The 144,179-nt window shown below is 44.5% G+C and overlaps 1 protein-coding gene and 3 long non-coding RNA genes across 15 annotated transcripts; 2 read left to right on the top strand and 2 right to left on the bottom strand.

Annotated features, from left to right (window-relative positions):
* Window positions 1-28,231: 28,231 nt before the first annotated feature.
* LOC134486441 (uncharacterized) lies at window positions 28,232-39,645 on the bottom strand. The gene is made up of 3 exons (XR_010065385.1): window positions 39,513-39,645; window positions 31,629-33,041; window positions 28,232-29,669 (listed from the first exon to the last, which is right to left on the bottom strand). It is a non-coding gene; the product is annotated as an uncharacterized LOC134486441 (long non-coding RNA).
* A 1,755-nt stretch (window positions 39,646-41,400) lies between these two features.
* LOC134486440 (uncharacterized) lies at window positions 41,401-82,448 on the bottom strand. Of its 10 annotated transcripts, XR_010065381.1 has the most exons (6): window positions 81,367-82,448; window positions 63,837-64,490; window positions 52,600-52,867; window positions 47,405-47,616; window positions 44,214-45,669; window positions 41,401-41,993 (listed from the first exon to the last, which is right to left on the bottom strand). It is a non-coding gene; the product is annotated as an uncharacterized LOC134486440 (long non-coding RNA). The 10 variants fall into 10 exon arrangements; XR_010065379.1 differs by having other exon boundaries at window positions 44,214-47,616; XR_010065380.1 differs by lacking the exons at window positions 41,401-41,993; window positions 44,214-45,669; window positions 47,405-47,616; window positions 52,600-52,867 and adding an exon at window positions 62,352-62,483 and having other exon boundaries at window positions 63,837-64,119; window positions 64,270-64,490.
* Window positions 54,192-138,681, top strand: Sirpb3 (signal-regulatory protein beta 3). 3 transcript variants are annotated; one of them, NM_001134515.1, is made up of 7 exons: window positions 54,192-54,424; window positions 114,782-115,093; window positions 116,765-117,079; window positions 131,638-131,946; window positions 134,624-134,950; window positions 136,415-136,524; window positions 137,165-137,462. In NM_001134515.1, exons 1-6 carry the CDS (start codon window positions 54,403-54,405, stop codon window positions 136,519-136,521), a joined length of 1,392 nt encoding a protein of 463 aa, NP_001127987.1. In that variant the 5' UTR covers window positions 54,192-54,402; the 3' UTR covers window positions 136,522-136,524; window positions 137,165-137,462. The 3 variants fall into 3 exon arrangements, with proteins under 3 accessions (NP_001127987.1, XP_006235034.1, XP_006235033.1); XM_006234972.5 differs by lacking the exon at window positions 54,192-54,424 and adding an exon at window positions 109,139-109,410 and having other exon boundaries at window positions 137,019-138,681; XM_006234971.5 differs by lacking the exon at window positions 54,192-54,424 and adding an exon at window positions 109,142-109,410 and having other exon boundaries at window positions 137,165-138,679.
* On the top strand, window positions 58,169-63,416 carry LOC134486442 (uncharacterized). Its single transcript, XR_010065386.1, has 2 exons — window positions 58,169-61,834; window positions 62,122-63,416. It is a non-coding gene; the product is annotated as an uncharacterized LOC134486442 (long non-coding RNA).
* Window positions 138,682-144,179: the final 5,498 nt, after the last annotated feature.

Genomic DNA, 144,179 nt, shown 5'->3' with positions numbered 1-144,179 from the left:
ACCCATTTCTTTCCTCTCTCCTGTCCATCCTCACTCAGGAGCCAAGAAATCCTTTTATATGAGGCTGTACAGTAAAGATCTAATTTCATCCCTTTCCTGGTGTGTGTGTGTGTGTGTGTGTGTGTGTGTGTGTGTGTGTGTGTGTGTGTGGCACACGCCAGAGAGAAGACTTGAATGAACAGGAGGAGGGGAAGAATTGGAGACTTCAAAGCTAAGACACAAGAGATTTGACTAATGGCCAGAACATGAATGCAATCTCAGGAGGTTTTGATGCCTGTAAGAGTGACAAATGCATTTTTGATGTGTGCCAAGCCCTAAGATCCACGTTCTCTCCTTGAGGCCCCAAACACCGTTCCGTGTCTCTAGATGCAAGAAACAAGGCCAGACAGACATTGACTCGACCAGGGCCATTCTGCCAGGCATGCTGGGGCCTGCAGAGACACGGTACAACTGATACAGCCTGGCTCACGCTTGCTGCTGATTCCCATAGCCCTGGGCTGGCATCAGCAGGCCAGCCTGCCTGGCTGCCTTTGTGTGGGACCTGTCAGGAGGCTCAAGCTGCCAAGGACCTATTTTTACAGGGCAAGAGGAGCCATTTAGAGTTAGAGGCCTCAGCTCTGAAGCCAGAACAATTAAAAATAAAAGTGCCACAGACCCTGGAGGCAGCTTGAACCACCATGGGCAGGCTGTCCTGGAGGGAAGCCGCTGAGCAGGCTGGAAGCAGAGTGAAGAGACTCACCAGCTCTGATGGTGTAGGCCACTCTGGGTCTCATAGTCGTCCCTTTCTGGGCGTGGCTGCTGCTATTCCCACTTTGTAGCTGTAGAAACAGAGACTCAGAGGGGTCAGAGCTTACCTAGGACACGTAGCTGTTCGGTCCCCAAGTTGTCAACTTTGAATTCAGTTCTTACTACAACAACAACAACAACAAAAGGTTTCTATTTGATCAGCACCTGCCATGCTTTGCAGTTTTGTCCTTTTTTAATAAACAGTTTCTTTATCTCCTGTGCATATTCACCTGCACGCGTGTCTGTGTGAAAGCGTCATATCCTCCCAGTCTGGAGTTCAGAGGCAGTCGTGAACTGACATGTGGGAACTGGGAACTGAACCCGGGACTTCTGGGAGAACAGCCAGTGTCCTTGATCGATGAACTGTCCCCCCAGTCCCTGCAGTTCTTGTGATGTGGTCACACCATACCTGGTAGGAGTGCTAATTGCTACACCGCTTTAACAGCAGAGAAAGGCAGAAGTTGAAACCACCCCTTCTGCTAGGCCTGTCTCAGAGTGGTCTCGCCAGAGCTCCTTGTTACCCAACTCCTCCCCCGGTATTCCCTATCCTCATCCCTATTCAGATTTACCTTTATAGCATGTACGGTGGTGTGTCTGCCTTGTGAGCCTTAGTGCATTTCATCGCCTCCCTACAGGCTGGCTCATCTCAGAGGCTCAGTGGTTGTCTCTGGGGACAGATGCAATGGCTCAAAGTTTAGCACACTGAGGTTAGCTATGGAGTAAGTTAACTTCCTCCATCTTGCTTCTGTGGATTAAGGCAGTGATAGGGCCCTACCCAAAACAGTTCTTGTAAGGGTTAACTGAGTTCTCAATTGGCTGTCGCAATTGTTTTCCCTAGAACTGCAGCCCCAGGACCCTCACCAATGAGCAGTAGGTTGTAAATTAGATGTATTAGATCTGTCCCAGCTCACAGGTGAGGAGTCACAAGGACTCACATTGCAAGGCAGGTATCTCTCTCCCAGCCTGTGTGGCAGCCACAGTGCTCGATAATCATCTCTCCTTTGGCCACAGCCCCCACATCTGTGATTTCCCAGTGTGGGGGAACTTCAGATCCCCTAGAAAGATTGTTAGACATAGATTCCAAAACCCCCACCCCAACTTCAGGAGGTGTCAGATAGTCTGAGTATCAGCATTCTTAGCAGGGGGTCCCAGGAAGCTGAGGCTTCAGGTCTGGGGACCATACTTTGAGCCAAGACACAAATGGTTCAGGAGTCCAGCCCCAGCTTCCCTGTAGATGGTCAGTTTGTTGTGGTCCAGTCTTCTTAGAGGAAAGGGGGAGGTAAGGGCAGCACCCATCTAAGAGAAGGCAGCAGTGCTCCCAGGCTGGGGGGGTGGGGTGGGGGTGGGGCTTTGACAGATCATTTACCACACTCCCAGGGAGCCATGGGGTAATTAGTGCTTTCCCAGGAAAATCAGAGACTGAACCACTCGGCCGGCAAGCAGACAGGCAGCTAAGCTAGCTCCTTAGCTCTCCCCCTAAGCTCATCAGGGGTGGGATGCATTGTCAGGCCCTAAACACTGTTCTCAGGCTCTGGGGATCTGGTTCTACCCAGAGCCAGCCCAGCTGTGCGGAGCTGAGCCTTCCCCACAGCAAGCTCAGGCAGAATGTTCATAACATCTATGAATATCAAAAGATCTGGGTTCCAGGGCCGAGTGCCTGGTAAAAACTGCTAATCAGAGCCACGCCCAGAAGACCACAGTGAGCCCCAACCCGGAATGAGTCCAGTGTACTGACTCTTTCCTGAGACTCTCTCCCCTGGGCCCCTAGAAACAGTCTTATCCCCACTCCACAGGTGGGAAAACTGAGGCAGAATGTAAGAAGCTTGCCCAAGGCACAAGACTTGAAAGCTCCGGAGGCAGGCTTTAAAGTGAACAGTGCGATCGCCCCTCCTCTGCAATACTGGATTTGGTCCAGAGCTTGGAAGTTCATAGTACCCTCTCTGGGTCTCCCTGCCCACTAAGGCCATAGTTTAATGGTATACACATCCTTCTGTGGTTCCAGCGCTGACGAAGCCTGTTGATTGGTTGGGGCACAGACTCCAGTGAAAGAAACAAATATCACACAGCTTTAATTCCATTGATGGCCCACATAGCCTAGGGGCGGAGAGACCTTATTGTTCCTGGGTCTACCCTCCCTAGCCGTGTGGCTCTGAGTGGCTGTAAACCACGTTGAAATCCAGGATTATTGGGTGTGGGCAGGGAGAGAGAGAAGAAACGAGACAGATCACTAAAATCAGTAGAGTGTGACAGGAGACCCTTACTTCAACCCCTTCTCCATTTTGGTTCTGATCAAAGCATAGCTCAGGCTCGGTACCACAGGGTCCCTTCACACATATCTTCTCCCTCCTCCCTACACATAAACCAGTCTTCTAGGTTCTAGCTTCATAATCACACTGCCCACGTCATACCCTGCTCTGACACTTGCCTTTCTCACATCCTCTCTGGCTCCTTTCTCCTTGGTGTTCACTGTGCTCTTCATAAACCATCCAGAAGCCTTCCTTGTCAGATTTTGAAATGAAATCAGAGACTCACATGGTATGCCATGCTCTGGCAGGATTTATCCCAAAGGCCCCTACCTCAGGACCTTTGCACTTGCTGATGGCTTTCACAGCCGCCATCTTTCCTCCATCAGCCACCTTGCTTGTTCCAAATCTTCCTGCTCTACTCAAATGCAGTCTCCTCAGCACAGCCTGCCTCAGCCACACTGTCTAAACTTGTGCTCTTGCTTTCTCCCACCTGCTCCTCCTTTTTTCCCTTGAGTGCACTCATATTTCCTGGTGACAGATAAACGTTCCATATTGTGGATTGGGGTGACTCTTCACTCATATTAGGGCTACATGTAGACTCCACCTTTATTCCCAAGTACCTGAGCTGAGCCTGTACACAGTAGGGCCTCAAGAAGTAACTGATAGCAGTGGATGGGGTTGAGCAGAAAGCAGGAGGCTCTTCTGTAAGAGCCCTGGCCGCTTCTCAGAAGGGCTGAGATCCTTGCATCCCGAGGAAGAGTTAGGCCTGGCTCGTCTCAAAGACGAGGTGTTTTTGTCGACTCCCGCTACCTTCCCAGACAGGGAGTCCAAGCCTCCCTTTGCTGTCATTCTGTTTTACAGCTGGAGTATCGGTTCCTGCTACAGGACATGCAGGGAAAGCCTGAGCAATACACACCACTTCCTCTCTGTCGGTTTCTGCTGAACTTCGACAGTGGCCTTTGAGGAACAACAGCCACCCTGGGCCTGTACAGTGCCCTTGCTTTGGAGTAGAAAGTCTCTACTCCAAGACTACGTCTATCAGCAAGAGACTTTGCCATCCTGGGTCAAGGCTGAGCTCATCTATGCCCACTCACCCACTGCACAACAGAGCCAACAGGCTGTCTGAGGAGACAGGCTGCCTGGACAGCCCACTGGGTTGGCAGCCAAACCAGACTATAATTTTTTTTGGGATCATTCCCACCTCCACCTCTAGTTTCCGCTAGGCTCTCCACCCCTAACCTCCTGCTCCATTTGTCCTTCACACCTGAGATCCCACCTTGGACCCCATCTGCTGCTCTGCTCCTCACAAAGAGAGCAGGGCCGGTCCTGAGCAGGGCGGGGTTGAGGGAGAGGCTGAGCTGCTGCTGCTAAGAGGTGCTCACTACCTGTTGAGGCCATCTTAGCGCTGAGAACTCCGAGGCCTGCCTGTGCTCCTGCTGCTTCTGAGTTCCCGGGGTCTGAATAAACTGTTCCTCACCTCCCTGCCATGGTGTCACCACCCTGGAGTCCCCCAAGGGCCCAGTGTCGGCTGCTGTACACGGTGGTGGAGAAATAACATCTTGTGAATGAAGAGCAGTGCCTCTCAGGTGAAAAGAGTAGCTCTTTTGCCGTCTGTCACCTGGAGGGCTTGTAGTCAGTGCAATGCAATTGTCCCGTGTGTGTGTGTGTGTGTGTGTGTGTGTGTGTGATTCTGAATGTGTAGCTATGTCTCCAAGCTTAGTTATATGTGTTCACCGATGAGAGTGGACACATGTCTATTCACAAATATGGATATTTGTGTGCTGTACCTGTCTTTGTGGTTTTGCATGTCACTATGGGTTATGTGCCTGCGTGTGGTTGTTTGCACGAGTGTCAGGACTATACACGTATGCATCCTGTGCTGTCTGTGCCATCGGAATGCAGCACACACGCCTTCCCGTGTCTGTGAATCTGTGTGTCTGGGACATTCTTTGATGTATCTTGTTATGTGAGCTTCTGCCTTCTTCCCCTACTAGGCTCTCCTGGGGGAGCTGATACTCCCGTAGCATTCCTTCACTTAGTTACCTGACTGGCTAAATCCAGAAGTGGGCCACACCCCTCCTCCCCTCCAGCTAGAGGTGTTAATCACTGGGTTATATGCAGATGGCAAATGTGTAGCTGCTAGGCTTAGGGGAGGGGCAGTGGAGGGGGTGTGCAGCTGAGCATACAGGGGCGGGGCGTGAGAGGAGAGGAGAGAGAGGGAGGGAGAGAGGGAGCAGGAGAGAGGAGAGAGCAGGCAGAAGAATGGAAAGGAGGGAGAAGAGGGAGGAAGGAAGGAAGGGAGGGAGGAAAGAAGGGAGGGAGGGAGGAAAGAAGGGAGGGAGGGAGGAAGGAAGAGAGGGAGGGAGGGAGGGACAGAGACAGAGACAGAGACAGAGACAGAGACAGAGACAGAGACAGAGACAGAGACAGAGACAGAGACTATGTGTTTAGAAGTAGGATAGGCCTGCAGCCTTTGGGTCCTGTGGGTTATGAGGTCTTTTCCTGAAGAGCAGCATTTACCAAGAGGATCAGAAAGCTATGATGCTGTTTTCATTCCCCTTAGCACCACAGGATTATAGAATGCTAAGATGTCTTAGGTTGGTGGAATTGTGGCATCTTGAGCCAGTGCAATTCTAGGTTTCCAGAACCACAATCAAGGGTGGAACTCTTCCCGGGATGGTGGTGTCTGCTAGACTTCAAAGAGACAGATGTCTGAGGCGCCTATTTAACCTTTCAGAGGAGTGATGCTGCTCTCCCTCAGTCCCTACCTGTTTGTGGGGCCTCCTGGCTGGTACACCCTGCTCCCTGCCCTAAACTCTCCAGCCCAGGGGTGTGTATGTAAGCCAACCGTTTTGGTTACCTGGTCTTTGATCTACTCTCCCATGGGCCTCCTGGTACCTGGCCTCCCCTCTCCCTTCCCCTCCCCCTCTCCTCACATGGCCCAGCTCAGTGTGGTCATGTCCACTCTGGACTCTCCCAGATGTCCCTGTCTCTGACTCCGCTCTCCCTTTTATCTGCAATAAACTGTCTCCTCTACTGTCCCCAGAAGCAGTCTTGTGCTTTTCCTTTTTATTTCTTTCTTTCACTCAATATCTTCTGCCGCAGTTTTCCTTTCCTGGATTCAGCCTTTCCTTGAGTACAGTCATGGCCAGGGAGTGACTTTGAAAGCTCACCTGGCTCAGGCCCTGGCTCACACAGGGCCATAGTCCAGCTGTTTGGGGCATTCGTGAGGCTGGCAAACTGAATAAGGCTTCCCCTGAATGGTCTGCATACTCATATTACCTCCACGGATTGTGCTTCTGGCCAACATGAAGGTGCCTGCCTGTGTTCCCAGAATGTGCATGCGGTGGCTTAGCTGCTGCAGGTGTAGAGACAATAAGGGGTAGATACCTGTCCTGTCCGTAAGCGAGGCTGGGTAACCCAACCTAGGGGCGGAGGGCCAGCTAAGCAGGCAGAGACATTCACTGGAATACCCAATGGGAGATTGGGACTGACTCTCTCTCTCTCTCTCTCTCTCTCTCTCTCTCTCTCTCTCTCTCTCTCTCCTCTCTCTCTCTCTCTCTCTCTCTCTCTCACACACACACACACACACACACACACACACTCACTCACAGTCTCTGCTAACTTAGACTAACTTCGAACTCATCATGTAGCCAAGAGTGATCTTGAACTTTTAATTCTCCTGCCTCCACCTCCCAGGAGCTGGGATTACAGGTGTGTATCACTGCACCAGATTTTGTGTTGCTGGAGATAGACCTCGGGGCCTTTTGCACGATAGGCGAATATTCTAACTGAGCCCCATCCCGAGATCTTCCTTCCTTATTGTGCCTTCGCATGGTAGTTTAAAAGACCAGGTTGTGTCCTTTCCCAGGGACTCTGGGAACCATCCTTGAGGCCTGTCACTGCTCTAGACTTCGAAATCCCCAGGACTCCCACAAGCTCTTTAGCTTGGTGGCCCATTGGGCTCTGGACTGTGCTATGTCCAGTCCTTCCTTTGTGTGAAACTTTGTTGCCGAAAACCTTTATTCATTAGTGGAGTAAAACCTTCCAGTTAATTCTAAGTGCCATCCGAGAACAAGTTTAACATATTTAATTCATAATTTCCCAGAGTTCTCAACATTTAGTACACAGGAGGCATCGAATAGATGTTTGTTGAGTGACGGATTGATTGTGTCCATTAAATTCAGCTCATTTCTCCTTTGCCGTCTCAGTCCCATAAGCCCTTGCAGGTGTTTTCCCAGGTCACACTGTCCCTAGGAGTTTTTGTGGGTGGAAATCTTTGCAGGCACAAAACACCATGGAGTTAACACTGTCAGATCAACCTTCCTACCTGTGGCATCCAGTTGGGGCTGCCCCATTTGCCTCTTGTCTGATAAGGTCACCCAGAGTCTGGCACCCAGGAAATGCAGGCGACTGCCAGCCGCTCAGCATGGTAACTTGCAGTCCCCCGTTGATCCCAACTGTGAGTGCCAGGCCAACCCATTGGCAGCATCTGCTTCACAGTCTAATTTGCAATTGCACGTTACCAGGTTCTTGCCACTTAATATTTAATAGCCAGACAGCTGGCCTTTGCTGGAAGCCATTTTAGAACCTGATTACCTTTTATCTGAACTTGGCTTTAAGTGAGCCCTGAACTGCTTTGAGATTAAGCATAAAGCTGGCATCCTAAGTCGGGGGCCAGCAGAGACCTAGATCATTAGGTGCTGATATGAGGTGGCTGCCTATGGGCTTGGTGCTCCTGGATGACCCTTACAAGCAAGAGCAAGGTGGGGCAGCTCCAGATGTCCCTGCCTCTCCTTTCTGTACCACAGGTCCATTTGGGCAGGAGGAGAAAGGAAGAGTGCTAATGGGACCTTCCCTGACTCATATCCTAACTGGATAAGGGGTAAAGGGGGATTCCGTCTGGGCCATTTCCCAACAGGAAAGGTGGTTCTATCCTGTGTGGCTTGGCACTCAGACCTAGTTTGTGTGGATCCATCAGTGCCATGGAGATGGGTCCAGGTTGCCATGCCACTTTGTCCTATCATACGGTTGTAGATTCTTCCACAGAAGGACCTGAGATGGTAGTAATGCCCCGTTCTCTGATGGCCAAGCTATCCTCCACCCCCAGCCCCTGGCCTGGGGATGCTGGGGTCATCTCTGAAGCCTAAACTCTGCAGAATTGTTGAGTGGAGATGGAGAAGGTCCAAGTGACCTGTGCAGCTAATTAGGACCGTTCAGGAAAGAGGAGTCTCATCTCTACTATTGTTCCCCAGGGGTCCACAGGGTCAGGAAACAGACTTCAGAGTTGGCTTCTCAGCGGATGTGGAGAGAGGTGCTCTTGGAATTTACCTCTGGGAACACAGCCTTCCCTGATCCCAGGGGGACTTGGCAGGGTCAGGAGGTTGGTCTCTGGTGCTTGCTTTGCTCCTGTTAATCTTGGGAGAGACCAAGTCCCCGCCCCACGTGCCACTTCTGCACATGCCAGGCTGCCTCACTGCCCAACCTTTTCCAGCAAAGTCCTCAGTGCCCGTAAACATCACCGTGCTCTGGAATGGGTGATACTTATCAAGCACTTTCTCTATGTAAGGGGCCTACTAAGTAAACAGTTGCCCACACACATCTCATTTAATCCTGACCACCCTAGCCTCTATCTCTCTCTGGTCTGGCATCATTCACAGGTGGGGGCGATGCCTTTATAATGCAGCCATGCACCAACACTCTTCTACCCTGAGCTACCTTCATCGACCAGACCCAAGCTTCTCAGTCCATCTGCCTCTCTCCTGGCCCCTTCAACCTACCCTTCACTGGCCAGGAGGCCTTTCAGTGAGAAATCTTATCATATCCTTTCTCTGTTTTGTCTCACCTAAAGTTAAGCCCAGATTCTACAGTCAACACTGCTTCGAAGGGCTCCCCTCCACTCCACCCTCAAGTTTATGGTATAATCTTGCATGCACATTGTGCTTCAGCCACACAGGCCTTTCTCCTCCTCAAATGAGCCCGTGGAGGCCAACTTAGGGCTTCCCTGTGACTACTGTGGGTCCCTTGAGGCTCTGTTCCAATGTCAGGATCCATCATTATTCAGTAAAGCACCCCCTCCTTGCACCCAGCTCCTTGCCTTGTTCCACATTTTTGACTCCTGTCACCTTCTGATACTTTTGCCATTTATTTATTTATTTATTTATTTATTTATTTATTTATTTATTTATTTCTATCTATCTATTTATTTATTTGCCAACCCCCATGCAAATGTCATTTAGAGTGAAACTCTCACTATTGGATCCTCAGGACCTAGAAAGCACCTGGCATGTCCCAGGGAGTGGCTGGAGTTTGTCCAAGGACTGGGAATGTGGCCTTAGGAATAGGCAATATGGCAGTATTATCCCAATTTGCAGAAAGATTGGCAGAGTCAAGTACAATTCGCTACATCCAAAAGAATGAAGTCAGCTTCAGCCCTTGTCTCCGTGGCTCAGTGCCCAAACTATGATTCATCACTCTGCTTCACCCCCACCAAAGCTGAGGTAACATCATGGAAGGGGGAGCAGAAGGAGTTTAAGAACCAGGGAGTGGCAGGGAGTTCAGTGAAATGCTGTCCTTTGGATATAGCATAGCCATCGCAATCATGAACTCACAGCAACTCCGGTTTCCACCGCAAGGCCTGCACACAACCGAAGAAGACAGGCGAGCAGGAGGGGACCAGTTAGAAAGAGAACGGGGGTAGGCAGGAGCAGACAGCATAATGAGGGCGGATATGGTATGACAAACTAGATACGGGCCTATAATTGGGAAAATATTAAAAATTAAAAATTTCTATTAATTAATTAAGTTTTAAAAGCTCTGTCAGGAGACATGCTGGCGCTGGCATACATGATCCAGGGGTTGTACATCTTGGGGCTGGGCCTGGGAGTCTAGGACGAGGCTCCATACTATGACACCCCTCTGCCCCATGCCAGCTCCTCTTACCATCTCCAGCTCCTATCAAGGGTGTAGGCTTCAGAAACTCTCAGAGAGTCTTGGACGCACAGTTAATGCTTAACTCATCATCTGGTCGTAACATCTTCTGTTGCCAGGCTTGCCACCTAGTCCTAGGCGCTCCTGGTCCTCCAGTAGGTTCCCAGTGAGGGTGGGACCCCTCTCCCGCCCGCTCTGTCCCCTCACCTTCCTCATACCCCCAACAGTTCTCCAGGATTACTGCTGGGCATCGATGGAGGGGTCACAGATGCTCGGCTGCACAGCGTTGGGTAAGGAGTGACCCTGCACCCTACACAGAGACGTAGAGATATCCCAGTGTCCACAGGATGCTCGCCAACTGAAGCCATTTAGCATAGTCAACCACCAAACAGGATTACGTCCAAGTTTGACTTCCCACTGTGCCAGGCAGAGGTGGAAGGCACCTGCCTCTAGGCAACCTTTAAGTGGGGATCCGTTTGGGCTGGGTCCATATTCGTACCCCCTTCCTAACTGGCATCCGACACTTTGTCCTTGTGTCACACTGAGCCTCAACTTCTCCAATAATTCCCTATTAGTGGGTGTATATGGAAACAGGACATGGGGAAGTTCAGCAAGGCTTGAGTGTATGTGGGGGTGAGGGTGACCTACTGGAAGTGATTGTCCTGGGATTCCACAGTGCCAAAATATACCTGAAGTAGTGTACCTTTAGGGCCCTGAACATGTACCTGGTCGGTGATGCTATCAATCTCCCAGGCAGTGGACACGTCTCCGTCTCCCCTGTGTTATTTTTAGAGGTTAGCGGGACTAATAGCCCCTCCTCCCACTTACCTCACAAAGATGCATAGAAGAGAAAAGACAGACTTAACAATGACGAGCGATGTGGCCCCTCGCAAGGCGCCAAAACTGATACTGGGACCTGTCAGTGGGTTACTTTGTTGTCCCATCTCAAGGTCTTGTTTAACTTCCTTCGGGACACCTCCCACTTCTATCAGGTTTGCTTCTGCAGACCAACCCCAGGCCCAGACCCAGCATATCTGCTCACTAGCTCCCCCTGCCTACGACTGTGTTTTCCAAGATTTCTCCAAACTTATCTGCTTCCTTCTGCGCATCCCCTGCCCACTCTGCTTTAGCAGTGCCCCCACCACCAGCCGTTGCTCAGTGGGGTCCTGCCAGCCTCTGCAACCTGGGTTTTTCTTCAGTCCCTGCTCCAGCACAGCTGGGCTGTGACCTGAGTGGTTTTCCTAGTGACAAGGCTGGGCTCTCCACAGTTCAGTGGTTCCTCTGTTGTCCTTGGGGTGCAGAGCAGCCCTTCAGCCTCTTTGACACCAAGATCTTCCCTGACTGTGCAACTACCACACGCATTTCCATGAAGATAACTGTATGGCTTTGTGTGGCTACTCCCTTTGCAGAGAGCACCGTTCTCACCACATCTGCACTGCTAACTCTTACCTATCTGTGAAGACCAACTCTCTGGGGCCTCATTTAAAGAAGGATTCCATCATGTCCCTTCTCTTTCTTCTTTCTTATTTCCCCCTTCCTTCTGGTAGATTGTTTATTTTATGTATGAGGTTTTTTGACTGCAAGTATGTATATGTTTCACATACGTGCTTGGTGCCCAGGGGGGTCAAAGAGAGGGCAGCGCTGGAATGAGTTACAAATGGTCGTGAGCTACAATGTGGATACTGTGAATCAAATCCTGCTTCTCTGCAAGAGCAACAAGTGCTCTAAACAGATGAGCCATTAGCAAAGCCCCATCAGGTTCCTGTCTGGTGACTAGTGACTCCTTGTACTTCCCTAAACCGTGCATAGCTCCTTCCTTGGAGTATATTCGCTTGCATGTCAAGAATGTTCCTTCTTTTCCCACTCGACTGTGGGCTTCAGGATGGAGAGAGGACAGTAAGAGGACAGGCTCTGGGGCCTCCATCTAGCCTCATAAGCTACTCCTGTCATCTTCCTGCTGGGAAACTTCATGCTCCGTCTGCTCAATGGAGAGCGTGTTGCCTCCTGCATGCAGTTGTAGTGAGGATGAAATGAGTGTGAAAACTTCAGAGAAGATGTAACACATAGTATGTGCTGATGAAGCTCATTTTTTTTTTCGGAGCTGGGGACCGAACCCAGGGCCTTGTGCTTGCTAGGCAAGCGCTCTACCACTGAGCTAAATCCCCAACCCCTGAAGCTCATTTTTAAGTTGTTATCCCCAGATCTCACATGGATACAGCCCTACACACACACACACACACACACACACACACACACTCCCCGAAAGGACCTGTTTACTCGACAAATGAAAAGCCAGGTATGCTATGTCACAGCTGTCTCTAAGTGAATCTCAAACTCAGAACCAGCTGGGGCCATGTTTTAAAAGGTAGATTAGCTAGGATGCTTAATGCTGACTGCCAACTGGACAGAATCTAGAGTCACCTAGGAGACATGCCTCTAGGAATGTCTATGGGGACGTTTACATATTGGATTAGTTGAGATGAAATAACCATCCCAGCTGTGGACAGCACCAATCCTGTGGGTTAGAGTTCCCAAGGAAAGAAGAGAAAAACACACCTAAGTACCAACTTTCACCTTCTCTGCTTTCTAACTCTAGATACAATGTGACCAGTCACCTCATGCTCCAGCCATGGAAAATTGTACACTTTACTTGTTAACCAAAGACCTACACACTCCACCCCCCATCCCCTACCCCTGCACATCTTTAAGTTGCTTTTGTCAGAGCAACAGAACAGTAACTAATACACTCACTAAATCCTATAGCATAGACCTGGGACCAGCCTGATACAGAAGCTCCACCCCTGAGTTAGGGCACTGCTATTGGTGAGAAATGAATCTTTGCCATAGCAATCTGAGCTTCGAGGAACCTATCCAGTGAACCCTACAGATGAAGGTTGGGGTATGGGCTGAGAGTAGAGAATTCTCAACCAGACAGAGGGCCCTTGGGGGCTCCTTTTCCTCTGATCTGTCTTCTTATGATTGCTTTCAGTGAGAACTTTATTTTGGGCTGATAGATTCTTAGCGCCTGTTCAGGGCCAGCACCCGAATACAAATGCTAAAAGCAGTGGCCTGCTCTGGCTCTCTGTCCTTGCCAAGCTCTGGGCTGTGAGTTCTCAGTGGGGCATGGAAATCCTAGGACTCCTGTGAGGCTGGGACCACCATGCCTGTCCAGCAGGAAGCAGACTGCCTGGGGTCCCTTTGAGAGTGAGTGTCCCCATGAGAGAGTGGCCTCTGGAAGGACTTCAGGGAACGTGGGAGCATTGGGACAATTGGAGGCTGTTTTGGGGGGGAATGGAACTGGCAGGGACCTGGCACTCAGCTTTGAGGCCCTGCTAGACTTTGCCAGGCCTAGGCCTGGTTTCCCATTGCCTGCCAGCTCCAGGGTGCTGGAGAAAGAGGACCATGGAATCCAGTGCCCTTTTAGAGACCTACTACATAGGAGGAAGGCTGCACGGCTGTCTTCTCAGAGAGCCTGTTTGTATAGTTGTGAATACACTCTGCCTAAACCTTGCTGTCTGACTGACTTGGGAGGAGGTATGATCAGAATCAACCCAGTCACCAGATGGATAGGGAGACAGGGCACCCCTTCTGAGCTGTCAAGGGTATGCATAGGTCTGGCATGAGCTTCTATGGGCTTGCTAACTCCTGGTGGCCTTAGTCAAGTGCCTTGGCTGGGAGGCTACAGTGAGTGAACCAGAGCTCTGTGCTGCAAGAGGCTGGGAGTAGGGACTGGTGGAAGTACAAGGGAGAAAAACACAGGCTGGGTGGCATCCAAGGTGGTGGCGTAGGACCAGTTTCTACCAGGATGCCAAGGAGGTCTCTAAGGGGAGCTGTGGTTATGAGGAGGAGAAGTTGCCAGGCCCAGGGAGCAGTATGTACAAACTGCTGCGCAGGGTCAGGTCCTGCCAGTCAGAGGAGTCCTTGAGGCCAGTGTGGTTGAGATGAGGGATGGAGGTAGAGTGTAGAGAGAAAGGGAGCAGGTTCCGCAGTAAAACCTCACAAGTGCCATCACACCAGAGACACAACCAGATGGGAAACAACTCAGATAAGTTAAACTGTCGAAGGCCATTCAATTGGTGACCCGGAGTGCCTGGCTGGACACCCATTCACCATGATGACAGGGTTAACCAATACTGGGTTGCTAACTGCTGTCGTGAAGTGAAGGATCGTGGGTAAGACCAGCCCACTGGGCGCTGCTTGTTTCCTGCTACCTGTAAGCATATTCAGCAAGCGGTCACTTGACTTTTCTAGCCCTCGGTTTGCTTACCTGTGCCCTAGAACTAATTCTGCCTGTCAGATGGCTGGCTGGGAGATGAGCCTGCCTGAGATACAATGAGTGGCTGCAAAACATCACCCCCACGACTCAGGTCTAACCCTACCATGTCTCTTTGCGGACATGGGTCCAGGGACCCCTCTATCCCAAGGTACTGAGTCTGCAGACTTGGGGGCTTTACCAAGGTGGTTCTGTACCAGAGGACCAACCTTAGAACTATAGGACCTCATAGAATTGGGAAGCCCTGGTGTCCTGTATCGCTCCTGGGGGTCTTGCTCTGCTGTTCCTTTGTGGCATTTATCATGACTTACTTGTAATTACTTGTTTAACATCTGCCTGCTTCTCTTGGCTGCGTGTTCTTATCTCAGCTGGCTTTGTGCGTTCCTGGGAACCCAGCACCGAGCCGTCGGCCTGGAGCATAAAGTTTGTTAGGAAAGCAAACAGCCTGGCTGGCGGAAGGAGCACATACATGGCTGCTCTTTGGATCAGCTTGACTCAGTGCCTTCCAAAGGATCTGTTTCTAACCCAGGCTTGCTGGCCACAGAGCCAGTGTGATCTTGGGCACAGGTTCTCTGTAAATTGAGGGGAGTAAATGAGATAAGGGGAAATAGTGGAACTAGGGCATCTCAGGAGTGCTAGGGGAACCTGAGCAGCAGGATTTGGGGGCAAGGCAACCGTATCAGGAAACGCAAGAAGGTAGCAAGATACACACGGGGTTCGGAGACTCCAGGCATTGGATGGATGGGAGGTGGCGATGCGTGGTGGGATTCTGTGTGTGCTACGGGCTGTGTGAGTTGAGTTCAAGTGTGTGACATACAGATCACTGTAGATAGGGAGGTGTGTGCTAGGCAGCTGAGGCACAGAGAGGGTAACTTTTTCACTTATACTTATTGGGGTGGGTAGTTTCAGTTCCCATCACTTTGAATATCTATGCCCTTTGGCCTCTGCCTTTCCAAGCCTCACAGGAAACTAAATGGGCCAGATGTTGGGTGATTTGTGGCAAGAAAAATATACAATTTTTGCCTCTCGGGGAAGGTTCTTACAAAACCAGAGATGATACCAGGAGGAGCAGGACAGGGCAGAGAGCTAAAGACCTCCAAGGTCTGGCTATTGGGCTTGGATTTAGGCCTCCTGAAGTGGGCAGTCTAGCGAAGCCTTCAGATGATCCTGACCATGGCGCTGCAGATGGAGTGATACTGAGAGCGAGAGCGAGAGCTCCCTGCAGAAACCGAGCTTTTTTTTTTTTTTTTTTTTTTTGGGCAGCCTAGCTCAGCACCTGTGTGCATGCTGCGTCTGAGTGTGTATGGTAGTGTGTGTGTTAAGGGTGGACCCACTGCCTCCGCGAGAGGGAATTCAATCATTGCAATCGTTGCCGGTCCTCCGTGGCACAGGGTCGCTCAGCAAGCTGGCACTGGAATATTTTGAGCTTGCGGTAATGAAAGAAAGCTCACAGCAATTTGGCCCATCTTCAGTCTTGAAAGCCGCAGCGCGACATTCAGTCATCGGAGGCTGGGATTATCCACCGCTAATGGGGGCTGCTGCTCTCAGGCCAGTGAGGGAAAGGAGGGCTCAGAGAGGTTAAGTGACTTGCCCAGCATCATAGGATGGGTAATGGGAGGGCAAAGTCCGAGGCGCAGTTTGGCCTCTTCCCCTCCCCCAAGGCAAGCCGGCTCCCCAGAATGGATCTTTGCTGAGTTTCCTGAGCGCTGGTTTCCATAGCAGCAGGCCATTCCTGCACAATAGATTCCTCCTCTTCTCTGGGCTTCCTGGCTGTGGAGGCTGCAGGGGCGGGTTTGCTCCATCATAGGGGACTGTTGGGTGCAGGCTTCCAGGAGTGAAAAGGGCCACTTAGGCGGCTTGGGAGCCTCCAGCCCTCACAGAAACCCCACCTCTGCCCCACACCGTGTTCGGGGTTTCCATTTCCACTCCGGAGTTGGGTGTTCTTCAGGTAATGAGTGGAGAGTGAGAAAAAGAATAGAAACTCAACCGAAACAGACCAGGAAGGACAGACAAAAGCAATTATACAAAAACCAAGACAGGACAAAAGATATGTTTGTTTGCAGATAATTCATTTCAATTTTGCAACCTTGGAAGGGAGGTTCTGCCCCCTCCTCTGACAGAGAAGGAAACTGAGGGTGATTGGTTCTTCACAGAGTACAATCCAAGAGCCAACCTCTCTCCCATAGGAAGGCCTGGTGAAAAATGCAGATTCCCTGGCCACACCCTCGCCCATAGAATCTGCCTCTTGAGTGATGGCACTTAGGGAGTGAGCTCTTCAGGAGAAATTTGAAGAGGGCAGGGCTTGGATATAGCACTGGGTAGAAATGGCCAGCCCAGGCTTGCTTGGGTTTATGTAGCAGGTAAACGCAGAGCTAGGGTTTAGGACCCAGATGGGAGCGTGAAAGGGAAGAAATTGGCAAAGAGAAGATTTTCAAAGCAAGACATATGTCCCAGAAGAGATGGCAACAAGAAAAAAAAAAAAGTAGGGAAGCCAGAGAAGCAGAGTTGGTGGGCAGAGGAGGGGTGTGTGGGGTGACAGAGTGAGCTTTCAGTGAAGGTGGTGCTCACTGCCCCTCTCTAATCCCCACGATGACTTCTCAAGGGTCTGAGCTTCTTTTTTCTGGATGAAGAAACTGAAGAGGCACCTGATTATCTTTGAACTCTGCAGGCTGCTCCAGAGGGCGTCAGCTTTAATCACTAGGCCGCTTTTCAGGGGAAAAGCTCAAGGGCTCAGGACAGCTCAAAGTTTGTCACCATCACCGTCTACCTGTCTGTACCTCCCCAGGTACCAGTGTGCCTCAGTTTTCTCGCCTGCAAAATGGTGCTCCAAGGGGCTCACCCAGGAGACCCAAGGAACATGCATAGAGCAGAATCTAGTGCTGGAGAGCCAGGAAGCATCTAGAAAGTGATACTGAAGGTTCTCAAATCCGGGAGGGGCTGTTAGCGCCTTTTTGCCCTGGACTGACTGGGACAAGGGGGAAGAGAGGCCACCAGTGGATTCTGCTAAGTCAAATATTCCATAGGACAGACCCAGTGGTCAACTCTTGTCTGCATCTGCTGCTGTAAGCCACAGGACTTCTCTAGGAATTCTTCACCCTAGGTAATCACAGTTCACTCCTAAGTGTCTTGGGCACAGATGCTGCCACAACTCACAGAGCATTCTCATGGCTGCTGGTCGTCTGCCAGGTGGCCTTCCCAGGTGGCATGGGTGCTGGGACCATTCATAGAGCTATGAATACTCGGCTCTCACTCCCAAGGACACATCTTATATGGGCTCATCTTCCCGTGTCACAACTACGAGAGGCAGATGGACAGCAAAACCTGGGTGGTAATGAGCGCCCGGACTCCACTCAGTTTCTGTTCTCAAATGTGAGTGGACTTGGGTTGGGGGTGGGGTAGCTGGTTGAAAAACAACCCATGTGACCTTAGATTTTTCTCTTGGTGGTAACAGTTTCTTGGTGTTAAGACTGCAACAGCACAGACTGACTAAAAGTGTTGATGCCCGTTAACCCCATAACTGTGTTGTGATATGTTTTACTTATCCAGATATTTGGGACTCCATTTACTCTGGGTCTGGGGATATCCTTGTTCACGTTTTACAGAGGTGAAGACTGGGCCCCAGAGACTCTAAGTAGAGCGAATTTCAACCCTGTACTTGGGTTCCCAGGCCTATTTCCTAACTACCTCTTGGTTCTAAGGGCTCTAAGGTTGTCTCCTGAAGAAGCAAGAATTACAGTGAAGACAGGCTGTGGACATGCTTGTAAATGTAAGGCACTGGCGTAGGTAGCTGGGTGGTACCACTCAGGGATGGAGGGCCAGAGTGGACATCTGGCCAATTTGCTTTATGAGCTGGGAGGGTCTGTGGGAATCTCATTTTGTCACCTGGTTCTGCTCTGATAGTAAAATCTAGCAAAGTCACATTCCTTCTTGCTCTCAGGATACTCCTGTGCCTCTAGGAAACGCTAGATCTTTCAGTGCCCCGGGAACTTCTATCCTGGCTAGACAGAGCCAGTCCTCTCATTTCTCCTGTGCCTAGTCTCATCCTTGGTCCTTCAGCTCCAGCAACGCTCTGTGGGTGTGCAGGGCACATCCGTGCCTCTTCTGCTTGTAAGGCACTTCTCTGAGATACCCATGTGGCTCCTCTCCTTATGTGTCTATTAGAAAGGCCTTTCTCGATGTTCATACTCTAAGTGCCCGCTGCTGCCACACTGGCCACACCCATTCTTTCATGGTATTTACTCACTGTTCACATACTATGCACTAGACTTGTATATTCGTTTCATGTTTGGCTGTTTCCCCACTCCAGGATAACATCAGTTCTAGCAGAGTCAGGATTTTCCCAGTATCCCTAGCACAATACCTCTCCCACACATAGTATGCACTTAGTGTGAGTAGCACTAAGGAATAAAGGGGGCTGCAGAGACTGAAGTTCACCACATTTGTCCCTCTGAAAATCACTTGCTCTAGTTTTGCAAATTGAGGCTCAGAAAAGGCAAGGGTGCAGGTTAAGGCAGGGCGTGTGGTGGGTGCCCGGTAAGTCACCAGAGAGCCCCCTTTGGGAATGTCCAGCCTTGTCTGAGGTCATTTTTTCTCCTGAGGCACCCAAGGACTGATCCCTACAGGGCCTAGTGGTCCAAGCCCAGGCCATACCTCTAGGTTAGTAGGGAAGAAAGATGCATTGTTGAGGCCACAGGAAAGAATTTCTATATGCTTTAATATATATGCTTTAATGAACTGAACTGTGCCCTCTCCCACTTCTTCCTCCCCATCCCTACCTCCCAGTCCTTTAGGGTGCAATTGTATTTGGAGACAGGGTCTTTAAAGAGGTAATTGAGTTATAATGAGGTAATATGGGAGACCCTTAATCCATACCATGGTGCCTTTATTTGGAGAGATCAGGACACAAACGTACACTGAGGGAAAACCTATGGGGCCTTGAGGAGAAGATGGCTTTCTGAAGTTGGGTGAAGAGAACCCCCACAGAGGCCAATTCTGCTAACAGTTTGATTTGAACTTCCGTCTTCCACAGCTGTGGAGAAGATGGATTTCTGTTGTTGCAGCCACCTGTAGTCCACTGTGACATGTTAATTGTGTGAATTAATAATGCAGATGCGTCGGCACACACAATTCTTGCATGAACTACAGGGTAATAGTATATTAGTATATAGTATATAGTATACAGTATACAGGGTAATAGTATAATTCCCTTATTTTAGAGACGAGAAGGCAGGCTCAAAGTGGGGAAGTGGCTTGCCTAGGATTGCAAAGTTCAGGTTTGCACACAGTGCAAAGCTAGAACAACAGGCTGGTGGGAAGATGTCTAGACATGATCTAGACACTGTGACATCTGTCCACATTGTTGGGAAAGTGTCATAAAAGTCTTAAGGACTAAATGATCTACATAGTTGGAACAATGATCTTCATTGAGCAGAGAGTGGTTTCCAACATTTGGGTCTTAGGAACCTTTTAAAAGTTAATGAGAACAAAACAAATGAGAAAAAAAAAAACCCAAAGAGTTTTCATTTACAGTCATTTATCTACCGAAGCTACCATATTAGAAATGAAAATAGAGGCATTCAAAACAGCATCCCGTTGGTTATCAGAACAACAGAGTCATCTTTCTCACGGCCCTCCGGTGTTGGGATTATTAATATCAACATCTCACTTTATAGGTGAAGGGTCAAGCTCAGTGACGCTAAGTAGTCATAGGTCTCAAAACTAACAGATGACTAAAGCCAGGGTAGGACTATAGACATCTGGCTCCAGAGCTCAAGCAGTGCTTTTTATGCCACTTGGGTACTATCTTAGTTACTTTTCCCATTGCTGTGGCAAAATACCCTGACTGAAGGAAGAGGTTTACTTTGGCTCGCAGTTTGGGGGTATACTCCATCATGTTGTGGAAATCAGGGCACCAGAGCTTGAAGCAGCTGGTCACATTGCCTCTGCAGTCAGGAAAAGGGAGAGGACGCTCACCTCGCTCTTTCCTTTCTCTGCAGTCTAGGAACCAAGGCTGGGAATGAGGCGCCCCTCTTTTAGTGTGGGTCTTCCCATCTCCATGTGTCTGGTGAAGATAATTCCTCACGGGCATGCCCAGAGGCTGACTTAATCTAGATGATCCCCACAGGTTTGTGAGATCTAGATCCCGTCGAGCTGACGATAAGCACCGCCCCTCACAGATGGAATACAGCCATCGTCTTCCTATTAGGAAGTGGCCATTGGAACATTTTTCTGGCAGGTTTGGTCTAAGTCTCTGTAGCCTGTCTGCAACAGGGACAGGATACAAAGAGTTAACCTTCCCCAAGATAAAACTTGAAACTGAGAGATTTCTTTCCCTAGAGGCACACCAGGCATCCCACACCCAGGCAAGGGCGAGAAGTCTGCTCTTACAGCACAAGCCTTGCACGAGTTATTTATTGAAGTGTTGTGGCACCCTTGCCACATCCCAGAGCCTCTGGATGGAGGCCCCTCTGCAGAGTCTGTGATTACCCGGAAAGACCAGAAAGAAATGAGTTCTTTGAGGAGTCCGAGGTAGGATAAAACATAGCTGAAATATGCCCTCCCTGAAAGCTTTGCCCAACCCACATTTATCATCCCTGTCTCGTTTTCCCTTTGTGAACATTCGCTGAGGACCTCTTGTGTGCCGTGTACCTTCTTAGTCAGAACAATGTTTAAGCCTCACAGCAAATTTGTGCAAATGGTCATTTGCAAATTCATTCTATCAACACTTACTAAGCACTGACAATATGCCTGGCAATTAAGTGGGTACCTGGAGCACGGTGCAGAGGAGAAGACAGATAAGGGCCTGTCTTTGGGGAGATTCACGAGCATATGGAGAAGACAGATGAGGAGAGAAGCAACCGTGGGCAGTGCAGGATAAAGAGAAGCACAGGGGGTGAGGTCTAAGCAAGCACAGGCTAGGAGCTCAATAAATATTTGCAGTCATTAAGCTGAGTCTCCTTCCTGATGAGAGCTTTAGGCTAGATGTCCAAAGTGTTACTGTATTGTATTTGCCAAAGAAGACTAATGGCTGTGATCAACTGCTCATGGTCATCAGGGATCTGGGAAAGGCCACCTAGTGCCTCTGACAGCTTTCAGGCTCTTGGGTTCTTTTCTAGATTCTTTACATCCCCCAAAGAGAGAAGAAAAGACAGCACAGGGGACATTTTAGGGCTGCTTGGAAGAACCTCAACTTATCTGGTTTCTGTGAGGACACAGGTTGCAGTGTGGAGTGAGACAGAGGGGTATTGGAACCCATGATTCCTCTAGAGCAGTGGTTTTCAACTTTCCAGAAAGTTTCCATCCTTTAGTACAGTTCCTCGTGTCATGGTGACCCGAATCTCAAAATTATTTTTGTTGCTACTTTGTAACTGTAATTTTGCTACTGTTATGAACCATAATGTAAATCTCGGTGTTTTCCAATAGTCTTAGGTGACCCCTGTGAAAGGGTCATTTGATGCCCAAAGGGGTTGTGACCCACAAGTTGAGAACAGCTCTAGATGTGTTTAGCAGAAGAGAGTAATGTTAAGTAAGTCTCTCTCTCTGTCTCTGTCTCTCTCTCTGTCTCTCTGTCTCTCTCTCTCTCTTTCTCTGTCTCTCTCTCTGTCTCTCTCTCTCTCTGTCTCTCTCTCTCTGTCTCTGTCTCTCTCTCTCAATTTTTTTTAAAGACAGGATTTCTGTGTGGCTCTGGCTGTCTTGGAAATCACTCTGTAGATCAGGCTGGCCTCAAACCCCAAGAACTGCCTGCCTCTGCCTCCTGCGTGCTGGGATTAAAGGTGTGCACCGCTACCATCTGGCTGTGATGCTGCTATCTTAAGGAGGGTGGGATGTGTTTAGGAAGCTGGCATGGGTTCTGGATGGTCACAAACCTCTAACCAGGGGATACTCATTGTAGTGTGGTTAAGACCATCCCTGCAGGGGCTGGGGATTTAGCTCAGTGGTAGAGCGCTTACCTAGGAAGCGCAAGGCCCTGGGTTCGGTCCCCAGCTCCGAAAAAAAGAACCAAAAAAAAAAAAAAAAAAAAGACCATCCCTGCAGCTGCTGATAAAACCCAAATTCTCGTTGAGAAAAAGCAGACTTGATGCGTTACTCTTGTCCTTCAACGGTGGTTCCAGGGATGACTACATAAAGGGACCCAACGGGCCACCACCTCTGCTTAGCTTTATCCTGCTTGCAAGCCTCCAGCACTTAGAAGAAAGGATGGCCACTAACAGGCGGCCCAAACTTACATGCTCCAAGCTTATCGAGTCCAGTGGGAGATAGGGCTTCCTTCTTACATAGTACGTATATGCCCAGCTGCTTTTAGTTCCAGAAAAAGCATGTTGTTTCTACATTGAATTCATGACCACCCTTGTTTATGTGTCTTGACAGAAGCTCCTATAGTGTAGGGGAGGTACCAATCTCCCCCACAGAGACTCAAACATGTGATACTATTGTTGTATAGTGGTGTCCTCTGAGATTAAAACCTTCCACTTTGGAGGGAACTTCTTAAGATATTCTAAAGGAAAGTGACATACTACAGGAAAGCTTGTTTGAGTGTAATATTGGAAGTCAACAACTCAAAGTAGTTTCAGGAAGTTCCTGAAAATGATCAGATTCACTAGTATATACATGGATGCTAAGGCTGTTGAGAATCAGGGAAAAAAAAACCCAAACAAACAAAAAAACAAAACCTCTCAGACAAGCCCAGCTGCCTGGAAGAAGCAGAGGCCAGCTAACTACCTAGGAAGACAAAGCCCAGCAGAGACGCCTAGAAAATGCTCAGACCAGCTGAGGTATCTGGAAAGGACACTCTCCAACCCGTTGAGCTGCTACAGGCAATGAAGTGTGCTCCAGGTTCCCAGCTTTGTGAGCTGTCACCCACACGGAAATGGGCTTTGGTGATGCAACTGTCTTTGAGTCATTTCTGTTCCTATAAGTAATCCCTCACCTAGATTTCTCTAAGTAACCTCAGTCAGGCTCCTTGGTTCACTAAGCTGAACTTCGGTGGTTTCCGTGCTTTGGGCGAGTAGACATGTGTCTCCCCAGGAAAAGTCTGTAACCCAACCACTATCAAGCCAAGGTACAGCACTTTATGAGCACGATCCAAGAGGAGCTGGCCTATCACAGCCCTAGAAGGTAAAGGGTGATAGAGAACACGACAAATATAGGTGGCTAACAAATGTATTAAAGGTCAGCTAAAGACTCCTAAAAGAAGACAGAGGTGAACCACATGGTTTTACGGTGTTAACAGAAAATCTTTTCCTTCTTTTCCAGCTTGTATTCAGAATAGTCAGAGAGACGTGAGCCCAGAGAAGAACAAAATGCCAGCTTGTTACAGACAGGGCTGCTTGGGGAACATGACTTAGGCAGGCAGGCAGGCACTCAGAGCTGATCCCTGTGGTGCCAAAAACAGACATCGACAAGCCTAGCCCTCCCCTGAAGCTTGTCAGGGCTGTCTTCAGGTGCTTGCCCCAGTTGCAGCCCTTCTTCCACTCTTACCAGTCAGTCCAGGATGTGACTCTGATGGAGACCTCCCCTTTTCCAACAGTGCACTGAAGTGGACCATCAAAGGCACAAGCAACTATCCCCCCAGGGTGGCGGTGATCTTTCCCGAAGAAGCTAGTGGAATTTGTGATGGAAACTCAGAGAAAGAAATATGCTAGTTTTCCTTCTTTTTTTCAAAAAACCAGTATAAAAATGCAAGCCACCTTCAATGCAGGCTCTCATCCTAACTAGCTTTATATGATGGTGTGCATCCCTTCAGCCTTATGAGTATTGAACAAAATTGAAGGCATACTTAATGAACACGTTTCTACCTGACTTTCTCCAAATTTCTGTACGAAGCATCTGAGGATGCCCACGAGGCTTCATGCAGCACAAAGAGAGGAGTCATGCCTTCTTGATCATTGTTGATTCCTGTGACTGAGCACCTATGCCATGTACTTAAAAATGTAATAGTCATAGGTAATGCGGGTTAGACAATTCTTAGGTATCAAAGCACATCATTTAATTGCTTCCTTACCATAAGTGCTGTAGTCACTTGAGTGAACTGCATCTTATAGAAGAGGAAACTGAGGCACAGAGAAATGACTTAGTGTCCCCCGCCCCCATATACCCTGGCGTTACATCTTCTCATAAGTACGTGAAGGGCATTCCCTCACTCTGCACATGTTTGTTTGCAATGCTGCAGTTTTCATAGACAGTGGGGTGATCTGCTTTTCCTTGGACCATGTTACCTATGTCGTGCTCTTACCAACCAGCTGCCAGGCATCTGCCTACATCAGAGAGGTCAAGCTTTCCCCAAGATGACTTCCTCCCCTGCAGAATTGTTGTGAAAGATCATCCTCCACTCAACTGCTACTATCTTTGGGAGGGCTGGTTCTGCTCACAAGGAATTATCATAGGTGGGTTTGTCGACTCTTGACATTCCTTCATAGAAGGAAGGGGAGGTGACAGGGGTTATGGGATGGTCACCCGAGTATCCAGTCCTCTCTCCCAACAGCTGTATACAATTCTGCCCTAATTGCACATGGCCTTGAGGTCTTGGGAAGGGCTAGAGTGTGTAGGTGGGGAAGGACTAGAGAAGGGGACCTCATTTACACAGCCAAGAGAGTCATCTCTGCTGGGTACAGAAGGTCCGGTGAAGTGCTTTAAGGTCTCCTATACTCATTCCTGTCTGTAACCCCTCACCCACTGCTCTTTAAGTAAGGTGAGCAAACTCACTGCTTCTTCAGAGTGAACTTTGGTGGACCTATGATCATGTTTGCTTTGGGCTCTAAGGAGGAGAGGTAGAACTTGTTTACAACTCTCCCAGGGAAAGACTTTCAGCAGCAAGAAGCCAATTGGCTCAATGCTTTTGATGACTCTCCAACCCTATTTGACCATTCTTTCCTGCCCCTGGGTCTGTGTACATATGCTCATATGTGAGTCTTTGTCCTTTTCTTTTTTCTTATACACGAAGTCTAGATTTTTACCCAAAGAAATTACAGTAGCCCCATTATCGGTGCTTTTACATTGGTTCCCTAAGTTCCAATTTTCACAGCATGACAGAAAGAGCCATGTAATCCCATACAGCCTAATATGTCACATTATCATAAGGACGTACCAAGCTTAAAGAATACAAGCCCTTTATACTGTGTAGTAAGCTGGCCTGCTTTTTGATTCAGAGGGGCAATGTGCATCTCTGTGAGGACTTCCTGGCCACTGGAAGCTGCTCTGCTCCCAAGATTCCCTGGGAACTAAGGTCCCCTAAGAGCAGCTTTTGATCAATGATGAGGACTTGGCATTTCATCACTCCAGCTCTGGGGCATGCCAGGAACTGGCTTTAGAACTCCCAGTGTAGTAACTGGGAGTTGGTTGGTAACTGGTTTGTTAACACTTCTCCTTCCCTTCCTGGCTAGAGTACTCTCCTCTGATGTCACCTGCGTTTGAACTTCGATCCTTGGCTTAGTCTTCTTCTCGTTTAATTCAATACACAGAAACGATTGCGGGACAAATTATCGCCCCACCCCCACCCCCAGCACAGGCAACCTCTCCTATGTACACTAATCTAGGAACAGCGAGGTCAGGGCAGGATGGCATCCTCCATGAGTCTGAGTTTGCTGATCACCACCCTGATACAAAGGGTATCAGGGGTTCCGTGACTTTGAGTGGCAAGGATCCTTGGGAATGACTAGATGGATGGATAGATGGATGGATAAATGGAGGTGAAACCAAAGCTGAGAATTCTCATCAACGCTGGGCACAGACTGCATGAAGTTGGTAGAGAGGAGAGAATGCAGGAACATGGAGATGCCAAGCCTGAGCCAAGAAAGTTGTTTTGCTATGGAATATATTATTTTTGCAGGTTGCTATAGTTACCGCTGTGAAATTAAAAATTAAAACCTTGTGAAAGAGAGAGGGTTGACTGAGATGAGGCAGTTCCTTGACAGGCTGAGTTATTTATCTTTTCCCCATGTAACATCTGGTTACGTGCTTGCAAATTTATTTTTAATTCAGAGCTCTAAAAAGATTGTACATTGATATGCCATGCAGAAATGAATCACTTGGGGGAGAAAGATTAGCCAGTAGTATCCAGTGGCAACTGGTGACCTCTAGTGTGTCCCCTGGCCTTCGCCTCTGCTTCTCAGGCAACCTCTAGGCATCAGGGTAGGACTGGCAAGCATCTGGAACTCCTGCCAATCAAGCAGCAGCCGTAACCATGGCTCCCAGATACAGAGCCTTGCTGGAGGCTGCTTTCAGTTCCAGTGACTCTGACCAGGACGATGAGCATAGCTCCGGAAAGAGGCTGTGAGATCCCCACTCTTCAGTCTGGTCCCCAACCTGTGAAGCAAACCCTCAGTGTCAGCCAGGATCTTTCTTGGGGAGAAGGGGGGTTCTGAATCAGATTCTCAGAGAGTCCATGCTTGCGGCTTAGTGGAGATGACACTGGTGTCTGCACCTAGGAGACACGGGGTCTGGGTCCAGCCCAGCCACTGCAGGCTGTGTGTGTGCTTATGCAATCACAACAGTTTTTGATCGCCATTCACCTACTCCTTCAGGGAGCAGTTGGAATCTGCAGTATTCCCTGAGCTCAGCCTCGAAGTCCCAGGAGTCATTCTTGCTTTCTCCCTCTCACCTAAGGGATAAGGTTGGGACCCAGGGTGGGCTGCCCCGAGAGTCTCCTCACCTTTGTCCTACCTCAGGCCTCCATCATGGGTGTTGCCTGTACACAGAAATCTCTTGCTTTATGTTCCCAAGTCTCCCTTCTCTGCCTCATCCGGGGCTTTGCCACAGCCATTCAGCAGACCTCTGCTTCCCACTTCTGCACCCACCCTGGCTAGGCTATCCAGCTCCTGATGGTGCAGTGCTGGGTTCTGTGCTCTCTCTTGCCTGAACCAGCCAGCTACCAGCTGTTCCTCCTCTTGATGGATTAAAGCTTTTCCCCAATGCATTGTTACAGTGATTGCATTTGTGGTTCTTGCTACTAATCCTTTATCGCGCCCCAATTTAAACTTTAGCGCACAGCTACGTGTGTGTATAGGGAAAAGTGTACATATATAAGGTTTGGACCTCTCAGGCATCCCCTGGGAACAGGGGATGACTACTGCAGTAGATAATCTTCCTGCCTTCCTGTCAGTTGTATCCTGTTATTGGTCTTGGTCATGGCTTTGTCCTCTATGTCCAGAGCAGGGTCTGTGGTCTACAAAGCACAAGAGTTAATACTGTTCTTTGAGTAAGTGAATGAATGCAGTGAGAGAAGAAAGGAAACACTTCTCAGTCTGTACTGAGCATTCATCATCAGACGGTGTTTTAGATTAGTAATCTTTCAGCTGTGTAAGATTACTTTTAATACTTTCCCCGTAGGTCCCTAGTGTCCGGTAGGGGCACAATACACTTCTGTCTTAGTTAGGGTTTCCACTGCTGTGAAGAGGCACCGAGACCAAGACAACTCTTATAAAAGACAGCATTTAATTGGGGCTGGCTTACAGGTTCAGAGGTTCAGAACATTATCATCAAGGCAGGAGCATGGCAGCATCCAAGCAGGCATGGCAAGGAGATGCTGACAGGTCAACATTTTCACCTAAAGGAAGCCAGGAGTAGATTGTCTGCCAGGCAGCTAGAAGGGTCTCAAAGCCCATCCCCACAGTGATACACTTCCTCTAACAAGGCCACGCCTAGTCCAACAAGGCCACACCTCCTAATAGTGCCACTCTCTGGGCCAAGCATATTCAAACCACTACAACATTTGTAGAACAAAACAGTCTCCATGTCATGTTCAAAGCATCTGATCAGATAGGGTGGTGTTTCGTCTAAGAGTAGAAAGGAGCCAAGTCATTCGGCTCTGCCTGTGGTGGCAAAGCAGACCTCTTCCCTGCGTGTTGACTTCTTTGAGTCACTGACTTCCATGTTGGACCCTGATGAAATAACTCCCCACCCCCATCCCTATTCCCACCCTAACCCCACCCTTATCCCACCCCCATCTCTCATCCATATTCACAACTCGCCCAGCATTTAGCTGAGTCTGAATGGTGTTGGGCTAGGTGAACTGGCAACCAGGCGAGGGATTTCCTATTAACAGCAGACACAGCCTGGACTTTGTGTCTGTGAAACATCGTAGCTGCTGTCATTCTCTACTGTGTCTGACAGGGATGAAGTGGGAGGATCCGGGAACATTTTGTGGGCAGACATATCCAAATTTCTTGACAGGTCTGGACTCATCATCCAGGTTCCCCAGATGAACATGCTCCCAAACTCATGCCTGAAACTCTGGGTTTGTATACTCATTGGAGGATGAATAACTAACTAGCTAGCCGTGCCAAGATCTGTAGAGGGTGCCTTGTGTAGCTGGCAACATGGTGTCCCAGCTTGACTCTGGTTTTTGGGAGGGACTGTTGTTTCTGGTAGCTAATTTGATAGTGCTGAAAGCAGCAGGTCTCCAGACTGAGGTGCCTGCCTGTATGGCTGATCCAGTGAATAGAGGCAGGATGGGGTGGGGGATAGTGCTTCCAGATAAACCAGGCACAAATGAAGTTGCCTTTTGGTCAAGGGGGGTGACCTCAAGGATCTGGTCTTAGCTCCTTTCTGTTCCTCATCTCTTCTGTGCAATAGCAACTTGCACTCCACCTTGAGGAGCAGTAAAGAGATCTGGATCAGTAATACAAACTCTGAAATGCCTTGGAAGGGAAGGGCACTGTCAAGGGAATCTCTTGTTCCCTTCCTCATTGTCTGTCTTGCTCTAGGCTATGAGCTCTGTCCAGAAGGACTCTACTATGCTGCGACTGCTATGGCTTTAGGAATTAACCTGTGATCAAGACTGGGATGACTGGCGTGGGGATGAAGAAAGGACAAAGACAGACATATGACACACCTGCCCAGAAACTCGGTGCATTTATTTATACAGCAGAGCAAGGAAGTGAATTTACTGTACAGAGCAGAATGAAAAGACAGATTTAGCTAATCTTGGTAGGGGGTCTCTATAGCAGACCAGTCGCAGGTTGTAAACATCCAGGGGGAGGAAGCTGCTGTTGACTTTTCCCACACACTGACAACATCTGCATACAGGCTTTACCATTTCCCTGAACCTAATTGGGAAAGGCTCTGTCATTCTCGTGGGTTTGAGGCATTGGGTCCTTGACATGGCCATGCTCCACGTCTATGACACACATCCATTCAGAACTTCACCTGCTCCCCACATTGCTGGCTCTGCTCACCTGTCAGCACTGGGATGAATTTGACATCAGCACAGGAAGGATGATAGGATGGGAACTGTGGGCTAAGCCGGATGCTTGCTCCAAGTCTCTGGGATGGATCCTCAGGATCCTGGATATGTCACAGCAGGTGGGTTTAGGGCAGGATCCTTCCTTCATTCTTCAAGAGTTTGTTCATGTGAATCATGCTAATGGCTAGCCACGTTGTGGCCTGAAGAGCACAGCATAGATGCCTCTTCTGAGCTTGGTCCAAGCGAAGTCCTGATGCTGGTACATTTGGAGAGGGAGAAGATCGCACATTTATGTAGGAGTGTGATTGTGTAGAGGGATTGGCTCTGGGCTTAAGAAGGTCTTGGGTCCTATTTAGGCCCTGCTCTTGGGAAATTTAGAACTGAATACAATGCAGCTCTAAGTAATATCATATTCACATCACCATATAAGTAACAATCCTTATTACTTATAAGTATTTTGATACTACAGGACTATAATCTGTTTGCTCTGTAAAGCAAGTCTAAGGTAGGCCACCTGAGGCCAGTGTAGCCACTGGCGTCACTGGGGACTGAGGCTCTGTTTGCCATTTGTTCTATGTCTAACAGGTAACTTGCTATCTTCATTCTTGGCACTTTGTAGTTATAAAATGGCTTTGGGGGGGTCTCAGGAAATGTACCCCTTTTCTGTGCAGGAAAGAGGGTGGAACGGTAAAAAGCTGAAAGAGCTTTGTAATGCACAGTAACACCTGAATACACATAAATCTAACTGGCTAGATCCGTGTCTGGACCACTCCTCGTCAGAGGGGAAAATGAATGCTTGGTTTCTCCGTAGCCACTACAACGGGAGCTTTTAGCTATGGGAAGGCAGCTGTGCACACATGGTAACTCCCTAGTGTGGAAATCCTCTTTGACTATGAACGCTGATAATTTACACTTCTGTAAAGAAAGCCCATCTACCTCTAATAACATATGATCGAGACATGAGTTGTGTAGGGCTTCAGGCCCTCTGTGCCAAGAGGCAGCTGTGGTGTCTCAGCCCCTGTATCCTCTCAGTGTCTCCACTTGCTCTACTGTTAAGTGGAGGATGTTGTTCGCCAAAGGAGGTGTTTACCAGGATGAAAATAAGGAAAAAACTGGGGAAAAAAAGGTCCTGGAAAGAAAGCTGAATCATGTCTGACCTGTTTTGAACATCAAAGAAAAATCGAAGCAGTCACTATTGTTCTCACTGTTGTGACTTCAACCACGGTGGTGCGGTTATAAAGATCACAATCATTATTCTGACTGTGGTCACCACTGTGAGTTTTTTCTTGTAGATAGAAGAAAGGCCTAGTGTCCTAAGGCAAGGTCCACCACTGCCTGACCTGTTGGTGGCTCTAGACAAGCCCAATTGCCAGCTAGGTATTCCCTTTGTAGGGGAAGAATCTGGCCTCAGATAGATCCCCAAACTCTGGTCTGAACCATATTGTAACCTGAGTTGGGAGTGAGAGGGCTATGGTAAAGTTAGAGGCTCTCTTCCAATAGCTAGTCTAGGCCTCTCCCTCACATAGCTAAGACACCTCCCTCCTCTGGTTCCTGGCTCCTTTTCCCAATATTCATTCACTCCTGACACTTTTTTTTTTCTGAGACTTTCCCGCCTGCTTTCCGTGGTGGGAGGTCTTGCCTTGGTGAAGGAGTCCCTCTGGGCTAATGGCCACAGAGTTGTACTAGGAGGAGCACAGGGAGGGAGAGAGACATTTTCTGGAAGGGTGACTAGGAGGCCCTTTTGTTCTCTTGCAAGGATTTGCCTCCTAACTTCTGGTGTTCAACAAGCTCTCATTCCTTTCTATGCCTCAGTTTCCCTATCTGTTCAACTGAAGATCTGAACAGACTGTGTTTGCACGTTTGCATACCTCAAGACAGTATCTGAAATGCCCTGTCCTCACACTGACCCTTGTTTCAGGAAGGGGGACAGAGTCCATAGGGCTCCAGTAGTTCCATCCCTACGTCACTAGGCAGGGCAGCTGGTCTTTGTCATTTCTCACACAGTATCGAGTGAGGTTTTCAACACAACATTTTAACTCCAACATTAAAATGAAGAGTCTGACAGCAGTAACCAGCAGGTATAGATTTACCATGTGCCAGGCATTTTGCTAAAATGTTTCACACATATTAATTCATGATGTAATCTTTCAGTAATGCAGCGAGCAAAGCACTATTAATAGCTTAAATTTGAGTAACGAGCAATTGAGTAACTTACCCAAGGCTGCTCAGCAGATCCGGGAATCTGAGACAGCCCACTTGGCTGTGAACTACCGATATTTGTTTGTTTGGGGAGGGTGGGGGGAGGGTGGTGAGCTCATCTTTTCTGATGTTAGAATCTTGTTTGCAGCACTCTCTCCAAATTCTTTGCTTGGCTTCGGCTTGTACACCTGCAGGGACGGAGAGCTCACTACCTCCCTGGGGACTCTAGCTCTAGCAGCATCAGTATGAAAACACTCCCTCAAGTTTGTGGAGTGCTTAATAAGTCTTCAAGACTCACAGTGGTTTCCTGGGAAACAGAGCAGCTTGCTCAGCCCCCAGGGACATGGTGTGGTCTGGATTACAAGTGAAAAAATTTAGAAGGAGCTAAAACCCTCACATTTTGTTGCCACAGGAGAAAGGGCACATTGTGGACCCAAAAGCAGAGGCTTATTGTGTGAGATGCTCCTGCCTTGAGCTTAGTTTGTTATGTGTTGCTGTGCAGAATCCTGTGGACCGGGTGATTCATAAGCAGGGAAGCCTGTGTGGAACCTTTGTGGTGGCAGCCATAATCTTGGCAGTCAGGAGCAGAGACAGGAGGATGGCGAGTTTAGGGCTACATTCTGAAAGCTAGTCTGAAGAAACTCACGGGTGTCAATGGCGCTTAGTGGTTAAACCTTAGCACAGTGTGTACGAGAGTATCAGCAGCAGCACTACCAAAGGATTCTAGAGCCATGGTTCTCAACCTGTGGGTGGAGACCCCTTTGGGTATCCTGTATGTCAGATATTTACATTATGACTCATTACAGTAGCAAAGTTAAAGCTATGAAGTAGCAACAAAAATAATTTTATGGTTGAGGGTCACCACAATGCAAGGAACTGTATTAAAGGGTTGCAGCATTGGGAAGGTTGAGAACCACTGTTCTAGGGGGCTATGAAGACCACAATCAGGGAATTGACCCTTTGATGAATGTCTTCTTGCTGCCACCACAGAAGGAAGAAGGACAAAAGAGAACATGTCCATGTGCACTCAGATGACAGACAGACAGACAGATGAGAGCACTAGATGGAACTCCTGTTTCAATGCTTGCCTTCTCAATAGTCCATTCAGGAGTAGTGCTCTCCTGTTGCAAACATTTGGCCCTGCCTCCTGATGCTGTGACAGGGGAATTGCAGATTATGCTTCTTGGGAGACGCTGCCTCCAAGTCACAGGGCTGAGAGCATCATCTTCACTTATAACATGACCTGTATGAGCCCAGCTTCTTCAAAGAGTTGGGATGAAGGCTGTGGACCATAATACACAGGAGGTGCTAGAATTTGGTACCATCAACTGTGAAAATCCATCTTTTCATGCCATTATTTCTGACTTGGTCAACGGCTTCACCATACAGCGAATGAGGCCAGGATTTTGACTCTTGAATCCCAACTGTCCTGTTTGGTGTATGGAAAAAGAGAGTCTCAGGGAAGAGGAGGAATTTGGGGATCCCAGTTAGTTGGTGGTCTAAGAAAATAGTTCTATGGAGCAAAGTAAAAATGTAATTAATCAGTCCATGGGCTATCTTAGGAGATAAGAGGTCCAAGATCGAATCTGGGACATAGGAGGATGTTGGCTCCCTGGCACCAAGCTTCCTCTAGGATTACTGTTGTGGGGCCCAGAGTGGTTATCCCAGTGTTCAGTCCCGTGCTGCACGAGGAGGGCCCATGCTTAGCTCTGAGACATGGAACATAGTAGAACACCTTTTGTTTCACCATTTGACGACATGGGTGCAGGAACATGACTATGCCTGAGTGGGTTCATGTAGGAAGCAGATTCAGGTAGCACAGGTGACCTGATCCCAACTGCCCTGTGTCGGTGACCTCTCTGAGGCCCTGTCCCTTCATACGGAAGATCGAGATGGGGCTCTCCAGAGACTAAAAGGTGAGAAGTGCAGCTAAGTAGCCGGAAAAGTTGCCAACCCTGAATCTGTCTTAACTATATTTACAAGCTAGGCAGTTTGACATCAGACCCTGACTCCCTCTTTTTCTCAAAAAGTGAGAACACTTTGGTCACTTGGAACTTTTTTTCTCAAGAAAGGAAGCTGGGCATGTCAGACCATTGGAGCTACACTCTGCTCTACTAATCTCTTGGCAGCCACCACTGGGAGGACTTAATATTGAGACAGGTCCTTTTCTCCAGACTCCCCTCTCCCCCACCTTCCTTCCTGGGTCTGGAGGCAGCTGTGCTGGCTCAGGAATGAAGGTTCTAGAAGAGGGACCTCCTGTTCCCTGGAGGTGTTTGCTCAGGGCCACCCCAGGATGAATATTTCCTTTTATAATGTTGCTAATCACTTTCCCCTGCAGGCAGGAGCCAGCCTCTCCACTGCTCCTGCAGCTGTGGTCCCCTCTGGGCTCTTCATCAATGTTACATGGTAATTAATAATACATTCTCCTGCTCCGACTCCTGCTCCCTCTGACAGGCTGGATCTTCCCTACCAGATGAGACCGAAATCAAAGGCCTGAAATTGCAACCGAAAACATATCCTCCACGAACTCACAGGAAGAAATCAGGACAGCTTAAACTCCGGGTGGCTCTAGCACTGGGTGACCTTCCCATTTTACCCTATGAGACCACTGAGAAACAGTTCTGCCTTAGGGATGGGAAGGTCGTACCCCTGTGCTTAGGGGAGTACATCGTCTACTGTGTCTCGGTGTGATTCGAGTAGATGGTGGCAGAACTCAAGACTTAGCCCTTCGACAGATGTCCCAGTGGTGCTGATGCTGGTAGGCCAGGCACCGCCCCCAGAGAACCACTGCTGTATTTACTGTGAACACAGAGTCAATTAATAGCTAGTTGGCCCGGGGAACATGGAGTGAGTAGGGCAAAGTGGTACCCACTCGTTTGGATAGATTCAACTCGGTGCATCATGTGATGGGTTAGAAAGCAGATTCTGAAATTAGGCTGCGTTCAAGTCCCCAGACTGTGACTACACACGGTAGAGCCGCCTGTTTTATGAAACTAATGGCATAACCATGTCTCAGTTGACCGGAGAAAACAGTCGAGAAAATGGATGTCAAAAATACATATTTGGCAGTGTTGGCCATACAAATAATGTGACTTAGCAGGTGGTTACTGCTGTGACTGGGTCATTGTCCACGGCTGTGTGACTGGGTTCTGTGTGCCCATGAGATGACATTCATTTACCAGTCATTCCACACAATTGTCTTGACTTCCAAGAGCATCCTAGATGTGGGAAACACAGGGGTGGATGCACCAGCCATAAATCTCTCCTCTCATGGGGGTGCGGGATGAGTGGGCTGGTTAGAGGGGGATTTTCCTTAGCAAAAGGCACATGTGTTTAGAAGACTGCAGAGAAGTGTGACATGTGACAAAGAGAACTAAACAGGCAAGAAATAGTGCTTCATTAGGTCAGCAGAAGTCCCCATGACAAGGTGCCCCCTGGGGAAAGAGCCTCCTAGGCCTTACTAAAAGCTAGGAGGTATCTGTGAGGAGGATGTTCTAGGAGAAGGCAAGGCCCAGGTCTGTGTGCCCAGCAGTTTCTTGTCTCTAAAGGCCCTCAGGTACTCCAGGCATTTGGGCCTTAGAAGCACTCAGTGGTTTACTTCACCCACCCCACCCCTTGGAATTGGCTCTAAACCCCACCAGACACATGTGTTCTTATACTCAGCCTGGCTACTAGATATGAGAAACTTTAGAGGTGGCCATCTGCGGTGGCTATTTTCTTGTCTGAGCTGGCTTGACTGATATGTCTGAAGTAGGATGATACTCTCATCTTTACCTCAGGGGCAGCACAAGTCTAAAGCACTCCTGGCTATAAATGCTTTTGCAAACTGAGCACTTTACAGATGTTCCGTGAATAGTCTCTTTAGGCTAGGCTCAGGTCGAGGCTGGGACCAGAATTCTTATTGTGCCAGGATGTGTGTTTTATTTGCATAGATTTACACAACATCTCATAATGTGTCCCTCCTCTGCTGTTAGCTTCTGTAAGTACAGGCCACCATTTAAAAATAGGGTGTCCAATGACTCAGGCTCTAAGGTCAACAATTGTTGAACGGGGCCTCATGAAACTGGAAAGTTTCTGTAAGGCAAAGGATACTGTCAATAGGACAAAATGGCAGCCTACAGACTGGAAAATGATCTTCAACAACCCTACATCTGACAGAGGGCTAATGTCCAAAATATCAGACAATTCTTGGTGAAATAACTTGTGGACCTTATGCCACGTGGACAGGGACTTTATAAGCATTGAGGAGTAGGGTGGGATCCAGGGGTAGATGCTTTCCATTGGCTCGGTTTGAGATGCTAGTGGTGCTCCAGTACCATGGGGAAGGATTTCAGGTATACTTGACCGACTGTCATGGTCCTCTTAGTGGGCTGCCATGGCAACATGTTCCAGAGCAGGTGGAGTTAGGCGGGGAGCTGGCACCACACCCACCTTACTCAATTCTGAGTTCATGGGGTTTGGGCTCACTCAACCTTACCGGTTCTTCTGTCTGGTATCACTGTCCGCTTGCCTCACAATAACCGAATTTTAAAAATGGGGTACATAGATCAACAGAGAGAGTCTCAACAGAGAAACATCAAATGGCCAAGAAGCACTTAAATGTTCAACGTCTTAGTTATCCGAGAAATGCAAATCAGAACAACTCTGAGACCGCACCTTATACCCGTCAGAATGACTAAGATCAAACATTCAAAGGACAGCAGCACATGCTGGTGAGGATGTGGAGCAAGGGGACAGTCCTCCACTGCTGGTGGGAGTGCAAACTCATACAACCACTTTAGAAATCAATCTGGCAGTTTCTCAGAAAATTGGAACTAGTTCTACATTAAGACCCAGCTATACCACTCCTGGGCATATACCCAAAAGATGCTGTACCATATCACAAGGACACATGCTCCACTATGTTCATAGCAACCTTATGTATAATAGCCAGAAGCTGGAAACAACCCGGATGTCCCTCAACTGAAGAATGGATACAGAAAAAGTGGTTCATTTACACAATGGAGTATTACTCAGCTATTAAAAAATGAGGACATCATGAATTTTGCAGGCAGTGGAATAGAAAATATTGTCCTGAGTGAAGTGATCCAGACCAAAAAGGACAAGCATGGTGTGTACGCACTTACAAGTGGATATTACCTATAAAGTACAGGATACACACACTAAACTCCACAGACCAAAAACAAGCTAAACGAGAAGGAAGGCTCAAGTAAGGACGCTTGACTCTCACTTAGAATGGGGAATAAAATAATCATAAGGTGGGAGAGAGGATGGGGAGGGGAATGGGGTCAGGGGTCAGAATCAGGTATGGGGAAAGGCATGAGAGAGGGCCAGAGGGCCAGGAGAATGAATGGAAATCTGCAGCTGATGAGAGTGGAGGTTGGGGAATGGGACGTATCTCTAGGACATGCCAGAGACCTGGGATGGGGTGGGGCAGGGAGGCTCACAGGGGCCTATGGAAGTGACATTGCCTGAGACCCATAACCGTGGTGATTTGAGCCCGGAGAGGCCACCTCCTATAGCCAGGCAGGAGCCCCAGTGGTGAGATAAGGTCACCAACCCACCCACCAAACTGCTGACCCAAAATTCGTTCTGCCTGCAAGAAATTCAGGGACAGAGATGAAGACTGAGGAAACAGCCAACCAAAGACTGCCCCAACTTGAGACCCATCCCATGGGCAAGGACCAACCCCTGACACTATTCATGACACTCTGCTATGCTTGCAGACAGGCAAGAGCCTAGCATAACTGCCCTCTGAGAGGCTGTACACAGAAGCTGACTGAAACGGATGCAGAGACCCTCAGCCAAATATTGTGTGGATCTCAGGGACTCTTATGGAAGTGTTTAAGGAAGTCCTGAGGGCCCCAAAGGGGATAGGAACTCCACAGGAAGATCAATAGAGTCAACTATGGGGCCCGCAGAGACTGAATCACCAACCAAAGAGCACACATAGGCTCGACCAAGGCCCCCTGCACACATGTAGCAGATGTACAGCTCAGTCTCTGTGTGGGTCCCCAACAACTGGAGCAGGGGCTGTCCCTAAATATTTCCTGTCTGTGGAATCCATTCTCCTAACTGGGCTGTCTTGTCTGGCCTCAGTGGGAGAGAATGCACCTACCCCTGCAGAGACTCGATGTGCCAGGGGTGGGGGGATACCCAGGGGGACCTTCACCCTCTCAGGGGAGATGGGAGGGAGTGGGGGTAGGGACTTTGTGAGGGGGGAAAGGGAAGAGGGTAGCTATTGGTATATAAAGTGAATAAATCAATTAATTATTGAAAAAATAAAAATAAGGTGTTGGTCTCTCTTTTCTCTATTACTCCTTTGGCTTTTTAAAAGAATTTCAAGAATTAATCAAACATTCTGGTGTTTGAAGCTGTTTTGCATTGGGGCTCTTTTGCAGGAGGGGCTGTCCTTCATGAAGCCCGGATCCCCTGCTTTCCTGGACGGAGACAATAGCAGTGATCTCAGACAGTGGAAGGGCCTGGAATCTTCAAAGAAAAAGTCAATTTTTTCTTTCTGCTCACAACAGTAGAGCAGACAGACACCGGGAAAGTGTAGGGCAGCAGAGAAAATTCACCACAAAGTCCTTAGATCAACTGAACCAAACAGTACCACAACGGTGCTTTTCTTTACTTATTTCCCTATAATATTTTCATGTAGTTGGCACTCTAACACAGCCGTACCCTCCCAAACACACACTAGTGTGTGTGTGTGTGTGTGTGTGTGTGTGTGTGTGTGTGTGTGTGTGTCTTTTCTCTATGCTATTACAAACTTGTCAACAACATTTTTTAAGACCGTGTTACATTCCTTAGCATAGGAAGTCCAGATGGCTCAGGGTTTCACTGAGGTATTTGCGGCTGTGATGTTTGTGCTCTTGGCTTTTTCTTGTTGAATTTTGGTTTCAGGACGGGAGAAGGAGGAAAGACGAAGGCTCTGAAAAGACCTTGTGGCAGTTGTTCCTGGATTTTGAAATGTGCTTTTGGGGTGTCCCTACCATAGGCCTCGTAAGTCAATGTCACAACACCCTCAGTGCCAGTGGGTTTGGGGCCCTCCACTCAGTAAGGATACTTATTCTTTTGTTGGGATGCTTGAATTATATGCTTTTTTGCAAACATCCTTGGTGCACAGCATGTAACTGGAATGCAAGGAAGTTTGAGCTGTCTCCAGTTCTATGCATCTTACTTTGTCAAATCAACAAAGAAGACTTTATGCCAGCCATAAATACTTTTGACTTAAACAAGTAAACATTCATAGTTTCTTTTCCTTTCTTCTTTCCTTCTTTCCTTCTCTTTTTCTCTCCCTCCTCCTCTTCCTCCTCCTTTCCTTTTGTCCTCCTCCTCCTTCTCCTCCTCCTCTTCTTCCTCATCCTCCTCTCCCTCATCCTTCTCCCCTACCTCCTTCCCCTCCCCCTTCCTGCCTCCTCCTTCTAATCTTCTAATGCCATTCCAAAAGCTAGCAATCCAGGGAATGTACAGCTATTTAATGATGCTGTCTGGGCCTTGGGTTCTGTCTCCTTTTTCTCCTATCCCTGAGACAGGGGCATTTGTTTTTATACTTGTTGTCTAGTGGCTCCGCTATGACCTCTGTGTATCTGGTTTTCATCCACGGTATGAAGAAAAAGGAAGATCAAGGGGCAAATGGCCTTGCCTCAAGTCGTTTTCTGTGTCAGGAAGACAAAGCTTTCCTTGAAACCTACTCAGAAGGTTTTTTTTTTTCTTTCCATAAGCCAGAAACAACGAGTTGTCAGTGAATAGAAATGATGTTATCATGATTCACACCTTTCACACCCAGAGCTCAGTTATGGCTGCCCTCCTAAGGGTGAATGAGCAAACAGGAGAATAAAAGAAAGAGGACGTCACCAAGTAGAGTGGGTAGAGTTAGTGAGAAGAAGGGGCTTACCTGGAGGAGTACATGGCCTCAGACTTGGTGGAAGATGGGATCATTTTGCTCCAGAAGGATGATTTTGTTGGCTGACACCCATTCCTCTGGACCCAAAGTAACCAATCACGGCTAGGAAATTCAACAAGAAAAAAAGTGTACAGTCTGAATATCTGACCCCTGGGATGGGTGCAGCCATGTTTCAAGATTGAATCCAGATCTAGACCAGTGGTTCTCAACCTTCCTAGTGCTGTGACCCTTTAATACAGTCCTGCATGGTGTGGTGACCCCTAACCCTATTTTCATATCACGTATCCAATATACAGGATATGTGACATTTGGCCCCTGTAAAAGGGTTGTTCAACCCCCAAGGGGATCAAGACCCACAGACTGAGAACCCTTGATCTAGACCCTGTGTATGGTTGATGGGACAGAACTGGAATCAAGACCTTGATTTTTTTTTCTTTCTTTCTTTTTTTTTCTCGGAGCTGGGGACCGAACCCAGGGCCTTGCGTTTGCTAGGCAAGCGCTCTGCCACTGAGCTAAATCCCCAACCCCAAGACCTTGATTTAAATATAGCTATGGCACACCTAAGTTTTAGATTTTTTTCTTCAGTTACAAATGTTAGCTAACATTCTCTCAGAGTTGAGCTTGAGGTTTACCATGTAACCAGAAGAATGATAACCAACAGAGAGATGTAAACAGGAACTCAGCAGAAAGGGTTGCATAAGGCTGATGTCGTTTTGAAGAACTACATTGGGCCAAATTTGACCAACACTTTTTGCCTCGACTTGCTCTGACATGCTGATATGGAATATAATATGCTGACGTGATGCTTCCAGCAAAAAGATACCACAGAATGCTCCTCTCATCATAGGATAGACTGTTGGCAGGTCTGACCCTCATCCTGTGAGCTTCAGCCCTGCACCCAGGTCAGACTTAGCATTCCCAAGGAGACAGGCGGGAGGAGACAGGACAGAGGGCAATGTTCTCATTCCTCAAATGCTTCCCCAGTGGCTTCTGAGCTTCCTCCTGTGGGAGGCCCTGGGCCAGCAGGGAAGGTTGGCAGTTTCAGAAGTAGACAAGAAAGAAATCAGCAGGAAGCTCCAGAGAGCCTGGGCAGTCTTGTCATGAAGTATTGAGAGGAAGTGGGGACGGCAGAGAACATGGAGCTGCTCCCGTCTTCAAGTAGGCTGTTCCCTGCAGCTCTGAGCAGAGGTGCTTTCTGGAGCTCACTTGCCTCATGTGGGGAATGCAGAGCCAGAGCCAAACTGACAGTTGTCTCCAGGCCACGGTCAGACTGGATTTATGAGCACTTCCTCAGCGCCAGGCTGTGATGGCCTGCTAGAAAAAGATGAATGACACTTGGCCCTGCCCTGCTGGTGCACCAGTGTGTGAACACACACACACACACACACACACACACACACACACACACACACACACACACACACAGAGCCAATGGTACGTGTAACTGACGGGCAGCAGGGATGGAAAAGAAACCTAGTAAGTTTTAACCTATCGATTTGACTCATTCAAATTATTTTAATTGCGATTAGCTTGGAATGCTCTAGTCCCGAGTCGGTATCAGGCTCCGTGGGAAAGTGAGACGATGACTGAGTGGTATCTATAAGGTCAGCAGGCCTGTGGCTGCCTATAGTGCCCACATCCTTGAAATACGACGTGGGTGGGATGAAACAGTCAAAAGCCCTTGGAAACAGAAGGAACCACGCCTGCATGTGTGTGTGTGTGTGTGTGTGTGTGTGTGTGTGTGTAAGAGAGAGAGAGAGAGAGAGAGAGAGAGAGAGAGAGAGAGAGAGAGAGAGAGAGAGACCTAGGGAATCCTCTGGCCCTGAAGTTGGCAGACTGGTGGGACCTGGCCAGGAAGTACTGTGAGCTACATGGGAAGAACAGGTGTGTAAATTTCTCTGGCGTGTGCTTTGAGTATAACTGCTTCTGTCTGGTGGGGGATGTGTGTGGAGGGGGAGGGGGAAAGGCCATGCAAAATAGGGACAGACCAGACAGGATCTAAAGGTCACTCATTATAAGGGTTCTAGGTCCTGGGCTGGGGCCTGGGAGTTGTGGTGGAGCTTAAGCAGTGAAGATGTAGATGTAAAAGTCTTCACATTGTTTAGGGAGTCTTCTCTCCTGCTTTTGGGAGGCTATGTGGGAGGGGAGTCCAGGCTGGCCACGGCTATGGAGGGGGACAAGGGAGGAACAGGTATGAGTAGGGGGTTCTGGAGAGCCTGGCCTCCGTCCTCTCCACAGGGGCACAAGGCTGATTGTTGCTGCAAGGACTAGTTTCTGATGAACTCTGATGAATATTCTGTGTCCTTTGCTGATTTTGAGTAAAAACCAACTCAAATCTTACCATTGTGGAGCTGGGATGGCCAAGGTGTAGGGGGCTCAAAGACTGCAGGACCCGGATCTGGGAGATCACAGGTGACAACGGTCCTCCAACAAGGTCACCAAGACGCATCTGGAAGGTTGTGGGGGTGCGCCCTGAAAGAGCCCCGGGGTTCACATGACCTTTTATACTAACACTGTTGGTAGTATTTTGTCAACTGATACAAGCTAGGGTCATCTGCGAAGAGGGAACCTCCATCACATTGGCTTGTAGGTAAGTTTTGGGGGGCGGATTTTATTGGTTGACGATTGATATAGAAGGGTCCAGCCTACTGTGGGTGGTGCCACCAGGACAGGGGGTCCTGGTTTGTATAAAAAACAAAACAAAACAACACTGGCTGAGCAAGCCATGAGAGTGAGCCAGTAAGCAGCATCTCTTCGTGGTCTTCAGTTACTTCAGAACTGACTTCGATGTAGAAATGGAAGTCAAATTAACCCTTTCCTCCCCGAGCTGCTTTTGGTCATGGTGTTTCACCACAGCCATAGGAACCAAGCTTGGACAACGTTAAAAACAAGGGCACCCTTGTTGTCAGTTAATCCTTCCAAGTGAACCCCAAATCTAAACCCTAGTGTTCCATCTACCACCCTCCAGGTACCCTACGTTCTGATGGCCCCCTGCCCTCCTACAGGCTGTTCTTGAAGAATCCTGTTAGTGAAGATTTCAGTTCACAGTGGGAAACTGACGGGTTCCTGTGGCATTCATGGGTAAAGCCAAGAGCCCCATGAGGTAACTGCTCTACCCGGGGGCCCAGTCTCTGCTTCTCTAACCCTGTTACCCGAATTCCCAGCCTTCCCCACCACCCTGTTCTGGGCTTTCCACTGACTGGCATGGTCCCTCCACTGTCTATGGAAGCAGGGAGGGAAATACTCCTCTGCCGCGGCAGCCGGTGGAGTTTCGTTACACCTTAGGGCTCTCCATTCAGGAAAAGCTAAAACCTGTGACTGTCACAAAAAGGAATCAGGACAGCCCAGTATGGAGCAGAGCTGTAGTTTATTTTAAAAGGATGTAAAAATACGTTGCGTTTATAACACAGTTACATCATTTCCCCTTCCCCTTCTCCCTCCAACCCCTTCCGTAAATCCAGCTTGCTCTCTTTCAAATTCATGGCCTCTCCCTAAAAGAGATTCTACTTTTTAATGTGGATTTAATTCTTGGGGATCATTAGACTGAATAAGATATCCCCAAGCATGGGTGTGGGCTTTTCAAGGGAAGGGCACACTTTACTGCCCTTAAAAAAATCTGCTTATTGTTTATTTTTATTTATTTATTTAAATTACATACACATGTACAATGTTCTGTGATTTTAGTCTTCCCTTATTGCTCCCTGTCACCCCCTGTTTTTTTTTCACTCTGAACCACTTCTCCCCAACTAGACTTTCAATGGAGGCGCCGTTGAAGAAAGTAAATAACATCTGTACAACTAGTTCCTCAGGAAGAAGTGGGGCTCTCCCCTAAGCTAAGAGGGGTACAAGTATTAAGGCTTATAAACATAGACGTGGGGGGAAGTTTGGCAATATGTCTTTTAGGGAAGCGACCATAGTATGTTCTTTTTTAGGCTCATGACTCACTGAGCCACAAGCTTTTAGCCGGATTTATAGTGCCCCGTTTGTGTTTCCTCCTATGGAATGGGCCTCCTGTCCAGGCTGGTTACCCCCCAATATAGTCATGTCACTATTCCACCAGTGGGAAATAGGTATTGTGCCAAGCATGCTCTAGAGTGGATGCGACCATTGATATTTTCCCCGCAGCAGCCTGCTTAGCAGTTATTAGCGCTACGTATGTGGCCAGCAGAGAGGGAATTTCCAACTTGATTTCAGTTTGGTTTCTCTACATCCTGTTACCAAAGTATGCGGTACCTTCACAGCAGGACCGTCACATCTAGTTTTGGTGGGAATACCAAAAGTGCTGGCAATGCCTATCACTCCTTTGGAAAGTTGACTGTCTTTATAATAGTCACATGTATGTACGTGTATGTGTGCACATATATATGTACAAATTTTGGTGAGCTGTAATGTTATTCTCTTCAAAGGATGGTGAGACTTAGCCTTTAATGGCTGGCACATCCCTCCAGTCCATGCCAAGGAATGAAATCACAGTGGTTCATGGGGTAGACAGGATTCCAGACACAACTGTAGACCACGGGGATACAGACTGTAAACACATAATGAGGGTATTGTTTTTGAGCTTCCCAAAATGTATGAAAGGGGAGTTGGACTCTATTCGAGGTTATAAATGCTAAGACTGGTAAGTCTGGTTTGTTGCTATTTTAACACTCTTACTAGAAAATATCTGTATAGAAGAAACATTCTCCCTACCTCTGTGACCTTCACAGCAACTGTAGTTAGCACTGGGATTCTTGGTTCTCAGCAGTGAGAGGTGTCACAAGGGACTCTGGAGTGAGAGGCTTCTCCTTCTGCCAATGTCCTCTCCACTTTCCCTGTGCACATTAGCCACTATAGATTGTTATTATTCAGACCTTGCTCAACCACCTTACTTAAAAATGTGGCTTAACCTCTCTTCCCCCACCCGCTTCTGCGATTGTTCTTCACTGGCTAAACCATCATGCATCAGAGCATTTTACTACCAGTCAAGCTCTCCCCTTAGCCTGAGAGCTCCTGAGGGCCAGATTGGGGGCATCTCAGAGCAAATAGGCAGCAGCCCAGTTTCCTAGAGACAGAGTTTCTATCCTGATCACTGTTGAAGTCTTGATGCTGAAAGAAGTTTGTCAGAGGTGGAAATGGCAACATGTTTGCTCAGCGATGTAGGCACTATACCACTTAGAACTGTGTACCTGGGGCTATGCATCAACCTTCTTAACACCTAGGAGGCTGGGGCTGCAGCAGGGGCTGTCTGTTTCTCTTCTGGGTTTAGAGGTTTCCTATGAAACCATCACCAAGGCATTGTTACCTTTTGTTCTCCTATGTCCAATCTGACTCTAATTACATCTACAGAATTCCTTCTCACTAGCATCATGACTCATTAACATGGGATTAGCCTGGCTGGCCAGCTGTTCCTCTTCTGAAACTTCCCATCTGTTTGTGCATGCCATCCATATTTTCTATTAGGTCCTTGAATCACTCTGTAATGATTTTTATTGCATATGTATGTATACCTTGTGCATACAGACATAATCTAATGTAAACCAGTAGTTTGAACTTCTGGTTTAATAATACATGGCTCTTTATTGAATGTCATGAGTCAAGCACTGAAACAATAATTTTAAGCTTTTCAACCAGGGATTTAGATGAGAAAATTGAGGCTCAGTAACTATAGGATACTTGTCTGGCCAGAAGTGTCCCATCCCTCTGGCAGACTGACTGCAAAGCCTTTGCTACAATTGGCTCTCCTGGGCTGCTGGGCTCTTTCCAGCCATTTGCTGTCCTACAGACCTGTACTCGGCTCACCAATTTATCCACACCAAAGGATCCAGGTGGCTCATCCCCCTGGCACCTCCCTGTGGCTCAAATTCAAGCACCTCCATTGCCTTCCAGCCCTTGCCACCTGGCTCCATCTGCCACTCCCTTCCTCTCCCTAGAGTCTCTCCAGCAGGGTTCCAAGCTGGTCCCGGCCTTTGCCAGGAGGATGCCACAACAGTCCCCATGGTGTTCTTGTTCTCCTTCTTGTTCTGCTTACACCACCTCTAATCTCATTTAACTCTCCCATTCATTGGGCCTACTCACTTAGCATATGATACGGTTGAGTTCTGGTCTTTCCACTTACCAGTTCTGTGACTTACATAAGCAACTTGCCTCTTTGTGTCTTTGCTCGTTCCTAAAGGGAGGGCAATGAAAGAATCCATCTCAGTAAGTGCACACAAAGACTAGGGGGAGAGTCAATATACAACAGCTCACTGGGTAAGTGGCAGCTGTCACAAAAAAGGCAGCTGTGACACAGCAGTGGCACAGACCCAACACTTCTCTGGGATACCCCCTTTCAGCTGAGATGTAAGAGGAATGCGGAAAGAATTCCTATGGCCGAAGCTAGAGATGGCTCAGACCCCAGGCTGTGCCTCCCTTTGCCTGCCTGCCTGTTTAGCTGCTTGGCTGATCAGCTCAGAGTCTAGCTGGCCAAGCTGTGGCATGAGTTCTCCTGCAACCCCTCCCCTTGTCTCCATGCCAGCCACAGTTGATTTTATCACCAGAGACAGGCCACAGACGATAGACACAGGGTTTGCCTGAATAAAAGCACTTACTCCTAAAGTAATGGAATAGTCAGGTCGACAGATACCCAGGCAGTCACACACATAGACAATACCATGTAACAACAGCTCACATGTTGCCCTCAGGATTTATTTCACTTATACTAATTGATATGATTCCAGAATTGGAATTTTGGGGGTCATACATAATCATCTGATTAAGTGCTTCACGTAACAACTTGATAAGGTAGACTTTTATTATTATTATTTTTGTTGTTATTATTATTATTATTATTTCCATTTTACTGATATGGTCCATGAGAATAAAGGGGGCTGAATTTGCCCAGGATCATCTCAGGTCAGTGGCAGGCCTACATTATAACACAGAGAATCACACTACCCGGATAGAACCCTGAAAACTGTGTGATCATGGTGTATATTTGCAGTGGCATACACTCGGTTTAGACGTCTGGATGCAGATGATGCCCCCCTGATGAACATAAAGACATAGATGTACAAGGTGGGATGAGGATACCCAAGCTTACAAGTAGGGCTGGCTAAGAAGTCACTGTTTGCTTTATGGGAGCCAGATCATAATAATTCTATATGCACTCAGAGGTAGATACACTCACGCGCACATATTCTAAGACAGCCCTTTGCCTCCACTCCCATGGGCACACAATTACGTGGCTTCCAAGGAGTCCGCTAGTGCTTAGCTGATGCCCTGCTTGCCTCTACTCTCTCCATCACAGCGGCAGCTCCAGGAAGGCAGCTCTCCTGTGATTCTGACCGTGTCTGACACCGACATGCTCAGCTCATGCTCTGTGGTTCCTGCCTAGGAAAAAAAGCCTTTGCAGTCAAGAGCCCCGGCCTAAGCAAATAGGCCCAGGAGCCCACTGTGAGGCAGGGACTTCCTGTTCTAAACCGCTGCTCTTCCAATGAGCGTGCCTTCCAGCTCTGGTGGTCCCTGGCTGTTAGGCCACCACGGTAAGCATGTTCCCACCCAGGGCCTTTGCCTGGATGGATCCACACGGCTCTTTTCCACACCTCTTTCAGATTTTCAGACATTTGCTTAAATGTAGTTCCCTAGCAAGACTCCCTTGCTCTCCTGCTGAAAGAACTCCCTAGCTTTGCTCTTGCTCTCCCCTCCCCCCACAGCTCTATTCCTATTGTCTCCCTAGCATTCTTGCCCCAGACTCCCTAACGTTTTCTTCTTTGCTGTTACTCCTTGCACCAGCGTGTTCGCCACGGAGGTGGAGTTGTTTGCTCATTCAGGTGTCTTCTGAGCCCAGAACAGGTCTAAGGTGTGGCAATCTTCACTGTGATGAGATGCCCTTGCTGGCCTGTGGGGAGGTTTGAGAGACTCACCATGGGTGCCCGAAGGGATGGAGAGGTCATTGTTATCTCAGAACTCTTTCCGAATATCACCAGATAGTGTGCAACTCTGTCTCTCTACTGGAAGAGTCTTCTGAAACACGGAGTGAATGGAGCGGACCATGAGAGTCCACAGCTAGCAGATGATGAAGCCCCATCTCTTTGCCTCAATACCGTGTGCCTGGGGTGTCTCTCCACACTGACATCTTTGAAGATACAACGCCACAGGAGTGTCATGAGTCTATTCTGGGCATGGCTGAGGTCATCCATCCATTCATCCAACCAATGCTTACAGAACACATACTGTGTGCCACTGTGCACAGCTGCAGTGTTTTCTAAAAAAATGATGTAATATAGCCATCACCTAATACCTACCATTTTAGCTGCTTTTAGCATGGCCCATTGGCAACAAGTGCATTTATACTGTTGTGTAACCATTGTTACAGACTATCTTCAGAACTCCCTCACCTTTTAAAAAATGAAACTCTGTATCCATTAAACACAGTCTCTCAACCCTGTCAGCCACCGTTCCTTCTGTTGCTATGGATTTGACTATTCTAGAAACCTCATGTAAGTGGAATCACACAGTATTTGTTCTTCTGTGGCTGGCTTATTCACTTAGTATAATGTACTCAAGGTCTACCCACGTTGTAGCACGGGCAGAGTTTCATTCTTTTTTGAGGCTGGCTACTATCTCCCTGTGTGCACAGTATAATTTATCTGTTCCCTCATGAACAGACATAGGTTGCTTCCACATTGTGACTCCTGTGGCTATGAACATGGACGGTTTTGTCTTGTTTTGTTTTGCTTTGTGTGTGTTTGTTTGTTTGTTTTGAGACAAGGTCTCATATATTCTGGCCTCAAACTTATTATCTAGCTGAAGATGACCTTGAATTTCTGATCCTCCTATCTCCTCCTTCCAAGTGCTAGGGTTATAGGTGGGTTCTGTCATACCATTTTAGATGGTTCAGGGGGTCAAGCCTGGCCTTCTTAGTGATAGACAAGTAAGCATCAGTCATCCAAGCCCCAGCGAAAGTGTTCTGGGTGTGCACCCGAAGTGAGAGGTTCTGGGTCACGTGCACGTTTCTGACTTAGTGTTTTATGCAGTGCAATCTGGAGCCTAGCCTTTCGCAGTGCTGCTGACCAGCCCTGTGGCTCCCTTCAAGGTGATAGATAGAGGCCCGTCTGCCTCTTTAATTATTCAGGACATTTCTGTTCTCATCCTTAACTCAGGTTCTCCCCAATTCTGGGAGTCAGGAGGGAGGAAGCCTGTAATCTCCCTAGATCAGCAAAGACATTTGATTCACAGAGAGTAGGGTGCAGGGTAAGGAGTGGGAGGAATGTCTCTCAACCAAGGTCAAGGCTGAGATGGGGTGGATCCTCCAGGACTGTCTTGAACCCTGGGCCTGCCTTGGGTATGACCTTGGGGACAATGACAGCACTGTGATTGTCCCTCATGTCCTTTTTCCCAGTAGGCAGGGCTGGGACCCATAGAAAGCAAGATCCTGGGCAGCTCTGCCCTCCCGTGCCAAGTTATCAATGAATATGCAGCCTACCCTGGGTAGAAACCCAGAGTGGGACCCCAGAACACCTTTACCCATGGCTACCTGGAGTGTGAGGGAGGCTGCACCCTCATACACTGCCTGCCTCTGGAAAGCCATTCAGTTCCCTAGCAACCATAGGCCTGGGCTGTGGCCACTCTGCACAAAGGCCAGGGGTCTCTAGCTGTGGATAGAGCCCTAGAGGAGTCCTTTTGGCTGTGCATCCTCTCAGGGCCTCGAGTCCAGGAATGCAGGAGAGACCCTGACAGGTCTGGAAGCTATTCCACCTCACCAGGGCAGGGTCTGTTCTGAAGCAGCCCATAATCTCAGTGGCCCACCTCTCCCAGAGACACATTCTTCACATTTTACTTTCACTTTCTTGCCGGTGTAATGGGGTGACAGCAGGAGATTCTGCACCCCGAGAGGGACTGGCGCATCCCCAAGGGAGCAGACCGGTCTAGAACTGCTAGCTCCTTCTAGCAGAGTCCTTGCTAGCTCACTTCTCTCCCGCTATCAGAGAAGGTATAAAGGTGTCTGAAGTGCACCAGCACTTTGCCAGTCCCTCTGTCCTCCATGAATTGCAACCATGATACCCATATGACAGAGGGTAAGACTGAGACTTGGGGAGGTGGGGCAAGGTGCCTGGGTCACACAGATGGTAAGTAGTATGTGTCTGTATGCTCTTTGTGTGTGTGTGTGTGTGTGTGTGTGTGTGTGTGTGTGTGTGTGTGTTGACAGGTACCTGTGAGCATCAAATGTTCTTTATGTGTCTTGGATGTCTGTGGTTCTGAGTACCTGGGCGTCACTCTGGATGTGTTGGTGCCCGTGGGTGTTTCCCCCGCAGCTGTTATGAGCCCATCTCTAGTGTGCATCTGTGTATCTTTGTAAACCCTTTCATTTTGGCTGTCATCTTGTTTCTGTGTGTCCTGGACCTTATGGGTTCACAGCCCAACTCTGAGAGTTCTCAAAGCCCCGATTAGTGACCCATTGTATTTTCTTGTATGTTCCAGACTCCCCCCAACCTCTCGTAGCTCCTTCATCTCCCAAACACGCAGTCACTGAGCTCTTTTGGCACAGAAGGAACCTGGGGCAGAGTATCTACAGGCAGGCTCTGTGTGGCCCTGGAACTTACAGATTCCCATCTTTGGCTCCAACACTGGGCTCCTGGTTTGGCTCCTGAGTTAAAATTGCCAACCCCATAAGATAATGAGATGAAGCGTTGGATAAAACACTTGCCACACAAGTATGAGGGCCAGAATTTAGATTCCCAGATCACCTTCAAACACCAGGCAGAACTGATGACCTGCCTGTAATCTTAGCTCTTGGGAGGCAAAAATACTTGATCCTGGGATCTGGGTAGCAAGCTGATTAGCTGGGCTAGCTGCTTGTGAGCTGTTGGTTCAGAGAGCGATCTGACCTCAGTAAATAAAGTGAGAAGGGATGGAGAAAGATACCAGACATCAAACTCTATCCGGCCTCCACATGCATCTGCACACAACTGTGCCCCACCCCCATGCACACATGTGTACACACAGGCAACAAAATCAACAACAAAATCAACAACCCCAGAATGAGCCACCAGCATGTCTGTGCTGGGTTTGTTTCCATGACAACAGAGAAGCTGGCAGGCCTCTGGCTCATAAACAGGTCATAAAGCAGGGAGATAGAGAGTGAGTGCTGCTGGGCTTAGTAATGGGTATTGCCAGGTGGTGCTGGGGTCCTAGAGCCCTGGTTGTCTCTCCAGGGGGAAACCATGCTCCTGCTGCCTCTACTGTGTATTGAGTACTCTTGGGAGAGTTCCTTTGTCTCTCCGAGCCTCAGTTTCCTTCTCTAAGAATGGGAACAGAAATAGTTCCTTAGTTCTGTCCTGGGTTTGATGCTGACAGAATTCAGGAATATCCATGATGAGGGTCCTCACAGGAGGACAAAAACCTGGTGTGAGTTCTCAGGGGCTCTGTCGTCCTCGTTGTCAAAGCGCTCAGGAGAGGCAGCGGTGCGTGTAAAGACCCAGGCTAGGTTGAGTGCTGGCTGCAAACCCATCTTCATCTGTAGGCTGTGTGACCTTGAAAGAGGGTTGAAGTCTCTGAGCCAAACTCAGCTCTGAATGGAGACCAAAATGTCATAGATTTGTTCACTTTTTTTTTTTGTTTGTTTGTGAGAAAGAAGTCCAGTTTGTAGTCTACTCGATACGGTGCCTGCTCTGATGTCTGGGTGAGGTTGTGTGTAGTCGCAATAGTTCTCTGCAACACTCTGTGCCAAGCCCTCATCTAAACAAAGTGCATTAGTTTCACTCTTACAACTAATTATTCCCCTTTTCGGATGAAGGCACAGTTAGGGCCAAAGCAGGCTCCCTAGGCTTGGCAGAGTGGCTGACAAGGTCCTGAATGACAAACAGTCTAGGCTCAGCACAGGCTGGACTCTGACTGGGCAAACAAGAAGGATGGCTAGTGGATAAACAAAAAAAAAAAAAAAAAAAAACTCAGCATTCCTCAGAAACCTTGTGGATCGGGTTTCTGTTTGTCAGGGAAGCCATCACTTCCCTTAGCCACCTTCTACAGCCAACTGCCTCAGGCAAGGGTGTCCAGCTTCCAGTGAACTCAGACAAGCCTCTAACCGGGTCCTGGCTCTAGGATGCTAGCGCCCTATCTGTTCGGGCTCATCCCTCTACCTTTCCCCTTAAAACTGACAAGGTTTCTCCCTGTTTCCTTTGGCTCTTCTGTCTGCCCCACTCCCTCGAGACAGCCTGAGCCGTGTGGGAGGCCACAGAAGTCTGCTACAAGCCAGAGAACACCTTTATTCTTTGTTTGATAGATGTCAGTTCTCCGGGACCAGCAGAGTGGCCAGCCATCAGTGTTGGTGCCCTGGTCATCTCATAGGAGGCAGATGATGGGGACCAATATAGCCCAGACCTAACTTCCTCGCATCAAAGGCTCATTCATGTGCTCAGTCATTCCCTGGCTTGAAGCTTATTTCTCTTACTGTGCCCACTGTCTCGGCCCACCCTGAGCTGCATGTCCCAGTTGTTGACACTCTTACCTGATGACAGTCGCAGCATCCTCCATCCAATCTACTCTCACACAGGGAGGAGAATTTCTCAAAGATGCAAATTAGATCAAGCCAACCCTTGAACACTCTTACAGCTTCTGGGTGTTCCAGAAGGAAGGATCACATGACCAAGAGCCACTCAGGCTCACACACACACACACACACACACACACACACACACACACATGATCACCACACATGTGCAGGAACATGCACAGGCAATTATTAATGCATACACATCCACATTTCTTTTCTGAAGTAAAGAGCACCACCATGGAGCTTAATGTGCAGGAACCAAGGTGTGTGAGCAGAACTGAGGCCTGGGATCGTAGGCAGCTCAGGATCTCTTATCCCTGAGGGCGGGATGGTGCATTCTTCACAGGAGGCATTGTTCACAGCAGCCTGATAATGGAGCAAAGATTCTGCCAGCTGGGCATGTACCATGGTCGGGAAACAAACATTACTTTTCTTGGTGAACTTTCCTAGCCAGAGAGTGAGTATTTAAGACTTGCTATCACTATTAAGTTCTACTGCAAGATTCTAGAATCTAGAAGGTGCCAGTCAGTCATATGGTTGGCTGTAACCTGATGAAAGTTGACTTACCAGAACAAGAAGCTAGGCTGCAGGCCAAGTCTGCCAGCCCAACAGAAAGCTGGAGGATGGGAGCTGAGTCACACTGCCCTTTTCTTATGACCTGCTTGATCCCGAGTCTGGACCTCCCCTGGCCCAATGAGGTGCACTTGATTCAGAAGCATCTTAACTTTGGCTGAATACCACGTGGTTTTCTCCCAGACCCTCTTTGTCTCCTTTCTTCAGCATCTATTCCAGATGTCTATGCAAATCACAGCAATGATCTGAGCTGTGGAGAGCCCTAGAAAGATATAGGAAGACAGAGGGCTGTCAACTTGGAGTCTGTATTCCCAGTCTAGTGATCCAGGGTCATCTCGCAATCACCATGCCTCGAGCCGAAACCCCTGTTCTGTTGGGAGTCCTCATCTATCGGCTGCCGACTGACTTCTCTTTCCTCTTACTGTGAATGAGGGTCCTGACAAGTGCTTTGTGGTCTCCTGTAGCCCTGTCTTCCTTTGTGACTAATCCTTCTATTAAACCCTAATCAAATTGCCCGACGCAGGGCTGGCTGCTCCTGCAGGGCCGGCTGCTCCTGCTGCTTTGAACCATAAGGTCCAGGTTAGAATTCTGATCAGGTCTCCCCCCTGGTGAAATCACAGCACCTCACAAAGCCCCTGGGTTTCTCTTTGTGGAGATTGTAGCAGAAACGACATCCAGAAGAGGACATCTTTCAACTGCAGTGCAAACCACTGGGTTCAGGAACTAAGTCATTTTCTGTTAATTATTATGGTTCCCTCCCTGGAGCCTCACACGGTCCACAGCATGGCTATGTCTTGAAAAATTTTTGTGGCAATTACAAAGGAATAAATGAACGGCACAAAAGCTGTAAACAATGACCAGGGGGCTTATCCACTACACACACACACACACACACACACACACACACATACACACACACACACGTACATGCATACACACACATGCATATGCATGCATGCACACATACACACACGCACACACATGTACACATACACACGTATACACACACACCCACATATACACACAAACACACACACACACACACACACACACACATGCATGCTCACACACACACAGCTTCACTTCAGCTGCACAAAGCAGCTTTTGTTTGAAAGCCCTCATTCCTGGCAAAGCAGGAGGGTGTGAATGTCTATATTTATTAAAACATATTTAGCTTCTATTTCTCTTTTCCACCCATCCACTGCATCCTTGAGAAGCAGCAAAGAAAGAAGGAAGTACTATTTAACCCAGGTTCAATTCCCAGCTCTGCTGCCCATGACTTTCTTGGTCCTCAGTTTTCTACTCAGTAAAACAGGGGTAGTGGTTTCTACCTTGTCAAGAGCCCAGGAGAGAAGCTTGAATAGCTACAATAGGTTCACCCACAGAGGCTGGGCACAGCTCCCCGAGCTGAAGCTGGACCATTTGGAAAGACATTGTAGCTGGGACATCAGTCCCCTGAAGGTCTCAGGACACCTCTGGCTGGTGGCCCGTGCTTTTCCTCCAGTTGAATAGTGACATCAGACCGGCCGTTCCCAGCCTGTGGTGTGGGCAGGCAACTCTCAAGTCCTCTGGTTGTCCCAGTTTCTGCAGAGGACAGGCAATTGTGCCTGGGCTGCAGCACCATCCCCAGGTTTCTGCAGCTGCCACGGGGCACTCAGGCCTGCTGGGATTAGTAACTGGCTCACAGCCTGAGAGCCAAGGCCCTAAATAGAGGGCCGCCTGTGCCTGCTGCAGAAGACCTTGGCAGCAGCTGCTCCACCTTGTCACAGGCAGGGAAACTGAGGCCCAGAAGGAGAGATGGATTTTCCACTGTTACCTGGTGAGAAAATAATGGCCAGACCCAAATCATCCTCCATCCAGTCTACTCTCATACAACCGTCAGGAGGAGACTTCCTTGAAAATGCAAATGAGATTACATCACCCCTGGAAGACTCTTATAGCTTCTGTGTCATCCAGAATGAATGGAAGATCATGTTGGGGTAATCTTCTTGGGCACTGTGCGAAGTTTGTCTCTGTATTATTCAGATGTTGGTTTCTGTACTGCCGGAGTAGAGCATTGGCAGACTTTGGTATTGTTATTTCTATGGATCCACCTGCCTTAGTAGTTTGGAAACAGACACCTCCCTCACCTTCTAATTGGTTGACTAAAGATCTAACGACCAATAGCTGAGGCAGGAGAGAATAGACAGGACTTCTGGACAGAGAGAGGGTCTTTGGGGGATTCGCCAGCGTGATACGCAGGTGGAAGGAGCAGGTGCCGGGACTGAACGAGAAGTAACAGGCCGTGCGGCAGGATGTGAACTAGAATTAGTCGGGTTAGAGCTAGCTGGGAGATAACCTGCTATCATGTCTCAGCTCTCATAAATAATAATAAGTCTCTGTGTCATTCAGGGGCTGTCGGGTCCAAGAAAGTCTGGCAATAATTGGTGTCCAACGTGAGGGTATGTATATACCCAAGCTTAAGGCCTGAGAAAAGTCTCTGGTGGAAAGTGTGGAGGAAGATGTTTCCCTAGCAACAGAGCCATGCAGGAGGCCATTGGAGAGGAGCCCCAGATAGCCACCACAAGTTCTCCCAAGCATAGCAAGACAGGTAGGCCCATTCCTGACCTACTGGGCTTGTGAGCAATGGTGGTGTAGAGGCGTCACCGCCCCTTCCAGACTGCACTGCTCAGGTGGGAGGCCCAGCTGCTGTTGGCTGCAGTGGACAGAGGTCAGAGGTGCTGGCCCAGTTGGTGCACCTTGGGAATGCTCAACAGCCTAAGGGGGGCTGCTGCTGCTCAGGCAGGCAGACAGTGGTTGCAGTCAGAGTTAGGTGGAAAACAAAGCCTGTACACTGGCCATACAGTGGGTGGAAAAGGTCCCAGTGAACAGAAGCCTCAGTTTCCCTGGTTGGCTGTGGTGGGCTCAGAGCAGTGGAACTGCCCCTTCCCTATGAGCAGAGCAACTGGGGCAGGACCAGTGGCCATCACCCCATGCTAAGCGGAGCTGCAAAAGGAGTACAAGTGACGGTAGGCAGCAGAAGCCAGGCCCAGGAGTGACTGAGAAACTGGAGTCCTTACCACACACGAGCCTCTGATAGGACAATGTATGCTTTGAATTGTGCTTAGGTGCTGAAGAAAATAACAAACAAACTGGGTATAGACAGTCGTAAACAGAAATATGTAATTTAAAAATAATAAGTGAAGTCCCCAAAGGAAAGAGAGAGTTAGATCAAAAAGAAAATATTATGTGTTTAAAAAATTAGGAATACAATGGGAGGGGCACTTGGACTCCATATAATTTTGTTTCAGTAATCGGCATAAAATAATAATATTTTCAGTAATGCTTGCAATTTTATATATCCTCTTTAAGAAAAATCAAAATCAAACAAGCTTAGATAAGGAGAGGAGAGGAGAGGACTGAGGAATTAAATGTTAGGTTATAAGTGATAGATGATCCTTTGAATCGGAATAAAGACGCTTTAGAGGAATCAAATCTAAGCCCTACAGCGCCCCTTTGTGACAGGATTGTAGAATGGCAACCCATAGAGACACTGTATGCTGAACAAGGATACAGATTCTGTTTGATGATGCCATCTTAGAGCAATGTCACAAATAGCCTGTGTTTCACTTTGTAGTGTTTGGAAAACTAAAGTACATACATACACTGATACGTCATACAGTTGTTGCCTATTTAAAATTCCAGTGGGCTTTGGCCTTAAGTTCTGGAAAGGCTGATTCTGAGATTGCACGTCTATTAGAGGTGGTGGGTATCTTGGAGATGCCTTTGCAGACTGGGGCTAGTGATGCCCCACAATGGAACACAACAACGTTTCAGACATTATGACATAAAACATGCTACAGATATATCTTATAACCCTACAGGTCAAGCAATCATAAAAAGATCTAACTACACTTTAAAGGAAGTGCTCATAAAACAAAAGGGGGATAGAAGATCTCCCAGAGACAGATTAAATAATGCTTTATTGACTTTAAATATTTTTAGTTGTCAACAAGACAGGTAGCACAGATGCTGAAAAACACTGGATTTTAAAAAGGACTGCTGATTTAAGTCAAGCGTACATATCTGATAACTTCAGAACAGAAGTCAGGAAATGTGTTGAGTTGGGGAAGAGGATTTGTCTTTATTTTCACAGGAAATGGAAAGCTCTGGGTTCCTTAAAAAATTATTAAGATTGTCTTGACCGTTTGGCTGCAGACACAGAGAAATAGACCAAGGAGAACAATGAAGCAGGTGGTGTGACTGCTGGTCCATCTACATGGGTCGACTCTGAGGCTGGCCGAGACATGAAGGTCTCTGCAGTAGCCAGTGCATCCTGTTAGCTGCAGGATTTTACACGCCATACTCTCACATGACATGGATAGAGTTTGTATTGCACTTTTCTTATACGGCCCAAATGGACTTATAAAGCTTGGTGTCTTTCACAGAATCGTCTCTAGCTGATTTGTGCACCCTGCACATTCCACACCCATATTAATGCAAAACTGAACATTACCTTTAAAAGTTTATGTGCTTTCAGAGCAAAATGAAGACACCAATGAAGACAAAATAAGTACCCCAGGTGATCTAGCCTCACAGACTATCTTAATTTCTAGTTCCTCAAAGCTCGCATCCAAGACAACCTGGAGGTGACCGGCTCAATCGGCCCAGCCTCACAGACTATTCCAGCCAAGACTTCAGTTAAGCCCTGTCCATGTCCATCCTTCAGAGACTGGACATCAAACAACGCAGCTAGCTCTCCCAGGATTTGTCCAATATCCCAATTTCCAAGGGTCCCCAAAGGATGCTGTCGCCTCTAGACAATAGGAAGCAATTTTAAGAATACAATGCCCCCATTCCCAAGAGGTGGGGTGGGTGGTTTTTGTTTGTTCAATGGGTTATAAATGTTTGTCACTGTTTAGGGGGTCAGTCACAAGTTGTTACTGGTCTCCATTAGTGAGGAAGCAAAGTAAAGGAGATCAGATTCAGGGATCTCTTTCTCTCCTCTCTCCTTTCTCTTCTACCTAGTGTTAGGAGAAAAGGGGGAGGGAAAATAGAAAGAAAAGGGGGGTCACAAGGATGATAGGATGAAAAGGTAGGTTGTTAAATCTACTTTTAGATTAAAAAGCAATTACGAGTCTCAAATATTTTACCTGACAGACTATTATATATTAATAGAAATGTAAGGTTATACTTTTGTTATAACATAATATAGGTATGTTTCCACCCTTGTTTAAGGCATTGTACTTAGGCAACTCACTTTACAATGTAATGTAAAGTTTTATCCTTATGAAAGATACTACTGCAAACTATTTAGGATAATTAAGAAATGCAAGTCAGTAATTAGTCACCTATAGTAACCAAATTCGTAGTCTTGTTAGGTATTAGTCTAGTTAATTACAGAAACAAGCTTTATTTAGCCTGCTGTCTATGTTTTTTAAATTAAACAGATAGTGAATAGCTAGAAACAAATAACATCTGTCTATTGAGATACACTTTAGATAAATAGGTGGTCTTTGTCTTAGATGGGGCTTTACTGCTCTGAAATGATACCGCGACCATGGCAAAACTTATGAAGGACAACATTTAATCGGGGCTGGCTTACAGATTCTGAGATTCAATCCAGTATCATCAAGGCAGGAGCATGGCAGCGTCCAGGCAGGCATGGTGCAGGAGGAGCTGAGAGTTCTACATCTTCATCTGAAGGCTGCTAACGGAAGACTGACCTCCAGGCAGCTAGGGCTAGGGTACTAAAGCCCACACCCACAGTGACACACCTACACCAACAAGGTGTAGTTCCATTCCTTGGCCCAAGCATATACAAACCCCCACAGTCTTCAAACACTTCAGAGATCTACAGAATACAGCATTTAAGTCTTTGTTATTTTTTTTAAATAAGGTTTATCTGACAGTGAGACACATCAGCTCCTGGCGACACAACCATTTTATTTCAAAGGAGATCACAGACACGAAAGAACTTCCGTAAGGAGCTTGCATCAAATGAGGCAATGTTGCCACTGGGCCAAAAACTGTCCTTGCCTTGACTGCTGACAGCCTGCTCTCCAAACTGTGGACGAGCAGGACACTGGGTAGCCGATTGACCAACTTCGCTGAGACAAGGAAGGTAGGCTAGTCCTACATAATTCCTGCTTCACAGATAAGTCTGTCAGACGCTCGGAACTTGTAGGCCGACGAAGATGGGTGACCCAGTGTTACAGAGCGATCTTTGCGGACTTCCAGGCAGCCAACAGTGCCTGTCACTTCTATAGTTTTGGAAGCTGCTTGCTCTATGCTTCCTGTTTACTTGGGTAAAATTTATCCTTCACAGACCCCTTCATCTCACAAAGAAGCTTAAGTTGTTTAGGATTTAAGATGTTTTAAGGTCTAAAAAGATATGTTTAGGTTGGTAAATGCAAGTTATAATGATAAAAAAATGCTTTCGGTATAGAGCTTTGAACTCACCAAGATAGGATAAATAGTGGAGTACTTTCTCCAAGGTTGCCAGATACAAATGGGCTGGACAGTGAGAATGTAATTCTTACCTGGTAGTTCTCATAATTGTTCTTTTTGTATGTAGTTCATTGGTGTTAGAGAAAACATCATTTATTGGACTAAAAAGGGGAGCTGGCACGGTGTAAAGGTTGTCTTTGGATTATTCACATTTGATTTTTGTACCAGGAAAGAGCTGAGAATTGGCTGGACTTTGGTATTGTTATTTCTATGGATCACAGCCTGCCTTAGTATTTTGGAGACACACACCTCCCTCACATTCTGATTGATTTAATACAGATCTGACAGTCAATTACTGAGGCAGGAAAGGAAAGGCAGGACTTCGTGACAGAGAGAAAGAATTGGGGGGAAAGAATTGAGAGATAGGGGATTCTCCAGCATTACTTGGAGGTGGACAGATGGACAAGAGCAGAGTAGAGGGGTAGACCTGGCCACATGGTGGGGCATAGGCCAGGATTAGGCGGGCTAGAGTAGTTGGGGGAGGGGAGGAAGGCCCAGCTAAGACCTAAGCTTTAAAATACTAATAAGCCTCTGTGTCATTATTTATATATCTGGTGGGTCTGAATTAGTCCTGCTATAAGATTACATGAACAAGAGCCATCCAGTCCCACATAGCCTTTTTTAAACACTGCTACATAGACACAGACACAGAAACACACACATAGACACAGACACACAGAGACACAGAAACACACAGAGACACAGACACACAGACAGAGACACAGAAACACACACACAGACACAGACACACACACAGACACAGAAACACACACAGACACAGACACACAGACACAGAAGCATGTGTTAACACATGCACATTCACACACATGCATATGATCACCACCCAACAGACATGTACATGCATGGAAACATGTTTCTATGCACACACATTCAGACACATTCATATGCACACAGCATATACATAAATATGCACATCCACACAAGCACATGAAAACAGGCACACACATGCACACATTCATGCATACACATGTATGCGGGTAGGCATGTGCATATGTATACACAAGGCACACACACAAACAGGAATAACATGCATATAAACACATACACAGGCACAAGGATGTGCCTTTACATGAACATATGTAGTTGTAGGCACATATGAATAAACATACACTCACATGCATACAAACAAGTAAACACACATGTACACACACACATGCATACACATAGTGTGACGGTGATCATGTTGGCTTCTTTGCTGTCTCCGTGAGGCCCTGAACCACTACAGCCTATTGTGTAGATACATATATGTGTGCACCTGCCTGTGAGTGTGCACCTGTGTGTATGCATGAATGTGCACATTTGCCCCTGTTTTCAATGTGCTTATTGGTGTGTATGTACATATTTTATGCAAGTGCATGCATATATGCATGTGCCCGAGCCTTGGTGCCGGCTGTTTTCTGTCTTGAATGCTTGTCCTGAATATCATCATGCCTAGTTCACCTCGTGGCTCCTACTGTCCCCTCTTTAATCTCTAATGGCTCCACTTACGCTCACTCTGTCCTGTTACTGACTCACCTCTTGGTTTTCATGAGAACTAATTCATCCTCAGGTGTGATAACAAGTTGCTTCTACTCAAAAACAACTTTTATTTTTTAGCTTTAAAGATGATCCCCGCCACCTCAAATAGCTAATGGTGGTTCTGTGCTACTAGTAAGTTTCAGGACTGTCCTGAGCCCCTGAAACTGCACTCCATACACAACCATGTTTGGTCTTGGTACAAGCTAAGAGCCCACTCCTGAGTGTGGCAGTCTCAGTGGCGTTTTGGATTGTGCTCTTGTGCTCGTCCTTGTCACCTCATTCCCCTCCCCTATCCACCATTTTCCCAAGATAAATCAGCCAGGTCAGTCAACACATTTTGATGAAAAAGAAACAAGTTAGTCTTTTGACTTGACAAAGTACGCCATTCTAGGGGCAGAGGGGCCGGGGCAGTCAGGAGCATGTGGAATTGGTGCTGCAGAGGCCAAGACAAGGCTCCTTTTGTGTTCTGGGACAAAGATAAAGTGTCCTGGCAAGATGGGGCCAGGGCCTTTCCAGCGCCAGCTCTGGCAGACCGGATTGGCTGGCAGTGGTACAGCTCACCCCTAGCGACTGGATGGCCTGGCTTCTCACTACCTCCTCCTCTCTTGGACGCAAACAATTGAGAGCTAGTGAGAGGAGTCATGAAAGTAAGCTGTTTGTCCTTCCTGGCCACCTGGCTTTCACAGGGATCGGCATCCTCAGATCCGGCAGGCCTAGGACTTGTGCGAGCTTTAATTTGCTGCTTCCGTGGCTTTGGGAGAGAGAAAGCTGGCCTGGGTTCTAGGTCAGGTGACTTTGGACTCTCGGAGCCTCTGGCTACCATTGGACAGACAGCACAGCTGCAGGGCAATTCCAGCTGTACAGACTGAGTGACATGTTGCGGAGTAACAGCAAAGCGCATGCTGGATGCAGAGCCGGCGCTTGGGTTTCCGGATGCCGCTTACATCTGGTATCGCATCTGATTCTCAAGGTCACCCCTGTGCAGGAGGCAGGGTGCTCATTCCCACCGAGTTAGAAACCGAAGCTCTGGGGAGGGATGGCACCAGCGGGGTGTTAGCACAGGTTAGGGTCCTGAGCAGGCGGGAAGAAACCTCCATCATGGAAATATTGGAGAGCACACTGGGCCACACCGCTAGCCCTGTGTACTGCTCCAGATGCACTGCTCTGACTGCTGCAGAGAATGCCCCTTTCCCACCCCCAGGTAATGGACTTTGCCTTTTATGACAACCTACCCTAGAGCAGGAAGAAATTCACTTGCTTCCTGGGAAAGGAAAACTTGTATGCTGTTTATAATTTTTTTTCTATGTGGGAGTTTTGAATTTTTTGTTTGGTTGAGGGTTTTTTTGGGGGGGAGGGTGTTTTTTGTTTGTTTGTATTTTAGTTTTAAGATGGGAGTTTCTCTGTGCGGCCCTGGCTGCCTTGGAACTTGCTCTGTAGACCAGGCCTTGAACTCAGAGATCTGCCTGCCTCTGTCCCCTTGAATGCTAGGATTAAAGGTACGTGCCACCACCACCACACCACTGCTGACACCCGGCTCTATGTGGAAGACTTTGCAGAGGATGTGTTTGCCTGGATGGCTTATCACTATACAGCTCTTCCCTGAGCACCTACTCTCTCATTGTCAGACACAGAGGAACAAGATAGAAGAGGTCCTGGCCTTCTGGAGCTGATGTTCAATCCAACACTCTGGGCCATAGCTGCACAGCAGAATCACCTATGCAAACAGTAACCTTTTTTTTTTTTTTTAATGGCTGTGTCCTATGCTGGGGCCATGGGACTTCAAACGGTGATTCTAGGCGCCAGCTTTGCTGAGAACTGGAGTGTGAGGTTGCGAAGGAATGAACACCCACCTAGAAAAGGAAATTGACCTTGAGAATGGGATCCATAAAAATGGGGTTGCCACAGCCCAGTAAACATCTCTGGGGTCACTGGTGAGGAGCCTATAGCTCCCGTTAAAGCTGTTAAGTACACCATGGGAAATGAGGGAACATGGCCGAGGCTGTGGGGGGAGGGGGGAAGAGCGCAAGCTGGGGGGTGAGTGAGCTGGAGTGGGCAACGCATTATAAGGCTGCATATTCCTGGGAAGTCACAGGTGGGCCAGAAGGCCCAGAGATGGCAATGGTTCCCCAGAACCTGCAGGAGTTCACACTGCCTTGAAGCCCAACCCGTTTTACCCTGAAACCCAGATGGTGAGGAAGACCTAAGTCACTGTATTTAAGGCTGACACCAGGTCTCCTCCTACCTACCCTGCCCCTAAAGCAGTCCCAGCTCACAGAAGCCTGGAGCATTGGGTAAGGAGCTGGGAGGAGTAAGCAGGGAAGTCAAGGACTTTAGAAAGGCTATCCTTGCTGTAAAGTTCGGCAGCTGGGTGTATCTGACTGGACCTTTGAGAGGCCTGCAACTGGAGAGGGCTCTAGCCTCACAGCCATGGGGTACAGGGCCACACACTTTTGTGAATAGTCTGTAAGGAAACCATGAGCTCTGACACGGCTAGGATTCTGCTCCACCCTATCCAATCAGATCCAGAGTCACTGATCCTAAAGGGGTACTTTAGAAAAGTGTTTCAGTGAGTGGCGGTAGGGTTGTGTTCAAATAATGCAGACCTCATTCATTTCCTTTATTACGAGCCTAGATGCTGTGTTCCAATGTATTACGATACTGTACTAAGATGCTGGGTCATGCTATATGCTAGGATAGGTTGCCTTGGAGTTTTAGATTGGAATGTTGCTAAGAATTGTGCTTTAAGATGTTGAATTAAAATATAAATTAAATTAAAATATAAATCTGTGTTAGCATGTTCTGTTTATAATAGGATTTTAGAGCTTTATGCTAAAATACATTATTACATTGCAACGTAGTAACACTGTGTTTTGTTAGTATGGTGTGTGTAAGCCTAAATCAAGAGGCAGCCCATGGAACTATGGGACTTTTTGACAGAAACAGAAGGATGCCTGGCCTGGATGTCAGGGACAAGACTTGGGTTCAAATGTGACAGTGGCTCTTCAAAACCTCTTCCTGTGGACTGGGAATCCCTACTTTCCTAGCAGGGGTTGCTAGGCAGTGTTGGCTCTAGGGCTTCTTTCCTTTAGCCACACATCAGGCTCCGAGCATAGGACCCTCACTATCCTGAGTATCCCCTGAGTATCCCCTGAGTATCCTGAGTAGGAGAGAAGGAGGCTCCTTAGCAAGGAGATTGAGCTTACCTGGGAGTAAGGAGCTTCCTTGCTGCCAGAAAAAGGATGAAGAGAAAGTGACCAGGGCCCAGGGCGAGAGAACTGCAGACCACGGTGGGGAGAGTCTGGGGATGGCAGCCAGCAGCTCACACCCGGTCTGGGCCGGAGCCAAGCTCTCCCGATGGTCTTTGTAGCCTCCACTGCTGGCCATGCTGCTGCTAGACAATAGGAGGAAGTGCCAAGTTCTAATCACCTAGACCACATCCCGGGCCCAGTCAGACCCTCTTAGTCAGTCTTCTGTTCTCCTTCATCCCTGTGGAGAACAGGCTTCTTCAGAACAGGCTTCGAACAAAAATATCTGGGCTTCCCCACACCAACTCTTCACTCCTCACTCACTGGAAACAAAAGCAAGCAACACTGAGGAAGTGTCCACACATCCACAGAGGCACTGCCAACCACCTACCTCAGCTTTGCACACATCCAGCCGCCCAACACCCACTGAGGGGTAAAACGCATGGCCCAGCTATTGTCCATTAGATCTTGTCTTGGTCAGCTCTGCCGTTATAACAGACTACCTGAGACAATTTGTAGACGTGGCTTATTTACACGAGGGTTCCAAAGGTAGGAGAAGGACGGGAGCGTGGGAGCAGACTGCTGGCTTCTCCTCAGGGCTTGATGATCCGTCTGTGGAGAAGAAAGGGAGGAGAAGGGTTATGCTGGTTAGTTTTTAATGTCATCTTGACCCAAGCTAGGGTCATCTGAGACAGGGAACCTCAACTGAGAAAATGCCTCTGTGAGATTAAGTAGTAATTGGGGGGGCAGCCCATTGTGGGTGGTGCCATCCCTGGGCTAATGGCCCCAGGTTTTATAAGAAAGCAGGACAAGGAGCAAGCCAGTAAGCAGCACTCCTCCATGGTCTCTGCATCAGCTCCCGCCTCCAGGATCCAGGATCCAGCTTCCCCTAAATGGACTGTGACTCAGGGTATATGCGCTGGATAAACCCTCTCCTTCCCATGTTGCTTTGACCGTGGTGTTAACCCTAAAACAGAGGGATTATGCAGAAGAGACAGGACAAAGGAGGCCACTTTCTTTTTAACAAACTTTTTTTAAAACAAACAAGCAGAAACTAACCCTTTCTTGTGGGAACAGCACTAACCCTCGCAGGAAAGTAGGACCTGCACGACCCAAACACCTCTTAGAGACCCCATCACATCTCAGTACATCACAATGGGGACAACCTGAACTTTGGTAAAAACAGACCATAGAGAGCAGTGTTCTTGCACAAGCCATTTCCTGACAGGCTCTGTGGGTTTCATTGCAAAGTTATAAGATAGCTTTGACCTCACTGAACTAGAGACATTTCCATAATGCTTAGCTCAATCCCTATCAACTGACAAGGACCCTGAGCCTGGAGAGGTTAAAGTTGTCTAAGACTGGGTGGTTCCCATGCAGTCTTCTAGGTGTTCTAGTCTTGGAGAATAAAACTCATATTTCATGGGCATCCTATGAAAAGAAAGGTCTATAGTAGCAGGAATAGGAGCAGTTTTTCTGGGGGAAGGTGAGGACAGACAGACTGGGTTTTGGTAAGTCAAATCTCTGGATACTTTTTCCTTAAATTTTATTTTTGAGACTATAATATAATTATAACATTTCTCTCTTCCCTTTCCTCCCTCCAAACCCGTCGTCGTCGTCATCATTGTCATCATCATCATCATCATCATCACTTACGTTTGCATGTGCAGGCATGTGTGGGCCGTGGCGTGAGTGTAGAGGTCAGAGAACAACTTCTCAGATTCAGTTCGTTCTCTCCTTCCACCATGGTTCCCCACACTTCCCCAAAGGGCCAAGGGTGTAAAATTCTCATCCAGCATGACAGGAATACAGACAGGGCTGAGATAGGCCTTGCTTCACAGAGGGTAGAGAAGCGGTGGGTGGAAAGGGAAGTGGATGGGGGCCATGACAGAGGACTCACCAGGGATAGGCAGTCTTATAAGGGTGGGGCATGGGTATGCAAAGAATAGACTCAGGCCTGTCTGAGTGCTAGCTTTGCCGTTAGCTTGCTGTGTGACCTTCAGCTGATACCCTACCCTGTCCGGGTTTAGTGTCCTCCTAGGAAACACCACTCCATTGGTGAAGCCTCTTGGAGTGTTTGGATCCCCAAGGGTGTACCTAAAAGCCTTGGGATGCTTGGCTGGGGACACTGGACACACCTGTCCAAGAGCCCTTGTTCTCGTCGTCATACTGCAGCATGACCAGCAAAGAAGGAATGCCCAGTCCCTTAGTGGACGTAGAGGGGAGCTAAGGATGGCGGGAAACACCCCCAGACCTTACCTATTCGCTTTTCTTGTGGTCACTTGCTGGGGACAGTGGGAACTGAGCAAAATAAGTCCCTGGGCTGTGGCTAGGAAGAGTGAGCCACGCCTAGCGCCTGCCCTTGGGACCCACAGTCTAGAGGCGCGTACTGCCTTTTGCTGCATGTAGACGTAAAAGTGTCTCATCTTCTCGGCAAATTGACATTTAAAAATAAATATATAATGTTCTCCTTAGTCTTTTAAAGTCACAATTGATTTAAAGGCCATTTTATATGGCAGCGTAATCGCCCCAGATATCTCCTGGTTACCCTTTACATGAGACACCTTTTCCATTGCTTCTCTGCCATTCTATGCATGATGTCTGATGGAAAGAAAATCTTTTGAAGACACCAGATAGTTGAATTTTATTGTAATTAAATCCACTCATCAGTTCATGTCTTTATGCAAGTATGGCGTGAGTGTGCGAGTTTGCGCCTGTGTGTGTGTGTGTGTGTGTGTGTGTGTGTGTGTGTGTGTGTGTGTGCGCGCGCGCGCACGCAGACGTGTGCTTGTCATAGTGTGTGTATGGTAATCAGAGGATAGCTTCAGATGTCAGGCAGTCCTTACTGAAGGAACTCTGGCTAGCATGGTTCTGGCAGGCCTTGCCCTCCCTCCCTCCCTCTTCCTTGTTAAAAACCATTTGATTGCATTCCTATAGCTAGCTACCAAGGTCTATCTATTCCTTTGCTTGGCCACTTCCTCATCCTGAGGCTGACAACCAAGATCCAGCTACCAAAGTATTAAAGTCCAGCAATCAAAAGCCCCATCTGGCTTACCTGATTTACACACCGATTAACATTAAACACCACATCCTAACAAGGGGTTTCCCATTTTACTTTATAAACTGCCGTTTTTCTATGGGCCACAACTGTCTCTATCCAGAGGCAGTTCTTTGTCCCACTCTGGGACAAACCCCCTTATCCCTCTCCTTTGCCCCTTTTCTCCCCTCCTCCCGTCCTCTTTCCCATCGTCTTTCTCTTCCTCTATCTCCTGTTTTTTTCCCTGATCCCCACCCTCTGTCCCTGTGGGGCAAATGACTCTCCTTTGTGCTGAGATTTGGACTTGGGGTCCTGAGCCAATCCTTTTCTTTTCAGAGTGTCTCTTGTGGTGTTTGGTAGCGTGTACACTAGGCCGATCAGCCCTTGAGCTTCCTCTTGTCTGCACTTCTGTTTTACCACCACACTGGGATTACAGAACATGCTGCTGTCTGGCTTTATGTGGGTCCTGGGGATTTTAACCCAGTCCTGGTGTTTGTGTGGCAAGTACTTTATTCACTGAGCCACTAGTGTTCAGTCTGTGCCTTTTGACTAAAAAGTTTAACCCATTTACATTTAAATGAGCTACTGATAATTAGTTTTGCTGCTTTGTTACTTGTTTTCATGGCCGATAGTATCTTGCCCTTGGCCCCCCAACCACCACCACCACATTCTTTTCTATTTCAGTATTTTGACTGGTTGGTTGTTGTTGCTTTTATTTTTTGTAGTTTTTATTTCATTTTATTTTGTGTCCATTGATATTTTTCAGGACCCCCTCCAACTCCCAACCCTTACCCTTAATCGCCTGCCCTCTCCGCCCGCCCCCGTCCCTACTTTCTTCAATATTACAGGTTCATTCTCTGAGACATCTTACTTGGTAGCACTTACTGGGTTGAAACTTGCTGTGTAGACCAGGCTAGCCTCTAGAGGCAATGACCCCCCCCTGCCTTTTCTGAGAGTTGGAGCTACTGGGTTCACCATCTTGCCCTGCAATGATGCGTCTGGTCTTCTAAAACAAGGGTAAATTCGGAGCTCTCCTTAGTTTGGAGCCAAGAGCGTTCTTTCTCTTTTCTCAATAAACAAAGTCCGACCCAGCTGTGTCGGGTCATTTTCTCCCATGTGGCCATGTTACCGGATGGTGCGGAGGTCTTCCCAATGTTCTTTTTGTTTTTCCTTGTTTCATTGTTTAGGGCATAACAGCAAATGCTGCATCTTGTCGCCAGTCAGTATTTCCTACTTTTTTTATTTTTGTCTTTTCGAGACTCTCAGTTTGGGGTAGCAACTACCACTCTCACATATCATACACATTACTCAATAGTCATGAAGTTATCAGAGTAAAACAACTATGCAAACAATTATTAAATGGCTAGTGGCAGGACTCTAATTCATTTGTGTTTTTCCTCCACAAACCAATACTCAAAAATATAGCAAAATACCAACAATCTGCCCCCACCCCAAAACCTCCTCCTTGACCAAGTTAAACTATCAAGAAATGTTTCAAGGAGCTGGAAACACTTATTGTAGAATAGAGCTATAAAGGTTCAAGTTAATATTTCAATGAAAATTCCTAGGAGGCGTTCACCGCCTGTTAATATGAGAGTTTATTTGGTATATCATTGAACTATTTTATAGAAAACTTCAGGTCCTGCTGTGCTCTCTCTGAAAAGTATAACATTTCGGTGGCCACACAAGGCCAGTTAAGTATGACCTAGACCTCTCCATAAACCTAATATGTACTTTTATAATATATAAACATAGTTAATACTCATGTACTTGTTCTCTTAAATGAAAATAACCTTATAGAAAGGCCAAGTTCCTATACAGGAAATCTTTCATCATTATTATTTTTGAGGTTATAATTACATCATTTTTCTTTTCCCTTCCCTTTCTTCCCTCTAATCTCCCTCTCACCGCCTTTCTCTTTCTAATTCTTGCCCTCTTTTTCTTTAATGGTTGTTACATATCTATGCATATACACATATACATATCTTAATATAGAAATACAATCTGATGAGTCTTTATCCTGTTACTTGTATGCATTAGCTGTCAGAGCTAACCATTTTGTATTGGATAACCAACTGACGTGCTCTTCCCTGGGAAGACTGTTTCTCTCACTCTCAGCAATTCTTAGTTGCCTGTAGCTCATTGTCTAAGCCTGAGGACCATGATCTTTCCTTCTTCCATGTTACAATGTCTATTGGCAACATCCTTACCCAGGTCTTACATAGGTAGCCATGTTTGCATTAGTGATACTTTGTATTCCACACCACAGAATGAAACAAAGGTCAGTAATAAACACAAAACCATTCCACACTGAACATGCTTGATCTCATCTGTTGGTAGACATTTAAAATATGTCCTATAAACCATAGAAATACACTCTACCTATACCTATAAGTAGCTGTGGTTCTATGGCCTGTCAGATTGCTGATATTTCTTTATGATTTTCACAGGGATTACACAGGTCCCAACTTCTTAAGCTGCAATTTCATCCCATGTGAGATCTTATAACAGAATGTGATAGTTCAGTAAAAAAAACAATCTGGCAGATTAAATAATAATAATAATATTAATAATAAACAGAAATAAATAAAAATATTTGACAACAGCAAAAGGTTGCTGAATGTCTAACGACAAAACATCATTCAGAGTCTGGTGTGGAACGAATCTGAGGTTGCAGCGGTGTTCATGCATATTGCTTGAACTTCAGGGAAGCCCTGGTTCCAAACACACTTGGTACTGCACACACCAAGATGCAAAGCAGTCCTGAAGATCCAGGCTTCTGCCGTTGATCACACATGGCTTATTGTGCATGCCTTCCACAATCTTTGGCCACAAGCATCTGTGGCCTATTGTGAGCCCTGTTCCTTTTTCTTAACAGAGCCCAGTGGGTAGCCCACGCTTGAGAGAGATCAGAGTCAAAATAAACAGTAACGTGCAGGTGGCTTTGTAGCACGCTCGCTCGTAAGTTGTAAGCAAGGTTTTCAGGAAGAACCCCAGGAGCACGGCTCTACCTCTTCCAGTCCTGTCCAGCAGCTGCACTAGAGGAAAGAAGAATTGAGGCCTGAGCCCAACAGATGCCAGAGAACTTTCCCTACTGTTTTGAAAGTGGCTGTTCCTTAATTGCATATACCCTTGGTTGTTATAAACCTTAGGCTGTTATCCAGAGCTTCTGTGTCAATTCATCCTGTTCCTGTGCGTGTTAACTTGATGCTTCCACAAAGGAACCAGACCAAGGAGTTTTCCTAGCTCGATAAAGCAAACTGGCACAGGAGAAATGCACGGGCATGGGCCACGCTCTGGCACTGAGGGAGGTGCTACAGACGAGATCCGAAAGACCAAAGGGAAGGAGCGGCTTTGGAGCTTAAAGAAAAGAAGGAAGAGGCAAGGAGAGAAGTTGAAGAAGGAACAAAGAGTGGAAAGTCTGGTTTGTCCTGGGTCCTGTTCAAAGGGAAGCAGAGAACAGGGAGCTGAGCCGGGGCACGCAGTTGAACCCCTGCTATAATGAGGCTAGGAACTCATGAAGGGTATGAAGAGACTTGGGGTTTGGTTTGAAAGGAACAAGGTAGCCATTCAGAGGAAGCTTAGAGCTGAAGCAAATAAACTAAGGAAAAGTCTACATGGATACCTGGGCCAGGAATACAGCTGGAGTGCTGGGACCAGGCTCAGCTTTTGGCAAGAGTTGGGAGGCTGAGAGTTCAGCAGGAACAAACTGGCCGATCCCTGAGGGCTAAGGGAAGGCCTGGCTGAGTAAACCAAGTCTGGCCCTGAGAAAGGGGAAATGCTCTGGCTTCATGGGTTCCCTTCCCTCCCTCCATCCCTCCCCGCTTCCTCCTTTTTCTAAACCTGTCCTCCCTCCCAGGAAAGGAGATCTATTTCTTCTCTGGGTTAAGCTGAGACAATATCTTTGAGGTCTATGCTTTTTAAATGGGAACCTTTGAGAAAAATGAGGAAGCTGGGGCCCAAGGGTGGAAAGTGACCACTGACCACGTGCTGTCACCTTGCAGTGCAGTGCATCAGTTCCCGCTGACACGGAAGTGTCAGCATTTTTACCGTGTTTTAGGTTGGTACCAAGATTTCAAGGATCAGGGTCCTCTGGCTCACGGCGTGAGGCTGTGGGGGCTGCTGCTCTTCTCTGAACCTGTTTTCCCTTGGGTTCCACAGAGGTGACAGTAGTCCTGAGACACTGGTTAGCACAAGCTGCACACGGTGCTCAGCAGGGTTCCTGCTCGCTGTAAGTGTTCCCCATTAACACTTCTAATGATATTGTGATTACTGCCATAGCTCTACTTTAACGAGGGCTCGCACACTTGGCTTGAGATACCTCTAAAGGGACTGAATCTGACTTGGTTCTATGTCCAAGAATGTCAGAGTGATCCCTTCTTCCTGTTCCCTCCACCTTAGCCCTAGAGTTCACCTGTTTCCAGGCTCTGAAGGCTGTCTTAAGTCAAAAGGCAATGTCAGGGGCAAAAGGGGAGGGGTGGTAACAGGAAGAACAGGAGAGTGGCCATCCGTGCTTTAGCTCCGGGTCTAATCAAGACACTGAACAGGTAGACACTGGAACTCATCTGTGAGGTTGGCTTGGAGCTGCAGGTGCCACAATGACGGGAACTTTGCAGCTCTTAGAGCCCAGATGTCAGCTTCTGACCTCAGAGCATGGGAGGAGTGTGTCCCTAGCTTCCCCAGGCCCCTGCCAGGAATGAGGCAGGACCTGAGGCTGCTGCCTCTCAGGGCTCTGTCATAAAGCACACAGTGGTAGGTTACTGGTTTCCACATAAGCCAAGCCCTTGATCTGCATGTTTGAGGAAACCCTTTGTTCCTTTCAAATCTCTATTCTCTCAGCTGGCTGGTACAGTGACTGGAACAGTCAGGGTTTTTTTTTTTTTTCTTCCTTTTCTCTTTGGGTTTTTAAAAATAACTGGCTTGTGAGTTCAGACAGAATTGGGTTCCAGGCTTGGTTCAGGGCCAGGGACTTCTACATCCTTTTAACCCCCTCAAAGGTCCGGTAAAGAGGAAGAACCTGAAGACTAATCAGGGTAGAGGAAGGCATGCAGAGGCGGCCTCTAGCTCCGGTCTGATAAAGAGAGACTAAACAGTATAGTCAACAGGATGCACACTCTGTGATAGCAGAGAAGGGGTTGACAGACACAGGCGGCCAGTGAATTCACCATCTACGCTACACTAGGGGAAATCGTTTATTGGGTAGACTGCAAGAGGACAGCAGTCTGAGGAGCAGTTAGATTCCTGCCTATATATAATATTAGAGGCAATGTCTCTGTTTTAGAGAAGCACTTTTGGTTAGGATGAGTTTTGTGTGTGCAGTTTCCTAGCATGCAAAGGAATATAGCCCAGGCTGGCTGGTGTGCAGTCTGAGAGGTTAGCACACGTCATTTCCAGTTTTCCAACCTCTTGCAAATAAGGTCTATACAAATCATGGCCATGCAAATATAGGCAGCCCTGGCTGATTAAGGTTCCATCCTGGTCAAAGGTTTTGGTCATGGGGCACTTGGCTCTGTGGTAGACACCTTTCCAAGACTAGCCGTTAGGGATTCCTGGAACATGCTTGTGAACATTCCTTAATTGGGAATAGACTTCATTTTTCCGGTCTCCTGCTAATGGCCTTCCATCCACAAAGGCACAGACAGAATGATGGGGATTCCTATGCTGTCTGAACTCCAGGTACCCCATCTCTTTCTGGAGCTCAATTTTCTTTGATATAAAACCAGGAGCCCTAGGAGATGTGGCCGCTTTCTTTCTCAGTTCTTGCCTAACATCGGTAATCACTTTTCCACATGCACTTTGGGTTCTCTGAAAGAATGCTTTTTAACACAGAGCTCCAATTATCTGTTATCAATTGTATTTGGCCTTCAAAATGAGACCTTTCTCCCATTCTGAGACAAGATCATCTCTAAGGGACCAACATGAAGTAGGTGTGCAATAAATATTTGTTGCATGAATGGGCGATTGGTTTTAGCTATTATTCCTTGCCAGGGCTATTTTAAGAATTTTTAAAACAGTGAACAACAAAAGTTCTTGACTTTAATGTAATGTGTATGGGAGATAGGCAGCAAGCAAATAAAGAAAAAAATATATACTTCGTGCTCGGTAACGAGTAGTTGGGACAAATGAACACGGAGCAGCCGGAAGTGTCACTGGCCAGGGCACGTTGTAGATAAGAAGGCAGGAAAGGCCCTCTAGAGCGGGAACATGGGGATGCAGAAGTCAAGAAATGGAGAGGCTCCTGGGACCCTTCTAGATTTTGAGTTTAATTTGGTCTGATTGTAAGATTGAAATCTTTTAAGAAAGATTCTAGAGGTCCAGTGATTAGCCACTGTTCTATTGCTGTTACAAAGCATCATGACCAAGACAATTTATAAAAGAAAGCATTTAAGTGGGGGCTCACAGTTGCTCCAGAGGGCTGGAGTCCATGACGGTCATGGGAAGCATGGTGGCAGGCAAGCAGGCATGGTGCTGGGGCAGAGCTAAAAGCTAACATCTGCAAGCACAAGGCAGAGATGGGGGCAGGGAGGGAGAGAGAGAAGGAGAGAAGGAGGGAGAAAGGGAGGGATAGGGGGAGGGAAGGAGGGAGGGAGAGAGAGAGAGAGAGAGAGAGAGAGAGAGAGAGAGAGAGAGAGAGAGAGAGAGAGAGAACTACCTGGGAATGGTTTGGGCTTTTGAAACCTCAACTTTCACCCCCCAGTGACACACCTCCTCCAACAAGACCACACCTTCTAATCCTTTCCTAACAGTTTCATCAAGAGGGGACTAAGTGTTCAAATATATGAGTCTGAGGAGACCACTCTCATGCCGACCACCATACCCAGGAATCTAGAAATCTAACAAAAATATAGATTTAGACTGCTCCCATATTGCATGACTAAGATTCCACTGAGATTTCTAAGATTCGCTGAAGCACTGATGCTTAAATATCCCAGGAAACATCGTCTGCCTTCTTCCTCCTATTCCTAGGAAATAGATTTTAAAAATCCATTTTATTTTATCTTAGTTTCTATTTTAAAAGATAGATTAATAGAAAAAAACAATCAAAAACAACAATTCCAATTCTAAGTGCCATAGTAAACTGTAGGCAGCACAGAGGTCCGATTCACAGATAAGTACTTGGAGAGCTTGAAATGTTAGCAAGTGGGGTTATTCCTTTGAGGGAAGGAATGCTATACCTGTTATCCACCCAAAAGGCTGGAGCTAATGTGCATTCTAGCCTGGTGTCACTTGCACTATCCGTGTGGCTGGGGACCACACCAGATCCTTATCATAACTTTGTTTGTTTTGTTGGTTTTTGCTTTTTCTGATCCATTTATAGAACCCATCTTTATGAAAAGTGTCACACGTACTTTAGAAAGACTTTTGAGATAGTCATATCTGATCTTCTTTTAGCTTACTTTAGTCCTCAAGAAAATTTATGTAAGCGTTATTGTTTCACCCTGGATTGATCTAATTATCACTGAGAAAATTTTCACCAAATTCTACTGTGCTTAAATATACTTAAAATAAATCACTTGGGGGTCAGACTTTCAGTTTGAACTAACACTGGCTACTGTCATGCTGAACAGAACTGCCCTCTTACCTCCCACATATCATCACTGCTCTGGACCCACGTGGGTGGTGCACAGACCTTACAATTTGGAGAAGGTAAGAAAATTTTTCTTTAAGTGGGAGTGGAAGGCAGGAGTGCAGTCTTCTCACCCAAGGAGCCTCCACCGTAAGAGAAGGTGAAATAACATGAGCTCTTCTCAGTTTTCTGAGCAAAGCATTTTATACAATTATTGAGACATCTGTTAGCAAAATATTCAGAGCAAAAGCTCTGAGACTTCATACGAGTGACCGTAAAATTCAATCCTTGGTTTCCTGAACAAGGACCCATCGATGTTGCCAATTGGAGACGCATAGGAGCTAATGTGAAAAGAGACCATGAAAGGGGGATAAAATCCCTGTCAATTATCTTCAACTACAGTGATGCACTGCTTGGATCCCCTCCAGGAGGACCATAAAGAGGAAGATCCTCTGGGTACATCTCGGCAAGGGGCTACAGCTCCTACATTTAATGAGACTGATTTAGATACTTATGCTACCTCCCCTTTCAAATGCCCCAAATTTATATCCAAGTAAAACAATATTCATTCTCATCAGTCTGATTCAGAAATTTTGTCTATGCTGCCTCCCTTTCAGAGACTATTTAGAGAAGATGAGAGACATAATCAACAAGAAAATGATTGGAGAGAACCTCTTACTATGCCAGCTCCTCTAATGTCTGTAATTTTAAATCCTCAAGACCCAAATGTGTGTCAACATTACCAATTTACTTTTGAGTTTTTTAAAGAATTTCAGAAAATACATTGCTGCCAATGGCATGCATGCTCCATTTACTGATATGATATGGGAATATTCAAGAAGGGATATTGTCACTCCTTGGGACAATAAGTAAGCATGTAAGGCTTCCTTAGCCCCAGGATAATACTTAATGTGGAAAGCAAAATATTATGATGAATGTGATGAACAGAAAGAAATCATTGAAATAATGTCCTTATTAGTTCAGACATGCTTTGGGGGAGTGGACTAATACAGTAATACTCTAACACAGATGAATGGTTTGGCCCAGTGTTTTGACCAAGTACACTTTTGTGCACTGCAAGTCCAGAGAACTATTCCTGATCATGGATAAACCATGGGTCCTCCGGTCATTCTAAAATAGGGGGTCAATGATCCTTGGCCTAAGTTTCTATTCAAGTTAGGAGAGCACTATACCCAGAAATAACTCATGGGGAAGCTGTAGATATCCTGGTTGGGAAGCTGGAGTTTGATGGAACTGCCAAACAGTGTAGAGCTGTCACAGCACCAGCAAGACATGGTGAGTCTTCCACTTGGGCAACAGTCGCTCAAGATGCTGGCAGCTCTTCTCATTGCAGCAGCTATTCAAAAAAAAGTTTCAAAAGAGACCTTGCTTTGAATGTGAGAATAAAGGACACTAAAAAATTGGTGCAAAAAACCAAAAAACTAGTAATCCAGCTTGCCTTTGCCCATGATGTCAAAGAGGAAAACAATGGCCTAAGGAACTTCAATACAATTTGACAATCCTTTAAACTTCCAAGGGAAAAATCCCCAACCCCAGGATCAAAGGCGAAATTTACCCAATCAAAAATGAACCAGACTAAAAAACAGACTCAGGAAGAAAATAGGGTCCAGTGCAAGGAGATTAAATCCCTTAGCTTTATGAACAAGACCTTTATCTGAGGATGGTCATCCTATGTTGACATTATCCATAGGAAACTCTGCCTTTAGAAGCATGCTAGATCCTGGGACAGATCATTCAGTTATTATCAAGAACAAGGGCCCCCATACTGGCCAATGTCCACAACCACCCCTTTACAAGGTGTTGGAGGACAACAGTATTCTTTAAAAAGTACAAAAGTCTTAAATTGGACCGACTAAAATTCTTCCTAGGACCTTCCTATTTCAGTGGGGAAGAGACACATATTACAACAAATGCAAGCAGTGGTGACCATTGCTGCAATGACTCATCTGATAATTATAATACAAAAGCCTATAATGCCCCTAATTGGGGTCATTGCTCAAGGGGCCATCCACACAGCTTTCAGAAGTACAATGGGTCTTTGATGACCCAGTATGGATAAATCAAAGACCCCTTCATGGGGAAAAGTTAAAACAGGCCCAACTTCTAGTGCAGGAGCAATCACAACCAGGATATTGAACCTTTAGTGGGCCCCTGGAATTTCCCTACTTTTGTAACTCACAAACAATAAATTTCCACTGTTATATGATCTTAGGGGCAAGCATGTTACTATCAGAGCAATTGGGGTCCTCCAGCAAGTGTTCCCCCTCCTACTAGGAGTCCTCAAGGACATTATATTGTTATATTTGACTTAAAAGACAGCCTTTTCTCTATTCCTTTATATCCTGATAATAAGGAACGTTTCACATTCTATTTCTAAACAATCAACAGCCAGTGACCCAATATCAGTGGAAAGTTTTACCACAGGGACGAAAAACAGCCCCCACTAGTTGTCCATGCTGTACACATACAGCACTCAATCTGGGGCTGATTAAATGTCCCAAGGTGCTGGTCATTCATTGTATGACCAATATAATATGAGCTCTCCTGCTCAGCTAATCAATACTTAGAGAGCTTGACTTTAGTGTTAGATAAACTAAGAGCAAAATTTAAACAGAGTTCCAGATAAAGTAAAAATTATTTAGGATGTTATTATATATCAACAAATTTGCCATCATCCTCTCTGCTTAGAACATCCCAAGCAATGTTTCCTCAGTGAACAGCAACAACAACAACAACAACACCAACAACAACAGCAACAACAAAATGGGGCCATATGAATCAGGCAGGTCCTGTCAGCCTATCAGCACGACGGCTTTAGCTCTGCTCTTTAACGTAGCTTTCCAGAGACTCTGGGCAAACTTTGTAAGAAACGCAATACCAAAGCAGAGTGAGTTATTTGCGTATTAATTAATGCTGCCACTAAAGAGGTAGCCTGTAGAGCTAGTTCCTTACTTCCTTATCAATTATTTATCCTTCCTTCCTTATCTTTGCCTACTGGAATTATCTAACAAGGAGGTAATGGTATTATGGAGATTATGTTATAATTATCTGTAACTCCTTGCTTACAAGAAAATATAGACTTCATGATGATGGGAAGGACGGGTCTTTAGCAATTTACCAGTAAAGAGACCACAGAAATCACCGTGCCACTCCATAAAATTCAGGATGATTATTTGTTCCACACTGATGGTAATTGGCAGGTAGCATTTATATGTTACTCAGGACACATAAACAGTCATTATCCTAAAGATCCCCTTTTAAGTTATTTTCGAAGATACTCTTGAGTATTACCTAAAGTCACAACTAGTAAATCTCATAGAGATCCATTTTAATGCTTTTACAGATGACTCTTCAAAGGTACAAGGAGGTTATGTTTTATGTACAAATCACACACACACACACACACACACACACACACACACACACACACACACACAGATTGTGTCCACTCTGGCTATCTGCACTCACTACAGTCACTCAGCTTTTTCTGGATGCTTCTCAGCCATTAAACCCTGTAACTGGGCTGGAGAGATGGCTCAGAGGTTAAGAGCACTGACTGTTCTTCCAGAGGTCCTGAGTTCAAATCCCAGCAACCACATGGTGGCTCACAACCATCCGTAATGAGATCTGATGCCCTCTTCTGGTGTGTCTGAAGACAGTTACAGTGTACTTAAAATAAATAAATAAATAAATAAATAAATAAATAAATAAATAAATAAATAAACACTGTAACTGACTCTGCATATTGTGCTCAAATGGTCTCTCTTTTAGAAACTTGCAAGACATAAGCCCAAGACCTACTAATCTTATTTCACAATTATTTCTTTCCCTTCAGACATCTATTTGATAACGAACTCAACCTTTTCCCCGTAACTCGTAATCCCGCTCCTTCTAATTTCTCATGTCTGTTAGCGTCCACTAATGCTCAAGCCGATGTGCTGCGGCCTCCTTGCCCCCCGGTGCTTCTTGTGCAGGCCACTCAAAAATCTCACGAACTTCATCAAAATGCAAAGTCATTACAAGAAACGCCTTCTTAGCTCGTGAGTGAGCACAACGTACTCTTCCAACCTGCCCTTCCTCCTCTTTCACCCCACTGCCCTCTGCTGGCGTAATTAATCCTCAAGTATTAAAATCTAATGCCATTTGGCAAATATTGACTATACCTTTCTTTTCCAGGACTCCTATTCCAACCAAACACTGATAATGGTCCAGCTTATATTAGCAAATGCTTTAAGGAATTTTGCAATCTATGGAATATTAATCGTGTTACTGAGATTTCTTAAAATCCATAGAGTCAAGCTACTGTGGAACATTACCATTAAGTACTTAAATGACATTTTTAAAAGGGGGGTTATACACCCACCTAACTCATGACAAACTATGCTACACTTAGCCATGCTGACTTTATTTTTTCCATTTTAGATGATAATGCTGCTTTTGCTGCCTCAAAACATTTTGCCCTAAAGGAAACCTAGTCTAATGTTAAATTTTGTAAAATGAAAATATCTAGATACTAATCAATGGAAAGGATCAATTGTTCTTCTAACATCAGGGTGAGGTTAGGCTTAAGTCTTTCCAGATAACGAACGAAGTCCCAGATGGCTCCTGCTCCAGAGCGTCTGACTAGGACAGCATTGGCTTAGGGAGATAGTAAGACTTTAAATCGTCAAGTCAAGACCTTGGGAAGAATACAAGGACACGATATTACCGACCCCCAAATGATGCTGTAATGTTTACTGACTGTATTACATGTTATTTCTCAGCTTGCTGCTATAGAATCCAAATGCCTTCTGTCAGGAGTCAGAAAGGCATAGCCCTAAGAGGAGACAGTATAATGTCATTTTGCCATAATAGGGGTTGTTCTTATAGGGTTTTTTGTTTGTTTGTTTGTTTGTTTCTGTTTTTTAATTACTAGTACCAGGAGCGATGACAAGAAAGCAAGGAAAACTTTCAAAAGTGGCCTGTATGGTTAATAAGACTACTAACATTACAGCAAGCCTATTAGTAGAAATTAGCCAAGAAATGGGTGAATCGAGAACCACAATTTCACAAACTAGAGCCAATATTATATATTACTTGCTGCTCAATCATAATCTTGGTTGTCAACAATTTCATGGTTTGTGTTGCACTAATGTGATAGATGTCTCTCATACTATCGATGGTCAAATTAATGATCTACATAAAGAGATAAACACAATCTCTCAAGTGACCTCCGAGTGTCCATTCTGGTTAAGATGGCTTTCCTCTTTCCTTGGTCCTCTGCTAGGTATTATAGTTCTGCTGTGCTTCTTTATAACAGTTCAAGTGGTGTATACAACCTTAGCCTCTACTACAGCCCCAACTTTGTCTTTAAAAAATAAAAATATGGGGAGATGTTGGAGGCATGGAGGGCCTTGTACTCACAGATAGGTATTAGAGAAACATGGAAAGTCGGCCCACGGTTGTTCCTTAAAAGGAAGGAATGTGATACCCGTCATCTCCCCAGAAGGCTGGGGAGGGACAAGCATTCTAGCGTGATATATATGTGTCAGGAGATCACACTGGACCCTTCCCCTTTTCACTGACTTACTTGTCTCAGTCAACCTATAGAATCTATCTTTGTGGAAGATGTTGCATAGACTTTACAAAGAGTTTCAATGTAGTCACATCCAATCTTTATTTAGCTTACTTTGTTCCTCAAAGAGACTTGTGTACATGTTACTGTGCACGTGGTAGTTAATTATCAGGAGGAAAGTTTTCACCAAATTGTGCTGGGCTTGAATATGCCTAAAATAAACCAGTCAGGGTCAGACTCCTGACATTGTGCTGAATCCAACTGCCTTCTTGCCTCCCACAGATAGTCACTCTTTGGGTCGTGGAGGTCTCAGAGACCTCCCGCAGTAAACAAATGGTCTAATGCTGCTCTGAAAGCTTAGTTGCAGCAATTTCATACATGCCCATTCAGGAAATTCCTGCAAACAACAGAGAGGAGTGAGACCCTCTCGTGGTAGTGCTCTGCCTGACTCTGGCACCTAAGGCTGATGCTTCTAGGGGTGGACTAATTCTCATCAGTCAAAAACCCAATAGGCTGGATAGAAGCCTTAAAAAAAAAGATCCGGACAGCATGCATATGATCTCTAGAAGCTCAAACCAGGTCAAAATCCAATATGGAGGAGGGCAGGTGGTCATCCCTACCTGAGGAGAACACACATTTGATTGCTTCTGAGAGAAAGGGAGTCAGTATTCTTTAGTGGTTTATAACACCTGTTGCATCGACCACACTGTGAAGCAAAAGAATAGGTGACCAACACAACTGGACTTGATGGGGGTTTGGGAAGGGAACATAAAGTTGGATATGTAGGGAGGTTGAGAGGAAATGAATAATGTTGGGAGAGAGGGATGAATAAGATCAAGATATATTCCATGAAATTCTTAAAGAATGAATAAAAACATTATTTTTTAAGGAATCAATTAAACAAGGGTTTTGTGTTACAAGGATTTCATGAAACAGCAGGCTTCACAAAACTGGAGTGAAATGTTATGGGTGCTCCAGTCATGTGATGTGTAAAGTTCTGCAAGAACTTAGGTGAGGGAATACTTTGTTTGGGGGGGGGGGGAGGGCATTGGAAAAGGCTTCATGGAGGAGCTGTTGGTGTTTGAGCTGTGTCCTTGGAAGGACATGGGAGGAGTAAATAAAGGAGAGGAGGTTGCTTGAGTGACTATGGCCTGTTAAGGGCCAGGCTGGCAGATTCGCTGGGTCTATGGAAGGATCCTGGGAGAGAGGAGGTTGGTTCCGTTTGGAAGGAAATATGCCATATTTTGGCCTACCCCTTTCCATTCAGCTCTGCCTGCCCATACCAGAGCCAGGCAGTTTAATTAAGTACCCGTCTTAAAGGAGATGAAGCTGTTTAGTAGATGTTCGCTTCCACTCAAAAGGAAGGTCCATCTTGGCGGTGGGCACTGCATTTCCAAGGCATCTAATTTGTAAGACTATAAAGGAAAAGAGACGTACAAGATACTGTGAGCATTCTTTAACAGTGCTTATTCAGTACTCACCGTCTCCCCGACTGTACCTGCACACGCATTACATATTCCTGTTGACTTTGTCTGCTCTGGGATTGGAGGCACAGAGCCCTAGTGGTTAGGGACTTGAGGCTTAGCCTTGCTTGTTGTCACTCAGGAAAGAAGGGAGAAAAGAAATTAAAAGTGGCCACAGAGCCTACCAGAACCCTGATATGATTTTAAATGCTACAAGTAAGTAAAAGCTGTGCCCTGTTGAGCACTAGCATAGAGCTGGACAAGTGTCTGCTGCTTTGGCTGTGTGCCCTTGAGTCTCTAACCCTGTCTGAAGCCAGGCCCAGCCCCCAAACAGAAGCTTTGTGCTCACTCTTTGCTCTGGTTGGGAAATGTTCTTCCTCCGAAAACCACATGACTAACTCCCCCATGGACTTCCCTGACCACCTAACATAAACTTTCCCACCATTTTTGCCACATCATTCCCCACTCCCCTCCCTTGCTTCTTCCTCCTTTCCTTCCTCCTCCTCTTCTTCTTCCTCCTCCTCCTCTTCCTCTTCCTCCTCTTCCTCCTCCTCCTCCTCCTTCATCTTCATGTTGGTGATTTATATCTCTAGGTTCCACATCCATGGATTCAACCAACCCCTCATGATAAAAATTATTTTAAAAACAAACCATTTCATTTTGTGGCTGGTTATGATGCCTCGTTCCTGTAATCTGACTACTCCAGAGGCTGAGGTAAGAGGGTCACTAGGAGTACAAGACCAAACAGAGAATTCAAGTTCAACCTGGGTTACATAGCAAGACCTTGTCTCAAAAAACAGGACAAAGCAGTCAGGCATGGTGGTGCATGCCCTTAATTCTAATACTTCAGAGGTAGAACTCTGTGAGTTCGAAATCAGCCTTGTCTACAAAGTGAGTTCCAGTACAGTCAGGGCTATTACATAGAGAAACTCTGTCTTCAAAACCAAAACCACCACCACCACCACCACCACCACCACCACCACCACCACCACCAACAACAACAACAACAACAACAAAAATAGAACAAAGTGAAATCTTATATTATTTTCATTATTTGTCATTATTCTCTAAACAATGTAGCAACTTATTGTTATTAGGTATTGTTATCAATCAGTGTAATTAATCTAGAGATGATTTAAAGGAGATTGGAGCATGTAGGTTATACATACTCTAGGCCATTTTACATAAGGGACTTGCTCTCCCAGGGACTTCTATATTAAGGATCCTAGAACCAGTTCCCCATGGTTACCAAGGGAAGACTGTACTGTTTAAACTTCCGAGGGCAAGGATTTTTGTCTGCTCTGTTCATTGTGGGTTTTATAGCATTCAGAACAGTGCTAGACATGGGCTACAGTTTCATAAACTTTTGCTCCATGAATGAAAGGATGGCCTGTGTGGGCCTCCTTGAACATATGAGAATAATGCCATCCAAAGCACCAGAGAATGGTGAGGCGAGGATTCAGGTCTGCATGGGGTGAAGGTTTTGCTCTCTTCACCTCTTCTCACACACTTATGCCTCTTAGAGATTCTTGGTTATTCCTGGTTTAGATCCAGGTCCCCCCACCGATATGGCAGTTCCCATCCATCAGTTTGTTCACAGCTGAATCCTAGGTGAAGGGACCCTCTTACTGTGAGGTGCTCTGGATTACACACAGACCACACCCAAACACCAACTTCCAAAGCACAGACCAAATGCAAAGAGATCCTTTCATCAGCAAGAGACAAAGTGGCTGGATCTGAATCAGGCCGAAAGAACAGCAAATAGTTTTGCAGGCATCAATTTTAAGAGCAGGGGAACGGGTAGGTATGTTAGAATGAGCTGGGACATGTTGGCCGAGCTCTGGTTGGGTATTTTAGCTAGGTTAGTCAAAATAATGAATTTTGATTGCTGCACCTTGATATCTTGATTGTTAGACCTTAGTGATCAGGAATGTGTCAGTGGCCAAATGAAGAAACAGACCTTGGTGACTAGCTTTAGGAAGAGAATCTAATGGTTTAAGCAAAGGGGAAAGGGAATAAAGGCAATGTTTGCCATGTTTGTCTTGTTTGGGTCTTTGCTTGCTCAGGCCTGTTAGAGCCTTTCCCTGAGAGCCTCCTCAGTAGGTGCAGACGGAGTGGAGGAAAGGCTGAAACTTAGGAGACCAGGAGGATGGGTGAGGTGGGGTGGGTGGTTTTCCATCCCTTTGATGCTCTGAGATTGGTTCGATGCCTAGCCCCTCTTGACTACAGATTGCCAGTGAGGAATCACTAATCCTTTTAGACATGAGCTCACTCAGGCTATAAGTGGCAGGGCTGGCATTTGAACCCACCTTTCCAGAGCTCACTTGTCATGCAAAAAGGACTCCCACTTAATGCTTCCTGGCTCACTCTACCCAAAGGTAACAGCTGCCTGGCCAGAAGGTCCACTGGCAACCAATTAGGACCTGTGTGTCTCACTCAAGGTCAGAGCTTTTGGGGACAATGTGAAATTCACTTTTAATTCACAACTCCCTTGTTGTATCCATTTATGTAAAAACTTTCATGTTATTTAAACCCAAACCCCCCTTGGACTTCAATGGAAGCTTTGAATCCATGTGGAAGGTCAAAAGCATTTCTTTGAAAGTGTGTAGGGACCCGGTAGAAATCATATTAGCATATTCATTATCATCAGGGTTCTTTGAATGTAGCTTTTAGCCGTTCTCTGAAAGTGATTGGAGAACTGTGGCTCTTTTTTGTTCAAAAACTCCTGGTCTGAAGTGAGGCTGCGGCTGCCTACTGGGTGCTACAGCATACCTTCCAAAGATCAGTAATGGATATGTGTTGCATAAGGCAGTCGTAAGGTGTCATCCATGAGGAGTCTCCACAGTGACCAAGTCTTGTTGGAGTCTGGTAGACGTACCTCTCTTACTCCTTAAGAATGATTTCTGACAGAACCCAAGACAGTGCCTAGTTAATAAAAGATGGCTTCCTATGGAAGTTCCACACTGTTCACAGGAGGACCCTAGGTGAAGCAAAGAATCAGGGTTATACCTGTGCCGAGAAAGTAACAGGTCAATTCTGTGATGTATGGATCTAATTCTTAGTGATAAGTGGAAGAGACAGTTTGGTATGAAAAGTTTCAGTGTCCCCAGGACACCTTCCATGGACACACAGATATGCCCATACAGAGTACTAAGATAGTAGGAATATTGGGTCATTTCAGATGATGTATTGGTAGCTCAGAACATGGTAAGAAGTAGTTAGACTCTATGTTGGGAGTCCAGGGAATACTGGGGAAGAAATATCGGAGTGGGAGACAAAGAGCACGCAGAGACAGCTTCTAGGTACTGACCTCTCTCGTGGGACTACAGAATTACTTGTGTTTACTGAAGAGAGAATCATGCATGAGCAATGATCAGGAGTGAGTTTTGGATGGGTAAGATGTGACATGTCTGTGACACACAAATGCAGTTAAGCAGGCCACTGGTCATGTGTCTGTGGCACAGGGGAGAGTAAAGCGTGGTTTAGAGTCACCCCTAATGACAGGGAGGGAGACTATGATGGGTACCATCTATAGAGCAGTGTACCAGGGATTGAGCCAGGGTTCTGGTGCCACAAAACTAGGCCAGGCTCTTCTTCTGGACTTGCTTGCTTGCGGGTTATGGGAGGGAATGACCTAGAACTTTGAACCTTCCTTTCCTTTGCCACCTCCCAGTTCTAGCTACTGTCCAGTCAAGGCGAGAGCTGAATCAACCCCATTCATAAATAACAGCTGGACACATCTCAGCTGCTCTCGATCCCACAGGTTATTGTAAAGCCACCTGCAGAGCTTCACAGCTGGGGAGTTTGACCACGCATCTCAGAACAGAGTCAAGTCCTTGGGAAACTCTACAGGGCCTTGTGCTCAGCTATGCTGACAGCCCTCTCTGAATTAAAACTGTTTTTCACCTGTGCTTGCTCTCCTAGCCTTTGGCTAACTCTTTCCCCAGGCCTCCATTCTGTTTTAAATGATGTCATCTGTAGAGTCTTCCAGCTTTTTTTTAGTCTTGTGTGACACTTCCTAGAACCGTGGTGATGTTGGAAATGACCAAGAGAAGGACACAAGGCTGGAAGCTAGGAAGCAACTTCACTGCATGAATATAGCAGGCCTAGGCAACGTCAACCCAAAAACGGAGCTTCGGTTCAGTTAAGCAGAGCATTTTACACCACTTCTGTCCCCTTGCCTGCTTCCTCACCCCCACATAGCAACCCAGAGTGACATATTTTGATTGGCTATATTAAGCTTGTTTAGTAGAGTTTGCTAAATTCCTCCATAAGCAGACATTTTCCTTAAGCAGAGCAATTAGCCACAGACCATTTTTAGTGCAGAGGGGAGAGGTGAGGAACACGGCTGCAGATCAGACACAGTGATACACACACGAGGGCGTGGCCCAGCCTCACATGTGTGCTCCATCAGCTTCTTAGACTCTTCTGCCATTTTGATGCTCAAATCCCTTTCAGGGTCTATTTTAACTAGGTTTTCTATTACTGTGACTAAACACCATGACCAAAAAGGTTTATTTCATCTTATAGCTCTCGGGTCATTGCTGAGGGAAGTCAGGGCCGGAACCTGGAGGCAGGAGTTGATACAGACACCATGGAAGATTGCTGCTCACTGGCTTGCTTCCAGTGGCTTGTTCGGTTTGCTTTCCTAAAGATCCCAGGATCAGTAGCCTAGGGTGGCCCCAATCACAATGAGCTGGACCTTCCTACAGCAATCAATAGTTAAGAAAAGGTCCTTCAGGTTTTCCCTATCTCATTGGAGGCATTTTCTCAGTTGAAACTCTCTCCTTTCAGATGACTCTATCTTGTGTCAAGTTGACATAGGACTAGGCAGCACAAGGTCAAAGAGCATCATCTACTATCTCAGGTGGTAACCAGATACCTTGAGAAATATAGCTGTACCAACATTCCTGGGCAGGGCTTCTAATATGGGCAAGCAAACAAGTGTCTTCAAGTGTTGGAGAGCAGAATTCTTTGGTGTTTATCTCTCTCTCTCTCTCTCTCTCTCTCTCTCTTTCTCTTCTCTCTCTCTCTCTCTCTCTCTCTCTCTCTCTCTCTGTGTGTGTATCCTTGTTCTAAAGCAAGGCTAGCACATGGTTTGTCATATTCTGTTCTTAAAAACCCTATAGTTTTACATAAACCAAAAGGTATTATGACTGGCTTAGGGAACTCAGTCATTAACAGTAAAAATAGATAAAAGAATGTTAAAATTGAAACAGAGACTGAAGGAACACCCATTCAGAGCCTGCCCCACATGTGGCCCATACATATACAGCCACCCAATTAGGCAAGATGGATGAAGCAAAGAAGTGCAGACCGACAGGAGCCGGATGTAGATCGCTCCTGAGAGACACAGCCAGAATACAGCAAATACAGAGGCGAATGCCAGCAGCAAACCACTGATCTGAGAATAGGACCCCCGTTGAAGGGATCAGAGAAAGAACCGGAAGAGCTTGAAGGGGCTCGAGACCCCATATGTACAACAATGCCAAGCAACCAGAGCTTCCAGGGACTAAGCCACTACCTAAAGACTATACATGGACTGACCCTGGACTCTGACCTCATAGGTAGCAATGAATATCCTAGTAAGAGCACCAGTGGAAGGGGAAGCCCTGGGTCCTGCTAAGACTGAACCCCCAGTGAACTAGACTGTTGGGGGAGGGCGGCAATGGGGGGAGGGTTGGGAGGGGAACACCCATAAGGAAGGGGAGGGGGGAGGGGGATGTTTGCCCGGAAACCAAAGAATTATTATTAAGTATTAAATAAATAAAAAAAAAAGAAATGTAAAAAAAAAGAAAAACTAAGAAAAAAAAAGAATGTTAAAATTGTATGTATGTATGTATGTATGTATGTATGTTTATATTTTTAAAAAAGCAATCAAAACCTATTAGGAGAATGAAAACAAAACAAAGCAAAACAAAGCAAAATCAACATGAAAATTTCCTACCACTTGTGTGGGAAGCAACAGAAATTTTTTGCCATGTTGGGGCTGTGGCAGTCAGGTCTACAGCAAATATTAGACAATGTAGATAATGTCGAGAGGTGTAATGTATAAGGAAATAAAGAATAGTTTACTTACTTCTTTTGGTTATCAAATCCTCAAGTTTCCTAAGCACAGCCTGGTTAGCTCCCAGGGGAGCCAGAGCCTGAATCTCCGGTCTCCCTGGTCTTCCGACATCAAAGCTTGGTCACTCCAGATGGTCAGCTCGTGTGATGGGGACAGGTCAGGGATGCATTCCCAGCTGCAAGAAGCTGCCTTCATTCTGCTGCGTGGAGCCCAGGAAATCATCTCTGCCACCCTTAGTATAGGGGATGGATTCCAAAGCAAGCGAGCATATCCAGCATGGGGCCCACTGAGTTTTAAGCCTAACCCAAGGCATTCTGTACCTTAGTCTGAGGAGTTAGAGCTTAACTTTGTGTTCTTACATGGTTGACTTGGCTTTGTGACTGTGTTTTCAGAAAAATGTGTTCAAACGCTACGGCTGAAGGGTATAGTACAACTTTGTGAACAATATGCAACTGAAGCACATATTTTGATTTTCAGAAGTGTTGGCCCTGGAGGAATTTGGCTTTCTGTTAAATGACTCTTAAATATTTTTAGCAATACATTTACAAAATATAGCCAACATGTTTGTTTTTTTGTGTTTGTGATATTCATCAGGAATATATTATGATAAAATTCATGAATTTCAGAAGTTAGACATTTTCTAACTAGTCATTGGATAAATCCTCATAAACATGGTGCCATATAACATCTAATTGTAATCATGATCCCTATGACCATGACAAAGGTCTCAGTGTGGGGCAAGTGGACCATGACACAAGACAGAAGAGCTGGTAAGGCTGAGTGAGCTCAGATCCTGTGAATTTCAGAATTGAGAAGGTAGGAATGGAGCCTCTCCCTGCTCTGGAACACATAACCATGACACCCCACTGAGGACCATGGCAATCAGCCACATAGCATAAAAACCCGGAGTTCTCCATGCTAATAAGGTATCTAGATAGGCCCTGAGTATTCAACCAACGAGTTATCCCTTCCTGGGCATCTCTTCCTGCAAAAGATGGCTAATCCCTGGTACATCCTGAGTAGGACATATGCGTCACACCTGCCATCAAAGAAAACAGTTTGGACAAGCAAGGACCGTCTCTTCATCAAGAATCTTTGCCGGGAGAGCCCTTAGTAGTAAAGAGCTGTGCCTAAACTCCTGAAGAAGACCGTCTCTTTCCCAGCCTCTCTGTGCTCTCAGCACTCATTTAGAATCAAGCCAGGTTCTGTTCCCTGTCTTGGGCTCTGTCTTCCCCTTTTCTGCCAAGCAAGTGGATGCCCTGAGAGGAATCATAGACCTGGGACTCCCATTCCCAACTCCTAGCAGTATATGCCAGTGTTTCCTGGGTACACAGGAGCCTGGGAACTGCAACCCCCATTACATTACATTACATTGTGTGTGTGTGTGTGTGTGTGTGTGTGTGTGTGTGTGTGTGTGTGTGTAGTGGATTATTGGCTGTGGTCCAACTAACCCACCAAAGGCTGTCTCCAGAGGCAAAGAGTCTGGCATTTATTCAGTCCATGAGCCTAGATGTCTTAGCTGGTCTTCAGTCAATGTAGGAATCCTGAAAAAGCAGGTTCTGGCACCAGCAAAGGAAAGCCTCAGCAGCAAGACAGATACATTTGCCAGCACTGGTGAAGGAAAGTAGGCAAAAGGCAAAGGCTTCCTTCTTCCACATCCTTTTATCTGGACTGCTGCCAGGTGTGGCGCAGATTTAGGGGGTCTTCCCACTGCAGATGACGCAGTCAAGAAAATCCCTCATAGGTGTGCCCAGCTGCTTGGGTTTTGGTTCACTCTGGATGTAGTTAACTTGAAAACCAAGATGAGCCACCAAGTGTAACACAAATCTCTTTTCTGTCAGCATCATAGTCAGGGTCACCCATGCCCAGGCCATTTGGCTGTGGTGGCATCCAGCTGATGATTATCCATGATACAATTGATAAACCTTTGTTGATTATTTTATGTTTTTATTTATCGTCGACCGCAAAAATATAGTCTACTTGAATTTTGTAACTATTTGTGTAGAGTCTTAAACAAATTTGGAGTTGCTCTGGGGACTCCCATAGAGTCAATGTAGATATTAAAGGACTTCGATATTGTCCTCTTATCCCTGGAATTAGCTTTGCCAAGAGGAAGAGAATGGAAGGCCAGGGTAAAGGGGACAGCCAACAAGGCAGCATGCAGGTCTCCACCAGTCTGGTTGTAGGCTTTAGTAAAAAGTTCCATTGCCCATAGAATCACCATACTTTAGCTTGTGAGACTGCACAGAGTACTTATTACATGCCCCTTGTTAGTTTGAGGCATTCATGGTGTGGGTACAGGCTCCAAGATCCCCCATTAGACAAAAGAATCCATCCTCCTGTTCTGTGAGACTTGAGAAGGGGCCCACTTTCCCTGTTGTTAAGGGCGTGTGGGGTTGGTGGCCCTGCCAGTACAGTTGGGAGCAGGAGCAGCAGATTCTGGCAAACCTTGCTTTTCCATATGTTCTTATTCTGCAACATCCATCACCTAACATGCAATTGCTACAGTGAAGTCTGTGCCCCACCCTAGGGAAGGAGTGCTGCTTCAGCCTGGGGATGTCCTGACATGCAAGCACCATGTATTATAAAGTCAATCAATTTATCAAAGTATTCGGTTCTCCATATTGAATTCTTGGCATACTTAGCAAAAGTAAAACCAAAGTGAACTCTATCCGCACTACGCACGTCCTTAATATAATAAGGTTTTGTGTGGTTTGTTGTAAGTGCTGGCCCATCGTCTGACCCTGTAGGAATAGGAATTGCAAACGTAGAGACCATTGCTTTCAAAAGCTGGGCTACCTCATATGAGCAGAAAAAACTTCTATCCAGCCTGAGAAACTGCATAGACAGGCAAGTGTTCGTGACTTCTGATTTAGGGAAGTTTTGTAAAGTCAACGGCCAACTTTTTAAACTTGGATTTCCCCAAAATTCAGTATTTGGGGAGGGCCCTAAGTCACTGTCATGGGTTTTCCTGAGCAAAGGGTCACACTGTCCACAGGGTATTCTGGCAAGTCAGAGAGCATGAAAAGCATCAGTGGAATATGGTTTCCAGAGCTGTCTGGCTGACGTGAGCTTCCTAATGGACCTGTTTAACCAATGCAGGGGCAATGGCCTCGGGGATGGCTGTCATTTATCTTCAAATGCTCAATTGTCCCCGTTTTCAGCCTTAAACGGCCATTTCTTTTTGTAATTGGGGTCCCATTTACTTAATAGGCTCGGAATCAATGCGGTTAGTCACAAAGGAAGTTCTTCCACCACTACTTCCTCCCCTCTACATTTTGGGGAAGTCACTACTTCTGTTTCTCTGTCTGTTCTGTGGTTGCCCCAGGCAGTAGCAATATTTCCCTTTTGCTTGTAGCAAGGAGACAAATAATTTTATCCACATTATCAGCAGTAACAGCTGGCAGGGGGAAGGTCTTTTTCTCTCTGAAGATCTAGCGCACTGCCGTCTGTATATATTTTAGTTTTTATTGCCCACTTTCAGTGGTACATATCTTTTACATATCTGCTTGGCAATGGTGTAGACCTCATACGATTATAGCTTCTACATTGCATCTCATGTAGCCTGAGGTCCCTGATGATTTTCTTTTTTTTATTTTTAGAATGTACATCGACTAGTGTTTAATCTCTGTGGACCCAATGGCTTCTCTGATCCAAAGGATGGGCAGCTTATCAGAAGTTCCTCATTGTCCCTAGGGTCTTGGTTCACCATGAATTTCAGTGGCCAAAATAATGGATAGATGCCTTTTGGGATCCTCTTATTGCTTTTGGTGTAGACTTTCAAACTTTGATGGATACCCAGTCGGTCAGAACTATCGGCCTTATGCTTTAAATTCTGTTATAACATTTGGACGAATCTTAAACAAAACAACCCAAGAGTTTCAATGAAGTCTTGGCTTTGTTTTGGCCAAGTTTTCCCAAGTAGCCGAAGTTTAACCAAGTTGTCAAAAACTTACATGGTTGTCTGTCTTTTGGGGTTTTGTTATTTTGTTTTTGTTGTTTTGGTTTTTGAGACATGATTTCTCTGTGTAGCTCTGGCTGTTCTGAAACTTGCTCTGTAGACCAGGCTGGCCTCAAACTCACAGAGATCCACCTGCTTCTGCCTCTCAAGTGCTGGCAAAGAACTAATGGGCAAGTACTCCCATGCCTGACTCTAAACACAACTCTTTAAGTTAGTTTTTGTTACCATGAATAGGTCGTTATCACCTTAGGGATTTTAATAAACTTTAATTATTAATCGTATCATCCTTAAGTCCTGTCTTAGTTAAGGTTATTATTGCTGTGATGAAACTCCTGACCAAAGCAACTTGGGAAGGAAAGGATTTATTTGACTTACACTTCCATATCACTGTTCATCCTTGAAGAAAGTCAGGACAGGAACTTAAACAGGGCAGGAACCTGGAGGCAAGAACTATGGAGGGTGGTGCTTACTGGCTTCCTCTTCATGGCTTGCTCAGCCTGCTTTCTAATGGAACCAGGGTCTCCAGCCTAGGAATGGCCCTACCCACCCTGGGCTGGGCTCTTCTACATTAATCACTAATTAAAAAAAATTCATACAGGCTTTTGTATAGCCCAATCTTATGGAGGTATTTTATCAACTGAGATTCCTTCCTCTTCAATAACCCTAGTTTGGGTCACATTGACATAGAACTAGCCAGCACAATGGCTCCTTTGTCAACTTGACACAAACAAATCGCTGTTAAGCCACAACCTTTCCCTCCTTGTTCATCTCCAAGATCACACATGAATACCCACATTACAATATAAACATCCCAGTCTTTACAAATTCAAACGCTTAAAGATTCAGTCTCTTTAAAACATTCAGGCTCTTTTAAAACCCAAAATCTTTGCGAAGTCCAAAATCTGTTTCAAAGTTCAAAGTCTCTCAACTTTAAAATCACGTTCCATGATAAAACCAAATTTAAGGCGTAACTACCTACAAACACAGCCTCACAGGAGGGTACTGGGAGGAAAACTTCAACCAGAAGAGGCTAAACACGCCCAGGAAAGCACAAGGAATAAATTATATCAGATGAGCAAATCAAAAGAAGAAGAGGAAAATCCATATGCTACCACATCAAAATAATAGAATCAACAAACACGGCTCATTCATCTCTCTCAACACCAATGATCTCAATTCCCCAATGAAAAGGCACAGCCTAAACTGAGTCGATATGAAAACCTTCGGCTGCATCCAAGAAACACACAGACATACATCAGGGCAAACGGATGGGCAAATATGTTCAAAGCTAACAGATCTAAGAAGCAAGACCTTGTAGCCATTTTAATATCTGTCAAAAGAAACTTGGAAATAAAAGTAACCAACAGAGAAAGGAAAAGGACATACTCATCAAAGAGAAAAATCTACCGAAATGACATTGTGCACCAAACACAAGAACACTTTCATAAAAGAAACATTATGAGAGCTTAAATCACATTTGACCCTCACACACCAATAGTGGGAAACTCAGTAGCCTGTTCTCAGCAATAGATGGGTTATCCAGATAAAAAAAATAACAGAGAAACACTGGAGCTAACTGATGTCATAAACCAAATGGACCAAACATATTTACAGAACATTTGACCCTAATAGAAAAGAATACATCTTAGCAGCTCGTGTAACATTCTCCAAAATTGACCAAACACATGGACACGGAGCAATTCTCAACAGATACAAGACAATTGATATAACACCCTACATCCTTTCTGACCACTACGGATTAAAGCTGAGTATGAACAACGAAAACGACAGAGAGCTTACAAACTCATGGAAACTGAACAACTCACTACTGAGTGAAAATGAGTCAAGATAGAGATTAGTAAAAGCTCCCAGGGGCTAAACCACCACCCAAAGAGTACACATGGAGGGAACCATGGCTTCAGCCACAGATGTAGTAGAGGATGGCCTTGTTGAACACCGATGGGAGGAGAAGCCCTTGGTCCTGTGAAGGCTTGTTTCCCCAATGTAGGGGATTGTCAGGGTGATGAGGTGGGAGTGGGTGTGTGGGAGTGGGAACATCCTCATAGAAGCAGGGGGGAAGGGGATGGGAGGGGGGACCAGGAAAGGGAATAACATTTGAAATGTAAGTACATAAACTATCTAATAAATAACTGGAGAAAATAAAATAAAATTACCAGAAAAAAACATAAAACACATCTTGATATTAAAAACAGATTCCAAAAAGCTAAAAACCTAAAAACTCTCTAGAATTAAATAAAAATGAGAATCAAATATACCTAAACTTATGGTACATGATGAAGGCAGAGCTCAGATTCAAGTTCACATAGCACTAGATGCCTCCATTAAAGAACTGGCAAGATCTAATATTAGTAACTTATCAGCACACCTGAAATCTCTAGACCAAAATAAAGTAATAACATCCAAAAAGGACTGGGTAGCAAGAAATGTTCAAACTCAGGGTTGAAATCAATACAATAGAAACAAACAAAAATCAATATGAAGAATGAATAAAACAGAGTTTGCTCTTTGAAAAAAAATCAATAAAAGTGACAAACCCTTAGCCAGTTTAACTAAAGGATTGAGAGAGAAGATCCAAATGAATAAAATTAGCGACAAAAGAGGGACAACAACAGACATGGAGAGAATCTGAGAATCATAAGGAAATATTTTTAAAACCTGTACCCCACCAAATTAGAAAATCTGAAAGAAGTAGATAATTTTCTTAATTAGATCACTTATTTATCAAAGTTAAATCAAGATCAAACAAGTAATTTAAACAAACCTATACCTCCTAGTGAAATAGAAGCAGTAGTTTAATCTGCTAACCAAAAAAAAAAAGACCAGGGCCAGAATTCTATCAGACTTTCATTAAGAGTTATTCCCAATAATCCTTAAATTATTCCACAAAATAGTAACAGAAATAATAACCAAAGGCAAGACGGTTTAGCTCAGAATTCCACCAGATTTCTAATGAAGAATTAATGCAAATACACCTCAAATTATTCCACAAAATACACATACAGAGAATTATAGACCAATTTCCCTTATGAACATAGATGCAAAAATTCTCAATAAAATACTTTGCAAACGCTTCCTGGTTGCTGCCGCCGCAGAGAGCCCTTGGGCAGCACCCCGCGAGCAAACTTGAGCCCCGGGACCACAGGTAAGACCAACTTGTCTGCTGCAAGAGAGCTGCCAGGTGAGATCGGGACACACAGAGGCAGAGTTCATCTAGGACCAGGCACGTCCTGTGTTTGCCGGAGGTCCCACGCCCGCGGATCCCGGGCCCGCAGCAGCTCTCTGCTCCCAGACTCTGTGGGAAAGACACCTCACCGCCTGATCAGGTGGGCACTCCTGAGGCTGCAGAGCGGAAGTGACCACCAACACTGCCCACCCCTGCCCACATCCCTGGCCCAAGAGGAAACTGTATAAGGCCTCTGGGCTCCCGTGGGGGAGGGCCCAGGAGCGGCAGGACCCCTGCCTGAGACACCGCCGGAACCTGAGGGAAACAGACCGGATAAACAGTTCTCTGCACCCAAATCCCGTGGGAGGGAGAGAGGCAGACAAGCCTGGGAAACCAGATGAGACTGCTCTCTGTACATACATCTCGGACGCCAGAGGAAAACACCAAAGGCCATCTGGAACCCTGGTGCACTGAAGCTCCCGGAAGGGGCGGCACAGGTCTTCCTGGTTGCTGCCGCCGCAGAGAGCCCTTGGGCAGCACCCCGCGAGCAAACTTGAGCCTCGGGACCACAGGTAAGACCAACTTGTCTGCTGCAAGAAAGCTGCCTGGTGAACTCAAGACACAGGCCCACAGGAACAGCTGAAGACCTGTAGAGAGGAAAAACTACATGCCCGAAAGCAGAACACTCTGTCCCTATAACTGACTGAAAGAGAGGAAAACAGGTCTACAGCACTCCTGACACACAGGCTTATAGGACAGTCTAGCCACTGTCAGAAATAGCAGAACAAAGTAACACTAGAGATAATCTGATGGCGAGAGGCAAGCGCAGGAACCCAAGCAACAGAAACCAAGACTACATGCCATCATCGGAGCCCAATTCTCCCACCAAAACAAACATGGAATATCCAAACACACCAGAAAAGCAAGATCTAGTTTCAAAATCATATCTGATCATGATGCTGGAGGACTTCAAGAAAGACATGAACACACTTAGGGAAACACAGGAAAACATTAATAAACAAGTAGAAGCCTACAGAGAGGAATCGCAAAAATCCCTGAAAGAATTCCAGGAAAACACAATCAAACAGTTGAAGGAATTAAAAATGGAAATAGAAGCAATCAAGAAAGAACACATGGAAACAACCCTGGATATAGAAAACCAAAAGAAGAGACAAGGAGCTGTAGATACAAGCCTCACCAACAGAATTCAAGAGATGGAAGAGAGAATCTCAGGAGCAGAAGATTCCATAGAAATCATTGACTCAACTGTCAAAGATAATGTAAAGCGGAAAAAGCTACTGGTCCAAAACATACAGGAAATCCAGGACTCAATGAGAAGATCAAACCTAAGGATAATAGGTATAGAAGAGAGTGAAGACTCCCAGCTCAAAGGACCAGTAAATATCTTCAACAAAATCATAGAAGAAAACTTCCCTAACCTAAAAAAAGAGATACCCATAGGCATACAAGATGCCTACAGAACTCCAAATAGATTGGACCAGAAAAGAAACACCTCCCGTCACATAATAGTCAAAACACCAAATGCACAAAATAAAGAAAGAATATTAAAAGCAGTAAGGGAAAAAGGTCAAGTAACATATAAAGGCAGACCTATCAGAATCACACCAGACTTCTCGCCAGAAACTATGAAGGCCAGAAGATCCTGGACTGATGTCATACAGACCCTAAGAGAACACAAATGCCAGCCCAGGTTACTGTATCCTGCAAAACTCTCAATTAACATAGATGGAGAAACCAAGATATTCCATGACAAAACCAAATTTACACAATATCTTTCTACAAATCCAGCACTACAAAGGGTAATAAATGGTAAAGCCCAACATAAGGAGGCAAGCTATACCCTAGAAGAAGCAAGAAACTAATCGTCTTGGCAACAAAACAAAGAGAATGAAAGCACACAAACATAACCTCACATCCAAATATGAATGTAACGGGAAGCAATAACCACTATTCCTTAATATCTCTCAACATCAATGGCCTCAACTCCCCAATAAAAAGACATAGATTAACAAACTGGATACGCAACGAGGACCCTGCATTCTGCTGCCTACAGGAAACACACCTCAGAGACAAAGACAGACACTACCTCAGAGTGAAAGGCTGGAAAACAATTTTCCAAGCAAATGGTCAGAAGAAGCAAGCTGGAGTAGCCATTCTAATATCAAATAAAATCAATTTTCAACTAAAAGTCATCAAAAAAGATAAGGAAGGACACTTCATATTCATCAAAGGAAAAATCCACAAAGATGAACTCTCAATCCTAAATATCTATGCCCCAAATACAAGGGCACCTACATATGTAAAAGAAACCTTACTAAAGCTCAAAACACACATTGGACCTCACACAATAATAGTGGGAGATTTCAACACCCCACTCTCATCAATGGACAGATCATGGAAACAGAAATTAAACAGAGATGTAGACAGACTAAGAGAAGTCATGAGCCAAATGGCCCTAACGGATATTTATAGAACATTCTATCCTAAAGCAAAAGGATATACCTTCTTCTCAGCTCCTCATGGTACTTTCTCCAAAATTGACCATATAATTGGTCAAAAAACGGGCCTCAACAGGTACAGAAAGATAGAAATAATCCCATGCGTGCTATCGGACCACCACGGCCTAAAACTGGTCTTCAATAACAATCAAGGAAGAATGTCCACATATACTTGGAAATTGAACAATGCTCTACTCAATGATAACCTGGTCAAGGAAGAAATAAAGAAAGAAATTAAAAACTTTTTAGAATTTAATGAAAATGAAGGTACAACATACCCAAACTTATGGGACACAATGAAAGCTGTGCTAAGAGGAAAACTCATAGCGCTGAGTGCCTGCAGAAAGAAACAGGAAAGAGCATATGTCAGCAGCTTGACAGCACACCTAAAAGCTCTAGAACAAAAAGAAGCAAATACACCCAGGAGGAGTAGAAGGCAGGAAATAATCAAACTCAGAGCTGAAATCAACCAAGTAGAAACAAAAAGGACCATAGAAAGAATCAACAGAACCAAAAGTTGGTTCTTTGAGAAAATCAACAAGATAGATAAACCCTTAGCCAGACTAACGAGAGGACACAGAGAGTGCGTCCAAATTAACAAAATCAGAAATGAAAAGGGAGACATAACAACAGATTCAGAGGATATTCAAAAAATCATCAGATCTTACTACAAAAACCTATATTCAACAAAACTTGAAAATCTTCAGGAAATGGACAATTTCCTAGACAGATACCAGGTACCGAAGTTAAATCAGGAACAGATAAACCAGTTAAACAACCCCATAACTCCTAAGGAAATAGAAGCAGTCATTAAAGGTCTCCCAACCAAAAAGAGCCCAGGTCCAGACGGGTTTAGTGCAGAATTCTATCAAACCTTCATAGAAGACCTCATACCAATATTATCCAAACTATTCCACAAAATTGAAACAGATGGATCACTACCGAATACCTTCTACGAAGCCACAATTACTCTTATACCTAAACCACACAAAGACACAACAAAGAAAGAGAACTTCAGACCAATTTCCCTTATGAATATCGACGCAAAAATACTCAACAAAATTCTGGCAAACTGAATCCAAGACCACATCAAAACAATCATCCACCATGATCAAGTTGGCTTCATCCCAGGCATGCAGGGATGGTTTAATATACGGAAAACCATCAACGTGATCCATTATATAAACAAACTGAAAGAACAAAACCACATGATCATTTCATTAGATGCTGAGAAAGCATTTGACAAAATTCAACACCCCTTCATGATAAAAGTCCTGGAAAGAATAGGAATTCAAGGCCCATACCTGAACATGGTAAAAGCCATATACAGCAAACCAGTTGCTAACATTAAACTAAATGGAGAGAAACTTGAAGCAATCCCACTAAAATCAGGGACTAGACAAGGCTGCCCACTCTCTCCCTACTTATTCAATATAGTTCTTGAAGTTCTAGCCAGAGCAATCAGACAAGAAAAGGATGTCAAGGGGATACAGATCGGAAAAGAAGAAGTCAAAATATCACTATTTGCAGATGATATGATAGTATATTTAAGTGATCCCAAAAGTTCCACCAGAGAACTACTAAAGCTGATAAACAACTTCAGCAAAGTGGCTGGGTATAAAATTAACTCAAATAAATCAGTTGCCTTCCTCTATACAAAAGAGAAACAAGCCGAGAAAGAAATTAGGGAAACGACACCCTTCATAATAGACCCAAATAATATAAAGTACCTCGGAGTGACTTTAACAAAGCAAGTAAAAGATCTGTACAATAAGAACTTCAAGACACTGAAGAAGGAAATTGAAGAAGACCTCAGAAGATGGAAAGATCTCCCATGCTCATGGATTGGCAGGATTAATATAGTAAAAATGGCCATTTTACCAAAAGCAATCTACGGATTCAATGCAATCCCCATCAAAATACCAATCCAATTCTTCAAAGAGTTAGGCAGAACAATTTGCAAATTCATCTGGAATAACAAAAAACCCAGGATAGCTAAAGCTATCCTCAACAATGAAAGGACTTCAGGGGGAATCACTATCCCTGAACTCAAGCAGTATTACAGAGCAATAGTGATAAAAACTGCATGGTATTGGTACAGAGACAGACAGATAGACCAATGGAATAGAATTGAAGACCCAGAAATGAACCCACACACATATGGTCACTTGATTTTTGACAAAGGAGCCAAAACCATCCAATGGAAAAAAGATAGCATTTTCAGCAAATGGTGCTGGTTCAACTGGAGGTCAACATGTAGAAGAATGCAGATCGATCCATGCTTATCACCCTGTACAAAGCTTAAGTCCAAGTGGATCAAGGACCTCCACATCAAAGCAGACACACTCAAACTAATAGAAGAAAAACTAGGGAAGCATCTGGAACACATGGGCACTGGAAAAAATTTCCTGAACAAAACACCAATGTCTTACGCTCTAAGATCAAGAATTGACAAATGGGATCTCATAAAACTGCAAAGCTTCTGTAAGGCAAAGGACACTGTGGTTAGGACAAAACGGCAACCAACAGATTGGGAAAAGATCTTTGCCAATCCTACAACAGATAGAGGCCTTATATCCAAAATATACAAAGAACTCAAGAAGTTAGACCACAGGGAAACAAATAACCCTATTAAAAAATGGGGCTCAGAGCTAAACAAAGAATTCACAGCTGAGGAATGCCGAATGGCAGAGAAACACCTAAAGAAATGTTCAACATCTTTAGTCATAAGGGAAATGCAAATCAAAACAACCCTGAGATTTCACCTCACACCAGTGAGAATGGCTAAGATCAAAAACTCAGGGGACAACAGATGCTGGCGAGGATGTGGAGAAAGAGGAACACTCCTCCATTGTTGGTGGGATTGCAAACTGGTACAACCATTCTGGAAATCAGTCTGGAGGATCCTCAGAAAATTGGACATTGAACTGCCTGAGGATCCAGCTATACCTCTCTTGGGCATATACCCAAAAGATGCCCCAACATATAAAAAAGACACGTGCTCCACTATGTTCATTGCAGCCTTATTTATAATAGCCAGAAGCTGGAAAGAACCCAGATGCCCTTCAACAGAGGAATGGATACAGAAAATGTGGTACATCTACACAATGGAATATTACTCAGCTATCAAAAACAACGACTTTATGAAATTCGTAGGCAAATGGCTGGAACTGGAAAATATCATCCTGAGTGAGCTAACCCAAACACAGAAAGACATACATGGTATGCACTCACTGATAAGTGGCTATTAGCCCAAATGCTTGAATTACCCTAAATGCCTAGAACAAATGAAACTCAAGACAGATGATCAAAATGTGAATGGTTCACTCCTTCTTTAAAAGGGGAACAAGAATACCCTTGGCAGGGAAGAGAGAGGCAAAGATTAAAACAGAGACTGAAGGAACACCCATTCAGAGTCTGCCCCACATGTGGCCCATGCATATACAGCCATCCAATTAGACAAGATGGATGAAGCAAAGAAGTGCAGACCGACAGGAGCCGGATGTAGATCGCTCCTGAGAGACACAGCCAGAATACAGCAAATACAGAGGCGAATACCAGCAGCAAACCACTGAACTGAGAATAGGACCCCCGTTGAAGGAATCAGAGAAAGAACTGGAAGATCTTGAAGGGGCTCGAGACCCCATATGTACAACAATGCCAAGCAACCAGAGCTTCCAGGGACTAAGCCACTACCTAAAGACTATACATGGACTGACCCTGGACTCTGACCTCATAGGTAGCAATGAATATCCTAGTAAGAGCACCAGTGGAAGGGGAAGCCCTGGGTCCTGCTAAGACTGAACCCCCAGTGAACTAGACTGTTGGGGGGAGGGGGACAATGGGGGGAGGGTGGGGAGGGGAACACCGATAAGAAAGGGGAGGGGGGAGGGGGATGTTTGCCCAGAAACTGGGAAAGGGAATAACACTCGAAATGTATATAAGAAATACTCAAGTTAATAATAAAAAAAAACTTATTCTAAAAGAAAAAAATAACATAAATATAATATATAAATATAAAAAAAATACTTTGCAAACTAAATTCAAGAAACACATCAAAATGGTCATTCACCAGGATCAAGTAGACTTTATCCAAATGATGTAACTCACCATGGAAACAGACTAAATGACAAAAGCCACAAATCATCTCAGTGGATGGAGAAAAATCCAAAAATCCTTTGACAAACTCCAACATCCCTTCATGATAAAAGTCTTGGAGAGTTTAGGGACACAGGGGGCATCCCTAAACACAGTAACAGCAGTTTACAGCAAGCCCATAGCCAACACCAAATGAGAAGAAACTCACAGCATTTCCAAAATCAGAAACAAGACCAGGTTGGCCACTCTCTCCATACCTATTCAATTCAATACTTGAAGTCTTAGCTAACAGCAGCGAGACAATCGGAGATCAAGAGGATACAGATAGGAAGGGAAGAGGTTAAAGTATCTTTATTTGCAGATGATATGATAACATGTGTAAGTGACCTAAAAATCCCCCCAGGTAATTCCTAAAGCAAAGTAGCAGGATACAAAATTAACAGAGAAAAATCAGAAGCCTTCCTGTACACAAACGACAAATGAACTAATTTAAAAAAAAAAAGCAGGGAAATAACAGATTGCACAATAATCTGAAAAACATGAAATATTTTGGGACAACTCTAACCAAACAAGTGAGAGACTTGTATGTAAAAACTTTAAGATATTGAAGAGAATAATTGAAAAAGATATCAGAAAATGAAAAGATTTCTGTGCTCATGGCATTGGTGGGATTAATGGAGTTCTGTAGTCCATAACAACTCTAACGTGATTCTTCACAAAACTTGAAAAGGCAACTTTCAGCTCCACCTGGAAACACACAAAACCCAGAAGGGCTAAAAGAATCCTGAATAATAAAAGAACCGCCAGAGGTTTCACCATTCCCGATCTTAAATTTTACTACAGAGCTATAGTAATAATAACAGCATGGTACTGGCACAAAAACTGAAGACCCAGAAATAAGTTCACACACCTATGGACACCTGACCTTTTATGTGTGTGTGTGTGTGTGTGTGTGTGTGTGTGTGTGTGTGTGTGTGTGTGTCAGAAATAGACACTGAAGTCAGCATCTTCAGCAAGTAGTGGTGATCCAACTGCACAGATGTATGTAGAAGAATGCAAATGGATCACACTTACCACCCATGCAAAGCACAACTCCAAATGGATCAAAGACCTCAGTATAAGGTCAGATAGAAGAGAAGGTGGGAAGTGACCTTGATCTCATTGGCATGAGAAGACTTCCTGCACACTGACAGCGCAGACACAAAGTACAACCATTAATAAATAGGACTTGATGACGCTGAAAAGCTGCTGTGCTGCGGGAGTACGCCATCATCTGGACAAAGCTTCAGGCTACAGACTGGGGAAAGGATTTTTGCCAACACATCTAATAGGAAATTAAGATCCAAAATACACAAAAAACTCAAAACACTGCACATCAAGAAAACAAATAACCGGGCTGGGGATTTAGCTCAGTGGTAGAGCGCTTACCTAGGAAGCGCAAGGCCCTGGGTTCGGTCCCCAGCTCCGAAAAAAAGAACCAAAAAAAAAAAAAAAAAGAAAAAGAAAACAAATAACCCAATTTTAAGACGGGGTGGGGGACTAAAGAGCGTTCTCAGAGGATAAGCACAGTGGCTGAGAAGCACTTAAGGAAATGCCCTACAGGCTTGTCTATGCCCAATGGAGGCATCGTCTCAATTAGGATTCCCTTCTCTCAGATGACCCTAGGTTGTTCATGTTGACATAAAACCAGTCGGCACAAGTTCATCATCTATAAACCTTTTATAAGACCCAGCTGTAGGGTATTTTCTTAATTAGCAATGGATGTGGGTTTTGTTCTGGCAATTATAACACCACAATGTGGGACCTGGATACGGGTGTCATTTTCTCCAGAGCAATCACTTGAATGGAAGCCAGAAACCCACACTGAGTGCCAACTAACTGGTCTTATTTCCTTAGGCAGATGGCTGTTAAGTTCTTTCAATGGTTCTGGACCTCTCTGTGTTTGGTTGGTGGTCCATTTATTTATTCTGACTTGGTTAATCAAAGATTCTGATTTGATAGATACCACTTTGGCGTGTTTTCAAAGTATTTAGCTGAAAGGGTCTAGTTTGTTTTCTTTGAAGCATTTTGGTCTAGATATTTTGGTTTTGGTTTTTGGTTTTGGATCTCTAAAGGTATTTGAATTTTTGTCCACTTTTGGAACTTCGAAGGCATTTTGCATTAGGTTTTGTTTGTTATGGTTTTCTTTGTCTTTGGAATGTTTTCATTTTTTGTCATTTGGCCTTTCTTTCCTGACACTCTTCCTCAAATACATAATTTCGAGTTATTCTATTGTTTCTCCTATGACCTCGTTAAGCTAAAGACCCCGAAGAGAAGAGGCTCTTGTTCTCTCCCTTACAAAGTGTCCGGGGTGCTGCGGGCATGGAGGAATTTTTACTCACAGACATGGACTAAGGGAACCCAGAACATTAAGCACAGAGAGTTGTTTCTTCAAGCAAAGGAATGCAAAACCCGTTTTCCAGAAGGCTGGAGTGGCCATGCTTCCTAGCCTGGTGACCTTTGCACAATCTGTGTGGCCAAACACTTTCTGGCACTGGATCCTGTTCCAGCCCCAACCTCATAAACTCTTTTCTTTCCAGTCAATCTATAGAACCCATCTTTATGAAAAGTGTCACATGTACCTTACAAAGAGTTTCAATGTAGTCACCTCTGATCTCGAGCTTACTTTATGTCTCAGAGAGATTTGGGTATGTTTTTCTGTACCTGCAAGACTGATTTAATCATCTCAAGACTGGTCCTCACTAGATTGTGGTGTGTTTAAATACTCCGAAGATAAACAACTCTGGATCAGACTCCCAAAGTTTAAACCAACATTGTCTACTGAGTGGTGCTATGCTGAATTGCCTTTTTGCTTACCATGACTTGGCACTCTGCTGCCCATGGAGGTTGCAGAGACCCTGTGCTGGACAGTCTTATGTCAACTTGATACAAGCTAAAGTCACTTGAGAGGAGGGAATCTCAATTGGGAAAATGCTTCTTTTTTTTTATTTTTTAAAGAGACCAATTTTTTATTTTATTTTATTTTATTTTATTTTATTTTATGTGTGTGTGTTAAGATTTATTAATTAATTTCATATATGTGAGTACACTGTCACTATCTTCACACACACCAGAAGAGGGCATCAGATCCCAGTACAGATGGTTGTGAGCCACCATGTGGTTGCTGGGAATTGAACTCAGGACCTCTGGAAGAACAGTCGGTGCTCTTAACCACTGAGCCATCTCTCCAGCCCCCGGGGAAATGCTTCTTAAACCTCTGCTGCCATCGATCCCTCTCTCCCCTTATCTCCTTCAACCGAAGAGCTTCATTTTCCTCCTTTACTACTTTTCCTCGTGAGTGTCTTCTGCCCTCAACGAGCTATTGTGTGCCAAGGTTGCAGAAGAGCTGAGGAGAAGGGCCTTGTGTTCCAGTGAGTACAGTGAGTATGAACGACCTGGGAGACTGTTTCAGAGGACAGCTTGTTGATTGAAATAGTGAGGCTTGCGTATATAGCTTGAGTCAGGGAAAGGGGAGAAAAAAGGACAAGGGAGGACCTGCTGTAGCAGGGGCAGGGGTGGGGCCTTACAAGTGTACCATCACAATTAGCAGACGGCCACACCTGTGATTTCTGAGAAGCCAGTTCTCTGGCGGGGAAACACCACTTAAGATGCTTTATCATGATGAGGTCTTTGTCTCTATGGAGTTGAGTAAGCCCAAGCCTGATTTGGGTAGAGAGCAGCCCCACTCTTTCTATGCTCTCTGAGAGACGTCTTCGGTATGGGTAATGCTCTACCATCCTTTATCCCACAGCTCCACCTTTCCTTTTTATAATGGGACTGTGTCATCATCTATGTCAGCATAGTCTGTGGGACTAGCTTGATATTGTACCAGAAATTGGTTGACTGTGACTTTTGCTATATTAATAGCTTGGCATTTTGTTTGGTTTTTTTGTTTTGTTTTTTGTTTTGTTTTTTGAGAAACTTTATAATATGTGGGGTAAGAAAGAGGAGGGCTCGGATGCCTATGAAGGTCAAGAGCCAGGCAGTGAAGGGGCAGGGTCATTGAAGGCCTATTGGGACTTCAAATTGTTGCAAGAGGTGTTGAAGGATCTACTATCTTGTCCAACCAAATCACAATTCATTTATATAGAGATGACATTCCTCCCCCCAGGATGACACAAGTAACCTCCCCCTCTGTTTTGTCCAAAGGTCCAGAGTCCTTCTATTTTTGCAGTACAACTCCAGCAAAAGTGGTCATAGGTTGTGGGACGCCATCCAGGCTATTCTTGGTGGTTGCCATGGATTGATATATTAGCAATATGAACCAAAGTTTTCTGGCCTATATCAATTAATCCAATTATTGGTTTCAGGAAGTAAGGCAGAAGAATGGCTTTGCTTGGCAGAGGACTTTTGTACAAATAGATACGGATGCTAAAAATACTGGTGGTGAGTTAAAAAATCATCTCTGCTCTGATGCCAAAGTCATTCCCACGAACAATTAACTGGTCTGAAATAACACAACAGTGTTAAATAAGGCCAAGGAAGACTGCCTGATGTCTATGTCAAGTTTTCAAAAACATTTAAGGAGTACTCAGGAACTCTCCCTAAGAACACTGAGGCTCACAGAAGTGATGTCTGGTACCTGAAACTTGGCAATGATGTGCTTTGGGGGAAGTGAGGCTTACTTTCATGCTGTAGGTATGTTCCCCAGAATTGCAGCATCCCCTACAAATTAATATTTCCTTCAGGAATAATGGAAATAATAATGGAAAGAGAGGCTCCCTGCCATAGGTAGTAAAAGGGAAGTAAACAAAAGTCATGCCTGAGAATAAGAATATTCCTGAAGGCTCCTACCCAGCAGTATAAGCCAGAGGGACAGCTGCTTGGATGGCAGAGCTGCACACAAGCTGCATGGACGCTCCAGAGTTGCAGGGGTTTGGGACTCATCATCCAGGCTAAGTGGACTTTCTAGTGACACAGCTTCCTTTGAATTAGCACTGGCCCTTCTAAGGAACCCCTCCCCCACACTCATGGCATTCTAATAAAAGCTCATTACGTCACCAAATTGGCCAATAGTACAACCACTACTTTAGGCTGTTGTGAGCTTCTTTCTGGAATGAGTGAATTTTCCGTATTTTTCTCCAAATTGTTAAAAAGTTTTATATAGTCACAGAATCTGTGCCTCTCAAAATTGGTGAATCAGAATGATCAAAGGCACTTGTCTCCTTGAATAAGTAAGATAGTTCACACCATAGGCTTTTAGTACTTTCCGAGCTTCTAGGAGAGGTTTCAGTAACTGGAGAGGCTTCAGAAACTGTAGGTGTTGGCAAATTGGAAAGCTTCTTCCAGATATTTTTAAAAAAATCTTTATATTTCTGTTGCTGTAGAACCACTTCTGTTACCAGAATCTGCATTATTTAGGATTCTCTAGAGAAACAGAACTGATATAATCTATCTATCTCTCTATCTATCTATTTATCTATCTATCCATCCATCAATCCATCCATCCATTTATATATCTATATCTATGATAGCTAGATTCCCTCTCATCTCTCTCTCTCTCTCTCTCTCTCTCTCTCTCTCTCTCTCTCTCTCTCTCTCTCTCTTCTCCACCCCCAACAGAAAGTTCAAGAATCCAGTAATTGTTCAGTCCACAAGTCTGAATGTCTCAGCTGGTCTTCGCTATGTGCTGGAATTCTGAAGACGTGGGCTCCATGCCAGTGAAGGGATAGACTTACCAGTGAGAGCAAGCAGGCAAGGCGGCTAAGTTTCCTTCTTCCGTATTCTTTATGTAGGATGCCAGAAGACGGTGTGGCCCAGATTAAAGGTGGATCTTCCCACCTCAAAGATCTGAATTAAAAGTCCATCTTTCCACTTCAAATGATTTAATTAAAAAAAAATCTCTGATAGGTATACTCAGCCACTTGAGTTCTAGTTAATTCCAAATGTAGTCAGAGTTGACAACCAAGGGTAGCCATCACAAGTCTACAACTTGTCAACTTGACACACAATCATATGCCTTTATGTCATGCTTAGTTTCCAAATGAAAAAAAAAGCAGATCATAATTACTCCTAAAATGGTATAACTATCCCATGTACAATAGTAAAAAATTGTATATTTTACCAGGTCGTTATCACGCTTAACAGGATAAGAACGATCCCATGTACCACTGCAAAGCATCATAAATTTTAGAGTGGGGCAGTGTCTCTTGAGGGACATTCTTCTAGTATCCCAAACTTAAATATGATAGCCAATGATATTCTCTTAATTGATGCTACATTGCATGATAAAGAAATCGAAAGAAAACACAAATATCTGTACAAATATATTCTTAACCAAGTATGACAGAAACACAATTCTTGATTCTGCAGCTGGTCACATGGCCTTGGCTGGTAATTTATAACTATCTACCTTTACTATTTAGTCAGTGTTTCCTCTGTCCTTAGCAAGCACCTTAGGACGTCGTGTCTCTTTTCCTGGAAGAGTGACCCATACCTTTATTCCTAAAGGATGTGTGTCCTTTGTCATCCTGCCAGATTAGGTCATCTGACTCAGCTCCACTATTCCCAACCTTGGAGTCCATGCTGAATCTTTGCTTCTGGGACCTCTTGCCAGAACCCAGGATCCCAAATAGGTTTCTCCTTTACCCAGTTTTCTCCACCTGCCTCCCCTCCCCCAATATTACTCTTCTGGAGGAAGTCCAGACTGGTTTTTTTTTCCATTTTATTTCCCCACTAGGTTGTCTCCTCTCACTTCCCCTCTTTCCTCCTTGATCAGTAGGGCCTGAAGATCTAGTTCAGTAAACCTATACCAGACAAGTGAGGACTCACTCTCCCTTGAAGCATCTCTAAAGAGTTACCTTTCTTAGAGTGTCTGCTAAGCTGGGTGATGGTGGTTGGAAGAAAGGGAAAAACATCCACAAAAGTTTCCCTTGCAGGCTGAATCAAGCCTCTGTTCCTTTCCACATTAGCTAAGTGGACACACTGCTGGGGGTGAGGGGCTGGGGCTGGGGAGGGGAAAGAAGGCATGCCTGCCTCATCATCAGTTCTGGGAACACACCTGACAATAAGGGTCTCCTTATTGTTGTAGTGTTTCTTCTATGCACTCAGGGCATGAAGCATCTTTCATGTCAAATTATTTTTCAACAGGGAAAAGATAAAACAGCAATCAAGATAGGAGTTGTACCACCATGGTAGCATAATTGTTTAACATGCATAAAGTCATTAGATCGAGTCCTACTATTACAAAGAAATAAATCAAACAAAAGCTCTCAAAAAAAAAAAGACCCAGACCATATGTCCAAGTGGAGCACTGAGAATTCAGATACAGCAGAGTAAGGATAGAAAGGAACCAAGGGAGAAGTTTCCCTATCAGGTCAGAGAAACAGGCTGCTATGTCTCCAGTTCGTTTTTTCTGGAGCTTGGTGACTATTAGATGATTTTGAGCAACAGAAAATACCCAGGCAACGTTTATGAACCCAGTTAAGTGGAGACTAAGGGTTAGGCTTTTAAAGCCCATGCTCTCCCTATCTTCATTGTATCTGGTTGTACTTACAAGATTCACTGCATCTGCCTTTCTGGGACTCAGCATCCATTCTATATTTCTAGACGTCCTAGGGCTATAACAGAGTAGACTGGGTGACAGTGATGTCTGTTGAGTGTGTTGGTCCCTCCCGAAAAGAGGAGTCTGAGGATCAGAACATCAGAGATCAGCTCTTTAGAGGTAAGCTCAGCCCCTCCCTAGTCTGGCTTATGGGGTCCCAGAAAACCAGCACCCAGCCAAAGTGGTAAACTTTCTCTGGCTGTGGGCTTGGGGAACGGACAGAGATCTTAGCCAGAATGACTACTTCCTTCACTGTGGCACACATTTCTGCCCAAGCCCTGTAAGTGTGGGCAACTAGGGTGTGTGGGGTAACCCAGATTGGGAAGAAACTAGCCAGAGACTACTGGGCCCACTCAGAGCTTCATCCAGGCTTGTTACCTGGTGCATGTCAGGACTAATGCTTCTTATTATGGATACTACACTGTGGAAGATTCTGGGTCCAGGGCCTCTTTTGGCCACACTTCTGCTGGCATTTGCAGGTGAGTCTTGACAATGGAGAACCTCAGGCATGCAGGAGAGTGCACAGAGGTAGCAAAATCCTGTTCTCAACAGAAAGGCTGTGTCTTAAAGTTCTTCCTGGTCTGATTGTACCTTTTCCATACTATAGACCTTTTAGATAAAGGGAGCTAGTGGGACCTTAGGGATCAGAGGAAGAACATGTGGCATGGAGGTAGGGGCTAGGAGGCCTGGTGACAAGGAAAGAATCTGAGTTCTGTGATGTAAACTCTGGACTCAGTGGCTAATAGGCCTAGAAGTGAGGAGAGAGAGGGGGAGGGGGCAGGGAAGGGGGAGAGGGAGAGGGGGAGGGGGAGGGGGAGGGGGAGGGGGAGGGGGAGGGAGAGAATATGAATGGAATAAATCCAACTAACAACTAATGAATCCAGGATCCAAAGTCAGATGTACTGGCAAAGCCTTCTTTAGTCACTGACAGGCTATATGACTTTGAGCAATTGCTAATCATCTTTGCATCCCTGCCCCCTCAAGAAACAGAGACCATAATACTATCCTCCCACTGTTGGGCTGTGGGTAAGACCTATGCTAGAAGTATTTTACAACCCTCAGGAACTATGTTTAGATAAAGCAGAAGGATATATAATCTAAGGTGCCAGAGCCCATGGCTACCTGCTCTGCTCTCTGCCATCTGTCTTTCTTTGTCATGTAGAGCTACTTTTTTAAAAAATTTAATCTTTTTGTTTTTTACACTCCAGATTTTATTCCCCTCCCACTCCACCCCCAGACTGTTCCACATCCCATACCTCCTCCTTGCCCCTCTGTCTCCATGAGGATGTTCCCACCCTCCTCCACTCCCACCCCACCAGACCTCTAAACTCCCTGGGGCCTCAAGTCTCTTGACGGTTAGGTGCATCTTCTCTGACTGAACCCAGACCCAGCAGTTCTCTGCTGTATATGTGTTGGGAGCCCATATCAGCTAGTGCATGCTGCCTGGTTGGTGGTCCAGTGTCTGAGAGATCTGGCGGGGGTGGGGTTGGGGTTGGGGGTGTTCCAGGTTAATTGCTGGTCCTCCTACAGGGTGGCCCTCCTCCTCAGCTTCCTCCAGCTTTTCCCTAATTCAACCACAGGGGTCAACAGTTTCTGTCTGTTGGTTGGATGCAAATATCTGCATCTGACTCTTTCAGTTGCTTGTTGGGTCTTTCAGAGGGCAGTCATGATAGGTCTCTTTTTGTGAGCACACCATAGCCTCAGTAATAGTGTCAGGTCTTGGGGCCTCCCCTTGAGGTGGATCCCAGTTTGGGCTTGTCACTGGACCTCCTATTCCTTAGGTTCTTCTCCATTTCCATCCCTGCAGTTCTTTCAGACAAGAACAATTATGGGTCAGAGTTTTGACTGTGGGATGGCAACCCCATCCCCCACTTGATGCCCTGTCTTTCTGCTGGAGGTGGGCTCTACAAGTTCCCTCTCCCCACTGTAGGGCGTTTCATCTAAGGTCTCTCCCTCTGAGTCCTGAGAATCTCTCATCTCCCAGGTTTCTGGTACGTTCTGTACCCACCCCCAACCTCCTACCTCCTGAGGTTTTCTGTTTCCATTCTTTTTTGCTGGCCCTCAGGGCTTCACTCCTTTTCCCCCACCCAATACCAGATCATGTTCCCCTCTTTCCCCTGCTCCATTCTCTTTCCCTCCCAGGTTCTTCCCTCCCTCCCCCCTTGAGATTGTTTCCTTCTCCCTCCCAAGTAAGACTGAGGTGTCCTCACTTGAGTCCTTCCGTTTTTCTGAATTTTTTGAGTTCTATGGACTGTATCTTGGGTATTCTGTTCTTTTTTCTTTCACTAACATCCACCTATAAGTGAGTACATACCATGCATGTCCTTTTGGGTCTGAGTTATCTCTGGATGACATTTTCTAGTTCTATTCATTTGCCTGCAAAACTTAGGATGTCCTCATTCTTAATAGCTTAGTAGTATTCCATTGTGTAAATGAACCACATTTTCTGTATCCATTCTTCTGTCATGGGACAACTGGCTTGTTTCCAGCTTCTGGCAATCACAAACAAGGCCACTATGAACATAGGTGGAGCATGTGCCCCTGTAGCATAGTGGGCCATCATTTGAGTACCTTCCCAAGATATCTACCTGATATCTTCAGGTAGATCTATTTCCAATTTTCTGAGGAACCTCCAGATTGATTCCCAGAGTGGTGGTACCAGTTTGCAGTACCACCAACAATGGAGGAGTACTCCTCTTTCTCCACATCCTCGCCAGCATTTGTTGTCACCTAAGGTTTTGATCTTTGCCAAATGATTGGTGTAAGGTGGAATCTCAGGGTCGTTTTGATTTGCATTTCTCTGATCTTCTCTGATCACTAAGGACTTTGAACATTTCTTTAGGTGCTTCTCAGACATTCAATATTCCTCTGTTGTAAATTCTCAGTTTAGTTCTATACCCCATTTTTTGATTGGGTTGTTTGGGTTTTTTTTTTTTTTTTTTTTTTTTTTTTTTTGGCAGTTAGCTTCTTGAGTTCTTTGTATATTTTGGACATTGGTCCTCTATTGGATGTGGGGTTAGTGAAGTTTTTTTTCCCAATCTGTAGGTTGTCGATTTGCTTTATTGACTATGTCCCTTGCCTTACAGAAACTTTCCAGTTTCATGAGGTCCCATTTATCAATTCTTGACCTTAGAGCATGAGCCATTAGAGTTCTTTTTAGGAAATTTCCCCTAGGCCAATGAGTTCAAGGCTCTTTCCCACTTTGACTCCCTTTTGTAAACTGACTTTGAAAGAAGGGTTCTTGTCACTGGGTCCATAGAGTATAACTCAGTCTGAGCACAGTAGGGGTGCAAGGGAAACAGCAAGACTTAAGTAAACCATTGCTTTAAATCTACAAAAATTATCCTTAGATAGGGCAACCATTATTACTCTAGGGGAGAGACTCTATGTTAAAGTAGTGAGGACTTTGTCACAATCGGTACTGCCTGAGCCTGAAGGAAGGAGTTTCTAGGATGGAGGGTGTTCCAGGTTTTGTCTCATCTGCCTTTGTTCTCACTTGGTTTCTTGACCTTAGCCATCCTGATGGGGGTAAGGTATAAATGTAGCTTCATTTGTTGTCTTTCTATAGTCACATGGCTGTGATTATTCACCTCTTCTGTCTGAGGATCACCTCCAGAATTGTGAGTAGGGCTGTTTTGATGGACATGAATTCCTTTAACAGGTTTGTGTGATGGAAAGGCTCTCTTTCTCCTTCAGCTACGGCAGATAGTTTTTCTGGGTATAGTAGTCTAGATTGGCATTTGTGGTCACTTAGAAGTTGAAGAGCATTGCTCAAGGCTTTTAATTTTTTCATTGAAGTCAGTGGTCAATATGATGTGATTTCCTTCTTATGTGAGTTGTACTTTTCTCTTTTTGTTCTTGTACCCTCTCCTTGTTCAGTATATTTCATGTTTCAACTATAATATGCACACGGAGTTTTGATTCTGATCTTGTCCATTTGGGCTCTACTGTATATTTCTTGTATCTATGTGGTTGTACCTTTCCTCAGTTTGAATTTTCTCTTATGATCTTGTTGAAGATATGGCCTTTGCCATTGATTTGGGATTCTTCTCTTTCATCTATTTCTATAATTAGAAGGTTTGATCTCTTTTTCTTCCTTCCTTTTCTTTTTTGTTTGTTTGATTGTTTTTGTTTTTTGTTTTTTTAAGGCAGGATTTCTTTGTGTAGCTCTGGCTATCCTAGAACTTGCTCTGTAGACCAGGCTGGTCTAACTCACGGGGAACCATCTGCTTCTGCCTAAGTGCTGGGATAAAAGGTGTGTGCTACTACCACTTGGTGAAGAATTTTTATGTTGTTCCATAAATTCTGAATGTTCTTTTAATGTGTTTTTAATTTCTATAACTATATTTACTTGAGTGGTTCAATTGCTCTACTTTACTCCCAAAATATGATATTTTTATCTTCTACACAATCCATCCTATTTGTAAGACTTTCTCCCGAGTTTTCTAATTGTGTTATTGATTATTTAATTCTATCTTCACTACGGCTTAAGTTCTCAATATTTCTGTCTTTACCAAATTCTGGATTTTGTTTCTTATTTCATTCACCTATAGATATTTTCTTACACATTTATTGTTTTCCGCTTCAAATTCACTGATCTGTGTCTTTGTGCCTTCCTTAAATTTCATGACTTATTTAATAAAGTTTTTTGATTCTTTTAAGTTCTGTGTTATGGGGTTCATCTAAATAATTCACAGTGGAGAAAATTTATGTGGGTCTGGCAGGTTTGAAGAGATAGGCAGACTTTCATGTCCTTTCATATTTTTTGTTTTTGTGATGTGTCATAGGCATGTGGACTTCTTTTTCGATTGGGTGTCTTCGGATTAGATCAGTGCAGGGACTGAGCAAATGGAGAGAGGCCAGGAATATCTGGTATATGATCTACTCATTTAGAGTTAGGCCTGGGAACAAGGTGATGGGGCAGGGTATGTGCGAGTCAGGGGAACCCAGCAGGCAATGGCTGTATGTGAGGTGAGTGTCCAGTGACATGACTGTAATTGTAGACATAACACAGGGGCAGGTGGGGGTGAGAGGATGCACTAGGCAAGTAGGGTACCTGAGGTGTGTCCCTGGAGTTAGTGGAGATTATCAGTTATGTGTGTGTGAGAGAGAATTAAGTACGCAAAGGTGAGGCTTGGCCTGCACATCCAGAACTAAGCCTTCGAGTATGGACATGGTGCAGGAGTAGGTGTGGGTCAGAAGAACTCAGCAGGAAATGATTGTGCAAGCTACACTCTCAGAATTAGGCCTGCACTTGTGGGAAGCAAAGTTGCAGTCTTGTAGTAGAACTTCTGTTTTCTTAAGCCTCCTAAAGGCCTGTTGCCTGAGCATCCAAAGAGTGGGTCGCATGGTCCATTTATTTGGTATATGCCCAAGCATTACACACTCTCTCTCCTTAGTCCCTAAATGTCATATTACTGTGTCCTCTTCCATAGTGATTTATATTCATTCTTTAGTTTTTATGTTTTAGTTCAAAATGTCCTGTTTTGACTGTCCTTTTAGAATGACTCCTCATTTTTCTATCTGTGTATATTTTGAGTCTCCTGAGTACATCCACTCTCCCATAGAAGTCATGTTTTGTTTGCTGTTTGCTTGTTATGGTCCATTTGCACTCCCTCCTCAAAGTCAGATACACAGGTAGTATATGCTCCCTTAGCATGGGTGCAATGGAATGCATCTTGACTTGAGAGAGCCATTGCTCTAAGTCTCTGAAAGGCTGACTTCAGGAAAAAGGACAGTTCTCATTTTCTCTAGGACAAGCCTTGGGAGGGTCAGCACGCTTTTGTATACTGTTTCCTCCAACCCTGAGAAGGTCTCCATAACTGTTTGTCGTATATTCTTTTGTTTCAGTTGGGAAGCCTTTCATCTCACTGAAAGGCCCAGATCACAGGGTAACTTCTTCTAATTTAGTGCAGTTTCTCTGTACTGCTGGCCCTTTCAGCTCCAGAAACCTCAGTGTCAGCTGGTTGAAGAACAGCAATGAACATCCAGCCTCAGCCCCACAACTGGTGCCAGTCAACAATCACTCTTACTCTGTCACAAGCAAGGCATGGGTGGCCTTGACCAAGCAAGATATCTTGTCTCAGATCACCTGTAAAGTCACCCATGGAGACATTGATGAGCCCCTAAGAATGACCATTAATCTTTCTCAAGTGGTCAGAGGTGAGTGAACAGTGAAATACATGTTGGGGCCCACTGGAGGCTTGGAGGGCTTTCCCAAAGCCCCATTTTACAAATGGGGAACAGAAATTGATCATTGTCAGCCTTGAACACATGAATATGGATTAAAAGTACAGCCTTCAGGGTTGGGGATTTAGCTCAGTGGTATAGCGCTTGCCTAGGAAGCGCAAGGCCCTGGGTTCAGTCCCCAGCTCCGAAAAAAAGAACCAAGAAAAAAAAAAGTACAGCCTTCATGGGCTGCCCTGGGCTTTGATCTTAGCTTGTCATAGGCTGCAGAATATTAGCCTTGTGTCTTAAATATTCTGTGCCTCAGTTTTCTCCCACCCGCCAAAAATGGAATGAAACCAACACTTACTTTGTAAGTCTCCTCTGAAGATAAAATCAGTTGTTCCTTCTAAAATGCCAAGAATTATGCCTAATACATTGTAAGATGTTTAGGACTGTTTGACTTTGCAATTATTTGGCCCTGGTGTTCCTCTCTGAACATATGTGTCCTATTTATATCATTGCTAGTGTTTTAAATTTTCTAAATATTTATTATTGGTTGGACCTGGTGGTATCAAGCACGTAATCTCAGCTCCTTGGGAAGCTGAGACGGAAATATAACAATTTCCAGACCTGTGAGGTTATGATTGAGTTCAAGCTTAGCCTGAGCAATTTAGTGAAACAAAACAAAACAAACAAAATAAGCAAAAGAGGGCTGAGGATGCACTTCAGTGGTGGAGTGCTTGTCTTCTTTCTCCCTCCTCACCCTTGGAGCTGAGGACCAAACCCAGGATCTTGTGTTTGCTAGGCAAGCGCTCTACCACTGAGCTAAATCCCCAACCCCATCTCCCCCACCCCCGAGTGTTTGTCTTCTATGAATAAGGTCCTGAGTTCTGGGAAACCTTAAGTATTGAGTAAAAATATTATTCAATATTTTATCACTCAATGTATAATGAGTGCTGTAGGTACTATGATTATAGAGTCCTTATTCTTGTGGGGCAATTCACCTTAATAATTCTTGCAATCATACATCACGATATGTATGAATATTTAAAACTCAGATCAGATTAGGCATCCATGTGTCTCCAGCTATATTTCATGAATATTTATGCTTGTCCCTATTTGTCTTACATGAAACATATAACAAATTGCTTATTTATAAAAAAAAAAAAAAAAAAAAAACAAGTGAACTCATGATCTCTCTTCACCCATGAACTCAGAGTAGCTGAACAGGAATTGCACAAGATCAAGCCACTTGACATTTAAGCATGAAATGAAGGTCTCCAGAAGCCTCTGCCCCATAGCTGTAGAGCTCTGGACAGCTTGACTTTGGTGGAATGAGAGTGAGTTTTCTTGAAGGGCATGGACCTGGTAGGTCAAGCATGCTCCAGTATCCCATATTCATGAGGATATGGGCAGCACAAGTTAGACTGGCTGGATTATAAGACAAGAAAAGAGGGGCTGAAGAAATGTCTTAGTGGAGGCAGAAGGATATGAGGTTCAGGATCATCCTGGCTATATAATGAGTCCAAGGTCACCTTGGAATTCTAGGGACCCCAGGAATCAACCAATCAACCAATCAAAAATCAATCAATCAATAGACCCTGGGACAGGTAAATAAGTGAATGCTAAGATTTTTTCCTAGGCTTACTTGTTGTTCCTGTCTAGTTACCCCCACACTGAAGATCACCACTGAGCCCCCGGAGATCCAAGATCATGCACATCAGAGAGTGAACCTGACTTGCCATGTAAGCAACTTCTATCCCCAAAACATGCGCCTCATCTGGGCTAAGAATGGACACAAGATCCTGACTGTGGAGCATACTCAGGCCACCAGAAACTCCGATGGGACTTACTCTGTACAGCACACATTACAGGAAGATGCCATATTGAATGAGACTAACTTTATCTGCTGGGTGATCCAGGATGACCAGCCTCCAGTTAGGGACAGCATCACCCTGGGAACCCCCAGGAAGGTCAGAGGTATGTGCTTTGTTTCCTTCCTGTCCTCGGGGCATTGCGATCAAAGGGCTAGAGACTAAGGGAATCCCTGAGTGAAGTTGAGAAAGGAGGCCCACTCCCAGTGAGGATGCTCTCGTCGAGCCACCCCCCATGCACGCCCCTTCTTCCAGATACCTCCACAAATAGATGAGTCTCCTTTGCTGCCCTTATCATACTGAAAGTTTTTCTCCTTAACCCCTGTTTGCAAGAAGTTGCCACAGTTAAGGGCAGTTGGGCTCCAAATAATTTCTGGGAAGGCAATTAATAAAGACAGTGAATTCACCTGGATGTTTCTAGAAATCAACTTTGAAGAGACCTAGAATTATTGACCCCCTTAGCTAGGAAAAAGAGTTACACAAGATGGGTGTGACTCCCCCTTGTTACCTCCTTCTCTCTCCTCATTTTCCTTTTTTTTTTCTATGCACACGTGCTCCTGATGGTAACTTCTGTTTCGACCCCATTTCACACGTTCATGATTTGTACTATTTCTCCCACAAGAGGGCACTGTGACATTGCAATCCAGAACTACCTTGTTTCTCTGATCAGCTATGCTTCATACTCTGACATGTTGGTGCAGGTGCACAGTCAGGGACAGATAAAATAATAGGTCAGGCATAGGCAAGCCAGGGGTAAGACAGCAAGTGGGATTTTCCTTACAGTGCATGTAGGCTCTGGGTAGCTTTGAGAGAAAGGATGGAGATGCCAGGCAACCAAACAGCCCACTCTCATAGCAAGCCTCCACCTTGTTTTGTATCTAACCCTCTTCTGGTTGCTGTAAGAATTCTCAGAGGTAATAATCCCACTCACTTTTACACCTCTTTGGGTTCTATTTTTGTTGTCCAGTAGAAATAAGGAAACTGTCCCACCAATGGGACACACACACCTGGGTGGTAAACTCCAGATGGATGTGTGCCTTTTGATGGGAAGCAAGTTGTATAATTTAAAATTTTTTTTCATTATTATGTGAGATTGCATACATGACTGCCGCATTTACATCATTTCCACTCCACACTCCTCCCCCAGCTCCTCCCATGCCCCCCATTCCCTTCCAACTTCACAATCTCTTCATTACCGTCACACATTTATGTATACATATATAAATGCGACCTGCTAATTAATTCATACTATGGTTCTCCTTTTCTGTCTTATTTTTCTCCTACCTGCACTTGAGGATGGAACTCATGACAGCATGACATCGACAGTGCCAGACACCACAGGGTCTTCTGGGCGCTCTCTCTCTCTCTCTCTCTCTCTCTCTCTCTCCCTCTCTCCCTCTCTCCCTCTCTCCCTCTCCACCAAGGCCTCTTTCTATTTGATATTAACATGTCTTTGTAACTATACCTTCGCAAGCTTTCCCAACTCCCTTCCCTCAGCACACTGACTCCTAAGTACATCTACTCACATGCCTGATCTGCTTGGTTAGTATCCTCAGAGAACTCACTGCCTATCACCCATGGAGCCCTTACTGCATATCACCCATGGAGCCCTTACTGCATATCACCCACGGAGCCCTTACTGCATAGAAATGTTTCCACTGATTGTTATCTCACACTTTGAGAGCTGGAAGGTGGCAGAGACTCTGATATGAGTGACAGCCAGAAGCACTAGGCTTACAATGCAGCTGTCAGATTACAAACTAAACATGGTGTTTCTGTGTGTCTCTCTTTGTCATCTGAGAATGCAGACTTCAGCATTGTCACAAACCCTATTGGAAGGTATTTACTTTTCTTGAAATGTCACATCTCTCTATGCTGTTCAGCTCCCACAATCAAGCACTTAAACTTCAGTGATGGCTAAGAACCCAGGCCTGTGGCTTTACAGTGTAGGTTCCTCTTCTGCGTGTCTCCCTCCTCAGCTCCTGGAGGAAGAACAGGTTTATGTTTGAATTTGGCAAGACTTTGCAGTTGAATGGATCAGTGCCAACCTGCAGGATCAGTGTGTTCAATGCCTATCTGTGTGACCCCAGGTAAAGCTGCTTCCTTTTAAATTTGTCCCATCAATCAATGAGAGTCGCCAAGTGTTCTCTTCCTTGTCTCCTGCATGCTGTCTGAACACCAGGACAGCTTTTGCAATGATTATTTCAAGTTTACATGCCCCAGAGCTGGGCTGAAAGCAAGAAAGTATTAAAAATCCCTGAGGAATACAGAGCTAACTCAGAGATGTAGCCCTTTTTGTTAGGGAAATATAGAAAGGCATATATAGATTTTCATAAGTTGATTTTGTATTGTGCCATTTTTCTGACTGTTAACAATTTCTAGATGCTTTCTGATGGATCTTTGGGATCTATTATGTATGAATTTGTAAATGATCTTCAGGACAAAACTCGTTTGCTGATCTCAATAGGTGCAGAAAAGGCCTTTGTCGAAATTCAATATTATTTTAGTTATAGAAGGATTTTATCATTTAGTATCATCTGCAAATAGGGATAATGCGACTTACTTTCCTACTTTAACCTTTTATTTGTGTCTCCTGTTTTATTGCTCTAGCTAGTACTCCAACCACTATATTGCGAGGGTGGGGAGAGGGAACAGCCCTACATAGTTACTGATTTTAACAAAACTGCTTCATGCTCTTCTCCATTTCAGATGATGTTGGCTGTGGGTTTGTCACGTATTGTCTTTACTTTCGTTGATTTATGCTCCCTGATGTCTTTCTATAACTTATACCATGAATGCATATTGAATTCTTGCTAAAAGACCCTTTCTGTATCTATGGAAACAAGCATATGATTTTTGTCTTGAAGTCCATTTATATGACTTATTAAAAAGAATGGATATGACTTAGATACCCATCCTTGCATGTCCAGGAGAGAGACAACTTGGTAGTGGTGGGTGATTTTTTAAATACATACCCACATTCAGTTTGCAAGTAATTCATTGAGGAAATACGCATCTATGTTCATCATGTACATGGGCCTGCAGTTTTTTTTTTAATTTATTTATTTATTCACCTTACAACATAATATCAGCCCTTCCTCTCCTCCGAGCACCCCCTCATGCAAGTCCTCCCCCTACTCCACCTTCCTCTTTTCTTTTCAGAAGGGGAAGCCCCCACCCAAGTGTCAACTACCCCCCTGCACATTAATTCACTGCAGGACTAGGCACATCCACTCCCACTGAGGTCAGACAAGGCTGCCCATTTAGGGGTGCCAGGCAGACTGGCAACAGGCTCAAAGACAACCCCTGCCCCAGTTGTTGGGGGACCATGAAGATCAAGTTGCTCACCTGCTAAATATGTGCAGGAGGACCAGGTCCAGCCCACACTAGCTCTTTGGTTCATGATTCAGTCTTTGGAAGCCCACAAAAGTCCAGGTTAGTTGACTCTATTGGTCTTCCTGTGGAGTCCTTGTCCTCTTTGGGTTCCTCAATTTTTTTCCCAACTCTTCCATAAGATTCCCCAAGCTCCATATAATGTTTGGGTATGAGTCTCTGTATCTGTTTCAGTCAGCTGCTGGGTGGAGCCTCTCAGAGGACAGTTATGTTAGGCTCTTGTCTGTCTGCAAGCATAACAGAGTATCAGAGATTGGTTCTTGCCCATGAGATGGGTCTCAATTTGGGGCAGTCATTGGTTGGCCTTTCTTTCAATCTCTGCTCTGTCCTTTCCTGCACATCTTTCAGGCAGGACACATTTTGGGTCAAAGGCTTTGTGGGTAGGTTGATGTCCTTATCCTTCTACTGGGAGTTCTGCCTGGCTAAGAGAAGTGGCCACTTCAGGATCCATATCCCTCAGCTAGGAATAACCTCCATATACCTTCTGGGGCCTCTCCCCAACACAGGTTTCTGGCATATCCTAGAGATTGCCTCTTTCCTCAGGCAATATCCCTTCTCTCTCCCCAGCTCTCCCTACATATGATCCACCCCCACTCTGATCCCTTCTCTGTCTCCTCTTCTGCTCAGTTCCCTCCTTCCATCAACCTCTGACATTTATTTTGTTTCCCCATCTGTGAAAGATTTGACCATCCTTCCTTGTGTCCTCCTTGTTATTTGGTTTCTTTGGATAGGCAGATTATAGCGTGGTTTTCATATGTATTATAGTTAATATCCATTTATAAGTGAGTACATACCATACATGTCCTTTGGTTCTGAGATACCTCATTTAGGATGGTGTCAGGAGCCATAATGGGACAAACTAATAACTAGCACGTGATCTTCCTGAGATGGCCTGCTTCAGATTGTTATATAACCTGCAACAGGTTTACTCTTATATGGCAAGGTCATAGGAGAATTCATTTTAGGAAAGATTACTGTTATTTATATGCTTTTCCTGTTATTATTAAACATATATAACAATCACTAAGTAATAGCCCACACCTTTAGAGCAGATCTCTACAGATCTACAAAGACATACTGTCTTGAAGACAGATAGACAAAGAGATGACTTCTTAAGTCTTAATGATGATCCTATAAGAATTCCTAAAATTATATATCAATGATTAAGTTCTTTTATAGTGGGACTGCTATTAGGTCATTTTCTGATAGTCAAAACTGCAATGAGAAGTCTGCCAGTCTCCCAAGTGTCACCAGTTAATTGCTTCTGGATAGTAACCAGACTTTCTCCTACTCAGAGCACTTTCCAAGAGGTTGTAAAACAATTAACCAAAGATCTTAAAAAGGGAACAACGATTTAGGACAGAAGATAAAATATTGACTGGGTTTATCTATTCAAAGCTTCACTAATGACTTAGTTATGGCTTTAAACCTTCAGTTAACCTGTGGAGCTGTGACAGGTGATGGATGTTTAGCCAGATAATTACTCCTAATGGATATGCATGTAAACTTCTATTTCAATTTATGATTTGATTTTTGTGTGTGAACTTGTGATAGACTTTTTAACGTGTGATCATGTATTCTGAAAGATGTATAAGTACTGAGGACAAAGAGATGAGAATTTTTCCCTTTTTTAGAATTTTTTCCCTTTCCCAACTTACAAGAATTCCCACCCACCCCCACTCCCACTTAGGATCTTTCCGCTTTTCCCCTTAGATAGCTTTCATAGGAAATGTTGCAACTTAGTAATAAACACCATAATCACTTTTCAAAGTGTCCCTTTTTCTTCCTGTGACTTCCAAATAGCATGCCAGGAAGTTCCCGCTGAGGTAGTACAAAGGCTATTTAGTTAATCCTTTGCTGTTTTAGGAAGAGGTGCTAAGTGCCAGAGACTGCAGTTTCTGGCCTCAGAGAACACAGAAAGGTAGGTCAGTTACAGTAGCATAAAAACTTAGATTTAGATAAGTAAACTTTTTATTATACAGCAACCCTAAATATTTTGTAAGACAAAGTCTTACTCCTGAATCTCTTAAGAAAAAGTCATACCCTCTGCTGACACACTTCCCCCTCCCCTGCCTCAAGAAGAACCAACAAGAAAGAAGACCCCCACCAGGGATGGCCCCAGCAGGATGATATTTTCTAGTTCCATCCATTTGCCTGCAAAATTAATGATGTCCTTGTTTTTAATGGCTGAGTAGTATTCCACTGTGTAATTATACCACATTTTCCGTATTCATTCTTTAGTTAAGATATGTCTAGGTGGTTTCCAGTTTCTGATTATTACAGATAAAGTGGTGATGAACATAACTAAGCAAGTGTCCTCGTGGGATGGTGGAGCACCTTTGGGTTATATGCCCAGGAGTGGTATAGCTGTGTCTTGATGTAGAAATATTCTCAATCTTCCAAGAAACTGCCAAATTAATTTCCAGAGTGGTTGTACCAGCTTGTACTCCCATTAGCAATGGAGGAGTGTTCCTGCCCCACATCCTTGCCAGAATGTGTTGTCCTTTGAGTTTTTAATCTTAGCCATTCTGACGGGTGTACAGTGAAATCTCAGGATTGTTTTGATTTGCATTTCTCTGATGACTTAGGATGTTGAACATTTCGGGTGCTTCTTGGCTATTTGATGTTCCTCTGTTGAGAATTCTCTGTTTAGCTCTGTACCCTATATTTTGATTGGGTTATTTGGATTGTTGATGTGTAACTTCTTGAGTTCTTTATGCATTTTGGATATTAGCATAACTTCTTGAGTTCTTTATGCATTTTGGATATTAGCCCTCTGATGGATGTAGGGTTGGTGATCTTTTCCCAATCTATAGGCTGTCATTTTGCTCCAATGACAGTGCCCTTTGACTTACACAGAAGCTTTTCAATTTCATGAAGTCCCATTTATTACTTCTTGACCTTAGTGGAAGAGCCATTGGTGTTCTGTTCAGGAAGTTGTCTCTTGCACCAATGAGTTCAAGGCTATTTTCTACTTTCTGTTTTATTAGATTAAGTGTGTCTGGTTTTACATTGAGATTTTTGATCCATTTGGACTTGAGTTTTGCGCAGGGTGATAAATATTGATCTATTTGCATTCTTCTTCCTGCTGACGTCCAGTTAGACCGGTGCCAATTGTTAAAGATGCTTTCCATTTCCATTGCATAGTTTTAGCTTCTTTGTCAAAAACTCAAGTTTCCATAGGTGTGTGGGTTCATTTCTGGGTCTTCAATTCAATTCCACTGATCCACCTGTCTGGTTCTGTACCAATACCATGCAACTTTTTAAAAGTTAATTTTTATTTATTTATTTTATTGGATATTTTTATTTACATTTCCAATGTTATTCTCTTTCCTGGTTTCCTGTACATAAGTCCCCTTTCCCATTCCCTCCCCCGCTTCTTCTGTAAGGGACCATGCAACTTTTATTACTATTGCTCTGTAGTACAGCTTGAAGTCAGGAAGAGTGATACCTCCAATAGTTCTTTTATTGATTAGGATCATTTTAGCTATCCCAGGTTTTTTGGTTTTCCATATAAAACTGAGAATTGTTCTTTCAAGATCTGTGAAGAATTGTGTTGGAATTTTGATGGGGATTGCATTGGATCTGTAGATTTCTTTTGGTAAGATGGCCATTTTCACTATGTTAGTCCTACCAATCCATGAACAATGGAAATCTTTCCATCTTCTGATTGATATTTTCCTCAACTTCTTTCTTTAGAGACCTGAGGTTCTTATCATATAGGTTTTTCACTTGCTTGGTTAGAGTTACAACAAGGTGTTTTGTGTGATTTGTGGCTATTGTAAAGGATACTGTTTCCCCAATTTCTTTCTCAGCCCATTTATCATTTGTATAAATAAGAAGGGCTTCTGGTTTCATTGTATTAATTTTATATCCAGGATCACTTATGTATAGTATTATATCATCTGTGAATAGCAATACTATGACTTCTTTCCATTTTGTATCCCCTTGATCTCCTTTAGTTGTCTCATTGCTCTAGCTAAAACTTTTAAGTACTATATTGAAGAGATGTGGAGAGAGTGGACCAACTTGTCTTGCCCCTGAATTTAGTAGAAATGCTTTAAGTTTCTATCTATCCAATTTGATGATCACTATTGGCTTGCTATAAATTGCCTTTATTGTGTTTAGCTATATACCTGTATTCCTGCTCTCTCCAAGATATTTACCATGAAGGGATGTTGGATTTTGTCAAATGCTTTTCCTGCATAACAAAGTAAGATGATCTGTGTGTGTGTGTGTGTGTGTGTGTTTTTTATTTCAGTTTGTTTATATGGTGGGTTACCCTGATCAATATTTGCATATTCAACCACCCTTGCATCCCTGGGATTAAGCCTACTTGATTATGGCGCATATGTTCTTAAATTTGGTTTGCAAGTATTTTATTGAGTATTTTTGCATCAGTGGTCATAAGGGAGATTGGTCTGAAATTCTCTTTGTTGAGTCTTTGTGTGATTTAGGTATCAGAGTGACTGTGACCTCATAGAATGAGTTTCCTTCTGTTTCCATTTTGTGAAATAATTTGAGGAGGACTGGCATTAGGTCTTCTTTGAAAATCTATTATAATTCTGTGCTAAAACCATCTGGCCCAGGGCTTTTTTTGGTTGGGAGACTTTTAATGACTACTTCTTCTTCTTCTTCTTCTTCTTCTTCTTCTTCTTCTTCTTCTTCTTCTTCTTCTTCTTCTTCTTCTTCTTCTTCTTCTTCTTCTTTTTTGATAGTTCACTGCTTTTGTGTTTTGGGTTTTTTTTCCTTCCATTTTTATTAAATTGGGTATTTCTTATTTACATTTCAAATGTTATTCCCTTTCCTGGTTTCCACACCAACATTCCCCAACCCATCCATTTTCCCTTCTATATGGGTGTTCCCCTCTGCACCCACCCCCCCTTACCCCCTCCCCAACAATCCCATTCACTGGGGGGTCCAGCCTTGGCAGGAACAAGGGCTTCTCCTTTGACTGGAGCCCCTACTAGGCTATTCATTGCTACTTATGAATTTGGAGCCCACTTCTATTTCCTTAATGATTATAAGACTATTGGGATAGTTTACCTGATTTTGATTTAGCTTTGGTAATTGGTATTTATTTAGAAAATCATCGATTTCACTTAGATTTTCAAATTTTGTGGAGTACAGTCTTTGGAAGTAAGACCTAATGATTCTTTGAATTTCCTCGGTGTCTGTTGTTATGTCTCTCTTTTCATTTCTGATTTTGCTGATTTGGATACTGTTTCTCTTCCTTATAGTTAATTTGGCTAAGGGTTTGTCTACCTTGTTGATTTTCTCAAAGAACCAGCTTTTGGTTTAATTGATTCTTTGTATTGTTCTCTTTGTTTCTAATTGATTTGATTTCAGCCCTGAGCTTGATTATTTAGTGGGGTGTTGAGGTTTCCCACTATTAATGTGTGTGATTCAATGTGTGATTTAATTACATTTTAGTAACGTTTCTTTTACAAATATGGGTGCCTTTGTATTTGGGACACAGACTTGAGATGTCCTCTTGGTGGATTTCTGTCTACTCCTCCTGGGTGTGTTTGCTTTTTCTTTATTCTAGAGCCTTTAGATATACTTCTTTTCCTTCCATTTTTATTAAATTGGGTATTTCTTATTTACATTTCAAATGTTATTTCCTTTCCCGGTTTCCTGTCCATCAGTCCCCTAACCCATTCCCCTCCCCTTCTATATGGATGTTCCCCTCCCCATCCAACCCCCCATTACTGCACCCCCACAACAATCAAGAACTCTCCAATTTCTTTATGAGAGTACTTAGTACTATGAACTTTCTTCTTAGCACTCACTGCTTTCATAGTGTCCCATAAATGTGGGTATGTTGTGCCCTGATTTTCACTGAATTCTAGAAAATCTTTAATTTCTTTATTTCTTCCCCCATCCAATGATCAACGAGCAGAGAGTTGTTCAGTTTCCATGAATAAGTAGGCTTTCTGTTGTCTATTTGTTGAAGTCCAGCTTCAATCCATGGTGATTTTATAAGATGTATGGGGTTATTTCAATCTTCTTTTGTCTATTGAAGTTTTGTTTGTGACCAATTACATGGTCAATTTTGGAGAAGGTTTTATGAGGTTCTGAGAAGAAGGTATATTCTTTTGTGTTTGGGTGAAACGTTCTCTTGATATCTGTTAGGTCTATTTGAATCATAACCTTTGTTAGTTTTGTTATTTCTCTGTTTAGTTTCTGTCTCAATGACCTGTCCATTGGTGACAGTGGGGTGTTGAGGTTTCCCACTATTAATGTGTGTGATTCAATGTGTGGTTTAATTACATTTTAGTAATGTTTCTTTTACAAATATGGGTGCCCTTGTATTTGGGACACAGAATCGAGATGTCCTCTTGGTGGATTTTTCCTTTGGTGAGAATGAAGTGCCCTTCCTTCCCTGTCTTTTTTTATTACCTTCAATTGAAAGTCTATTTTATTAGACATTAGAATGACCTATTCCAGCTTTTTTTCTTGGATCTATTTGCTTGGAAAACCTTTTTTCAGCCCTTTCTACTGAGATATGTCTATCTTTGTTGCTGAGATGTGTTTCTAGTATACAACAGAATGACGGATTCTGTTTACACATTCATTCTGTTAGCCTTTGTCTTTTTACTGGGGAATTGAGTCCATTAATTTTGAGAGACATTGATTTTGAGTAACAACCAATGATTGTTACTTCCTGTTATTTTGATGTTGGGGTGGTTAAGTGTGTGTGTGTTTCTCTTGTATTGATTTTAATGGTGTAAAATTACTTATTTATTGTATTTTGTCATGGAATATCTTGGTTTCTCTATGTATGGTGATTGAAAGTTTTGCTGGGTATAGTAGTCTGGACTGACATCTGTGGTCTCTTAGGATCTGCAAGACCTCTGCCCAGGCCCTTTTAGCTTTAGAGTCTCAGATGAAAAATTTGGTACAATTCTGATAAGTCTGCCTTTATATATTGCTTAGCCTTTCCTCTTTGCTGCTTTTAAAATTCTTTCTTTGTTCTGTATATTTAGTGTTTGATTATCATGGGACAGGAGAATTTTCTTTTCTGGTCCAATCTGTTTGGTGTTCTGTAATCTTCTTGTACCTTTATAAGCATTTCTTTCTTTAAGTTAGGAAGTTTTTTTATGATTTTTGTGATTTTGTTGAAGATGTTTTCTGGGCCTTTGAGCAGCTAGGAATCTTCCTCCTCCTCTTCCTCCTCCTCCTCTTCCTCCTCCTCCTCCTCCTCCTTCTCCTCCTCCTCCTCCTTCTCCTCCTCCTCCTCCTCCTCCTCCTCCTCCTCCTCCTCCTCCTCCTCCTCCTCCTCCTTCTTCTTCTTCTTCTTCTTCTTCTTCTTCTTCTTCTTCCTCTTTGCCTTAACCTTCCATCTCCTTATTTGTTATGGATCTATTTAAGTTGTCTGTCTCTTTTTGGTCTCTTTGGTGGTTTGGGAGAATCTAGAAATTTATCTTTTCTTGCATAATATTTATATTTCTTGCATAATGAAGCATATATTTTGAAGGTATTACTATATAGTCTTTGAAATCTCTTTGGTGTCTATTATAATATTTCCTGTTCATATCTGGTTCTGTTGATGTGAGTTATTTCCTTTCTTCCTGCTGATGGGATTAGGAATCTGTTGTTCCTTATCTTCCTAAAGAACTACCTCTAAGATTTGTTCATCCTTTTTATCATTTTACTTATTTCTTCTTTGATATCTAAAATTTTTAAATAAACCTTATTATTTAAAAAGCTTACAAAAAATTACACAGCAAAGTTAAGCAGACCCAATGTTTAAACAGCTCATTGAAGTTCTATACAGTTAGACTATCCATTTGGAATGGAAGCTGTGTAGCTTCTCAGAATTCGTACTTTTAGATGTTCACTACTGAATATATATTTATATACTTATCTACCATTGAAATAAAAATATCATGATGGAGGTAGAATTAAAACAATTAACCTTATATCCTATTTTATAACTGATGTTCATTACCCTCATTCAGTCCTTTCTCTTCTCCCAGTATTTAGCCTTTCTTGTTCTCTTTCCTACATTTGTTTACATGTATGCATATATTACTGGTTAGGTTCCACATATGAAAGGAAATATGCAGTTTTTTTCCTGAGATTTTGTAACCTCACTTAAGATCATACATTAGAAGTCCATCCATTTTTCTTTAAATTTTGTGATTACGTATTTCTTGAAAGTTGAATAGTGTGTGTGTGTGTGTGTGTGTGTGTGTGTGTTCCAATATTCATTCCTTTATTGATACACAATTAGGTTGATTCCTAATTCTTTGTTATAATGAAATAACCAACCCATGGTGTGCAAATATCTCTGTAGTTTGGTGTGATATTCTATGGTATATACCTGGGAGTAAAATATCTAATTCATATAGTCTATTTTTTAACCTTTTTGTGAACTCTCTAAACCGATTTCCTCACTGGCTATATTAATTCATATCTCTGCCAACAGTAGATAAGGGTTCTTTTCTATCCACATCTTCTCTAACCAACATCTGTTGTCAGATTTGTTGATGACAGCCATTCTTACTGGGGTGAGGTGGTATCTCATAGTAGTTTCAATATACGTTTCTTTAATGTCCAGGGGTATTGAACATTTGAATAAACAGTTGTTGGCCATTTGTGCCTCTTTTGTTGAAAACTTTCTATTTAGCTCACTTACCCATGTTTTGATTGGTAGTTTTGTTTCCTTGATATTCCAATTATGCAGTTCTTTATAAAATCTGGATTTTAGTTCCGTGTCTGTTCTTCCCTTCTTTCGCTGTTTGCTCTGCTGATTGCTTCCTTTGCTGTACGAAATCTTTTTTTTCCACCCAGTTCCATCAGTTGACACTTGGACTTGATGCTCATTCTGTTAGTGCTCTATTCAACAAGTTCCTGTCTACTCCAGTATCTTTCTCAAATGCACTTTCTTCTTGAAATTTCAGTTTCCTGTTTTAAATTAAGGTCTTTGATCTATTTTGAGTTGATCTTTCTACAAGGTAAAATATAAGAATCTAATTTAATTCTTCTACAGAGAGAAATCAAGTTTTGCCAGCACCATTAATTGAATAGACCAATATTCTATCTTGTCTATCGATCTCCCTGTCTATTTTATTCCCGTACTGGGCTGTCTTTATCACTATAGCTCTACACTATGATTCGAGGTTAGATTTTGCAATGCAATCAGTAGTGCTGTTACTCCTTAGGATTGCTTAGGATATTCATGGTTGCTTGTGGTTCTATATTAATTCATTGCATTGTTTCTTCCTAAACCTGTAAACTATGATATCAGAATTTTGAAATGTATCATGTTAAATCTGTAATTAATTTCTGTACTATAGCCACTTTCACAGTATTAATCCTACTAATCTAGAAGCATGGAATACCTTTCTATTGTCTAGTACCTTCTGTGATTTTCTTTTCCAATATCTTAAAGCTTTCAGTGAAGGATTTTTTTTCTTCTTTGTTAGATATATTGCTAAGCACTAAATATTTTTGGAGTTACTTTTCTATTTTCTTTTTAAAGCTTATTTCTTTTATTTTTGAGATCATAATATAATTTTATTATTTTCCCTTCCCTTTCTTCCCTCCAAACCATCCCATATAATCCTTCTTGGTCTCTCAAATTCATGACCTCTTTTTCTCATTCATTACTCTTATATGCTGTATTAGCTAAGTATCTATAAAGAAATAGAATGTATAGAATTAATGAACACACACACACACACACACACACACACACACACACACACACACACACGCAAATGGCTTGCAGGCTGTACTCCAGCTATCCCAACAATGGCTTAATCAATGGAAAGTGCAAGAAACCAATAGTTGGGCAGTCCACAAGGCTGGATGCCTGCTTTATCTTCATATTCTGATAATCCAGCTTCTATTTTGTTCAATCTACTTGTAAGTCTTAGTCTGAGTTTTGTAATTGGGCTGTTGAGTTTTTCAGTCCCATCTTTTTCGAGTTTTGATTAACATTTACATTTCTTTACTGAATTTAGTTTTCAAATCCTGAATTTTCTGCTTTGTTTTATTCAGCTCAATATTGTCTTTTCTTGAGCATCTTTCAGGCTTTATTGATACAACCTTTAAGTTCATTGGATTGTTTGTGTCTTCTTTAAACTCCTTGAATTTTTCAATGATGTTTATCATTTTTCTTTTTCATGTGGTTCATCTGGGTAACTATCAGTGAAAAATTGTTTCTATAGGAGTACTGACTATTATCAGGGGTATACTGTTTTGGTAATTCATAGTTATGTTCTTTTCAATGTGACCTAGGCATGTGCATTCCTTTCCTTGGTTGTGTGTCTGAACTATGAATCTTGGCTGCTTCATGCTGGATTGGTGCATGAAGAGCTAGGTTTGTCTTCAGAGATGGGATGGTTGGTCCTAGTCTTGGTTAGACTTACTAGGAAGATCCACTATGACTACTGTACTTCTGGAGCTAGAAGTGTTCAGATGGGTTTGGGGAAACTTATCAGGGAATTCCAACGGTTAACACTTGCTCTCAAAACTAGACCTGAGTAAAGGAATGTCACTTACAGAGTTGAGAGGTTCTTCAGGGAAAATCAATTCATGAGCTCTGATGTTTACTTTTTTTTAAGGTAATAACAATCCTTCAGGTCCCTTGAGATTTTAATGTTATAGTTGACACTTATAATGTGCTTGTGATGCTTCACGCAGTCAATATCAGCTTCTTTACTTGTTAACTCTGAGAAATAAGTTTTGCCCCATATTGCTAATTAGGAGTAAGATACAGGAAAAGTTAAGTTGCTATGGCACACACACACACACACACACACACACACACACGTGTGTGTATGTGTGTATGTATATGTGTGTTACAGATATAATTTGAGTAGACAACAATGTTTATGATATCAAACTTTCTGTATGATGTGCCCGTGGGCATTAAGGAATCTCCCTTTAGTAGTGAAGGAAAGACAGACTGCAAGGTCAGAGGCCATACCCTGAGACTAGACTACCTGGTTTTGAACTCCTGGCTGTGTCATTAATTATGGATTTGGACTTGTTCTCCTATCCGTTATTTGATGAATCCGAGAAGAGCCTGAGAACATGGTATTGCTGCTTAGAGAATGTTCTATGTGGTGTTGGTCTTCCGAGCTGCACAGGCCTTTGGTCTTATTGTTTGCCATCTGCTAGAAGCTTCAGAATCCTCCTATCAAAAGGAAATATTTAAGTCTCCATGAAAGAGGAAGTGATGGGACTTTACAAGATGGAATCCAGGAAATTGTTCACACTGGAAATTGATGTGACATGTGGCTTCTCTTCTTGCAGGAAGGAAAGATTACTCTCATAACCTCGAAGGGCCCCTGCAGCGGTTTGCACCTGGAGCAAGCATCCAATTGAAGTACACCTCCTCTGAATTGCCAACCCGGCAGGTTACTGTGATTTGGCTTAAAAACAATCACAGCCTTCTCCAGACCCAGACCAATGTCTTCTCAGGTGGAGAGACCTACAACGTGACCAGCACTGTCCTCGTCCCACTGGAGAGTGATGACATATTATCTTTAGTTCTCTGCCTGGTTGAACATAAGTCCTTAGTGGTTTTCCAGAAAGTCATCTACTTAGACCAGTATCTTTATGGTAAGATTTTCTCTCCCTGGCTGAGGTAGGCTGTGGGATTCTCTTGGTTTATTCACCGAGGAAATGGTCTTAGTTGATAGTGACACTAGAAACAATATATAAAGTACTTAACACTATGTTCAGGCTGACTATGCAGAGGTAGCATTTTGTTGTTATAACTATCTAGAGTAACACTCGGAACTCATTTCTTTCATCTGAAAAACATGGGCTATTTACTCTCTGGGATTTAATTTTAGTATTTCTAATCTTTAGAAGGAATACTTGAAGGGCTTTTCAAGCTTCTAAATTTTAGGGACTATGTTGTCCTTGGATCATTGCTCTAGATTTGAGTCTAAATTTTCCTTCTTTGTGGTTGGTTTTCACCAGGCTGTACCAATGCTTGGCACATCTGTAAAATCAGACAAATCATGTGTCATACCTAGGAATAAGTTTAAAGGTCCAAGACTGACCAGTAATAAAATTAATTACCTAAAGCAATCAGACTTTTGAAATTTACAAATGATTTTCCTCTTCATTTTTTGGGTCTGCACAACAGAAGAAGTGTGCTACTATCATGGGAGCAAAGGTGTCATCATACATGGAGGAAAATGCTAATGTCACTGTCTCCAGATAGCAGAGTTTACAGCCAATACAGCACAGTAGGGAGGGTCTGCCTTATTGGATTTATACAGGTATCTTGTCCTGTTTGTCTTATTCTTAAAGGCAACTGATTCAGATACGTACGGAAGCACCCAATATTGTAAGGTCCTGAGTGAGTGATCTTTGTCCAACTCTATATGTACCTAGTCAAATTGCTTGTGTTATCAGTCTCAGTGTTTGGATGTCTTTTAGCAAAGCTGTGTTTTAGGGAGGCCTCTTACCTAAGTAGTTTTACATAATTCTCTGGAGTTAGGACAACTGCACAAGGAAGAAAAAAAAATCATAGGACCTATAAACGCTCACAAATGAACTGATTACTTTATCAAATTAGTTGCTGTTCCAAACCTTTCTTTGCTCAGCGCATGTATCTTCAGCTATGTTTTCTGTTGTAGAAATGTCTTCATTTGGTCTAGAAGGAGGACTTCAGGGATCAAAGCCTCAGTTCCTTCAAGTTGTAATACATAAGGACTTAACATTATCAACACTAGACTAAGAGCTGAAATCTGTCAACTAAGACATCAGAGAGCTGATTTGACTTTAGAAAATGTCTTCATTTCAAAGTCTTACAAACAGTTATGATAGCTATACAAGGTCTGATTAGCTTTGATGTCAGTGTAAGGCCCATGTGTGACAGTCGACTGTGCCAGGAAACTTGGTAAGGTAGACTGGGTCTGAGACCCCGGTACACAGGTACCACCTGAGATAATATGTGCATTCTTGCTCCCTGCTGGATCCCTGGCCTGGAACACATGACCACACTCCCCACATAGGTCATGTAGCCCAGAACAGAGTTCTCCGTGCTAATGAGGTATCTAGAGGCCCTGGGGGTTTAGCCATTAAGCTTCCCTTCCCAGACATTCCTCCCTGCAAAAAGTATTTCATCTCTGGCTCACCCTGAGAAGTTCGTATGCATCTATTTTCCACAATGAACAGCCAATAAATGGTCTGGATAAACATAGACTGTCTTTTCCATCAAAACCACCACAGGGAGCTTGGAGAAGACCTTCCTACAGAGACACAGCCTAAGTCTCCTGTAGAAGGCTTCTCTATGCATCCAGACAACCACTGCTAAACTGAGAAGAATCACCAATGAGCTAGGCTGGAGCTCCCTATTTCCCCAGTCCCAGGTTCATTGCTGTTCTCAGCCTGTGGCCCCCGCAATGGTCCTGGCCTCGTCACTGGTCTGACAGTCAGGGAACCCTAACTTCAGGTTCCCACATCTTAGACTACATTCTCCCACCTTCTAAACTGTGTCTCAGTGCTTCCCTAAATCTCAGCACCAGACAGTGGTGGCACAGGGTCTACACAATTAAGCATCCCCCTCGTTTTGCCTCTGCAGCAGCAAGGAGGAACATGCATCCACAAGCCCAGAACCTAGACCACCCAGCCTTCAGTTTAGAGCGATATTTCTATCATGCTTCGGCTTCACATGAAAACTACTGTAAAGGATAATAGTGGAATTCCCAACCCCTCCCCTAATCTGCCATTGTGAGCACAATGCTTTGTATGCTGACAGCTCTAGTTGAATCCCTTTTAGAAGCCATCACTCTAATCTCAGAAGACTCAGCATCTGGTTATGACTATTATATAGTGCCAAAACTTCTGTTTCAGCTACAATCCCCAGATTTGCTACTTGAGACCTTGGAAAAAATATTTAACCTCTCTCAAGACTTTTTTCTATGTAAAAATCTTAGTATCTTGGTCTCTAACACTGAGTGTCCATGAATCTTCAAGTCTTAGAATCATCTAATTGTAAAGTAAACCAACAGACTTGTAGTTTGCTAAATGGATTTGATACCTCGTGTTCTATAGGTCAAAATGAAAAGAAGAAGCATTGGGAGGTCCTTTATCAATCCATCTATCTATCCGTCTGTCCAAACTTGTGCTTTCACTTTCTCTGTTCATGAGACTATTAAACAGTTTCCAAATCCTTATTTGTGCCAGGCACTGGGTTGAGCCCTAGCAGATGATCCCACCCTCAAGAAGATTTCAGTAGATTTCCTGCACTAATTCTTGGCTTTATCTGGATTTTTGTCAGTTCCTCCGGCAGTGAGAGTGTCCCAGTCTTCAACTGTCTCCAGTTTGGTGACTGTTACTTGCCATGTAGAGAGATTCTATCCAAAGGATATATGTCTCACTTGGCTGGAAGACTGCCATGTGATCAGGAGAATGGACAAACCTACACCTAAGAGGAATGAGGATGGGTCCTACACTCTGGAGATCCTGCAATTGGTAAATGCATCAATGCAGAGGTCTGATCAAGTACTCACTTGCAAGGTAGAGCATGAGGCCCAGCCTCCCATCCATGCCAGCATTATATTGTCTACAGCATCCTTCCCCACACACAAAGCCATCAGGAGCCTAAGTAAGTTTGCCTCTTTTCTTGTGGGCATATGGGAGTCACCTTGGTTTCCTCGCTGCATTTCAGAAAACACTAGGGAGATAAGTTTTGTAATCGTGAAAGTCTTGTCCAAATTAGGAGTCTGAGGTTTGTTCCATAGGCAGAATGGTCTCCAGTCACTAGCTTCCTTTTTTTTTTTTTTTTTTATTAACTTGAGTGTTTCTTATTTACATTTCGAGTGTTATTCCCTTTCCCAGTTTCCGGGCAAACATCCCCCTAATCCTCCTCCTCCCCTTCTTCATGGGTGTTCCCCTCCCCATCCTCCCCCCATTGCCGCCCTCCCCCCAACAATCACGTTCACGGGGGTTCAGTCTTAGCAGGACCCAGGGCTTCCCCTTCCACTGGTGCTCTTACTAGGATATTCATTGCTACCTATGAGGTCAGAGTCCAGGGTCAGTCCATGTATAGTCCTTAGGTAGTGGCTTAGTCCCTGGAAGCTCTGGTTGCTTGGCATTGTTGTTCATATGGGGTCTCAAGCCCCTTCAAGCTCTTCCAGTTCTTTCTCTGATTCCTTCAATGGGGGTCCTATTCTCAGTTCAGTGGTTTGCTGCTGGCATTTGCCTCTGTATTTGCTGTATTCTGGCTGAGTCACTAGCTTCCTTTAGAGTGACCATCCAGAGTGGTTCTTCCATTTCTATTGGAAGAATGTTCTACTAGTTCATTCTCTTTGAAAATATCCTAGAGAAAGTTTAGCTTAGTGCTGATCCACTCGTGACCATGATATGTTTATCACCAAGACTCTGGTTTAAAGTAGTCTCAGGTACATGGGGGTAAGCTTATATGTACACTGTCCTATAAGACTTACTTGAACAGCCATATTTGGGAACTGCCTTATGCCCACTCTGATGTTAATTTCTTTACTTCATTTTTGGATGAACATATAACCCCTGTTCAACAGTTTCCTTACATGTAATAAACAGGTTCCTAATTTGTAGAATCCTTTTGAGAATTAAATGTTAATATACAATGGATATATAACTGGTATATTATCTACACTAAATATCAGCTGCTAATATTATTTGCTTTTATGTAAAATTGTTTTCAAATTAACGTCTAATAATTACAGTAATCTAAATTTAGTCAACACTGTCAGCTATCTCTCAGAGATCCCCTTTCTTCATTTATAAGATGTTAACAATAATACCAATGTTCAAAGATTACAACAAATGTTACTTTAAGTGACCGCTAGACCTTAAGGAGAAGGCAATGATCATATTCATGTTGGCATGTTGACTGATGACTGTCAGATCTTTAAATTTAAAGGTAAGCTTCACAGGTCTCTTATTTCTGAGAGCTAAGTACAGAGGAATGAACCCAAGGATGGATCAGAATTGGGGAACAGTTGGAACTCCCAGGCTACCAATCTCAGATAGATCATTTCAACTCACATGACCCTGTTCATTGACCCCTTTGCTCTGTGTATTTTAGGTTCAGAGAAATCTATCCACATTTTCGTGGCTTTCCTTCTATGCCACAAGGTCCTTCTGGTGGTGAGTTTACTAGTCCTCTACACACACAGGTGGTGGAGCCTGTAACAGGTGAGTTTGAAAATGGCCTTTGTCCTTAGAGAGTGAGGTCACAGCCATGGTCATGGGTAGTGGGAAGAATTCAGAGTAAACACATGGGATCCACAGGGTATGTCTTCAAAGATTCCCACAAATGTTATCTACACTCAAGAGGAAATTAGAAATATTCTCATTTTCACCAAATATCTTGTGGAATTCTTAGAGGCTCCCAACCCTCTGCATTGTATGATCCTGGAGTTGGAATTTTTTATAGTTATGTTTCTTGTGATTCCAGAGGTAGGAGTTTAAGGTGTGGGAATGGAATAATAGTTAAGACCTAAACTCCAAAGGGTCTGCCCACACACATTGTTAAATTGTCCTATGATGTCAACCAATCTAAAAGAATGGAAGAAATGAAAGAATAGTAAACTGGTGCGAAAAATGAATGTGTATGTGGAAGAGAGGTCAGGTCCCAGAAGGAGGTGTGAGGTGGAGTAAACAGAGGCTTCATTTCTGACATTCCCTAGGAATTCAGAAAAAGAAGAGAACTGGCTATTTAGTGCCTATTCAACAAATACTAGTGGAATTAATACACGAATGAAGAAACGAATGAGTAAACGATGCTTCCTACTTCTGTATGGCCTGTAATACATTGCCTCCTACCTTCTCTAAGGCGCTCAAGTGGCGAGAAGATGCAAAGACCTGCTGTTGATCGGAGACTCCTGCTCTGCACTCTACATGTGCTCCCCCTGCACACTGTCAGATATGGACTTAGATAGTTTAGGGTTGTTTCGGACTCAAGATACTAAATCTCAAATGAGCTCTTCTTCCATCCAAAAGGCAATTTGATGAAGAAGAAAATGGATGTTCACTCTGTCTCATGGTCAATCTTTAATTTTCCAGTTCTCACAACCAACTAGAATTTCTGCAAGCATGATTTAATTTTAGCAGACACGAAACTTAAAATTATTGGACTGCTGAAAAAGAATTTTCCTATCTTGAAATGGGATTAAAAAGAGTATAAAACGCCTCTGGATTTACTATAACGTTTTGTAAAATATAACATTTTGTCCATGTTTTCTTCAAGTTTCTTTATTATATTGCCCTGAATTTGCTGGATTTTTTTAATCATGGTTTTATACTGGTATGACATATATATATAACCTTTAAACAGCATATAGTAATTTGCATTTTTATTCTTTATAAAATCTATGATATCACATGTATGTAACATTTTGAAACTTTTTTTATACTTAACACACCTTGTAAATTTATTAATTTGAAGCATAACTATTTTACCCATTTACTGCTGTGTGGTCTTCTATTGTAACAATATGTCATATTTCGTTAATCTGTCTCACAATGAACACTGATTATTCAATGCTTTTGCTATTACAATATTGTGACAGGGGTTGGAGATTTAGCTCAGTGGTAGAGCGCTTGCCTAGGAAGCACAAGGCCCTGGGTTCGGTCGCCAGCTCCGAAAAAAAGAATCAAAAAAAAAAAAAAGAAATGTTATTGTGACAGTCTTTTCATAATCTCTTTGAGTATATGAAAGAATCTTACTTCTCAAACAGGACACAAAGCTACAGTGTTGTTAACATTTATATGTTTTGTTACATCAAAAATAAATTTTCAGGGGCTGGGGATTTAGCTCAGTGGTAGAGCACTTACCTAGGAAGCGCAAGGCCCTGGGTTCGGTCCCCAGCTCCGAAAAAAAGAACCAAAAAATAAATAAATAAATAAATTTTCAGTTTTTAAACATTATGTTCTCATTTGGTTACACACACATACACACACACACTTTCCTTCCTGATTATGCTGATTCCCTTTAATATAGTAATATATTCCCATATATAGTAAGTTTATATAGTCTGGAGCTGTATTGATAATTTATTCCACTAAGCTACTTGTCTATCTCTGTCAAGACTATACTGCCTTAGTAAGAATAGTTTTATAGTTTTTGTTTTTTATTCTAGAAAAATTGTTCCACTTTTTTCTCACTCAAAATTGTTGTGTTTATTTCTTTTTCTTGTGCTTTATATTTTTATAAAATTATTCATTGCATGAATATTCTGGGAATGGCATCAAACATTCTCCTAAAATATCAGTGTAACCAGTGTTGCTTAAATGTCATTATAAAATATTCTTTTTCTATCAAAACTATCTCAGTTCGAGGCCAGCCTGGTCTACAGAACTAGTTCTAGGACATTCAGGGCTACTTAAAAAAACCCTGTTCAAACAAACAAGAGAGAGAGAGAGAGAGAGAGAGAGAGAGAGAGAGAGAGAGAGAGAGAGAGACAGGTAGACAGAAGAATTCAGCAAACATTAACTTGAATATTTTTAGTAGCTAGGCAGTGGTGGCTCATGCCTTTAATCCTAGCACTTGGGAGGCAGAGGCAGGTGGATGTCTGTGAGTTCTGGGACAGCTTGGTCAACAGAGAGAGAGGTCCAGGACAGCCAGGGACACACAGGGAAACCCTGTCTTGAAAAACAAACAAAATCCTCACAGTTGAAACTAAGCAGCCTAGGCATAGCCCAGAGAGAAGTGAGCCTTGGTTATTGTGTGCCCATTTATCTTTGTGTGATTTCTAGTTTTAATTATTTGACTTTTCAATTATTTTCACCACACTTAACTTGTACTCCTCCACTCCCTCTTCCTCTAGAACCCTCTTGCTAGTTTAAACAAGAAATGTTCATCATTGTCTGGGCAAGTCTAAGAGGGGTGGCGTTATTGGAGAATGGCCACCACTAGAGGCAGTCTTTGAGAGTTTACACCTCATAATGCTTCCAATTTGCTTTCCCTACCTCTTGCTTGCATTTCAAGATGTGAACTCCAGATTCCTTCCTGATCTATGCCTACAGCTTCATTGCCGTGATAGACTATCTGGAACCGTGAGCCAAATTAACTCTTACTTGAGTTACTTTGGTCATGTGTTGGGGGATGTTTTTATGCACTGTGTACTCAGTTGCTGCTCTCTGTACTAGAGATCTAGTTGCAGTCTTGACTCTGGTGCAGTCATCATCATGTAGCATCTCCTGACTAGTATTTTGTAAAACATTGTTCTCCACCATCTTCTGATCAGCAGGAGAGGAAAAGGAGGAACATCCACACCCAGAGGCAGGGAGAGGGTCTCACATGAGGGACCAGAGGAGTCACCGTTAGATACAGTGAAAAAGGTGCCAAGTGAGACTAGGATAACAGACCATGTGACTGGAAATAAGTCTAAGGCCAGCACTGTCGGGTTAGACTAGCTCAGAATCTGCCCAGATGTGGTGAGTAAAGCTTATTAATAAATATAAAGGTCTCCGTGTCATTGTTCAGCGCAAGGGCAGGCATTGAAAAATGTCTACTTTAATAGTCATGGAATTTAATTACAAAATCATGAAAATAATGTTCTGGTTAGTTTTTTGACACAGTTGGGTCATTTGGAAATAGATAACCTCAACTGAGAAAATGCTTTCATCAGATTGGCTTGTGGGCAAGTCTATGGAACCTTTTTCTTTTTCTTTTCTTCCTTTCTTCCTTTCTTTCTTTTCTTTTTTTTTTTTTTTTTTTTTTTTGATTAATGATTGATGTGGGTAGGCCCAGTTTGCCTCGAGAGTTACCACCCTTGGGCAGATTGCCTTTGGCTATAAGAAATGCAACTGACCAAGGTGTGGGTATCGAGCCAGTAAACAGCTCTCCTTCACGTCCCTGCTTCAGTGCTTGCCTATGGGTTCTTGCCTTGAGGGCCTGCCCTTGCATTTCTCAAAGACGGATCCTCATATGGAATTGCATTTCAAATAAACCCTTTCCCCCACAAGCCGATTTTTGCCATGGTGTTTTATCATAGCAATAGAAAGCAAACTACAACAAGTAATATCCAGAAATTGCTACCAGAGAGTGAGTACTGTTGTAAAGGACAAAACCAATCAATCAAACAATGATGTTATAAGTAGAATTTAAAGAGGCATTCCAGTAGGAGCCTAAAAGACAGTATACTCATATAATAAAATAAATAAATCTTTAAAAAAAAGGCCAAAGTCTCTTCTGAGGCATAAACCAATCTCCTAATTATAAGCTATAAAATCAAAGCACAAATTATATATTTAACAATATATATACGTATATATATATTACAAGTCTAAAAAAGAGGGATGGAGGCCTTATGATCAAAGCAAGACTGGAACTCAGCAAGACACACATGAAACTGTATGCATGTGAAGATGTATAAATACTGACAGGTGACCATGCTAGGCAACTCCATGTGTGTGAACATGTGCATAACTCTGATGTATGACTATGCTGGAAAACTGCATGTATATGAATGGTGCGTCCATGCTGACATGTGACCATGATCAGAAGTTGTATGCATATGAACATAAGAACATTTGACCATGCTTTGAGACTGCATGTGTGTGAACATGTACATACATGTCAGCATGTGGCCATGTTTGGAAATATCATGTGTGTGAACATACATGTGCACACTGGCATGTAACTGCTCCCAGAAACTGCATTCATGTATACATGCACACACATACACACACCAACATGTGACTGTACTTCCATAAAGCATTTGTGCGAAAGTGTACATGCACACAAACTTGCTACTGTGCTCAGAAATTTTATGCACATGAAGCTAAGGTTAGAGTTACTGCTAGAGTTAGGATTAGAGCTAGGGTCAGTGTTAGGGTTAGGATTAGGGTTAGAGGTAAGGTCAAGGTTATAGGGACATAGTGGTTTTAGTGTTAAGACTAGGCTAAAGTTTAGGACTAGAATTAGAGGAAGATTTGTAGGGAGGTTTGGGGTTAGGGTTGTAGTGGTTCTCAACCTTCCCAATGCTTTGGCCCTTTAATACAGTCCCTCATGCTGTAGTGACCCCCAACCATAAAATTATTTTGTTACTACTTCATAACTGTAATGTGCTACTGTTATGAATTATATTGTGAATATCTGATATTCGACATCCTCAAAGGGGCTGCTACCCACAGATTGAGAACTTCTGGTAGGGCTATAATCAGAAGTGTCCAGGCTGGTTTCAAGATTAGGATTATGATGGTTAGGGCTAAATTTAGAGTTTGGCTTATTATTAGGGCTGGATAGGGACAAGTTTAGAGCTAAGATTATTTAGATATTTAGATCTAGTTTAGGTTTAGGATTATAGTCAGGGTTTGCTTTAATACTAGGGTCAGTATTTGCCTAGGTATAGTTTTATGGTTGTTCCCGAGGTTAAGTTTAATTTTAGAGGTAGAATTAGGCTTAGGTTTATGGCCACTGTTTGCTTTTGTTTTGTATTAGGATTAGAGCAATGGTTGGCGTTATATTTTTATTGGGGTTAGGGTTAGGACTGCTGTCATTTATATCGCTATTGAAGGTTAATGGTAGGATTAGAGACAAGGTTACCTTAAAGTTAATCTTAGAGATGGGTTGGAGTTGTTGGTATTGTTAGGGTTGGGGATATGGCAGTGTCAGTTAGAGGTAGATTTGAGATTAGGCTTAGAGTTAGTATTAGGGTAAGTATGGGAGCCAGGTTAGCTCTAGTCTTACAAATAGATTCAGCCTTTGAATGAAACCTAGAGTTGATGATTGGTTTGATACTTGACCCATCCAGCGGGTCCAGTTATTCAGGGTCCCGAAGAGGCTTTCTACCTGTGGGTCAATGGGGGTGAAGAGAAGAAGGAGACCAAGCAAAAGTTCCGTTATCAAGGTCTCGTTTATTGAGAGAAATGTACAGCATTTAAAGCTCTGAGGCAGGAATAGAAGTGGGAACTAAAGCTTAGAGTGGGGGAGTATTGGGAAGTGCCAAAGGATATAGGGTGAATCACTAAACTACAAGATATCCTTAAACAAAGAGGCAACAGTCTTCCAGGGACATGTTCTTTGAAAAGGTCGAACCCTTCTCAGGAATCTGCTCAGGGACATCCGGTGTTTTGCTCGGGCTGAAACATCCTGTGATTGCTCCCGGGGTCTTCCTGGGAGAGGCTTTTGTCCAACAATCTCATAATCTTACAGCAGCCATCTTAGGGGTGAGCATCTGTGGCCATACAGCCCAGAGTCACGTAGCCACCTTGAGCTATGCAGTCACAAAGCGGCCAGGCCCAAATCCAATACAGCTCCCTACAGGTATGAATGCCATGATTAGTTTTAGAATAAGAGCTAGGGGCAATGCTTGGCTCTGCCCTAGTTCTATCATTCTCATTGTGTTAGTGATAGGCATAAGGTGAGTGCTAGATTAATGGTTAGGTATATAGGCCAAGGGGTAGGGGTAGGGATCAGGTTAGGATTGTTTTAGTGTAGGAGGTAGGGTCTTGATTAAGTTTAGATATTGGCATAGGAATAGGATTAAGTTTAGGGTTAGGAAGGGGGCATCAGGGATGGGAGTGGGATGTTAACATAGTTCAAGGGCAAAAAGGGTTTCTGGGCCAGGCCTGGAGCTAAGCTGTGGGTGTTCAAATGGTAATGGGCAGTGGGAAATTGGTGCTAAAAGAAGCAACTTACTGTTAAGGGTGTCTTGTGAACAAGGAGAATTTATGGAACATATCTGGAGCAAGCTTCTCTAACCCTCACCTTAATCTTAACCTACCCTTGCTCAAGAACTGACCCATAACCCTATCTGAATCCTCTCTCTAACCTCAAATCTATACTCTACCTTAAACATAGTCCTAACACTAACCCTGGCACTCAATTCTGTCTTATCCCAACCCTAAGAGTACTCTAAACTTACTCTAAACCTAGCTCACAGTCTAATCGTATTCTAGTATTAACCATAGCACCAGCCCCAAGACTAATCTAGCACCAGCTCTTACCCCGACCTTGGGTATGTTCTTAAGTCCACCCTTAACCTTTTCTCTAAACCTAAGCCTAGCCTTAAATTTAACCATAAACATAGCTGCAACCCTAACCATAATACTCTACAGAGCTCTAATCCTGCCCATGATCTAATAATATATACAACCCTTTATCCTTAATTATAGCTCAAAATCTTTCACTAAACATTTTCCTAAACCTAGTCTTAAACATAAATCTAACCATAACTCTAAATGTAAAGCTAACACTAACCATTAGCTTTAATTATAATCTTATATACCAAGACCTTATCTAAACTCAAGTCTAACCTAAACCCTCACCATGGCTGCAACTCAAGCCCTAACCAGAGATACCGCCTGCCTTGCTGTAGGAGAAACCCAATGTGCACTGCTGTAGGGGAAACCTCTGTGCACTGCTGTGCCAGTGAACCTGTACACGTTGGAGCACTAGTAGTTTGGTGTGCTCTGCTTACTAATAAATGCATATGGGCTGTTTTAAGAATCCATGGACAGCATCGTGCTCTCCTGTACTGGTGCAATCATGTGCACTTCTGTACTACATTGGTACATCCATGTGTGCTGCTGTACTAGAACATCTGTGCATAGTGTTGTACCAGCACATTCATGAACACAGCTGTATAGGTTCATCTCTGTGTGTCGCTTTACTTGTAAAAATATTGTGTGCTGCTGTACTAGGATTTCTGTGTCCACTGGGTGTGAACTCCTGTACCAGTCCATCCACGTGTACTACTGTGCCAGTACACCCATGTGCACTGCTCTAATAGTGCATTCACATACAGTGACGTACTAGTGAATCTGTATGCACTGATGTCTGTTACACACTTGTGGGCAGCTATGCCAGCAAATCTGTTCGCACACTGCATTAGATCCGAGTG

Source organism: Rattus norvegicus, chromosome 3 (genome assembly GCF_036323735.1).
Source record: "Rattus norvegicus strain BN/NHsdMcwi chromosome 3, GRCr8, whole genome shotgun sequence".
Taxonomy (NCBI): domain Eukaryota; kingdom Metazoa; phylum Chordata; class Mammalia; order Rodentia; family Muridae; genus Rattus; species Rattus norvegicus.
The sequence above is the reverse complement of the archived record's forward strand: the minus strand, read 5'-3'. Positions and strand labels throughout refer to the sequence as shown.

Bases quoted from the DNA above. Each gene is read 5' to 3' on its own strand.
- Sirpb3 (XM_006234972.5), top strand. From the start codon at position 109,317: ATGTCAGGACTAATGCTTCTTATTATGGATACTACACTGTGGAAGATT. The intron at 115,094-116,764 runs GTGAGTGAACAG...GTTCCTGTCTAG, and splicing joins TCTTTCTCAAGTGGTCAGAG to TTACCCCCACACTGAAGATC. The intron at 134,951-136,414 runs GTAAGTTTGCCT...TGTGTATTTTAG, and splicing joins CAAAGCCATCAGGAGCCTAA to GTTCAGAGAAATCTATCCAC.